Source organism: Tauraco erythrolophus, chromosome 5 (assembly GCF_009769465.1).
Source record: "Tauraco erythrolophus isolate bTauEry1 chromosome 5, bTauEry1.pri, whole genome shotgun sequence".
NCBI classification, from domain to species: domain Eukaryota; kingdom Metazoa; phylum Chordata; class Aves; order Musophagiformes; family Musophagidae; genus Tauraco; species Tauraco erythrolophus.
This window is the reverse complement of record NC_141469.1, coordinates 19,186,774-19,293,824: the sequence shown is the minus strand read 5'-3', so window position 1 is coordinate 19,293,824 and position 107,051 is coordinate 19,186,774. Positions and strand designations below refer to the sequence as shown.

Below are 107,051 nucleotides of genomic sequence, written 5' to 3'. Positions count from 1 at the left end.
GAAGAAGAGCTTCCTTTCCTAACAACAGCTTGGCTGACTTAAACCTGGCAAAATAATGTTAATAGCTGATTTACGTTAATAAACCTGTAACTATTAATCATTCTGTCGTTTTTAAACAGAGCAAACTCTTGCCCATAGCATATGGGCTAATGCCAGCTTGTTGAGTTTATTGATTTAGTAGCCTAACAATGTTAATGTGGATCATTGTTGTCTTAACCCGAGTTTTTCTTCTTCATAATAGCAGGAGCTCAAAGTTCTTTATCATCATGGTGAATGTTTTGTAGTATTTATATTTGATGGGCTCTATTAATGTTAGAGAATTTTTGTGACTGAGAGTTGAACATGGGTTATTACTACATGAATACTACATGCAAGGAGAAAATAACTCTTATGTATTCTTAAATTAGTATGTCTCATTTCCCAGGTAACATGCATGTGTCACTGGCAGAGGCTCTGGAGGTTCGGGGCGGGCCACTGCAGGAAGAGGAAATATGGGCTATTTTGAATCAAAGTGCAGAGAGCCTTCAAGAACTATTCAGAAAAGGTAAGCATTTTTAAAGGCTGATATATGCAGAACTGGAGACGTCTTGGTTATGTTTACATGTCATGTAAGTAAACTCCCTTCTTCTTCCTAGGCTCTAAACCCAAATAATAATTTGCTCCTAGGTTATCTCTGGGTAAAGTACCTAGCTGCATCCCGGCCCAAGGATGTTTTCAGCCATCGCTTCATGTTCTGTCAGCACCTGCAGCACATTGTTTCATGTGGTGACAACTTCACTTTGGTAGGAAGTGACCACAGAGTCTTTGCAGTATTTTAGATTCATTAAAATGAGATAGAAACACAGAAAAAAATGACAAAGTATGTGAGACCATTGGAACACTTTGGTCCTGAAGGGGACATAGAAACAGGTTCAGTGCAGTGCAGTCATGACCAGTCTGCTCTGAAGAGATTTAGCCTCAAGTGAGGCAAAGACGAGCCACTGAGAACTTGACCAGAAGGCTAGATATTGTTCTCCAGGCTGCAATTAGCAAGACACATATAGCTAATGAGAAGGAATGTGGTGACTTTTTGTACTTTAAAGGAGTAGAAGTAAGTATCTCTTCTCCTCCATCCCCCCAACTTAGTAGGCTCCAAGTTGAGCATCTGTAATACTGATAATAATTGCATGGTTTAGCACTAGATCTAAGTATGGAACTCTTCCTGTTCCTTACGTTTTCTTTTCTTTAGAATCTGCAAATCCTTAAGCCCCTTCCCTCTCCTTTTTTGCTTTTTATAGCAATAAAAGCTTAACTCAAATATTGAACTTCGGTGACATCTTTAACCTGACCTCAGATAGAGTATATGTGCCCATGATGCATCTTAGTATTTCAGCAAATTTATGGGAGTCATCTCGTTATATCTAAGCATGCATATGGAAACCTATTCGGTTTTGTTCAGGAAAAATCAAAAGCTCACACTTTGAAAATAACCAGTGTTTTGCCACATCACTATGCAAGGAGTACATCTTCATTATTGAGGGCAGAATCTGTTGTATTTTTTGCATGCATTTGGCTTACAATTTCGTAGATTTCATCAAGATTCAACATTTAAGTTGTTTGTTGTTTTTTTTTGAGGGGGGGTGTTGTTGATTTTTTTTAAGATTTAGTTTAGACAATCTGTCAAGTCAGACACTAGGTCTGTCTTGTATATGGCACAACCTCTGAGAGTGATCTCTGTTGGATACTTCACAAAGACTCCAAAGAAGGCAGATGCAGGCAGAAACTGCCATGCGGTGTTGGATTTCTGATCAAGCTTGACTTAGCATTATGAGTATGACGTTTTATCAACTTCTCTGAAATATTTTTTTGGTAGACAAATTATGGGTAGTTTTGATATCTCATACAAATTTTCCTTCTTCCCCTTTACCAATGAGCTCGCATTCCATGTGTGGTGAGAAGCGTTCTCTATTAGGAATTCTGAATTTGTTGTTGCAATTTGACCAGCTGTTCTGTGCCTCTGCTTCTTGTATTGCAAGAAAGGGAAAGCTGGCATTTTCTTTCCTCTCTCTTTCTCTCTTTATTGTCTCTCAGAGACAATAAGAGGAATGATTTTATTTTTTAAGAGGGCAGGTTGTAGAGACCAAGTGAGACCTTGACTAAAGAGAGGTCCTCGATGATTAGAGGTTTAGTCTTGTATGCTTTAAAGGAATCAACACATTAAGCTCCATCTTGAAATCCGCCTGAAAGAGCTCAGTAGCACGAGTATATTGCAGTGAAACCACGTAAGACATTATCTTAGGTCTAAATGATTTTCAAGAAGGAAGTCTCCACTGAAAATAAGAGCTCACCCTTTCTTGGCCTGAGAGTAGTGCAGAGAAGAGTTGTTGTAATTATTACCATAATTACTATGAAGGCTGCATGCAAGCATTGAGAATGAGAACACAATCAGCCCTCCTTCAGAGGGACAGATAGTGAAAGATGAGAGCACAAAATAGGAATCTTCCCCAGGACTTCTGGCATGTGCACTTAAGGTAGGGAAATGTTTGCCACCCAAAACTGGCTAAGGTGGCAGGAGCTTCTGGTCTTACTTCCTATCAGTGAAGACCAAAACACAAATTCAGATTAAAATCAGTGCCAGAAGAATCTGTCTCTTCTTGGAGATGAAGCTGTTTTATTGAGTTGTTTTTCTGCTAGTTCAGCAAACAATTTTCAGTTCCATGCTATTAATTAACCTGGAATATAGCCCTGTGGTAAAATGCACTTCAAGAGTCACCCAAATGAAAGAGCTTTACTATGTAGCTAAGGTTGTCAAAGACAATCTAATTCCTCCCAGCAAGGTTAGGATAACCAGACAGTCTTTAATGAAGATTTGACTTTACTAAGGAAACAATCTAAATACCTTTTTTGGTCATCTTGAATATCAGTTTCTGTGCTGGCTTGTAAAGATGTTTTGCAGAGATGCAGGAACAGAGAATGCAGAGGCTCCTGTAGGCTTATCTAACTCAGTTTTGTTCTTTATTTGTGGAGGGCTTGTGGCAAACAAGGGATCCTGGAGAAATCCTGTTTGATCAAATTTCAAACCTGTCATACAGCATGGAAGAGCTGTTCTATGGCAGAAAATGTTTCCAAATTTTTTCAGACTTGACCAGTTGCTCCTGGGCAGAGGGCAATGAGGCAAACTTTTAGCTTCTGCAAGTTCACAGCATGCTGAGCTCTGACCAGTCTCAGAGATGCTCTTTTCTTCCTCCCTGTATAGCTCTAGAGTCCTTGAACATATTGTTCCGTAACAAAATCTAAGTTTTGATGAACGTTTTCTAAATTAATTTTATTTGAAAAAATAAGGTATATTGTTCAACAGCCTGTGGTCCAACTGTTTTGAAATGAGGGGGGATAAAGAGGCTGTGGAAATCATCAACTCTTAAATTGCCATCTGTTGGCAACCTCCCTGCACCAGCCCAGCAACCACATACACTTTAAGGAATTACCAGCCCAAGTAACCATTTATTTATTTAGGTAATCCTGGTAGAGTTTTGGTAGTCTGTTTGAAGTTGAGAATCCTTGCTATTACTCCGTCAACTGAGAACATGTTCTTCGCTTCAGTTGTTACTTAAACTATTTTCAGGAAGTTAGGGAAAAATGCCTAAAACAAGCTTCTGTTACAGGTTTGATGAATTCTTGATTTATAAAAGTTCTGCATGTCTTTTAGTGAATCTATTTTCTTACCCATCAAAGCACTGGATAAAAGAAGCACAGAATGAAAATCCATGTCTTACGTGGTTAATCACATGTCGTACCGTGTCTGATTCAGTGACTGATACAGAAATGTGCACATTTTTATGCCTGTTAGAATTGTAAATACAAACAGGTGTGTGTTATATCAAAAATACTTTACAAATTGATTTCAATCATTGTAAGCAGTGAAAGATTAGATTGAAGTGCCCAGTTGCTAATCACTGATTTAGAAGATCAACTCTGGTAGCTGTCTTGTCAGCATATTATAAGCTGTTAAATGGAGGAGAAAGACAATCCAGTACTCAGCTGCAGATCTGACATCAGTTGTACTAGTGACGTGGAGATTAATCCGGAGATGTGAAAAGGCCGATACCAGACCTGCCCTTCTCTTACATCTGTTTAATTATCTGCAATAACTATTTTGTTGTTGAAAGGGTGTATCAGCTGTTTCAGACGTGCTGTATCTTGTACTCAGTACTCCATGAGGTCAAAGAAACAGGTCTTTGAAGTGAAGTGTCTCGAATGTGAGCATATAAGTGTGAGGAGCATGCTGTGCTCTCTGCTGCCGAGAATTATAAACCAGGCATCCCTCTAATTTGGTAGGTTTGACTGGAAAGGCTTTATCGAGACTTGAAAGTGGGAAAGACTTCACATGTGGCTTAGACCACTCCCGTGGTAAAGCGTGTATTGTGGATTCTGAAGATAGTTGGACCTTATGTTTTAAGACGTGTTTAAAGGGAGGGGGAAAGAGAAGGGGATAAAACTAGTCTGATAATAGAAAGGCAGGTTGAGCAAAGAAAGGCTTTACAAATTGACTGTCTTGCAAATTTGTATATGAGAAATGATTTATATAAAGAAAAGTGATACCATCTGAAAGTGGATGTGAAGATAGACAATTGTGTTTTTGGGGGACCTGCAAATCTTGTAAACAGTCGTACTATTGTGTCTGCTTAGCTTGGGTAAATATAATGCAAAGAAGGAAGGTGAAGTGTGAAATGTGTTGATGGGAACTAGTGGTGGGTCCCAAGTAGTCATAGACCTAGTTGGGATGAAGAGGGGAGGTGGATTGTTTTGGTTGACAAGAGGGAAAATGCAATAGGAGTGTGTGTGTGGGGGGAAATCCTCATTTTCCACATTTTCCAACCACTCCTTGCCAGCAGGCGTTAAATGACTCTTTTTTTTTTTTTTTTTTTTTTTTTTCCCTTTACCAATAACTGTTGAAGAACTTTTTTCTTTTTTTCCACCTTCTGGTAGCATTTGATCTTTTGGTTGCTGAGAAGGAAAGAGATCTGGTTTTGGTGGGTTTTTTATTTTTTATTTTTCTTTTTTTTTCATCCCTCTCCTCCAAGTGAGGCTCAGTTACTACTTGCGCTCTTTCCAGAACACTCCGCTGGATGTGGTCAAGGTCACAATAAAACATAGTGTGGTGTTACGCTGACCGGGAAACATCCCAGGAAGAATGTAGGTGATCTCAGAAACTAGTTGTTCCCCCTATTTCTTGCTCCAGTATTCTCAGGGAAGAGTAAATTCCAGTTAGCCTCTCAGTGTTTCTCCGGGTGCTGCTGGTTTCCAAGGGTTCAGTGTCACATCAGAGCTCTCTGCTCAGTCCCATCCCTTTGAGCCCAAGGGAGAGGGAGCAGAAGTGCTGCAACACTGTTTGGCCCGCGTGCCAGGCGTGCAGAGACATGTTGTACCCGCTTAAAGGAGTAGAGACAGGACTTAACAGTGTAGGTGGTTGTGAGGCTTTTTTGTGAAGGGGTTCTGGGGGCAGGAAAGGGGATTCACCCCCTGGAACTTCACGGACTTCCAGACCTGGTCAGGCCCGTCTCTGGCCAAGTCGGACCCCCCATCCCCTCAGGCTGGGCTGAGCCATCAGCGCCTCTGTGAATGCCCTGTTTAAGAGGGGACAAAGGAGCCCGAAACACGGTTTCGGACCTGCAGTGAGGACAGGGGGGAGGCGGGGGCTGCCCCCTCCCCACCCCCGGGCGGGAGCTGCAACTGGAGATGGCGGCGGTGGCACCAACTGGAGATGGCCGGTGGCACCAACTGGAGATGGCGGCAGCGGTGCCGCTTGGAGAGCTGGGAAGCACCCTGCTCCCGGGGTGCTGCTGGGCCGAGTTCGCCCAGAGAGGGCTGAGATCTGAGAGAAACGGCCACACCGACACCAGGTCACTGCAGGTGGAGGTGCCAGAGCTGAGGCCTGCGGTGAGACGGCAGCGGCCCCCTCAGCCTGTGGAGTCTTGGTGGAGCAGAGACCCGCTCGCAGCCCGTGGAGAAGGCACATTGCAGAAGAGATGCCTGAGCCTGAGAGAGGTCGTGGAGAATGGGACACACAACAAAGTAGAGACGCATCTAGAGTTTGTGGGATGATCCATGCCGGAGCGAGTGGCGGCAGCTCCCTAAGAATCCATGAGTGTGGTAAAAGCCTGCGCTGGAGCAATCCGATGGGTAAGGATTGCATCCTGTGGGAAGGACTCACGTGGGAGAAGTCTGTGGACTGCCTCGTGAATAGGGGATCCACCGGAGCAAGGGAAAAATGGTGTAAGGACTCCTCCTCCTCTTTTAAGAAAAGGAGCGGTATTAACAACATGGGATGAACTGACCTGTCCCCCTGCACCGCTGGGGGAGGAGGCAGAGCTGGGAAGGAGAGGAAAGGGGAGGGAGGTGTTGTTTTTAAGATCTGGCTTTGTTTTCTCTCTTTCCTCTCAAGTAACTGTTAATAAATTGAATTGATTTGTCCCCAAGCCGAGTCTGTTTTGCTCGGGACCATGGTCGGTGGGTGCTCCCTCCCTGTTCTTGACTCGACCCTCAGGCCCTTTGTTACATTTTTCTCCTCTCACCTCACTGAGGGGAGGAGGGAGCGAGCGGCTGAGTGGTGGCTGAGTCGCCAGCTGGGCTAAACCACGACCGTGGTCCTTGTGCTGGCATAATCCTGACCTGTCTAGAGACGCATTGGTGGTCTGCCTGTCTCCAGCCTGGCCTAAGCACAAAGATCCTCAAGTTCCTTTGTGCAAGGAGAAACCTTGCTTGTCTTAGAGAGAGCTATAGAGCGAGGCAAAGGGAGAGATGAGATGAGTTGTTGAAAACCTTGTGTATCATTTTGGGTTGTTCTGTGCTTTTTTTTTTAAAGTATATCTTTTGTATCCTTAAGGGCTGAAATGTACATCCCTTTGGACTTGAATTGTGTGTGTAGTTTGGGAATTCAAAATTACCTGCCATCAATACTGGAAATTGAATCCATTTTAAATTTTTACCTGAAGTTACTGTCTGTTTTAACGTGCTGGGTGGTTTTTTTGTCTTTTGGCTCCTTTTATCCTGTTAAACCATGTAAAGGACGATTTTAAAAGCCTTCGTTTGGCTGATGCTATGTAGCTGAAGATTATTTTAGTTTTTATTACATTTAAAACCAGCTCACTCTCTCACTTTTTCAGTAAGACCACACTATTTATCTCTGTCTTGGCACTGCTTGATAGACTGTGCTCTCACAAGTGTTTTGTTACCGAGTTGCATAGTTCTGGAGTTAACTCAGAAGGCTGGCAGCCCTAGCTCAGCTGAAAGCCAACTGGGTAGCAAATTGACCAAAAGCCATATTCTGAATTTCAGTGCTTTTAGAAAGAGGGGTTTGACTCTCCTTTTTTGTCATTTTCCCCTGTGTTTTAGGGAGTATGTTTCCCTTACTAATATTATACATTCTTCAAAAGCCTAAACAGAAGATGACATGAATATTATGACTGGAAGCTAGTTTCTCTTGTTTTCTTATGGTCCCAGGCTATTTGATGCATTGCATCTTCGTTACTACTTTTTTCTCATGGTACAAACACATGAAAGGGTAAGAGTAGAGTTACTTAAAAATATTTTTCTTAGGTTAAATCTGCATAGTAGGAGCTTCGAGACAGTTATTTTGATTTGCAGTGCATGCCTTAAGGAAGGAAATGGAGAATGAGTTATTTTGTTCTCATTCTTAGTAATGGTAGATTAGATTCCCAAAGTCGTGATGTAGACAGTATGATCTGCTATATTAGTTAAAAGCTACTGAAAGAGGAAGCTAAGGAAATGTCAACAAAACAAGCTTGGCAAAATCAGCCCTTTTTCTAAACTTACAATTAATCACACTCATTGTACATTGCTTCAGATAATGAAGATTGTTGAGTGTGGACGGAAGTGTTTTATGTGGATCAATAAATTCAGCCTCTACATCCATAGGGATCAAATGCATGCTCCCAAGTTTGTTTAAATTAGTATTGGGAGGACTTCAGGCTAAATGTGGGGGTTTTAATTGTTCTTAAAACTAAATAGTGTTCCATCTCATTAACTCTTGATTCTGGAGTATGTTTCAGAATATGAAGAGTTCATATGTATTCAAAGTCTTTGTCATTCAAAATGTTAAGTTTAGGATAAAGCGTCCACATTACTTAAGGTTTCTGAGTTGGGGCTTTTAAGCAGAAATCTCATTAAAAAAAAAATAAACATTTTAGAATATTATTTCAGTGATGTATACACACAGAACTACTAAAAAATCCAGTAGTTACCTGCAGGGTTATTTTTGAAAGTCGATGGCCAACTAAGGTGGTCTTTCTAAAAATGCTTTGCTATATAGTGAAATATTTTCTTGTGTACGTATAATAGGAAGGGTTTTTCTGTCTTTACATTTCTTTTGTTTAACTTCTGAACTTGCTGCCACAACAGTGAATAGCAGTTGTTCTGTTTTGTTTCAGAGGAGGTGGGGTTAGAGGTATAGTGCAAAATGTTATCTCCAGGGACTAGGAGGATCAGGTAACGTTATTTTCATTCTTCATTAAAACTTTATTTAATTCAGTTGGTTGAAGTCAATATCCACTACTTCTGCCATGCGTTGTGTTTAAAGTTCTTGCTGATGGAGTTACCCTCAGCTCATCTTGTTTTTAAGGTATTTGATGACTTTTTCACGATATGAGATATTTCTAACTCTGATTTTGAAGTTGGCCATGCTAATAGAAGATACCTGTAGAGGTAATGTCATTCTTCATGACAAGTGTCTTGCTACACCCTGTGGTGAAACCACAATCTTGGACATGATTGATTATTTTTATTACTGTATCAAGCAGATATTTTGTTGTGGCCATTAAAGAGTGAATCCATACTTAAATCTTTTTGTAGCTAGGGGTCGATTGGATTGCTGTGGGGAAGAGGGGGGAAAAAGTGTACTGTGGTGTAAGGATTGGTAATTAATGTCTGCATGAAATTTAGAATTTCTTTTCTTGACCAGTTTTATACAATGTTGTTCAAATAGCTCAGCAAATGCAATTCTTTGGTTGTTGGTTGGATTTTGGTTTTTTATGACACCTTGATAAATTCAGTATTTGGAAGTATTTGAAGTCACACTGGAGAAGGGTACTTGTACAGCTTGTTAGCTTCCATATGTTTTATTTAGTTCAGCTTATATTGACCTTGGTAGGTTCAAGTAACAGACATTGCTTTGTCCCTTGCAATTTTGCATGCTGAGATGGGATAGGAAAACCCCCTGAGATCTTCTGTGTATAAGAGAGATATCATTATGTATGGTTTTGTATTTGGTATTTTTTAGGGGGTTTGGGGGTGCTTCTTTTTTGTATGTGACAAAGATTCCATGGTTCCCATGGGGAACTCAGCAGTTCTGTGTGAGAGCTTCAGTTGATTTAGCCTACACGATCAGAGATACCATGCATCAATTTCTCATTTCTTTTGGATCTGGGTGAGAAAGCCGGAGCAATGAACTACACTCCTCTGAGGCAAGACGACTGAGCCTCTCTTGTGTATCTTAAAAAGCAGAGCAGGGGGAAACCAGTTCTGCACTGTGCATCCAAAGTTTGTGATACCGGCTTTCGGCAAAACACGCTGGCGTTTTAAAATCCATTAGAAAAACTGTAACAGACTCCTTCGGTTCTCAGGTGACTAAACAACTTGAAATAGCTACTTGAAGTAGACTCTGTAGGATCTTTCCATTTCTAGGAATGTTTGTTGCCCTCAATGGTCTCTCTTCCTTTTTAAAGCAAAATTCTGCATAGCGATTTAGGGTATGTTCAGAAGAATGTGTACGTTAGTCTTAGGCTGAAATATTAATTACTCGGTTCTATACTGAACAATGTCTCTTGCACACGTTGGTAGGAGGGGAAACTTTCTGAACTTCATGATCTGAAAGTTGGAAACGTTTTTTTGGGTAATTGCGCTACCAAGTTATTAATATGGTTTTGCTTTGGTGTTGCAGAATGCAGAAAGCCTAAAAGCAATTTCTTAGCTTCTTTTGGAGGATGGGGAGTTTAAGAAGTTGAAGGACTTACTTGGTAGATCCTTTTACATCTGATACCTGCAAGCAGTAATTTAATATGTTTCCTAGGAGATTAGAAATATTCTAGATTACAAGATAATTGAACAAGCTAGGAACCAGCACTGTAGGAACAGCCTGAGCTGATAGGAGAGTGGAAATTGTTGTTAGTGGTGGAGCTGAAGGAGGAAATTATTATTCTGCTGTTGCTTACTATGTAGAGGGAAAAGAAAGACTTATTCTTTCAGTGCGTGTTTCCTCAGATCTTCAGTTTATCGTGTAGCAGAAAACAGAGCAATTGTCTCTTTGCCTATGGGAAAATAACTGTTCACTTATATTTTTACTTAGATGAAAGCTTATGCCTCCTGCAGTGAAACTGAGCTGATTTAGTGTTTGAGGTGTAGAAAAAAATATTTTGACTTGAGGAAATGGTCTCTCTTTTTCCTGCCTAAGTTAATGTTTACTTTCAAGGTAGATTTTGGGGTTTAACACCTTGCTCATGCATGCGTGTGGCCTGTTTCTCTACCCACCCCCCCACCTTTTTTTTTTTTCAGTAGGTCTGTGGCCAGAAGTTTGACAGCAGTACTATCAGACATCAAAAACCTAGCTGGCAAGTTGCATACTCATGATGTAGGAAATTTTCTTTGTCACTTTTGGTTCTCCAGTTTCAGTGCTTGTTTTGCTTCCTAGCCTAGTGCAGCCCTTGGACTATTATTCGTTACTGCTTTTCCATGTGGGTGGTGATGAAGCTGCGATGTGTAGTTCAAGGATGATCAAAAAAGACTTCAGGGCCCTGAGACGGTTGGTGAGGGAAACCAGAGCACAAGTTACCTTTTCCTCTCTTCTTCCAGTTGTGCACAGCAACATTGGAAGAAACAGATGTGCCCAGTCTATTAATACATGGCTCTATGGCTGGCTGGTGTCACCACCACAGTTTTGGGTTTTTCAGTAATGGGATGGCCTACATGGCACCAGGCTTGCTGGCACCAATGGGATTCACCTTTCTCAAAGGGGAACAAGGGTCTTTGCACAGCAGCCAGAGGGGCTCATTGACAGGGATTTAAACTACATTTGAAGGGGGAGGGGGATAATACCAGGCTTGATCAAGACAATCTGAGAGCACGTGAAGAGCAGCAGAAAGGCATTCCAGCCAGTAAGTCAGCTTCATCGGGGGCCCAACTTAAATACCTCTATGCAAATGCACGTAGTGGGGAATAAACAAGAGGGAGTCAGAGGTGTGTGCACACCTGCAGGGCGATCTTATTGGAGTCACAGAGACATGGTGCGATGGCTCCTATGACTGGAGTGTTGGAATGGAAGGATACAGGCTCTGTAGGAAGGACATGCAAGGGGGACAAGGAGGAGGTGTCATCCTCTATGTCAGTGACCAGCTGGAGTGCGTGGAGGTCTGCCTGGGGATGGATGAGGAGCTGACCGAGAGCTTATGGGTCAGGAGTAAAGGGAGAGCAGGGTCAGGGGACATAGTAGTGGGGGTCTGCTACAGGCCACCTGACCAGGAAGACCCAGCAGATGAGGCCCTCTATAGACAGATAGGAGCAGCCTCACATTCACAAGTCCTGGTCCTCATGGGGGACTTCAACCACCGCAATATCTGTTGGAGAGACAACACAGCAGGGCACAAGTAATCCAGGAGGTTCCTGGAATGCATTGATGTTAACTTCCTTCTCCAGGTGAGGGAGGAACAAATAAGGAGGTGCTATGCTGGACCTTGTTCTCACCAACAAGGAGGGATTGGTGGAGAATGTGAAGCTCAAGGGCAGCCTTGGCTGTAGTGACCATGAAATGGTGGAATTCAAGATCCTTAGGGTAGCGAGAAAAGTGCACAGCAAGCTCACTACTCTGGATTTCAGGAGGGCAGACTTCAGCCACTTGAGGGATCTGCTTGGTAGAGTACCATAGGATAAAGCCCTGGTGGGAAGAGAGGCCCAAGAAAGCTGGTTAATGTTTGAGGATCACCTCCTCCAAGCTCAGCAGTGGTGCATCCCAACAAAGAAGTCGGACAGGAACACCAGGAGGCCTGAATGGATGAACAAGGAGCTCCTGGACAAAATCAAACGTGAAAAAGGAAGCCTACAGAGAGTGGAAGCAAGGACAGGTAGCCTGGAAGGAATACAGAGAAATGTTCCGGGCAACCAGCAATCAGGTTAGGAAGGCTGAAGCCCTGATAGAATTAAATCTGGCCAGGGACATCAAGGGCAACAAGAAAAGCTTCTGTAGGTATGTCAGTCATAAAAGGAGGATTAGGGGAAATGTGGACAGGAGACCTGCTTACCCAAGATATGGAGAAGGCTGAGGTGTACTCAGTGACTTTTTTGCCTCAGTCTTCACTGACAAGTGCTCCAGCTGCACTGCCCAAGTCGCAGAAGGTAAAGGCAGGGACTGGGAGAATGAACAACCGCCCACTGTAGCAGAAGATCAGGTTCGAGACCGTCTAAGGAACCTGAAGGTGCACAAGTCCATGGGGCCTGATGAGGTGCGTCCACAGATCCTGAGGGAACTGGCAGATGAAGTTGCTCATTATCCATCATATTTGAGAAGTCGTGGCAGTCCGGTGAAGTTACCCACCGACTGGAAAAGGGGAAACATAACCCCTGTTTTTAAAAAGGGAAAAACGGAAGACCCGGGGAACTCCAGGCCAGTCAGTTTCACCTCTGTGCCCGACAAGATCATGGAGCAGATCCTCCTGGCAACTATGCTAATGCACATGGGGAAAAAAAAAAAAGGAGGTGATTGGTGACAGCCAATATGGCTTCACCAAGGGCAAATCGTGCCTGAAAAATTTAGTGCCCTTCTACAGTGAAGTTAGTGTTAGGGAATAAGGGAAGAGCAACTGATGTCATCTACTTTGACTTGTGTGAAGCGTTTGACACTGTCTGGCATAACATCCTTGTCTCTAAAATGGAGAGACATGGATTTGATGGATGGACCACTCGGTGGATAAGGAATTGGCTGGATGGTCGCACTCAAAGAGTTGCATCCAATAACTCGATGTCCAAGTGGAGACCAGTGACGAGTGGAGTTCCTCAGGGGTCAGTACTGGGGCCGGTGCTGTTTAACATCTTTTTCAGTGACATGGACAGTGGGATCGAGTGCACCCTCAGCATGTTTGGTGATGACACCAAGCTGTGTGGTGTGGTCGATGCACTAGAGGAAAGGGATGCCATCCAGAGGGAGCTTGACAAGCTTGAGAGGTGGGCCTCTGAGGACCTCATGAAGTTCAACAAGGCCAAGTGCAAGGTCCTGCACATGGGTCGGGGCAATCCCAAGCACCAGTACAGGCTGAGCGGAGAATGGATTGAGAGCAGTCCTGAGGAGAAGGACTGGGGGGTGCTGGTTGGTGAGAAGCTCAATATGAGCTGGCAATGTGCGCTGGCAGCCCAGAAAGACAATTGTATTCTGGGCTGCATCTAAAGAAGCATGGCCAGCAGTTCAAGGGAGGTGATTCTGCCCCTCTACTCTGCTCCGATGAGACCCCGTCTGGAGTACTGCATTCAGCTCTGGCTTTCCCAACGTAAGAAGGACATGGAACTGTTGGAATGGGTCCAGAGGAGGGCCAAGAAGATCATCTGAGGGCTGGAGCACCTCTGCTATGAAGACAGGCTGAGAGAGTTGGGGCTGTTCAGCCTGGAGAAGACAAGACTCTGGGGTGATCCTATAGCAGCCTTCCAGTACTTAAAGGGAGCCTACAGGAAAGCTGGAGAGGGACTTTTTGCAAGGGTGTGTAGTGATAGGACAAGGGGCAATGGCTTTAAATTGAAAGAGGGGAGATTTAGATTAGATATAAGGAAGAAATTCTTCACTTTGAGAGTGGTGAGGCACTGGAGCAGGTTGCCCAGAGAAGTTGTGGCTGCCCCATCTCTGGAAATGTTCAAGGCCAGGCTGGATGGGGCTTTGAGCAGTCTGATCTAGAGGAAGGTGTCCCTGTCCCTGGCAGGGGGGTGGGAACTTTGATGGTCTTTAAGGCCCTTTCCAACTTAAATCATTTAATGATTCCATGATTCTGTTTTCGAGTATTATTCACGGGGTTTGAATGGGCTGTCTTACTAAGGTTTCAAGTTTGTTTGCCCATTTCCACTGCTGCCTAGAATTATGTTTTTCTTTTTCACTTTTGAATTTTTTTTTTTCTTTAGGCTAAAAAGGACTTCTCTGCCCCAAAACTTTTCTATTTTGTCCAATTCTATCAACTGCTCTAGTAAGGAGGATTTCCTCTCTACTAGCTTTGTCTTCTCTCTTCAGATCATTGCTGCAGCAGCAGTGCTCTTTAGTAGAGCAGTTAACTCCATTCTTATTGTAGGGATTAGCCTTAATGACACATACACTGCAAAATGTGATCATTTTATATGTCGACTGTTACATAAATGAAATAACCTGAGGACAGGAGAGCTTGTGAGTATTTTAGCAGGCTCTTTCTGAGCTTGCTGATATGAATAATAGCAAAGAATTGTCAAAAAAAGATGGATGTTACTCCTTAGCGTGATTGAAATCAAGGTGGTGGTTGTGGTTATGAAGCATCCCAGGTGGGAAAGGAAGCATGAACCTCTTCCATTAATAATATGTAGGCTTATATTAGATATGTCTTTGAGCAAATGAAATAAAATCAAGCAAGGGCATCAAACAACATTGCTATAATTTCAGATCGTTTTGTTTTCCTTTCAAATACAGCTGATCCTGCTTCTCTGGGATTCATCATTTCTCCGTGGTCTCTCCTGTTGCTTCCGTCTGGCAGTGTATCATTTACTGATGAAAATGTCTCCCAACAAGACCTGCGAGCATTCACAGCACCGGAGGTCCTGCAGAACCATTCTCTGTCATCTCTGTCTGATGTTGAAAAGGTACAGTACCTCCTCCTTGGCAGACACCTGTTGTCTTTTGCTATTGGTCCTTTCACAAAATAGCTTTGAACTGTCCTTTTTGTTTCCCTGTGGTTCTTGATTTGGATGTGTAATTGTTGATTTCTTTTGCGAGAGGAATCCTCCTACGCTGTCCATATGTCACTGTTGCATGTGTGCTACTGACAGCCATACTTGGGCAATGGCTGCACAGAATGACTGACTATCAAACTAGTAGAAAGCAACGCTTTGCCTTTTTTTCCTAAAAGATTTCAGTGACATCAACAATTTTAATTTTAGATTTTTTTTGTTGTTGTTAAAATGCATCTGAGAGGTAAGCAAAGGAATTACTCAAGCAGCCCAGGGTTTAAAAACTGGGATTTTCCTACACTTATCTCAGAAGAAAAGGTTTGTTTTAATTAGCATAAATATTCCTCAGTTGTGTGCAGAATTGTTCCTTTCCACGTTCCTTTTGTAACTCTTCCCAAAGGGTAGATGTTCGGGCAGATAAGGTTTGTGTATGTGATCTCCTCCAGGTCATTTATACACACAGTCAAAATTACTAGCTTCTCAAATGTTTTCTTAACAATTATTTGTTCCAAATGGCAATGCTTTCCTCAGCAAACTGTTCCCTTGGCTCCGTCAAAGACATTTAGAGGTGGGAGTAAGAAGGAAGCTGAGCTTTATTTCCATCTCCTTGGCTTTTCTGGATTGATAATCCTTAGAGAAGGAAGCTAGCTGCAGCCAGTGTTGTAATCTGGGAACAATTACGACTTCTGGCAGTCTTCCTCCGTGAAGAACAGCGACGTGCTCTTACTCCAGAGAAAACCGGTATTGGCGTTGATTGCAGTTGTGTGCACAAGGACTATTAAAACGTGGGTTTCTGTGTTGAATATTTTGTGTTTGCAGCTTTTTGACTACGTACCAGATTTAAGGAAAGTTTTCTTTAGGAAAACTTTAGTATCACCGACTACCTACCAAAAAGTCAGTGTTTCCTCAATTACTCACAAGTCCTTTTAGACATCCTTGTTGCCCTGCAGGATAGTCAAAAATAATGATATAATAAAATATGCATATAACTTTATCTGTGACAGAACTACAAGCAGTTAGAAACCTAGGATGAAAGTTTTAATAGAGAAGTAAAAATAACACTGACATCAATGTAAATTCGGGATCAGTTAAGTAGAATGCAGCTGCCAAGCTCTGTAGTCACACTGTTGGAATTGTTTATCTACTTTCAAGAGAGACAACGCTGTTCAAGAACTTAACATTACCTCTAGCGCCAGCTCTGAAGTTAATGTACCAAACAGCCCTTTAAAAACACCAGAAAAAAGTTCTGAAATGACATGTTTGTGGTCTTCATCAGAGCTGATTGCATTTGTTGTTCTGTGCCAGTATTCATTCAGTATGATACTTTTTTCTTTTTGAAATAAATCAAGAACTTTTACTGTTAAAAGCTGTGCTATGTTGTTTCTTTATCTTAATCTTTAGGAAGGAAATACTCAGAAGGACCACTGTGGCCTGTGAACTCCGGCACAGAGCATATCAGTAGGCGATGACCAAATATTGGCATTCTGCACATAACACAGCACTGATTAATCCACTCCAATCATGACTTTGTGCATTTATTTCCTGATATCTGTGTAACTTTGCTTGCTGGAGGGCGATGACAAAATGGAGACTCTAGGCTGCGCAACTGTGTTGCTGTTTTCATTGGGAAACAATTGGATGTGAGAATAGACAAGCTTTGGCTTTACATAAGCAAATGGCTCATACAGTCACATATAAACTAAATAAAACCCTTTAGCTTGTGGTGTTCGACTTCAGCATTAGGTTGAAGCTTCAGGTCTTGAGATTAATTAACCTGTTTTGTGTTTGGTTTTGTGTTGGATTTCTGCATGTGTTTTGCACATACTGAGAGGGAAAAATGAACTGTTCTGATCGCCTGGGATGGTACAAAAACATTTGAAGAAAACTTGATGCTACCATTCTTGTTCTCAGTTTAAATCCTTGTGGATCAATCACGGAGCTGTTCTCCCAGTGTTGTAGCCATGTCTGGCTGCAGTGAAGGACAGCCATCATTTGAAGCTGGGATCTGTGAGGTACTCATCCTGCATTCACTCATGTGAGACCCTCCAGTTGGATTCTTAGAAATGTACCATTATATACAGTGGTATATACCAGTATATGTAAAAATAATCTTTGATAGTGCATCAGGAGAGACAAAAAAACAAACAAACAAAAAAAACCCAAAAAACCAAAACCAACCAAACCAGAGTATCTGTAATACTGGTCTATAATCCTTCAGTTGGTAACTACACAGTATAGTACATTTGTACAAAATGCTTCAGACATATTAGTCCTCTTGGGTTTATTTGCTTACTAGATTTTATGGAAAGAGAAAGCTACCTGAAACATAAATTTGTACAAAAACTTTTGTCCTATTATGGCTTTATTAGTTGAGGTTAGTAGGGCCGATAAATAGCTTGTATGTGCATCCTTTGGTTCTTGACTGTTTCCCTTGACATTTGTATTAAACTGCCTGTTGGATGCTACACTGGTTATTTGTCTTGGTGTGTTGACTTCATGTTTCTTAGATCTTGCTTTGCACATAGTAACCATGTATTCAAGGGTAAATATTAGAAGAAATGATAGTCAATGAATGCCCTTTTGATTCCAAGACACCCAGTCAATCTGAGTACAAAATAACTCTGAGGTAACTGCAAGCTTATTGGAAATAGAGTAATCAAACCGTTCAAAATTATAATGAAAGATTAATTTGAGAAATTAATTTGATGTTGATTTATATTAGAAGTATCATAATACAAAAACAAACTAGAATTTTTGAATAAATGCTTTCATTTTTAAGAGGTGCATGTTAACGTGCCTCTAAATCGAAGGTTACCTCATCTGGAGAGAGAGAAGGGTATTTTAAATATGAATGCTTATTAGGTAGTATTGTGCAAAAACACGAGTTACTGATCATTTGAAATTAGCAAAATTCTTGGGGTTTTACAACACAGTTTTTCAATAGATGTTTTTTGCCTAGTTTTCATGCTGGAATTCTCTCTTATGTAATGAACTTGGCGTGATGCTGCACCAACCTCAAGCAGTGATGATCTTGTAAACACATTGCTGTGGATTTTTTTTTAATTTTATTTTTCCCCCCTCCTGACTATCTGACACAACCTAAGGCTGTCAAGCAGTTAGAAATTCATAAAGGGAACTGTCAAAACACCAGTCAAGCAGCAACATGACTATTAATCTGCTTTTTGAAGTTAAGGTGTATGAAGTAGAAGAGTGTTGCTGATACATGTGCAGGCATTACTTTAAAATCCAGAAATTAGTTGACTAACTGATATGTAGTGTATACGTTTTTCTTTTCTATGTAGTAGTGGCTTGCAGGTGACTTTGAAATGCCGTGCTTGGAAAACCTCCTTAAGTCAATATAATACCTGAAATACCATTGCTGGAGTACCGCAGCACAAACTATGTCATTTCACTTTTATTGTGAAAGCTATTTTCAGATAGATTTGTAGGGCAGCATTAGAGGTCCGATTGGGAGGTTGTACAATAATAATTTTTTTGAGGATGATGCACTACTTGGTTTTGGAAATATCTTCCATTATGTTGAAACCTAGAATTGTGGAATGATCAAATATCCTGAGTTGGAAGGGACCCATGAAAATCATCTTGAGTCAAACTCCAGACTCCAGAATGTATCAAAGAGCATTGTCCAACTGCTTCTGGAACACCAGCAGTCTTAGGACCATGTCTGCTTCTCTGATTAGAATTAACAGTTTTGGTGCTAGACTTTTAAAATGCTGTTCCTGTGGTTTTGAGGGATGGGAGGTGTTGGGGGGTGCTTTTTGTTTGAATTTTTTGTGGGGGTTGGTTTTGGTTGATTTTTTTTTAAGTGGAAAGTGGTTTTTTTCACATGCGTTATTACCCTGAAAGTATATTCACCTTTTTCTGCATAGCTGCGATATGTCTGGATATGTAAGGAATACTTAGTATTTCAGTTGAAGGGCAAGAGGTGACTGACTAGATATGGAATAATTTGCTCAGTATTTGAAAGATAATGCTTCTGGTTGAACAGGGCAGTGGTGTTAACTGAGAACTCTTGATGCTTGTCTGTGACTGCTGTCCTATTCTGCTCTTTGCATGGAACAGACGCCTTAGTTTGGTGGCTGGTGTGTTCGTTCTGGGAGAGGAGGCTGATAGGTGAGCGCTCGTTAGGTGCAGTGCTGGCGTCGTGTTTGTGTCTAGCATGAAGCTGTTTCATCTGCACCGGTGTACAGCACTGCTGCAGCCTTGCAGGAACCTGCTGCTGCCAACATTTGCCTCTGTGTTTTCCCTTCTGAGCACGATTGCAAAGAAATTCTCCATGGTTCTGCTCCAGCTTTATCACAAAGAAAAACATAGTTTCTCTGTTTTTCTTTACCTGAATATCCTTCTTGCACCTCTGTGTGTGAACATGCTCCAGCTAAGACCATTCTTCAGTGTTTATCAGTCGGCTGGCCTGAACCGTACAGTGAATAACTGTGTGTCAGCAGTGGCTGGCATGTCGCTGCCTTATTCTGATGGGAACCCTTCTGTCCTGGGCTGGGTCATACTCGGTGCTAGGCAGAGACCGTCCTACAAGATGTAAGTTGTGGAAGTTTAGGAATGGAGTGCTTCTCCCAGTATGTCGAATTCCAATTTTCTATGCATAAAGCACGTTGAATTTATGAGAACAATTTTAATAACGTTTGCTTCTAAGTGTATTTAGTAATTACTTCTTTACCTTGTCACGGAGCTGTGTATTGCTCTTCAGAGTACATAAAAAGGAAACTTTTTTCTGTTTACAGTAGAAATCTAAAACTACATCATACTTACGTTTTGGGGTTAATGCCTGGCACAGTGCGGTAATGGTATAATGTCTTTCAAGCAATCTAGTCTAATTAAAAACATTTGCATGTCATCCTTTTTCTGAATCTTCAAGAATGTATTTTGTTTTCTCGAGTTGGCTAAGAATCTCCGCGGTACAAAGATGAATTCTCTTGTATGACTTTAAGCTAGTTCTAGATGTGTGATTTTTAACAACTGTACTCATTTAATATATGAAGATGATGGTTGTTTTTATAATTTCATAGGATCTATTGAGTTCATCCATTACCTTTGTACACTCAATTTACACCCAAGTTTTAAAAATCTGTATATGAAGTACCTGAGTCTGGACAGATCTTGTCAATATATATACCTAGGATTTAAGAAAGATGTTTTGCTTTTAGTTAGTGAAGAGAGTGACTTAAGCTAATTGCTTTTAATTTATTACTGTCCCTGTAATTGTTGTTCATTGCCTGCACAATTATTTAATAAACTTGTTGCTTTAAGTAGCACAAATATTACTAATAACTTGGTAGAAAGAGCCGTCACTAGTGTATGTTACTTATATGGTCCAAGAAACCTGCTTTTTTTTCCTGCACTTACCTGTTTTGTTTTCAGAGTCACCTACAGGGACAGTATGTGTTCGTGCTCTTAATTTTGCAGTCTTTAAAGGTTTTATTCCCTGTCCTGATGGGCTCAATATGTTAAAGATCTATTAATGTCATTAATGTTTATATTAATCATTAATTATACATGTAATGATTAATGTATTTATATCTTAAAATATCAATAATTGATTAAGGTGACTGTAGACTGATACTTTCATGCTCATTTCTTTTTTCCCTTTGTTCCTAATCTTATGGATCTCTTGATCCATGAGTAGTAGCGCACAGTTTGAGTCCTGCTAGGGTCTGCCTTGCCTTCAGACTAAAGTTTTAAGGATCCTTGGACACAGCCATGCTGTACCCCACACCAGGCTGATTGCGTAGATTACATGTGCTTTTGGCTTCAGTGTGAGATGAAAGCTTAAAATTCAGCAGAGAAGACAGAGGCACTCATTAGATGCAGTAAGTTTCATAGCAGTGGGGTTTGCTTCTCTGACCCTGATGGCAAAAGAGAAGAACAATTTGAAAGACAACTGAGCTTAAATACCAGGAATATATGTAGACAAAATGATGTTAAGTTAGTTGCTCTACTTTGAAGTTCTACTTTGTATTTCCAGTCCTGTTCAATGAGTTGACAAATGTCTTGTGTCTTATGACAGGTCCATATTTATTCTCTTGGTATGGCACTCTTCTGGGGAGCTGACCATGAAGTTCCTCAAAGTCAGGTAAGTTTAGATTTGGTTTCATTCAATATTGCAACTTTAGACTTGATAGTTTGACTTTAATCTGTATTTGAGCTAATGTGGCAGGATGTCATAATGAGACATTGAAGGCTAACATTTCTTTCCTGTGCTTGGAGCTTTTTCCTGTGGAGTGCATGAGGGTCATGGTCGTGGTGTCTTGCAGAAAGAAGGTGCTCATACTACGTTTCTGTTAGTTTCCATGAAGACATATCTGGGCTAGTCTATCCTGTAGTGTCACAGGCTGAAACATAGCAGTTTAAGCTGCTGACGAAGGAGAAAAAGGTTTGTTTTGGTTTAGGTTTATATAAAAACTAATATTTAAATAACATTGTTGCTTTATTCATAATAAAGCAACTTGTTCTCTATGCTGCCGTATCTTCTGTGAGTCTTGGCACATACAGATACTTAGGTTACACAATGGCCAAGGAAGGGTATGAATTGTTTGGAACAGGGAGTAGACTCTTGCTATTGACATGTCAGTCAATGCAGACGCAGTTGCAGACTATTTAGAGCTGAGTGTTGTTGCTCAATAGGGTTATTTCACACACCCAGAAGAACTCCTGGACTGTTTTTCCAGAACTGACTGAAGATGATGTGATTCATCATCTTCCTGGGTGCTTTTTCCCCACCACCAATTAAACTTTTAGAAGTCTATATCTAAAAGAGTGAAAATAAGATTAAATGCATCCAAAAAAACATGTAATGATGGACTTGCAGTTGTGGGATTTGGTAGAGCATTGTGCAGCTCAAGGAGATATGCTATTTCTGTTTCATATTTGGGTTTAGTCCTGCTAGTTGTTGTTATGTGCCAGAGTAAGGAAGGAAATTTTGAAAGGCTCTTTGGCAATTTAAGTATTCAGTTCCTGATACTCTTTTTAACAGAGTGGTAGTTGAGTTCTCAGTTATACTGATTCGGAAGTAGGTGCCTGAATGCAAAAGTCAGAAAATTTGAAGCTTTGACTGTTTTAGGGATACTTGTTTGTGATACCTGCTGTGCCTGTCCCAAAAGCCCCAGTATCTTCTTAGCTATCCCCTTTCTTTGCCCTCCCGTCTTGTAGGAGATGAAAGGAACAGTATTCAGCAGTAGCAGGAGAGTGACTTAAAGTAGGTAGAGATAGGTGCTGAGCAGAAAGTAGGCATGAATTTTAGCCCCCTTTTTCTTTGTTTCTCCTTTTGGTATTAAATTGTAGCAACAGTTTCACGGTAATGCCGTGGGAAGTGCTCTACCTTTTGATACAACAATATTTTTCCAAAGCCAGTGTAGTGAGCTATACCTGTAAAGTAAGGGGGAGCAGAAGTCTAGAATTTTGGGTAAATTTGTGGCACTTTGTGATACCTCTGCCTTGTGGAGTTAGTGGAGGCAAACTGGCAGTCTGTGTATGGCATTAGTTTTAAGTATTAATGTACATGTGTGGATTTTCCCTTTCATTTAAAAGAATTTTTTTCCATATTTGCCTGTCTATGGTGGTTAATGAGCTGTGTCTCTGCTGAGGGTGTGGTTGAATACAAAGAATGATTTTTATGATTAGTTAGAAGTACTAAACAGATAGAAGGGAAATTATGCTAATCAAATCATAGTGGTCCAGAATACTTTTTTTTTGTGGTGCGGTTTAAGAGTACTAATACAGGAAGATGGCAATGGTTTGAAGTGCTCTGTGATGCAAAAAGCACAACAATGCTTCTACTTTGTGGGTAACCACCCACTTCGGGAGAGTTACAGATCAGAAAGCTCAAGTCCCAAGTGCCTGCGGCATCTGGGAACAAGTGTTATCGCTGACTGTTGCATACCCCGAGGAGTGATATTCCATGTGCGGTGTGCTGGATTAACTGAATGCGTAGAGGAGAATAAATCTAGATTATTCTTAACCATATAGGTGTTGTCCGGCAACTACGAAGCTCTGCTTCCTTAACCAGTGGCTTTGCTGTTTTATTCCTTACTTTTTTGTTGATTTTGTTTGATGATGTCACTAGGCTTTGGATGTGCTAACGCAGCTGCTGCAAAATGTTGGTGAAGTGAGGAACTGTAGAAAATGGGCATAGCAGACAGAAGGTTACAAAACGATTGTAATGAGGATTGGATTTTTGCTTATGACTGACAGCGTTCAAACAACAAGGAAAATTTCTTCTGAACCTTTTCACTAGTCATTAAGGCCTTGAGAAATGAAAGCGTTGGTGCCCTGACCCCTTACAGATCATGCAGCTTGTTTGAACCAGGTTGTTGTAGAGTAGGAATCAAATCTAGATGCTGAATGCCTGTCCCCGGATCTACAGCTGCTCTTTTTTCACCACCTAGATGGTGACTTTCAAATTGGCACTCACACAATGTAGGTAATAAGCCTCATGAATAGTTATTTTACTGTGTGGAATGTCTTTTGTTTCTGTGTGTACCACAAGTTGCTATTAAAATGGATTCTCCCATCCTTCCTGTTCTTGTTTGTCACTAGCCCATCAAACTTGGAGATCATCTCAACAGCATACTTCTTGGCATGTGCGAAGATGTCATTTGCGCCCGGGTGTCTGTACGGACTGTTCTGGACGCTTGCAGTGCCCACATAAGGAACAGTAACTGCGCCCCTTCTTTTTCATATGTGAAACAGTTGGTCAGACTGGTTCTGGGAAGCCTGTCTGGGGTAAGTCTGTGTCAGCATTTCAGGAATTGGAGACGAGCAGGAAGAGAGCAAAGGTGCTAGTTCAGAATCACTCTGCAGTCATTCTTCCCATTGTTTCACTATGTTGCAATTTTGATAATGATGTGTGTTGAAAGGAGAGAATTGCTTCTCTCCCCTTGTAACATTTTGTGCGCTTCACAATTTCTTCTGGAATATGCATCTACGACTGCTGTTTCTGGTGAAGATAATTTTGTGAACTGTTTGTCTTCGTTGAAAGAAAAGTAGGGAAAAACGGGAGAAAAAAAAAAAGATAATGAACTCTGGGGCAAGCCTTAGACTTGTTGCTACTTGAAATGCTTCAAAAATGATTCCTGTGAATTTTCTTTTTAAAGTTATGCTTGACTTTTGGAGAGTTGCTTATTAACAGGAGGAGGGACGTTTTAGGCAGTGTGCCAATTCTCTTGCACTTCTCTTCAGCTCTTGAATAGGATAATTGTGGAGGACGTTCTTGTCTAATGATGACAAATGTGTTAAGCTGTTTTCAGAAGTGAAAGAAACTACATGAACTCATCTTGCAAAGTTACTGTTCCTGACAGACAACCTCTCCTTTCACCTAAACCTTTACAACATAACTTCGGAATAGTTAAATAATTTCAAGGCCGTGAGTAGAAAGGAAGGCCATAAATTCTCAATATTGTTAAACTGTTCTCTGGCTAATACTTGCATTCATTATGTTCTGTTTAAAATTATAACAAATGCCCAGTGGCTTGTTATTGCTGGAATGATATTCCGTGGTGGTCTTGAATTTTATCCAGTTTTATATTATTGAAACTCCTTTTGTTTATCTCATAGGGGTTATGCCAGTGTAAAAATCGCTGTCTGCGGAGACAGCGCTGTAATTGCAAGGAAAATGTTTGACTTGATAATGCTTCCATTTTTAAAACAAAATTGTTACAATCTGATTGTTAGATACTGTTTCTTCATAAATCCGGTTTGGAAACGCTTGCATGAGGTGAGAGGTCCCTGCATTTGTCTAATATTTGGCAGCAGCTGATTATGACGGGCCTCCAGAAATAGTGCTGAGCCCGAGCTCTGCAAAGCATTGTCTAGTCTGTGAGGTTATGTCTGTCAGTCCAGTGCCCCTCGCTGTGATGTCTGAAGTCTTGTGTAGTTGCCAAGTGAAGCTAGTCTGTGATTCAATGAAGTAAAGGCCTACAAGCCTTTAATCAGTGAAGCCATTAAAATGAAGATCCAAACCTTAAATTGGACCGTGGGCTATAGAAACAGCCACTGTGGAGAGTCAGTTGTTAGTCTCCAAGTTCTTTCTGCTTAGCAAATTTTCTGCTTTTCCTCATCTTGTTCTTGTCAGCAGGCTTGCAGAGGGAGCCTGAGGTTAGTGTGACAGACTGTTATAGGCCAGCCTGCCAAAGACAGCAGTAGTGGTCCCAAATGCACGTTCTGAAATCCAGCAAGTGTGTTCCTGTCTCCTATACTGTGTTGATAATGAAGGAGCAGTGCTACTGGCAATTATCCAGTGCTGAAGCTTTGCTAACCTTCTAGGTTTCCTCTGCCAGTAACCTTTTCAACCCAGTTCATAACGTGTCGCTGCATTGACTTTGCAAGAAGACGAGAACAAAATAGCCGAATAGACCTAAGTGTTGACAGAATGACGATGACATAGCTGTGCTGCTGCATGTTCACACACCTTAGCCATCTATCCCTGCTGATTTTAGTGTTTGGTGTTCTGTATATGTACTGGAATTTTTAAATTAATAGGAAAAGCACATCAAGTTATTTTTTCAGAACCATAGTACAACTTGCTATTCCCAGAACAGCATGCCTCCAATTTTGATTTGCCTTATCGAAGGCTAGAGGGGTCTTAGCTCTATAGTTGGTCATTTGGTGGTCTGAAGCGCAGCTGAGAGGTCTTGTTTGAATCTTTTCACCTTCCATGTTAATATGCTTTGTAAAGGGCAATATGGCACAAGACCGATTCAGTCTGTTTAGTGTTAATTGAGCTGTGTTGTAACTGGGATGGATAGAAGGCTGCTTGATTTCTCCTTCCCACCTCCCAGCTAAGCCACTGTCCAAGTTATGTCACTTCCCACTGTATCAAAAGATCTCACTAAATATTGTTTGTTGTAGCAAATAAGCTCTTTGAATGATTGTACATGTGGAATATTTTTTTTAGGGAAGTAATGATTAAAAAAAAATTAAAAGTGAATTCAAGTTGTTAAGCCTGACACACGAAAGGAATGTGCCTGAGGGGCTCTAGAAGACATGTCTCACAATGGGTTAAATTTTACATGTGTAATAAGTTGTGTGACGTATCATATCAGGTACAAGATAGTTCTTCCTGTTACACAGAAAACTCATCAGGACAGGCTCAAGTTCCAGTCATGTTGCAATGATGGAACATGGTTTTCAAGTGTTGCTGTCTCTTCAGTTTGCTGCAGAGGTGGAATGTATTTAATTTACATGCTTGTGAACTTAAATTACACTTACTGGAAAAAAGTAGACCTAATGTGTAGTAAAAGTAATGCACAGATTATTCAAATATGGATAATTCAGGAGATACTCTCACTGATGAACCTTTTTTTATTAAAAAAATTCAAACTTCCATTCTGGACTTGAACTTTACTGTTTGGCACTGACTTATGTTGTGCATTTACGTAACGGATGCTTGTTTTGTGCTAATGTGAGCTCTGTCAATATTTGACTTTGTATTACTGCCTGTTTTGCAGGTGGATCAAGTGTCTTGCAATGGAGATAGAAAATTGCAGCCAGACAGGAGCCAGGCTATTCGGGAGAGATTGAGGGGAAAAGGACTTCCCACAGGTAAGTGCTTTGTTGCGGTAAGGGTTATGGCAATTAGTACAGCCCTGTGGAAGACCCAAGTTTGAGTGGATTTTGCGGCCAAAGAAATTGAGTAGTGGAGACCTTGCTGACATTCACAGAACTCTGGTGGTTCAATGTCTGTCTAAGCTTTGGTGATGGTGACATGAGAATAATTGTTTCAAGAAAATACATGTCTTTTTGCAGTTCAGTCCTGATGGTAGGAGCAGGTTTTAAAGGTTCTCAGCCAAAGTTTTTTTTCCTGGAGAAAGGGAATATTGAGCTGAAGGTAGGTCAGCCAGAGGCAGCAAGCAGCTTTTCGTAGTTCCCTCTTTCCTGAGGACTCTGCTTTCTTTTCATAGCTCTAGTTGCATGCAGCCCTGGAATCTTCTCTGCAAACAAAGCTTTTTTTCTGCCTCCTTTTTTTTCCTGAAGAGAGGTATTGTATATTCTACCACAGTTCTGCTGTGCTTTGACAGTGTGAGGTGGACGTGGAGGCCAGGTCCTTCAGGGGAAGTAAGGAAAGAGGACACTGAGAGGCACGGGGGAGACAGACTGTTTCAGAGGCAGACTGTTGCTGTTGCCACTGTGGAGGAAAAGGGCTAAAGTGATATAGGCTGACAGCTGATGCTTCATTAGATGCCCTTGTTTAAGGTCATTGGCATCATCAGCTCTGTGCTAGGCTCCTCAGACAAGAGGAGGTATTCTTCCAAAAGAACGGTCTTGTATTTTTCTGGAAGAATTGTGTCGCTGGCTAGGAGCATCTTACAAGGTATCAGCTGGGACTACTCTAACTCGTTGTGATGCAGGCAGTGAGATGTGATAATCAGGTGAGACCATTCCTGCCTTAAAATGTTCATCTGTAAATGGAGTTCTCTCGGTGCCGGAATGCAACGTCACCCACAAATACTCAACACCGTAAGCAGTAGCAACACAGGGTTTTCATCCCCCTCACGTTATCTCTCTGCCTATTTGCCACCAGTAAACTTGGAACAAAGTTATGTTGCCGATGTGCTTGAGTTGCTCCTCTGTTCTTTAGTTTTGTGTTAAGCAACAGTGAAGTAAATTGCAGGAGCCCAAATAATCCATGGAGTTGTTAGTGGCAATAGAAACTGAAAATTACACGCGAGTCTGGCAAAGCATTGGTGGTCTTACTTTATTGATTCTTTTGGGATGAGTCCTAAATTAGGCCAATTTTGTTATAAAAACCTTACATCAGTGGTTGCCAGCCCTTCCAGTATGGCACCATGTGTTTAGGAGCAACTTCTGGAACAAGCTGCCTCTTAATTTTCTGGCACAAATGCGCTGTTCTGACTGCTTTCTCAGGGGTTTTGTTTTCTTATTGGCTTTTTTTCCTCCTTCTTTTCCAAAATGTTTCTGTAGCAATAGGAAGATCTGTAGGAATACATGGTTGGGGAGTGGATCAATCTAGTTGACTGGATTTGTAAACCATATAATGCCTTTCTTTTCTGAACGTCTTAAGCTCTTTCTTAAAATGAATTCTTTCCCTGGTTCCTACCAATTTTAAGGGTTGTACCAGAATGTTATTGTTCTGATTGTTAAATTGTTAGTTTATTCTTTAACCCTATTCTTCCCAATTTCCAGTGTTGTCATGTTTGGTTTCTTTAAACAACTTTGTTCTTTTGCCAGTACTAACCTATTCCATATTCCTCACTTTTTTTTAACAAAAAAGAACTTTGTTTTGGAGACATAGCAAGGTTGCCTTTAAGCTTTGTTCTCACTGCATTAGCAACCCTGAGTATTCTTTTCTTTGTTGTTTCTAATTTTATTTTGACTAATACAACTGAACAGTCTTTTGCTGGTTTGCTTTTCATTTTCTTAGAAAATCCTCAGCTGCTTTTTTTAAATGTTCGTGTCATTTGAGAGGTTTTTTGTTCATTTGTTTTCCTGCCCACAACTTTGTTTAAGCTTTTTAGCAGATTTCCACCCCCACTCTCCCAGAAGTAATGATTATCCCCAAAGATTTAAGTATCTTTTAACAAAAAACTTTTGGTTTAGGTTCTGCTAAATTTTGAAGATTGATGTAGTAGCTCCAGCCAGTGTCTCCATGGCTTTCTGGCTCAGTACTAGGGTGAATAACATCCCTGTAATGTCTGAAACTCTTTGAGGAGTATCCCTTTAACTTAAACAATATAGACTAGATGATCTAATTACTGTTTTTCTACTGTATCCTCTGACTTGAAAAAAAAAAAGTCAGCTAGAATATTCTTTTCTATTATCCTTGCTTTTTTTGAATTGCTTAGTTCTTATGACTTTTGCTTCTGAGGAGATTGAGAGGTGTTGCTTTTTATTGTAGTTACCAAAAAGTTTAGTTAGGATGTGATGTCTGAATCTCTGAAGAGCTGTGGAGCAGAATGTTTGTCTCGTTGCTGTGTGCTCACTTGCCTTCTGGCCCTGCCTGGGATTTCTGTGGTGCCAAGCAGAGCAGGTTCCCTGCAGTGTGTGTGCTTGTGAAATCTGTGGGTCAGGGAGGAACAGCCTAAGTTAAGGGTTCTCTGAGGCTGAGGAGTCTACTGGGCTCAGCTGCTATCAACCAGTAAATTCAACACAGGGTTTTAAGCGACTGCGGTCAAAGTCACTTTTTGAAAGGTTTGTCTTTTACAGGAACATCACATTGTCTGAAGAGATCTGATTAAACTTTATCTTTACTCAAATCGTTTTTGTGAAATGAGTGAACCTGATAACCCCTGGACTATAAAGTTGACTGGATAGTCCTCATCCTCTAACCTCTGTTTCTCTTAAGTTGATTGAAAGTGCGTGCATGCGTAGAGCGTTATGGATGATGTGTGGCACCCCAGGGAATGAATGTTTGTGCATCACTGTTTCAGTGTAAACATTATTTTATCTGCATCACTCCAAGCCTGGTCCTGAAGACACAAGTTATTCATGAGATGCTCTTGAGTACTTGATTTTTCCTATTTTTGTCAAGCTAAACTGTCAACCAGCAAAAATGTTCTTCATTCAGTTACTGTGTAGGTTTTATGATATTTTGGTGTTATGCTTCTTTCTTCCTCCTATCCCTAGAAGTAGAAAATCTTTCATATTTTCTGTTATTTGAACCTTTATTTTTAGAAAAGAAGATAGTTGAAGTCAATCGCTCCTTTATTTTTTTTATTTTCTGCCTGTCCTGCTTCCTCTCAACCTGTTTCAGTTTCTCTGTATCCCATTCATTACCTGTGGAACTCTTGTTATTTTTCTCTTTTTCCCTAGAAGGTTTACAGCCCTCTTAGCTTCCCCAAAACCTTTCCCAGTTCTACTTCTGTTATTGTTCCTTTTTGCTGGTATGTCTTAATAGCACCATCTTACTTCTCTGTATTTCGATCTTAGATACGTTCCTTTATCTCCACTTCACTGAAATCTCAGGGAATATGGAGTATCAGTAAAACACAAAACAAACCCCTCCACATAACCAAAACGACTCTTGCTGTTTTCAGTTCCACTTGGCATGTATGCTGAGTTATGTGTTTGAAAGTGAGTGAGGACCTAGTGAAATGGGTGTCTGATATTGATGAGAGACAGTTCACATTGGAGTCAGGGCAATTTAATGCTTGGTTATTTCTTCTTCTGTAATGGTATGCTGGTTTGCTGGTGCAAATTCTCTCAATAACAGCACAGATCAGCTGCCCTGGGGGCACAGCTTTTAGATTTCTGGAAAAGTGAGCTGTGGAATGTAGTGCTAATTATACTGATAATAATCTCCTGGGTTGAGGAGCAACAAGTAGAAGGCCAGATGAGGGTTTAAGAAAAACAGTAATGGCAAAAGAAAAAAAAAAAAAACAAACCACAAAACCAAAAAAAAAAACAAGTCAGAAAATCATGGAGTCCTTTTTCCCTCTGTCAACACTACTCTTCTGCTGCTATGTGTAGTTGAAGTAGACACCTCTTACTCCAGCTTCGAAACAGCAAACACGTAGGTAGGAAGCTACCAGGCAGGGTTATGATTCTGAGTGAACTGTCTGAGAAGTTAGAAGTTGTGTCAGTCATTGTTTACCTAAAGATTTGGCTTTAACTTCCTCTGAGAAGACATTTTGGGCTCAGTTTAGCACTGAGACAGTTGAGGCGGCAGGGGACGTGCGCACATAAGCACGTGTCTAATTTTACCAGTTGTTTTACCGGCATAAGTAAACATGGTGAGCAGAAGGCTTTCCTGGAGAGGACAGAAGACTTATCTGATACTCACTGAGGTGAAATTCTGTTGAATCATTGTGAAAATGTTAAAGAGAATTTTCAATAAATAGAATAGCTGTCATATGGAGAAAAAAAAAAACAGCATACAACTAACACATTTATTATCAACTTAAGAGCATCAGAATGTTACCGTTGAGTATCTAACTTGGTAAGCTAAAAGCATGCTGAGTTCATGAATGTGGAGATGGTTCAGAAAGAGACATGTTCTTCTAGTTGGAGAGTAGGAAATTAATACCTTAGATACTTGGAGCCTTTGAAAAATGCTAAGATTTGTGCTTTAAGTCTTCAAAAGTCATTAAGTTAAGATGAGTTTCCATACTGTGGTCTTCTACGATTGTAATTGCTGGGGCTTTATTGTTGGCTTAGGAGAAACGTTTTGAGATGTTTTTCCACTTCATGTGTTTAAATCAGATATTTTGCTCTCCTTCTGTACCAAGGCTGGATGTTTTCAGCTATTCATGTCTGTCTTTATGTCTTGAAAATAATTATTAAATTAATAAATAGCTTCATGTTAATCTTCTCCTCAATTAAATTTATTTTTTGTCTCCTTCATGACTCACTTTCTGTGGTCGTCTTGGTGAATGAGCTTTATGGCAGGGCTGACTGCAGAAGTAATTTATTCTAAATTAATAGTACAGAATGTTTGCTTTTAGTCAAGTCACACTTGGAACACAGTATTTAGGAACTGACTTAACCAGCAGAAATAGAAGTGGTAAAACCTGGTGTGAGTCATCTGAACCAATAAGCGTTATTTAAGCTTCCTACTGAAAACATTTTAGACCTTAAGAGTCCTTACTTGAAGAATTATTTGTGGAAGTTGCTTGATAAAATTCTTCTGGTGTGACAAAGGAGCAGGTAGCTGTCAAACTCTTCCAAACATAATGGAGGAATTAATTCACCATGTTACTCTTTGCCTCAAACTATCGCACTCATCCTTCAAAAGGATGCGTGTCTATTTAAAGCCTAGTTGGAATCTCCGTAACTTCTACATGCCTGGAAGCCTGCTTCCCAGCCCTCTAGTAACTGAAATCTCTCACTGTGTATGTTTATCTGCTAAGTTCTAACTTATGTTGATGATCCGTGAACACCTCAAACAAACCTTTGCAGAGATATCTCATCTTTTCAAGAGATTTAGCCAACAGGTGTCTTGGCTTTGCTTTCCTACAATGACAGTCTCTGATTTTAACTGGACTTGTGCAACGTGCTGGGCTGTCGCAGGTTAACCTGGTATGTTACAATGCTACAGTTGTATCCTGCGAAATTCCAGCCTTTGTCTCTGCCAAAAGAATACATGCCACATGAATAAAAGCTTGAAACGGATTTAAAAGATCATTAAGGTTCACCTTAACTGTACATAACAGGAAGTACTTGGAAATACTGAAAAAAAATTTAGATGGGGATAAACTCCCTGTTTAATTAGGCTATACGCTGTCAGGTGCAGCAAAAATGGTAGATGTTGCAAAGTGAGTAAAAGATTCTAAGGCTAAGTGAAGTTGCTTTTAATTTTAACAAGAAATTGTAGCATTTAGTTACCATTCTTTGGAATATCAATTACTAATGTAGCTGCTCAGACACTCGGACAAAAGAAAATGTACCCTTTTGCTTTTGATCCAGGGAAATTTATTGTGGATTATGTTTTAGTTCCTCATCTGGGTGAAAATGTAGCTTTTAGTCTATAAAGGAATGGTTTATAACAATGACCTCCATGTGTGAACTGAAACAGCTTACTCATTTTCTTGCTAAATCCAAGCACGCAGATTTAACTTATCAAAAAAATAAAGCACAAACTTAATTACATTGACTTGAAAATCTCTCATCTGGAAATACAATCTCCCCCCCCCGCCCCCCCCCCATCTCCTCAGTACTAGGAAAAAAGAACTGAGTAGGTGGAGAATATTCCAGAGTTCAGAAAAATCAAATGGAAGCCAGATGAAGATTTTTTTTTAAAAAAAAAAAAAAAACCACACACAACAACAGCAAACCCAAAATAGCTGTTTTGCACTCCAGAAACCAAGAAACCATGCCTGTTTTCTTCCAATAAATGTTTCTTTTTGCATCTAGCAGTACTGGGAGTTGGTGTTGGTAGAGATCTTTTAAATTTAAGTATAGTTGCTATTGCTTTACTGAGCTTCCAGCCTGGCAGTATTAGAAGTGCTGTCGCAGTGGTGCTGAGGACAAACTCAGAACTCTGAAAACAAAACAAGAATGGACACAAAGATGAGTGAGGAAACCAAACCAGAGGTGTCAAATGCTGTCTCTGGGCAGGAAAACAGCTGTATCACTGAGCTTCTCCTGCAGTATGCAGAAATCTAGGAACAGAATAGCTGGGTGACCCTTTTGCCTGTTTGGTTGAGAAATGTACCCCCAAAAAATTGACCCATGAGCCTGAATGGGAAAGAGCAATGGTGCAGTTGTCTTTTCTGCAGAGGTGCTGAGGAAGGGAAGAGGTAAAATGTTGCATTTACGAAGTGCTGCTTGGCCACAGTTGGTTACCACTGTTCTGAACAAAATAACTGGTTTCTGGAGCTATTTGGGTTTTTGATAGAGGAGCCGTGTCTGTCCAAAGCAGAATGCAAATTGTTCTGCAAGATTTGTAGCTTGGCCATTACTTACAGTGCTTTCAGCAGTCTTTGTGTCCAGCTCATTTCTTCCCTCACAAAGAATACATTGTTTTAGGAGTATTTCTGTCTGAAACTTGGATTTTTTCAACAATTTAAAAAGGCAAAAGAAAGGAGGAGGTGCCATTCCTAGCAGTTGACCCAGAGGCCACATCTGGCTCTGTTGTCTTCTGTTTGGCTCTTAGCCTGCCCCAGAGGGATTGCAAACCCAACTCCTCCATCAGCTACCCACTCATTTTTGGAAAACTAACCGCATTGTCCTGGGGTAAGGATTTTTCTGTCATTCTGTTTCCTGCACAAAGATAGTGTGGGAGATGTTTTTTTAACTCCTGTATAATAATTTCCGCCTTTCAGGCCCTCTGGTCTGGCAGTGATGGTGTGTGCTTTCATGCACATGCAGGCAATATCTCTCTGTACCCCTCAGCCCCCCTGTCTTCCTCCCTGCCACCCCCCTGCCATCTCGCTGCCGTGTGTGTATGTATGCAGATATCCATAAGCTTTGCTAAACTGGACCTGAAAAAGGTATTCTGTTTTGTGCAAACAAAAGAAGGGCTCAATCAGAAAGACTTTAAAGAAGCTTGAGTTGAGTTTATTCAGTAAAAACAGATACAGTATGTGATGGCACTGACTGTTTGCACTTACGTAATATTTGATTAATTGCCTGTATGATCAAGCTGGTACACAAGTAATTCCAGACAGACTGAATTTAGTTAAGACCGGATAACAGCTCTCTTGCTCAGAGGAAAATCAACCAGATTGCTGTCAGTGGGAGTAAAGGATGGTTTGTGAGTGACACTGGTGTCAAAGAGTTGCGTTCATAGCTGAAGACACCAAAGGAGGAAGGAACCAGATCCATGGTCATTTAGCAAATGTATTATCTGCTACTTGAAGGTACGTGGAAAACTAGATTTTCATTTTAGCACCAAAAGGGAATTTCATTGTGAACTCTTGGTGATTAATTGCTATTTTTATTGTATATATTCCCTCACTACATATTATACTTTGAAATCCTGCAATTGCTATAATTGCATTTGAATTATTTACAGTAATTATAAATAATTGCACTAATGTAACATCAAGCAGACGATAAACACCCAAGGGTGATATATGAAATCAAGAACCCAGATACTATTCAGATGAACATGAAGAGCTTAGTTCAGGAGAGAAGCAATTGGGGAAAGGGAAAGCCTGCCTTTTGAAGTTACTTACATGCTGAAGTGTTGTAATTGCTAATGCCTTGTCCTGTCACCATCACTGACAAGCAGGGAAGCACTTCTCTGTTCTGTTTATACTCTTGAGTAACTGGAGTAGCTCTGTGTGATCTCAGGTGAGATACTTAATGTTTTTAGTGGAGCCAAGACACTTTGGATAGTTCTCCAGAGTTTCTATTACAAATACAAGCCTTTTTTTTAAAAAAGAAGGTCATAACATGAGTCTCTCCATTATAAGTTAAAGACGTAAAAGTTCCATTACGCAGTCAGGTTCCTTTTGATCATTAGTTGGACCTTTATTCTTCATATATAATTTTTTACTGGTAGTTCTTCCCTTCGTTTTCCCCACACGTGTCATCATAAAAGCTGGGGGAGGGGAAAGTGGGTAGGTAAACTACGTATTGGCTTAATGAATTTGTACATATGCTTGCAGTCTGCTCTATCCTGGGGATGTACTGTTAGCTGAAAGCTAGAAATAGGAGCCTTGTGCTCAAAGAGACTTACTGCAGTCATTTAAGACCCTTGATGTAAGCAACGCTGAGGTAGTGTGTTGAAGTCCAGGAAAAGAAAGTGGAAATACCTTAACACTTGATTTTATGACTTACAAAGTCTGTAATAGTGCTTTAAAAAAGTAAGGGGGGATGAGGACAGATCTACGTTATTAAAGATAGAAGAATTGGCCTGGACTGATTGCTGGTCGGCCTAATCTGTTTTTTTTTAACTGGTATCTGCAAATGAGTTGCTTCTGTACTGAGAAGTCTTGTCCGTGATTGTTGACCTCTGTTCTCTGATGCATTCTTGGCTGGTATGAAGTACGGATCTGAAAGTTCCAATTTGCTGCTTTGTTTTGGTTTGCTTTCTCAGGATGCCCAGCTTGAGCAGGCTGTGCACCCCTTGTCTCCTAGTCTCCTCTTTACCTTTCTCTGAGGGTGATTCTTAAACAGCTCATGTCGACACTGTGAGCCAGTTTGGGGAGATCTTGTTGATCTTGGCCGCACTCAGAGAGTAGTGGTCAACGGCTCAATGTCCAAGTGGAGACCGGTCACGAGTGGCGTCCCTCAGGGGTCCGTGTTGGGCCCGGCCCTCTTCAGCATCTTTGTCGGTGACGTGGACAGTGGCATGGAGTGCACCCTCAGCAAGTTCGCTGATGACACCAAGCTGTGTGGTGCTGTCGACACGCTGGAAGGGAGGGATGCCATCCAGAGGGACCTCGACAGGCTGGAGAGGTGGGCCCGTACCAACCTCATGAAGTTCAACCAGGCCAAATGCAAGGTCCTACATCTGGGTCGTGGCAATCCCAGGCACAAATACAGACTGGGCGGAGAATGGATCGAGAGCAGCCCTGAGGAGAAGGACTTGGGAGTACTGGTGGACAAGAAGCTCAATATGAGCCGGCAATGTGCTCTTGCGGCCCAGAAGGCCAACCGCGTCCTGGGCTGCATCAAGAGGAGCGTGGCCAGTAGGTCGAGAGAGGTGATTCTTCCCCTCTACTCTGCCCTCGTGAGACCTCACCTGGAGTACTGCGTCCAGTTCTGGAGCCCCCAACATAAGAAGGACATGGACCAGTTGGAGAGGGTCCAGAGGAGGGCCACGAAGATGATAAGAGGGCTGGAGCACCTTTCCTGTGAGGACAGGCTGAAAGAGTTGGGGCTGTTCAGCCTGGAGAAGAGGAGGCTCCGGGGTGACCTTATAGCGGTCTTCCAGTACCTCAAGGGGGCCTACAGGAAAGATGGGGAGAGGCTGTTCAGGAGGGCCTGTTGTGATAGGACAAGGGGTAATGGTTTTAAAATAGAGGGAGGTAGATTCAGATTGGATATTAGGAAAAAATTTTTTACCATGAGAGTTGTAGAACACTGGAACAGGTTGCCCAGAGAGGTGGTGGATGCTCCATCCCTGGAGACGTTCAAGGCCAGGTTGGACGAGGCCCTGAGCAACCTGATCTAGTTGGAGATATCCCTGTTCCTTGCAGGGGGGTTGGACTAGATGACCTTTGAAGGTCCCTTCCAGCCCTAACCATTCTATGATTCTATGAAATGACGTTGTGTGGAGAGGGATGGGCGGGAAGAAGTGCCAAGACTGGTGAAAAGCAGAAGTGGGAATGGAGAGAGTAATAAAGGAAAGATGAAAGATGTTGAAGAGAATTTTTACGGTCTCAAAACTGAAGGCCAGCTGTGGATTCCTTTTGGTTCTATGTTAAAAACTCATGTTGGCTGCAAAAGTCAATCCCGGTATGAGTTAGACCTGTAGACATCTCTGCTCAGCAGAGTGGAAGAGCAGTGTGGAAGTGGAATGCCTTCTGCACTGCTCCCTGACGGGACAGCTCATCTCCTGTCTCATCCCGCAATTAGCTGGGTAAGTGGCAAAACTGTAGCGATGAGTACTTTCCCAGTCACTGCTGATGAGATCGTGTTTGTGGCATTCAGTTTTCCTCCTGAGGAAGCCCCAGGTGGGTGGATGACTAGGGGAACAGAAAGCATCTCTTGCATGCTAAGGCAAGGAGCTTGTGTCTTCTGAGCCACCGCGTGAACTGGAAGCAGCTTCTGTTACGTTTAGTCTGAATGCTACAAGTCCATGGAAACTGCAGCTCTGGTGAGGAACATGTGCACCTTCCCCAGTAGCACTGTCTCTCACTGGTAGCTGGGCTCTCTTACTGCAATTCTCACCAGCATACACCAGATACTTGATGCCTCTGAGTGTGCTATGGTGAGGATACCCATTGGTACTTAAAGTGTGTTGTGGCCCTCTTCGCTGGATGTGATCCTGAAACCAGTCAATGCTTGAACGTACAGAGACCTAAATGATCTTTTGGACCAGGAATGTGCTTCTGAGTCATGACCAACGATGTACCGAGTAATCCTGAATTTACAGCCTCGGTAGTATACGGGAGTTACAGCTGTCTGTTTCTCTCATTTCTTCTGCTTTGTTTGACATTGGTTGGTTGAGTAAGGTCTTGTGCATGTAAATACTTTTTATGTTGAAGAGGTAGTTTTTGGGGGTTTTTTTACATTTAAAAAAAATGTGAAAACAGTGCGTAGAGGACATTGTTTTGATTTTTTTTCTGACTAAAATTATCTTGGAACGCTTGTTATTGGGGGGGATTGTTGGGGCTCCTTTCAATTTGCTGTTTTGGTGACCATCTTAAATGCTGCAGTATTTTGATTTTCGTCTCTCACAAATGACTGAGTTAAAATCCTGTTTAGGAGTGTTTGTCGTTAATGTTCATGTATGTGAATATGAAGTGTGTGTTTGCAGAATGGATATAATCTCGCTGCTTTAGATAGTGGGAACTTCATGATGAACGGTTATTTTTAAAAGTCTTTTTTGTGTCTGTGAACTTTATATGTAATTCACCACCCTTATGAAGGATGTATAGGCTGAGAATAAGATAATAACGTAAGATTTACCTGACCACAAAGATAATTATGTTTACTTGAGTTTAGGATTAAAGCCATATTTGTAAAATATGAAGTGATGTGTCAGATCTTTTCAGAAGATTAGTTCACTCTCATTGGCAAAGGTTTTTGGTTTATTCTCTTGGCTGGAGTGTGTGGGAACTGTGTAATTTCTTACAAGACACTTCTTAAACAATCCAAACCCTAACATTTTACCATCATTTATTTGTGTGTTGGTAAGAAGCAAGAGACTTCTTGGTTGCATTTGGCTTTAGTCTTGCTTTTTTTAAAGCACCTGTTGTTAGTTTAATATCGCAGAAATAGGAAATGAAAACTAACAGCCCCTCTTCAAGTAGAACTTTGGAGTTGAAAGGTGTAAAGCCATAAGCTTTTAAAGCATTTCTGAGTAAAATTATGAGCATTCTTGAAGTGTTCTGTGAAACTCAATTTGAAAGGATAATAGACTCTAGATAAAGATCAGCAGGAGCCTACTGCACAAGTGAGGCAGGCTGATTTCAATCGACTCTGGAAGAGCAGCAGACAGCACTTAGAGCCATCTTTAAGAGCAGTAGGTACAGCGCAGGAATTTACTTTGAGCTCATGGCTGCTTTCTTTTGTGAGGATTTCTTCAAGGCTGCTGCTTCTCAAAAGATGTACATGGTAGCATCCCAGTAGAGAGGGAGCTAGCTCTAAGAAAAACATCACATGCTGTACTGATTCCACCTGGGTAGGCAGGCATTGCTTAGACAGCCCAGCATGGAATATTTTTGGTTGGATTTTCTCATCAAGGGTATCACGATGAGGTTGAGATTGCCATATTAATGCAGGACGTATGCTGCAGATTGAAAAGGTTAGACTTCATAAAAATTTTTACAATGCACTTGGTCAGTTGAAGTTGAGTAGATTACTGCCAGTGTCTTATCTACAACAGACTTTGGATTTTCTTTAATAATGCAGAAGCATTAAAAAAAAGATTTAGTTGGCTAACAGAAGCTAAGAAGCAATTGGGTAGTCTTCTATAGTAGTTTTTCTCTGGGATAATACTTTCATAGTGTTTATAATTCTTTTACTCTGATCTCAGGAAGGCTTAAGAACATGAAAGGTAAATTTGTAGGTCATCTGTTAATATTAAGAAATTTGTAATTAGCTATGCAAAATCAGGCTAATACTTTGAGAAAAATTTATGCCCGAGACATACATGATCATCAAAACTTCTCAGAGACCATGATACGATATTCTTCAGAGAACACATTTTTTTGATATTATTCTGTCTCTGACAGTTTCTTTTGTTCTGGAAGTAATTCCACAGTAAGGGAGAGGGAGAAAACCCCCCATGGCAGGGGAATTGGAACTAGATGATCTTTGAGATCCCTTCCAACCCTAACCATTCTATGATTCTATGAAAAGAGAGTGTTCATTAGTATCGGCTGATGCATTTATTAACGAAACATGAAGTGCCCAGGCTCGTAGTATCACCTCGATCTTAGAAGCTTTGTTGTTTTTGTTTTAGAGTATTCTATATCTGGGGAAACTGTCATCATCAAAAATAGTCGTTAAAGGAAGATCCGGGATTTTTAAAATTCCGAACTACACAGTCATTCCTCTCTTACTACTGACACTACTGCAGGGCATCTGTAAATCTGTAGAACAAACCTGGACTTGTCATTAAGAATTGTAGGTGGTGTGTTTGGGTGTGAGAGGTGAGAGGAATGGCTGATTTCAGATTGGTCATGAAACAGTACTTTTGGTGATAGTCCAGACTATTTCAAAAATAAAACTAATGAGAAAACAACTTTCAGCCTGTATGTGACAGTGTTTTGTTTTAAACATTAAGGCTGAATTACAGTGGGCCATAATTTTTTCTTGAGGGCTTCAGAAATAAAAGAAATAAAACGCCTGTGAGAAATGAAGTAGTTGGAGTTCTGTCTTTGTTCACTGAGACAGCCATTTAAGTAGCCATCTTAATGTTTTACGCGGCCAAATCAAGGCCAAAATGTGTACTTAGTGTACACTTTAACAGTAAATAACTTGTGTTGCACTCCCGTGTGTTAAGTACAAAATTACATATTTGAAATGTCTCCTTATTCCAGGAAAAACATTGGTGGTCGATGCAGCCGATGGACACAAAACTCACTTCTCTCAACAGACCATGCTGAACAAAGGACTTAGCAAGTCTATGGGATTTCTGTCCATTAGAGGAACACAAGGCGAGGAAGAGTTTTTCCAGGGCATTTCCGCAGATTACAGCTTGGGACAGGAAGATGTTTTCTGTCCTCATAGATGTAAAACCAGTGAGTTTGAAAAAAAAGGTCACCTTCATACTGATGTCACTCCCAAGCGGAAAGTATGGGCTTCCTCCACAGATTTGCTTTGCACATCTGACAAGGCAGCTGAGAGGGACCATGCTGGAGGCTCTCACAGGCACAACCATCAGTGTGAAACATTTACAGTACGGACTTCTACTACTACCAGAAACAAGGAAGCAAGATACTCCGATGGAAGTATAGCACTGGATATCTTCGGACCACAAAAACTGGATCCAACACACCATGGGCCTGAGACATCAACCTCTGCAGCAATATCAAGTGCCTTCGACAGGATAAGAGAGAGACAGAAGAAGTTGCAGCTTCTGAGGGAAGCTATGAATGTAGAAGGTTAGTGAAGGTTTTTGATTTTCTGAGTATTCCAGTCATTAAAGATTTCTCTTTATGATAAATTTGAGTTCTCTTGTGGCAGCTCTTGAAACTGTAGAGGTCTTTGCTTCGTCTTCCTTTTTTAGGTAAAGCGAAAGCATTAGAATGTCTGTTGCCAATGAAGATAAACGTGCTTGTCCAGATTGCTTACTCAGTGAAAATAGTTGATCTCTGTAAGTCACCTAGGATCAACTTCATCAATTAAAATTAGAAAAAGAAAAAAAAAATGGTAACAGCCAATTGTCAAGTAATTTTCCTTGAAGGAAATTCCTCATCTCCACCTATTAGAGATGAATTTATACCCCAGAGAAAAGGGAGAAATTAATCTCCAGATCTCTCTCTTCTTGCGCTGTATCCCTCTGGATGATGCAGTTAAGCCCTTAAATATGAAAATTTTTGTGGACTCATGTTAAGATCTTTACCTCAGTGGGAATACTTGACAACAGTTAATTAAAAGAATGCATGGAGGAAAAGAAAGTCTTTGTATTTGTTCTGTGGAAACTTATAAAACGGTCTTTATGCAGAGCCCTACAAGGGGAGCCGCATATTCTTTTTGCTTTGAAAACGTGACGTCATTTTCAGGGGTTGTAAATTTGGGACAGAGAGGAACTGAGAGCAGAGTTGGATCTTGCTTGTGATAGGCCGGAAAGCATAACTTGGTCATCTCAGGTACATGGTAGAAGAGCTATATGTGCAGAGCTGGCTCAGTCATTTATTCAGGTGCGTTTAAAATCCACACGGTTGTATGCTCATGGCTGCCTGTGTGACAGAAATAACTCTGTGAAAAAAATGTTTGCCTCTTTTTCCTTCACTGAGGTGTAAACACCCCCTTAGTAAGGACGATAAAGCCTTTTACCAAGGTTGAATTTCTAAAACTGCCTGTTGGTGCCCCCTGGGGCCATCTCAGGAGATGCTTATATTGCAGTTAGCATGGAAAGCCGGTTCTTTGTCTCCTGTGCATGTGAGCCTTGCACTCCAGAACGAAGGATTGCTACTGAAATGGCAGCTACTGTGATTTCTGTACAAGTTGTACAGACAAGACAGCTGGAGGTTTTTTTGTGCTATCGACTTCATATCTTCTGATGAGGGTTACATTATAATGTGGAGGATTGAACATAGATGGAAGTAGTACTGTGGAGATACCATTGTTTATCTGAATAGAAGTTCACCATCTGTCGTTATCTACCGAGATGTCTGATGAGGTACAGGGAAAGTTGGTTGGGCTTTGGTTTAAGAGTCTGAAATTGAAGGAGATCATCTCAAGTATATGAGTCAACTTGGATCTTTGGAGATAGGCAGATGACAGTTTAGTGAAGGCCACGCCCTGCATTGGGAAAGCTCAATAGCTCTGTTGTTCAGGAGTGCAGCTTTGTGCAGGTTTGTGTTGCACAACAGCAAAACCAAAAGCTTAGCCAAACCCATTGATGAGCAAGAGTTTTATCATTCTCATTCAAACAGATTGAGAGATGGAAGAAAACATAACGTGCCTATGCCTTGCAAATTGAAATAGTTCAGATGTGTGAAACTACTCCGTTCATGAAAGGAATGGGTGAAAGTGCAGGCAAAGTAAACGGGGAACTGGGGCTTAGTAGTCACAGGAGCTGAGTGACAAATCTGTATAAGGAAAATTGAGGCAATAGCTAATGACTCACTGCCCATCCTTCTGAATTCATAGTCATTACTTGCTAGAAAAAAATGAAGATGCTTTCTCAACAGACAGCTAGGTTTCAAAGTTCTCGTCCTAAGTTTCCTACTTTCTGCAGAGGAAAGAGGTATGTTTCAGTGTTGAATTGAAGTTAGGAGTGTGTGCTCTGCTGTTTTATTTCAGGCTGGGTTTTTTTTTTTTGTCAGTTAACTCCCTGAAAAGTTTTGGGCCAGAACCTAGTTGTGAAGGTGAATTTTTAATGAGAGCCAGTTTAAAGGAATATGTTAGTAAGATGGATGGGACACAGGAGTTAGTTGCTGTTGTGTTTCACTGGGCTTGAGAAGCCTGACTGAAAGTATTCTGTTCTGCCTAACGAGCAGATTCATAAAAGCCTTGATACATAAAGTCTGCTAATCTATTAAGATTTTTCCCCTTTCCATTTCCTTTTTTGTTCTATATGTTTTACTATTCCTTATCTCACATCTTGTTTACAACAGACAAGTCCTTAAGATATTTCATAAGAAGAGACTGTTGCTGGTTTCATCTCTTAAAGAAATGAAAAACACAGTCTGTAATTTTTGTGTGCATTACTATTGTATGTCATTTTCAAGCACTGAAGTGGGTAGACAGTTATTTCCAAATGTCAGGCATTATCAAGTGTGTGTGGAATTGCTCTTCTGATGTAAAGCAAGCCTAGCTGAGAGATATCAGCAACTGCATGGAAAACTGTGGTAAAATACGTCACCTGTCTCGATAAAGGTGGTGGTGGCAGTTTCTTGGGCAGGCCTTGATGCAATTGTGTCTTACTGCCTACAGCTGGTAGACACATAGCAGACAGGTAGGCAACAACTAGAAACAGTGGAAAGAGGTCCACAGAAAATGGCAGCAAGTACTTCTCTTTCCCTGTGTGGGACCCAGCATGACGGAGGGGCACTGAAAGGAAGATGGAGAAAGAAAATAAGGTATTTGGAAAGCTTGTGTAGTCAGGAATAAGAGTTCTGTGGAGCTTGGGTGGGAGGAACGGGGAAGGAGTAATGGGAACAGGGTTGGTGGTTGTGTTTAGTAGAGAGAGCACAATCTGCTCTGTTTGGTAGGTTTGGGGATGTTTTCCATTTGGTTGAGTCCGGGTCTAGGTTACAGTTAAGTCTGTGTACATTTTAGTAAAGCCTCTGCTTTCAGCTGTACGTTGGTTCCAGTTTTTGAACTGTGAAGTGGCATTGGATTCTCTGCGGGTTAAACTTGGCCAGATAAGTTCCTTTGTAGTTTGAGGAGGGAAGTTTTAAGTGACGTGGATTATTTCTTCTTTAACTTGTTTTGGGTTAAGCTGGCAAACTTTTTTGTTGTTCATAAAACTTTAAGGAACTGACTGTCTTGGAAAAAGAAAATGTTCTCATGCACAGGCTCTGGTATGCTAAGCTTTCACTCAGAACGAGTTTTTACAATCCAAATTATAAACTCCTGAAAACTGGAGTTTATAGTGGAAAGAATGACAGAGCTTAATTACAGTAGTTTGTAGGGAGCTGCAGACCATCTGAACTGCACTATAATGTGCAGTCAGAACATCTTGGATTTAGCCTCACAAGCCTTCCAAAGACAGTGCCTTGCTCATCAGCTTGCTGGTTTAGACGTTATTCTGCTGTATAGTTTCAGGTATCTTTAGTATACTAAAGATAATTGTTTATAATTAGGTCCTTAGCCAGATAAAGGGAAGGGGAAGGGAAAGAGACTGCTATTTTACTTCAGGTGTAGCCAGTTCTGACCACTAAGAGCAGGCTCCAATAATATGTGTTAATCTTGCCAAGAGATGGGAGAGTAAGTTCTGCATCTCTGATGTTACTGTTCATTCTTGGTTTTGTTATGTAGGTTTTGTGAGCTTAGGCAGAATTGTTTAGAGTTGTGAAGTTGTTAGGTGTTAAACTCAGGCAGTTTATCTGTACCAGGAGAGCCTATCTTGGTTTTGTTGTTCTTTTGAAACTTGGAAATTGTTACTTGGCACCAGCTGATAGTGTCCCATTTCAGAGAGAAAATAATATTCTACTATTACATTTTGCAAGCCTGCATTTCTTCTCAGAAGTGTGAAAGCGTCATCGGTTCTCCCTTGCTCTGAGCTTTTTTTGCCTTCTCCACAAAACTGATTGTATCTTCTGAGAGTTAAGAAGTGTAAACACGCTTCAGTTTTTGTATCTCAGGCCTGCCTTTGGTGGCACTATAGTAAGGGACAAGGCTGTGAGACAGTAGCCTTGTACAAATCTCTCACTTTTAATTGCTGTCCTGGTTTTAGCTGGGACAGAGTTAGCTCTTCTGTTTAGCAGCTAGAAGAGCTCTGTGTTTTGGTTTTACTCAGAGGCTCGCTCTGAGAAGAACGTTGATAGCACGCTGATGTTTGTAGTTGGCACTGAGGTCTCAAGGACTGTTCAGCTGCCGTGTTCTTGCCAGTGTGCAGGAGCACAACAGGATAAGGGGGGAGCATGGCTGGGACAAGGGGTCCACGACTTTCCTTACGATTTGTACTTGGACTTAAGATTGAGGGCCAAACTGGCCAATTAGTATTCCATATCATGCAGCGTCATGCCCAGTATAAAGGTGAGGGACAGCCGGGAAGAAGGGCTTTTTGTGCTTTGGCTCTTTCACCACTTTTGCTCTTTTGCGCTTGCTGCACTTTTGCTCTATTGCCTTTTTTTTCCCCTCTCTCTTCCAGTACTCCCACTCTCGGAGTACTCTCTCTCTCCCCCTCCCTCTCTATTTCGGGGCCTCGTGTTTGTCTAGGATTGCAGCTTCGGGATGAGACGGACTTCGCATAAGAGGGGGTGGTGAGACTCTACACTGTGTTTTAAATCATCTGTATTAAATTGTTGTTATCTCAATCCACGGGTATCCCATTTATCCTTTAATTCTCTCCCTTATCCCTGGGGCTGGGAGAGGGTGAGTGAACGACTGGGGGGGGGGAGGGGGGGAGGTCCAGTTGCCAGAGCGGCCTGACCCACGACAATTGCTTAGGCAGCTTCCTCTCCCTTGTTTTGAGTGCGTAATTCAAAGTGAATTGGTTTGTGTTACTTGAGTGAACGTGCATCCTTCTTTTTTTATATGCAGTTTTACTTACGAGGATGTTGTAAATGAGATGCACAAGTGAGTAAGACATAAAGATTGCCTGTGTCCTTGGTGGAATACAGGAGCACAAAACCAATTGAGAGTAGTAGTGTAGCTGGCTGTGCGTTAAATAGCAGAAATGGAGGAAAAGGAGGGGAGGATATCAAAAAAGCTGACCTTGTTGAAGCTTTGGAATGCTGAATCCAGGGGTGGGGGAATGGAGGTATTTTTGAAATATTCTTAAGCCTTTGTTAAATGTTTTTTCAGTTGGGAGCCATATGAGTCCAGAGCCTCAAGTTGTGTTTATCCCCCTCTCTTTTACCTTTGATTTTTTCAACTGAAAACCCAGATGATGAAGTCCTCTTTTTTTTTTTTTTTTTTTTTGGTCTGCTTATTGCTCTCTGCTTCATACAGTAAGCAAGAAGAGGCATTAATATTCTCTCTAGAGATGGATCTTTGCCTCCTGCCTCCTAAATATTCTGTGTATTCATCTCACAAAACAATGTTTTCATTAACTACCCTGAAGACTCATCAGGAGCCCATTTATAAAACTTCCATATTACAACTGTGTGTGTTTAGATGGGGAGTTACCTTTAGGAATACTCTAAATGTCCAGACTTTAAAAGTTCTCTTAGTCGGAAGCTGCTTTTTTGAATAAGGGAAAATTTCTGCAGATAACCAGGTAGCTGTTGGTAGTAAATTTATCCCAGCAAATGAAGCCCCAGAGATGTGAATTTGGGAGCTTCTGTAGAAGTGGGTTAAATAGGAGATTAAGTTTGGGGCAAAAGAGGAATAGCTGCTTTACAAACGTACGTCTGTAAATTCAATGAAGTGTGCATATTTTCTTCTCTTGAATTGTATGTGCTCAGCTCGTGTGTAGGCTACGCAGAGGCAGTGCAAGTCATCCACAGTGGTGTATCTGTTTGCATGTGGAAGCAAGTTAAGGCTCAGTTTACACATGCCTTACCACCATTGTCCTGCAAGTATGATTTAAATTCAGTGGTGGCAAAATGGATTCTCATGTGGTTGGTATGGCCGGTAAGGATAAGGTTCAGTTAGAACAATGTGCAGAAATGGTATTTGTGGAGCTGAAGGGTATATTAAAGGACTGATGCTGTTTTAAATAGAAAACTTTCATTTGCTAATTTTACTGAAACTACAGAATTTGGCTTTTCGAGGAAAAAGAAAAAGATGTTTGTAGGATTTCTGTAAAGTACAAGTACTCTGGCATCAGCCACTGTGTTTTATTCTGAATTACGTAGTGTAACGTAAAGTAGTGAAACAGCTCTAACAATTCCATAATGGCACAGCAAAGTAGCATCTGCTTTGAGGTTTCAGCAGCTCATGCAGTCTGGGGTTATTAATTTTTAGGCAACACATAACATTATCAGTTGGATACAACACTTAAAGTAAAGCAAACAACTTTACTGGCCACGCTTTCAGTCTGCATCCATTTACATACCTTATCCTAGGTGGCATGACCCAGATCCAGAAAAGAAGGGTGTCTTTCTGAGTACAAGAAGACGCTGAGTTCTTAACAGACCCTGGTGGTGTTATTTTTAATCTTGCTGTTTTCCTTTTCAGCCTAGCCCTACAGATGTGTGTGTTCTGCAATTTTACAAGGCTCTTTCTTCCTGTCACTCAAATCCTTCTAGACCCTATGCATCAGATGTCTGTTAGGGTCTCTAGAGACTCACCTGGATGGCTGGTGATTTGAGCTGCATGCACCATACAGCTTGTTCATTTAGAATACAGGTGGTGGAAATCTTCCAAGTTAAAATGAGCCCGCTCCCCTGGAAGGCTGAATGGACTTGTTTCCTTTGTGCACTTGTTGGACATGAATCCTTACAAGGGATTTCTTCTGGATCTCTACGTTCTTCCTGTTAACTCTATGCTGCCTTGCATAAGATAAATCTTTTTTTTTTAGATGAAAAGAGGAAAAGGAAGAGTAAATGTGACTCTAACCCATTGTTAAAACTCTTGTGAAAGAAGCAAGTCCCAGCATCTCCTAAAGGACAGTTAACGTGTTTTAAATGGTATTATGGTAACACTATTACATAAGAGACACCTACCAATAAACCTCAAAGAGCAAACAAGAGCTCCCTCCCTGTCATGAAACTGCCCATTTAACTCTGCCATCTCCTCTGTCCTTTTCTTTCTCTGTCCAGCCAGTAATAATTCTGTAGTAGTGTGTATTTGAAACCCTGTGTATCTAATGTGAGTCATGTGTTCAGGATAATGGAATTCCAGGCTAAATGTGGTTCTCTGATTTCTGTTGAAGTTGGCCGAGGTGAAGTTTTTTGTAAATTACTTGTCTGGGCTTGCATGTCTTGCCTTGCGTAAATAATGTGGTTTGTTGTTTTATGTTGCATTAGGTGCCTGTTAGGTTGTGCTCTGCTGGCTTTGATAGGAAGTTTGAAAAAGCACGACTGCAGCACAAAACACAGATTCTTCGAGTTGTAATGCCTCGTTTATCTCTGCATCGTGGTGCTACTGTGTGTTAACTTACATTATTAGTGCAAGTTTTATATATTCATTTTAGTCATGGACTTACAAATTATGCTTAAACTCAGGTTCGTTCTTCTACTAAGGTATGAAATGACTTGGAAGTTTTTTTTGTAAGAGACTGTAACCTAAACACTGAAATGTTCAGAAAGGTAACGGGTAGAATTAATGTTGCTACAATGTGCTCGATGTTTCTAGAAGTTAAATCAATTCTGAAGTCTCTCTTTAGTCATGAAAAAAATAAAAAAAAAAATCAACCAAAAGGAAAAACAAAACAAAACAAAAAATCCCACAAAAACCCCACCAAACGAAAACAAGAAACCAAGGCCATTCAGAAATCCCAGGGAGAATTGTAAATATGGGAGATAAGTTGTTTTATTGTCGCTTTTAGCTTTTATTGATGTCTTCTTTCCTTTCCTTCCCAGCCAGCCAGAATAGAAGTTTTTCCTCATTTTTGAAGCTACTCTATGAAAAGCTTAACTTTAACTTGATCCCAGAATTTGGGCTTTGTGACCTTTGGAAGCCAGTTCTTAATTAGAAGTTTGGCTTGGACAGGATCCAAGTGCCTTCTCTGAAATTTAAATCCTAATATGATACGTTGGAACCGAGGAGAATTTGTTGGAAGAGAGGACACAGCATGAATTATTTTGGTAATTTTGCAAAGCGTTATACATAGAGTGGGCTCAATATTTACAATTTAATTGAATGTTCACAGGTCTGCAGTGCATATCCTGTCCATGCCCTGGAAAAGATTGTTTGGTTAAGAGGAGGTGTGCTACATGTATAGGGGGTGTACATAGACGTGTGTACATGCCAGCAGAGAACTGGAAGGTGGTTGCCAAAGAGAAGATGCCCCAGCAGCAAACAGTTCCACATCTGTGTACATCGTTCCTAAACTGAGCAAAGCAAGGAAGAATCTAGAGGATTTTAGGCTGTAGCTTCTTAACTGCCTTTAAACTTTTGTCCCTAAGCTGAACAGGCTGATAGTCGTTGCTGCAGCCCCGTGTGGAAAGGTTGTAAAATGCCTCCAGAAGATGCCAAGAACACCTTTGCTTTTGTTAATTGGGATAAGTAGTATGATTTGCTCAGGGAGAAAGATGTGATAAGAAAGGAGGGTGGTCCCGTCTCCGTCTCTGCTGGGGGAATAGGTTTAAACCTAGCTGGGCCTCGTGTGGAGGTCTGCGAAAACACTGAGATAAGCAGTGCTTGGGAATCTTGCTTTATGTTTCTTGGCTCGTGAGCTTACCCCTTGGCCTACAGCAGGGCACCAGCTCCTGCTAACAGGGTGAGTCTAGAAGTAGACACCCTGCAGAATCAGATATCATGCCACCGCATATAAACACTTGTTTGGTGTTATAACTGCTTGTTTCTGTTTTACCACTTTCTATTTATTTTTTGCAAAATTTCATGTCTCGGAAGAACCAGGGTGGAACCACAATTTGTGTGCAATTCAGGAAGCCCAGGCTGCTGACGAGGCGGAAAAAAAAAAAAAAATCTGTTTAAAATCTCATGTTATGTTTTATTGTTGCCTTTCCATCCTCTTGCTTCAAAGTCAGTTTAGCAGATTTGAAAAACCTACAGCTAATAAAACTACTGGGAAAGGAGAGATCTGTTTTCAGTTAAATGTTTCTGTACTGGAGCTCCAGCATCATGTTTGGATTGATGCCTCACTTAAAGGGCTGGGAGCTTTTAAAAAATACATCTCCAGAAGCTACCCACTGAACTTGGTTTTTATTTCCCTCGTTAGGCAGGTAATTGCTAGATTGGTGGTAGATTTCTTTGTTGTAAAGTCCAGAACACTGAAAGTGGCCATTTTGAAGGACTGAAACAAGCCCACCTCCCCCCCCCCCCCCCAGTGAATTCTGTCCATCTCACTGTGGTTGGTTTGCAGATGTGCAAGCAGTATTGCTCGTTTCTGAGAGTAATGTGGAATGTCCTTAGGATTAACTGGGTTTTTTTGCTGCTAAGCAGAGCCACTGGGATGGGCTGGCAGGAACAGCTGGTTTCATGGGTTGGTCAGCGACTTCGCTTACTTTTTCCAGTTTTCTGAAAGAATCTTGTCTTTGGTGGGACAGTGGGGAACTGCACAAGTGAGCTGATAGAAATGGGGGAAATACTGGCTTCTAAGGAGGAAGGTTTTGGAAACAGTCCAAAATTAACACAAAGTAGTCTTTATCCTTGGTCTGCTGCATTATCTTGTATCTTTTCATGCCTTCTATATTCCTGGCTGTAGTGATTTGCACATGTCTTCGCAGTAGTTACATAGGTCTTCTCCATATCAGCACTTTCGTTTTCAAAAACATTAACTGTAGTTGCACCAGAGACAGCCTTCTGCAAATAAAGACACCTGAAGTTTTCTCTCGCTTGGACAGTGAAGCCTTGGTAGTTCCAAAACGTGGGGACTTTTTTTTTGTTTTGTTTTCTGCTTTTATGCACAGAATGTGGTGGTTTGGCTTGTGCATAGGAAAGTTGTAGTAGATTGTTGCAAATGTCAAGTACATACGCCTTCTGTGGAGTCCTTTGCTCCAGTGTGTTATTTAAAGAATCCACTGAGAGTAGGAACTGAGACTGCTATATCGATTTCTTATCACATGTGTTTAGCTGTTCTGGTTAATTAAATAACCTGTAGGGGCTTATTAATTGATTGTTAATCATATTTTGAGGATGTCAAAGATGAGCTGAATGAATTATAGTTTTCCAGTTCCTGTTTTGTCTCTGTGGATATTTTCCTTTTTCATTATGAAGGATCCAGGGACTGAGTCCTGGTGGTTACTTTCTACACGCAAGAGGTGTGCCTCAAATGTTTTCATCAGTTTTGTTTGCAGGAGGGATTGGATTTTGTCTTGAGTTTTGTTGTTGTTTTTTTAAATATTAGTTTTAACATGGAAGTGGTGATGAGAGAGAAGTTCAGAGGAGGTGGCTCTGTTAGGACAGCCAGGAGAGGCCAGGCAGGCTGCAGTGACAGAATGGGCCTGCACAGCATCCACTGCGTGCTTGTTTTTAGAATCCATAGCCATGGACAGGCGTTTAAAACATGTTTTGAAAAGATTTCAGAAAATTTCAAATGTTAATTTGTGTTTGATTTTTGCGGTATAATGGTTGTTTTCTTACTCTTCTGTTACCCTGATTTAAACTTTCAGAGCCCTTGAGAAGGTACAAATCTTACCACAGCGACGTTTATAGTACTTCGAGTGAAAGTCCATCTGTCATTTCTTCTGAACCAGATTTCAGGCAAGGTAAGACCTGTGTTTAAAAAAAAAAAACAAACAACAACACAAAACACCACCACCAAAACCCAAAAACAAACAAATGAAAAACCCCAAAAAGAAAAACGTTCAAGATGAAAAATAGACCCGAAAATATGAAGTTAAATCTTTAGTAGGAGGCTCGATAATTACTGCTAATATGAAGTTGTAAGATGATCTCATGTAATTACAACATCGTGTACAGTTCAGCATAATTGGCAGTCTGTTCAGAGATGAGTTTGACATTTAGCACTCTGGAAGGGAACTTGGTAGGAAAAGCTGGAAATGGTTAACTTTTTACTGGAGTGCTTGTTTTAAATAACATGCTGTCTTCAGAGGCATAGAAGTGATCAAGTTGTGAGTGTGCGATAACAGTAAATTACAAAAGCTTCATATGGACATACATTAATTATTTTATATCAGTGGATTTTACTTTGAGGGTTAAATGGTTGATAATTTGTAGGCCAAGGATTTCAGTGAAATGCAAAAGTAGTGCATAGTACAGGCTGTTTGTATGATAAATTTAAGTAAGTTCTCTGAAATCAATGGCTTGGAAAAGCAGGAGATGGTACAAAGAGTTGTTCACTGGTAGATGGCAGGAAGGGTTTTCTTTACACAGTGGAAGCACAGCATGGAAGGAAATGCTGTGCTGGAATGGTGAAAAGAAGTCAAGAGGAGAGCACAGTTGACACAATGATCCTGCAAAGCTGACTGGTTTAAGTGGTGGAGACAAACCATCTGATGAAAATGAAGGAAGCATGCAATAGTTAGGAACCTGAAGTATAGCTGAACCGTATGTATTCTGTATGCACTGAATTCCAACCCAGCCTCCCCTGCTCTCAGCCTTCCTTGTCTTTGTCTGTCCTCCTGCTTACTAAGGCGGAAGCCCAAGGAGCAGTACCAAGTAGCAAGACTCCTTTAACATGTTTCCCTTCATTTTCTTGTCATTTAGAACAGGCTGTTTATGTGTGTCAGTCCAAAGTCAACAACTCCTAAGTTTGTACAGGCAAGAGAAAGCTGCTTTCTGCCTACTATTAGTAGTATTGCTGGGCTCAGTGAAATGACTGTCAAAAAGAACTATTTCTAAGTCAGCGTGGCTGTAATGTGTTCTGCAAGAGCCCTCCTGCTAGCTCTGTTGATCGAGAGTACAGTAAGAGATGACAGTGGAGTAGTTTGCAAAATCAAGCTCTAAGTGCAGCATGTCAGGTGCTGCCTCAGGAAGATGTATCAGCAAAGGAGATCACTGTTACAAACAGAATAGCAGGTTAGTATACTGCCAAAAGAAAAAAAATATTTTTTTTGATAAATTAAAAGGGAGAGTCAGATTCCAGGGACAAAAATTAAACACAGGAGCTCAGGAATATATATATACTGATTTCTTAACTCCCTTCTTGTGAACTGGATGCATAATTACTGTACCTAGCTGCTCTGTTTCTGTTCTGGAGTGGTTTTGTATGATGTGTCTGCCATGTATGTGTCTCAACTCATGGCTGCCAAAGAAATGCGTCACCTCGGAAAGGTGTCTGTGCAATTGTGTGTGGACTTTTTTATTGTAGTTTCTTTCAGGCCTGCCTTAGTGTTCTTCTTCTAAGGTCTTGTGTAGTGCAGCTGTCTTCCTTGGGGGAAACTATGAAATCGCTTTGAAAACTGAAATCAGCTTCATAATGCTGTTTTGTCTAATACTGTGGTGCGTTGTGCAGAACACAATGCCATTCCTTCTAAGTCATCTCATATGACTCACAAGTCCTTGATTTTTAGACGGGATTACCTGGGTACTTTGTTGCCCAGTCAGGTATTAATTTGTCTCTTGGTTTGCTAGTGAGAAGAAATGAAGGTTTCAAGAGAGATGATGCCAGTGGTGCTTTGCCAGGTGCTGACGATATCTCCACATCAAGTCAAGCTAATTCTCAGAGGGCAAGGTAAACCCTGTGAAAACAATATGTCTTGGAGTGCTTTGTCTTTATCAAAGAAAGTATTCTAAACCTGCAAGTAAGTTTTTCACTCCCATCCCAGCTTCTGTTTGAAGTTAAAAAATGGTGTGTTATACTTGAAAGAAAAGAGCATTTCAGAGTTACATATTGCAGTCTGGAGTAAAAGTCTCCTGATGCACTGTGGTGTAGAGGTGAGTATACCAGTTAGGACTCCAAATGCAGTTCCCATATTTAGTGGAGACTGGGTTGTACTGCATCAAGTTGCTGTATCTGTCAGAAGGTCAGGGGCTATGTTCTGCTTGGAAGTACTTACTGATTTTTATTTTGATTATATTTCTCTAAAATTAAGTTTTGGAAAGTCTTGATGTTACTGCATATTAATTTGTGATATTTTTGTATTTATTTAGTAAAGAAATGATAGCATACTCATTTCTTTGAAATAAGCCAAAAGCCATACATTTGGTTGGTTATTCTGGCAAACTCTTACTTTGTGTCATTGTGTTTGGATTTATTCATTTATTTTTTTAATACCTCAGGTTTGATTAGGCAGGCCAATTCAGTAACAATTTATGCTTTTTAAAATTTATTTTCCTGTACTGTGTATTTGAATATTTCATCTGTTTGGGTTTTATTTTTTCAAGTGCTGTTCATCAATATTGCTTTAAAAAATAAGTTCTGCTTTGTACATTGCCTTAATACAGCATCTTTGTACAGCAGAAGCATACCTTGCCTTACCTGTTAGGTTTTGAAAATGGTTCCATTCTAAATGTTTGAGAATTTTTATTGACCTTAACCTTTTGGATGGAAAACTTTCTTTTTCTAGTCTCTGCCAGACACTGAATCACCTTGGAATATGTTATCAAAAGGATTAAAATAATTTTTGTAGTAAGGGCAAATCAAAAAAGCAGACACATTTGTTTTCCCTCTCTTACCTCACCACATTACAACAACAAAGCCTTCTCTCGGCAGCTCTTTGCTTTGTGTGGGGTAGATCAGGAGAAAGATTGCTGCCATGCTCAATGTTTTAGGATATTTATATATTTTTGGCACATGCTGGGTGGGAATCCTGCTCTATTCTATTAAAGAAACTTAGAGGTGTTTGAAGGTTGGAGCTGTTTCAGGTGATGTGGCAAGGCTGTCAAGTACGTCCTCTATGTGTAGAGTGATGTGCAGCGAGTAGGGCTTAGAGCTTAGGGCTTGAACGTGGGGGTGAAAATAAATGAACGTCTGCTTCTTGCACTGCGTTGTGTGCCTTAAATGGATCTGAGTGCAGATGAACAAGAGAACAATTACTTGGAAATCGTACGGCTTCCAGAGATCTGCCGAGCAGCTGCGTTGATTTTCTTACTACTTGCACTTGGCCTGAAAAATGCGAAGTCATTTAGGAAAACACACACACATACGCGTATATATATATGCACACACACAAACACATATATATACACACACATATATATATATAGGGTTTTCTTGAAGGGAAGAAGTATTTAGGGGTTGCCTAGCCAGGTCAACACTGCTTTGTTGGCAGGAATATGATATCTGTTCATGTAAGAACGTATGTGTTAAACTGCAGTGTACAAGCAGTCTTAGACATCTAGCCTGTCTTTGAAGTAAGAAGATTTTGGCTAGTGTGTGAGCTTTTAGGGCAAGTTTTCAAGGACTCGGGTTACAGACTCGCGTTCTGCATAACTCCGTTAAAGAACTGTAAATTTCTGCTTTGCATTTTATGCTGCCTTAGCACACAGAAATAGCAAAGTGGGCTGTTACTACTGTGTGTACGGAATGAACGTACAACTTAGCTCATTTGCCATTGCTGGTTTTTTTTTGGTGAATACTGCTAAGTCAACCTTCGTTCTTCTTTGACTGGAACCCAGGAAGGCTTCCAGTTCAACGCTGTAGCTGTGCTTCAGAATGAAACAGCAGTAATTTGCAGATGCTGATAGAGAACTTGTGTTTCTATTTACAAAATGTTTCAGAAACTGAAAGCAGTATATGGTATGTAAATGAGTCATGTTGTTGCAAATTAATCAGGCCTATTATGCAAGTGAAAATGCTGCGGTAAAACAGCACATACTTTCTCATGGATTGTTTTACATTATTTGACTTTATATTGCTCTGTTAAGACTGGTGCCTGTAATGGACATAGTTTATATATGTGTGAAATCTGGAAGAAGAATATTGTTCTGCAAGTGCAGCATAGACTTACCTGTTGTCCTTAGCAACGAAATGAATTTTACATGTATGTGACTTTACACAAGGGTGCGTAGTGATAAGACAAGGGGCAATAGATTTAAACTGAAAGAGGGCAGATTTAGGTTAGATATAAGAAAGAAATTCTTTACATTGAGGGTGGTGAGGTACTGGAACCGGTTGCCCAGAGAAGTTGTGGATGCCCCGTCCCTGGAAGTGTTCAAGGCCAGGTTGGATGAGGCTTTGAGCAACCTGGTGTAGTGGAGGGTTTCCCTGCCCATGGCAGGGGAGTTGGAACTCGATGATCTTTGAGGTCCCTTCCAACCCTAACCATTCTATGGTTCTATGACTCTACAGTCTTACTTCAAGGCTTAGTATTTTTTTTGAATCTCCTGTTTCTGCTTGGCCTCCCCTCTGTGCCTTTGCTAGAAGATACCACTCTGCACAAAAATATCGTGGTAGGGTACCACAGGTAGTTCTTTACTAATTTTCTTAATTGTTCCCTCATTTTCATAAGATCAAAAAGCCTTTTTTTCCCCCGTTTATCTAAGTACCAGACTGGTAAGTATATCCAAGATGGAAGAATGAGGCTGAACTCCTGAAAACTAGTTTTACTGACTTTTTTCGTAGACCCATTGAGAAACAAGAAAGCAGCCACAAGCAGAATTTGGTCCTAAAACAAGACTTACATAATACCTGTGTTAATTGTGTGAGCTGAATAGAAAATAGTGTGTGCTCTCTCTCTCTCTCTGTCTTTCTCCAACAGCTGTTAAAACTTTCCAGTGCAAACAACTGTAAAAAGGAATACCATCAAAGATGGTAGCTAGTTAAGCAGGGAGATTTCTAAGAAAGTAACTTCATATTTTTATGCAGAACATTGTATGATGCTGCTTTAAAATGTCCTGTGTTACAGAAGACCGTGTCTTTTATGACTTCAGAAACATAAGCTCTCAAAGTAAAACTCTCGATAACAAGTAGTTCCAAAGAGCAGATTCTCAGTGTTTACGTTTTTTTGGCTGGTTGTTTGATTTCAGGGTTTGGGGAAGTATATGGAATTTAATCCATTACTTCAGTCACATCAGCACTTGGCAGCATGTGTCACTGTTTGTCTCTGTGTTCAGAGGCACCCCCTGTACTTCAGTACATATTAAATTTACTGCTCCTGTGGCATGTCCTTAGAGGCAGTCTGCTTAATTATCCACTGAATTATCCTCCTAAAACTGAGTTATAAGTCAAATAGGGGGATTTGGATTTGAGGGAGTCTGCTGCCAGTATTGAGAAAAAAACAGTGAAGCAGTTCAGTTATCAGCCAGCATAACTTGTGCTGTTTGGGCAGGCTGGCCTTCTGTTCTCATGGTCTGTGGCTGTTGTTATCCTTTAAACTTGGAATGCTTTCCTCGTGGCAATGGATGCTTGTGCTGTGTTTCCTCTTTGCTTCTTTTATTCCTTATTTTTGTCCTTTATTTTGTCCTTTTTTTTCCCCCTTCCTTTACTATTTCTTCCTTTTTCTCTCTAGGAGCAGCAACTGACACGGATCTCTTCCTTCTGTTGCCTTTTCCTTCCACTAGGTTTCATTTCCATATCCTTCCTACCTTACCAAAAGGCATTCGTCTTTCTCAATCTATTCCTGACCTTTCCACTGCACTAATCATTAGAGAATGCCTACCTGCTTCCCTTCTTCCAGCTTCCTTCTCTGACCCAGTACCTGCTAATTTCTTGGTAAGTACACTAGATGAGAAGTTAATTCACTTCCCTCTTTTATAGGAGTCAATCTTCCAGGTGACTGCTCCCCTACAGTCTCCAGGTTAATAAGTAACTGTGAGGTTCTGGTTTGCTGTCAGACATTGATGAAAATACAGAGTAGCAGCCAAGTACTTGTCTCCTGAGTACCATAGGAAACACACTTTTATGATGTTATCTGTCAGGAATGTAATTTGTTGGTTTTTTTGTTGTCGTTGGAGTTATTATACTTGCATGTTCTGAACTTCATGGAAGAACTCTACCTGTATCTGTCAACAGCGTCTCCTTTTCTGTGGAATGGGCTGCGTTCCTTGTCTTGGAACATAGAGAGTGAATCATGCTTCTACCCTCCGTAGAAAATGGACAGCCTCACCGACACCGAGTTAGTTTTACTGACCCGGGATGCTGAAGTGTGCTGATTTCTGGTTGCTGACAGGGCTTATATACTAAGTTAGGAAAATTTTTAAACCATTAGGTTTTTGAGTTTTCTCCCTGGACACCCCATGCCCATCCCAGTTTTCAGAGAAACTAATACATGTCAATGAAGATGATAAACCAATATAATGATAATACTTTACACAGTAACTTATGATTGCTTCTATTGCACAGAGCTGTTATTAAAAAGACAAGATTTTTTTCTGCAGTAGGAGTTTTCACATTAGCAAATGTTTTCAAATACAGCCAGTTGCAACACGTCTATCTTTTTCATATCATCTTTGACAATTCATAGATATTTATGTTCAGAAAGTGTTTGGGTTTGCTTTATTTCAGAGCCCATCCTCAGACCTTGATCTGAAGGGTGCTGGTGGGTGTATTTAAGCTAATTCATTGTGAATGTTCCCACATATGTCAATCTCAATAAGCTTCCTCTTGCTGTAAAGCTAAGCATGGCACAAGTCTTTGCAGGTCTGAGGCCTTGTCTCATTACTTGGTTCTTTGAGGTGCACGTTACTAGCTCTGTTGCAGAAAGGAACAGAGGAGGGAGAAGGGAAGTGATGCTCTGAAAGCCCTGCACAATGGAAAGGATAATGGGCTCACGTTAGTACAGCTTTCTGTAACTACTCTATATCTTCCCCGAAATTCCATTTGAGGAACTTCAGCATTGTTTTGCTCAGTGTGGGACACGTTAATGGCGTTTTGTTGTTTGGACTCTCATGATAACCAACGAAACTTTAGTATTAGAAAGAATTAAGAGATTGCAGTGCACTCTTCGCACTGGTGGCATTCATTAGAAACCTTGCTGTAAAAAGACAAAGAAAAAAATGAAATTATGTCCACCAATTATCATTGACAACTGGTCCTTTAGGTCCTTTTAAAAAGTAGGTATATAAATTTATTGTCTTTAGAAGTCTGTAGATTACCTTTTACTACAAAGGCTGTACATCAATGTCAGTGCAGGACTAACTCTGCATTTGTTTGTATTCCTGAACTTCAGTGCAATGATATGCAGGCTTCAAAACACTTTCTTTCCTCTTCCATGTTTTTCATTACTCCATCATACCTTCTAAACTAACACTTAGCTTAGAATTGCTGGTGTTTTTTGGTGGATGAAAGTCTTGGTAGTTTCCCTTGTTCATTTGTGTTTAAAAATTGCCTCTGTGTAATTATGTTAACAGAGAGAGAACGTTGGGTTTTCTTGGTTTAGGATTTCTGAAGAAGGTTTGATTGTTTTATATTTAGTTTGAGGTTTAAAGGTGTTTTTCTGTAAGTGTGGGACACAGGGAAGTTTAGTTTTATTTTTGTTGGATTTCTTCCTTCTTTGCATTTCCTCCTGATTTTCAAATAAAAAATGGCTTTTGTTCACCTAAAATGGGACATGGATTTCTTTCCTTCCATAGAGAATAAAATTGGTAGGACATTTGGGATCCATACTTGTTGAGAAACGAACTGGAGGATAGGTTGCTGTGTTTTTCAGAAATACTGATGGGGTTTTTTGTTTCTTTTTTCTTTTTTTTTTTTCCTTCGGATTATTAATTTCTTTTTTTTTTTTTTAGTGACTGTGTATCAACCAAGCCATTCTTAGAAATTTAAAAGGAGAGAGTAATTTTTTTTTTCAGCAAAATAAGATGATGAAAACATTAGAGTATGATATTTAGAATAATTTAGCCTATAGGATGTTGGTAAATAACAGTAGGGAATAAATAAGAGTTGCGCAAAGAGTTCATAAAGAATTGCTATAGAGAAAGTGATTGGAGTAATATTTGCTCATATAAAAAGTACACTATTGTTTTAGTTTTTTCTTTAACAGCATGTTTTTGAGCATGCCTTTTTCACAGTCCCTGCTTGAACAGAGAAATTAAGATATTTTTCAAAGCATGAATATTCTTCCTCCTGTTTTGTACTGATTCACTGGGTTTGTAGTGTCAAGTATTTTTTAGACTGCAGCTGAGCCTTTGTTTTCATATGGATAAATGACAGGCAGTTGTAGAAACTTGGCATGTTTGCTCGTTTTCTACATTGTGGGTTGCGGTAGAGCGCTAACCTACTGGCTACTGAATAAATGTTGTGTTTAATGTAGTATTTGATAACTGGTTTCTGTGTTCTGGGTTTCCACTTAGGTAAGTGCTTAAAGCAGCAGGATTTATTAGGCATACCTACTGATGTCTTGTCATCTCCTCTGACTATACCGCAGGCAACATGAAGCACCATTTGAAGCCAATCTAATAAGTCAAGAAGTGATGTTAAAGCGTCAGGAAGAAGAAATGATGCAATTGCAAGCTAGAATGGCTCTCAGGCAGTCCCGGCCTAACCTCTACCCAGGAGATGCAATTAGGTCGTCAATGCTTGACATCACCAGAGATCCTCTGAGAGAAATAGCCCTGGAAACAGCCATGACACAAAGAAAACTGAGGGTAATGCCCTGATCTCAGGTGAACTCGTATTTTCATTGAAACAGAGCAGTGTCTTGACTGAAACTCTAGTATGTGGGATTCATGAACTGGGTCTTTTAATAAACAGTCATCAATAGATTAAATACGAAGCGTTTGGTTTTGCCCTGATAGGAAAGACCTGCTCTTACAGGGTAAAATGCAGAGGTTTGTGGCATTAGTGGCTATGTAGCCTAAAGCAGTATCAAGAGATGTTAACATAGACAGCGAGCCTTGACTAAAGATGGCATCGATTAAACAATATAGCATTGTAACAAAGGTAAGGTGTAGTTTTTTCCTGTATTCTGTGGTGTTTTCAACCACTTTGATTTGCATTTATTTTTCTTGGTGGAACATGGATGTGTCTCACCAGCATCAAAGATTATTAAAAGAACAAGTTGGGAAGGTAAAGAAAGGCAGAGAGGATTCCTTTGGCCCTTGTGTTCACCCTGAATCACTGTGAAAAATCTCCTTTCCTTTCCTAGCTGTCTTGGTATGTGGATGAAATATAAGATTACAGAGAAAGAGGGAGACAGAGGTATAGGTAAATAGAGTGGATGATGTTTAAAAGAGATGATGACTTGGTGCCCTCTGCTGCTTTCAGTCAATTGAATGGGTTTATTATTTAAATGTTTTTTAAGGACAGGAAAACTTGAAACAAGGCTTAGGTGAATTTGCTGTCCTAAGCCAGGGTAATAGTTCCTGTATCTGTCTCCAGTCCATAGTATTCTGACCAGTTAGTTCATGTCGGCTTTAACAAGCCAGGTTGGTTCCTCCCCAGCCCTTAAGAGGTTTATGTGCAGATGTTTTACATATAGTACACAGTAGGTAGTAGGCAGTAGCCAATGAAGGTTTTCCCTTAAAAAGTAAATCTTGGGCCACTTTTTTTTAATATGGTATTGAAGTGGGTATTGTGCAGAGGGCTTCCTTTTACACTTTGGACAGGTAACCTCCTATAATTTACAGACTGAATTAGTAGAACGTTTTTTTTGTCTACGGGCAGATAGAAATTGGCCAGGATCTCTACTTGAACCAAGCAGATAGAATTAGGCTGAAACATTTCAGTCTTCAGGAGATGAGACTTGTGTGTCCCAGGCAGAGGTTTGTCAAGGCGGAATTGCGACCAATGAGGAAAACCTTAGTAATATTGGGCAGTTGCTTACTGAGAGAAGCCCAGATGGTCCCAATATGCAACCCACACCCTGTATTTTAAAGGAAGACAAATAAAATTAGAGTGTTGGCTTTTTGCCCAGCAAAGGAAAGAAAATATGCACGGTAATAATGTCACCAACACTGTAGCTTGCCAGTGGTATCTGGCACGCATGCTGGCAAAACCAGGTTCTTCAGACTTATCAGCTCTTGGGAGGAATTCAGTACAATTTTTTCCTTTCAGCCTTTCATTCCTTTTTGACATTTGCAGGGCAGGAGTTAACTGTACCTCAGTCTGTTCTTCTAGCAACACAGTGTTCATTCATACTCTTGTGATTTGCAGAATTTCTTTGGCCCCGAGTTCGTGAAAATGACGATTGAACCATTCGTTTCCTTGGATCTCCCAAAGTCTATCTTGGTAAGAAAGGGACTATTCGGCAATGACTGACAGGGAGGTATGTTAAACCAACAAATGTGCCTGTATCACAAGTGTCAATGTTGGGATGTTTTATTTCACAAAACACAGACTAAGAAAGGGAAGAATGATGACACCAGGCGAAAAGTAAATGTGATGCTTCTCAGTGGGCAGAAGCTGGAGCTGACCTGTGATACCAAAACGATATGTAAAGATGTCTTTGATATGGTCGTTGCCCATATTGGCTTGGTGGAGCATCACTTGTTTGGATTGGCTACTTTAAGAGGTAAGAATAATGATTCGATGTAGTTGCCAGGTACAGAATAAGAAGAATTAACCACATGGTGTTGAGAAAACATAAGCAGAAGCTGTCTGGCATCTACAAAGCATTTTCTTTGAGTTATGCTCTCTTTTATTGAGGCAAAGTACATTCCTCGATGGAGAATAACTTTGCACAATAAAATTCTACGTTTGCCTGAGTAATGGCAGCTGGTCTTGGGCAGCCTTCTTCCTTTGGTTGCTGAGTTTCTTCTCTTCTGTTTGTTGCCTTTGCTCTGACCAGCACCCCTCAGAGGACATGAAGGGGCTTTGGTTTTGTTGTTATGCCCTAGGCAATGTTGCAGGCTCTCCTGGAGGCAGGTGCATTGGGATGCATAGGAAGGCCCCTTGTGTAGAGGGAGTTGCCTTAAGAAAAAAAATAATTGCTCCTGAGCTGTTAATTTTTCACTTTTAGAGCAGAGTAGAAGTTGGACTTTTTTTTGTTTTTCTTTTTCTCCTAATGGGTAGAAGGTCACTGTGGCAGAACTGATGTGTTCAGACCCTAGTTTCCTGTTGGCATATCTCTCAGGCTGTTGCAGAATTGTAGCACTCAGAATATTGGTGCGAGATAGAAGCCCTTGGCAGTCCAAGAGCTTATTCTCCCCATGGCAATCTCCTGGTAATTAGAAAGCCTTGAAAACATTTTGCAGGAGTGTAAATGGGGCAGAAGTACTAAGGGAGGGAAGGAATGACAGATTTTTGGATTTCCTATGGGATAAGAAATTTGAAATTTTAAAGAAGTCCTAGGTCTTATTTTGTAGCTATCACAGAAGGTAACTTTTCTTTTTTCCCCCACTACTATCTTCAGGATAACTAAAATTATTTCTTCTGCCCTTATTCAGTGTTCCCTTTAATAGCTATTGTGCTCATAAGCCATTGTTAGTCAACAGAAAGCCTTGCTATTCAAAACCAAATTTCAGAATTGTAAATCTGGGCTTTATCCTCCAGCTGGAGAAAATATTTGATTTTAATGTTTTTATCCATGTGCTTCCGTTCAACATTCATGGCAGACAATGAATTTTTCTTCGTTGATCCTGACATCAAGCTAAGTAAAGTAGCTCCAGAAGGATGGAAAGAAGAACCGAAGAAAAAGAACAAGCCCCCTGTCAACTTCACTCTGTTTTTTCGCATAAAGTTTTATGTGGATGATGTCAGTCTTATACAGTGAGTGTATGAAAATTTTTTTTTGACCCCTTAAGCCCTAAATTTATGGACAGAAATTGGGTATTAATCAAATACTGGAAATATCCTATAACAGGAAGAGTACCAAAGATGGTGTGGGATTTCTTTGTGTTTTTTGTGTTGTTCTCCTGTTCTAGGCATACGCTGACCTGTCACCAGTATTATCTTCAGTTGCGGAAGGACATCTTGGAAGACAGGATGCACTGTGATGATGAGACAGCCTTATTATTAGCATCCCTAGCTCTCCAAGCTGAGTATGGAGATTACCAAGCAGAGGTACACTATCACTTTCACCTTGGAGAAACCGCATTCTTACTGCTTAATTAACGAATGGACTGCGAGCTGCCACACACGCTTCACAACTCTGCCCTGGACTGATAGCTCAGCTGATATGCTGTTGGCAGTTTTTTCTGTGGGCAAGTTTTCTTTTAGTCTAGCAGAGGGCTATTGCAGAATCTAGTTCAAGATCTGGGTGTTGAACCATCTCATGTTGAACCATGTTTATGCTTCATTCGTGCTCATGGAGTTGTATATGGAGATGCCATCACAAAAATGTTTTCTGTTCTAGGTGCATGGCATGTCATATTTCAGACTAGAACACTATGTCCCGGCTAGAGTGATGGAGAAACTAGATGTGTCCTACATCAAGGAAGAGCTGCCAAAATTGCATAGTGCTTACGTAGGTGCATCTGAAAAAGAGACAGAGTTAGAATTTTTGAAGGTAAGTGGGCAGCAGTTTGCTTCCTTAATCTGTAGCTTGAGAAATTCCTTGTGGGGACATGGGCGTGTGGACTTCAAGCAAAAGCACAGGAATACAGTTCAGGTTCTGAATAATGCTGAAAGGGAGAAAGCTGAAAAGGTCTTCTCAAAAGTGAAAAGAAATTGTAATGGATGGGAAGGAAGTTCTTTCACTTTTTTTCCAATCAATACTCTTCCTGCTTTAGCTCAAACTAGTTTAAAGCAACTGTTGATCTTTGTGTTTACTCTAAAGGAAGCTATGGTTATGAGGCAGCACACCCTGCATTCTCTACATCCTTTGTTCATTCTGTTGAGAAAAAAAAATAGATTTAAATTATGAAAAGTTTTGTTACAGCTAATACTGTTTATCGTGCTTGGTATGAAGCAAGCCAGAAGTGTTACCAAGCAGACTTCCTTGTGTAGGTACTACATAAGATGATAGGAAAACTGTAATCACAGATATATTTGGTTTATTCTGAAAGGACCCATTAAGAAATGTCATTATGGGGTTTGGTGCAGTTGCTCATGAGGTAGTCATCAGGTCCTGCCTTGATAAAATGTCTGCAGATGAGTGCAGGGGTGCCGGTTTGCTGCTGGCACACTGGGTAACCATTACACTGTAATTCCACAGTCACACTCTAGCTGCACAGCCTCTCTGACTGGTGATGGAACAGGCATTCTGCTGTCTTTGCCCTTTCTGAGGCTGTTGCTCGTTTGGCAGAAGCGTTCTTGTGACTTAACCACAGAGAACAAGAGTGGGGGACTTGATCGTAGCTAAACCTAGTCTGACTGGGGGTGGGGAGAGAAGTTGGATTCCCTCATTTGATTCATTACATCAGTCTCTTACACCAGTACTGGAGAGACAGCAGGAATGAATGACTGGGAGTTCAAAGTGAGTGAAATGGTGTCTTTTGGCAATTACGATGCCTTAATGTGATCACAGAACTGCAGTGTTAATCTAATTCTGTGTTTCAGAAATGTGTCAACAGCAAGGGCATCTGGATAGTTTTGTTTTTTTGCCAACAGTTGGTTTGTGCGAGTTTGATTTACTCACAGACGTTCTTGATCCACGCTTTCGTCATTTGATTTTAATAAATGCTAAGTTCATTTGCTGTAGTGTTTGGCAGGCCAAGAGGTACTACCAAGACTTACAACACTCTAGAGCAGCTGGTGTGTCCCTGTTCTAACATCTGTAAACCGTATTAAGTGGAATCACCAAGCAGAGAGGAATATTCCTTCCTAAAATCCATATATACCTATATATGCATATATTAAAATATTTATTTATAGGTATAATATTTATATAGAAGTATAAAAAACTTGTAATAGCCTTAACTTCACATTCTTAGAAGTTTCATTGCATTGATCCATACAGTTGTGTCAGAGGCTCACAGAATATGGAGTTCATCTTCATCATGTGTTGCCCGAGAAGAGATCCCAAACAGGTATCCTTCTGGGAGTGTGCTCCAAAGGAGTTGTTATTTTTGAAGTTCACAACGGTGCCCGCACACCTGTACTACGCTTCCCTTGGAGAGAGACAAAGAAAATATCCTTTAGTGTAAGTCAGTCTCTTTTCCTCTGTCTGTGTGTACATCTCTGTATTTGTATGTTCAGATACTGGTTTTATGCGTTGGTTATTTTTGCAAACTAAGCTGCTGGTTTGCAGTGTGATCTATCTACAGTTTGTGTTGCTGAGCTGTGTCGTATTATGGGATTGAAGTAGGAGTTTTGATGTTTTAAAGATTTTTTTCTTTTCTTTTTTTTTCTTATTAGCTAGCATTCTATGCTGCTGAGGTTCCAGCCTCAGGAAAGAGTTTAGCACCTGTGTTTTGGTAGATCTCTATTGATGTGAAATGTAGCTTCCTTATCTTCTAAGGAGAGAGTTATTATGAAGATAAATCAAGGGCTACTCTTAGCATGGGGAGAAGCTCTGCCCATGCTGCCATGTGGGAAACGGACAGTGAAGGAGCACTAGAGTGAGAATTTTGTATTAGAGGACTGGGTGCTGGCAAACACCGGTACTCGGTGTAACTGGAAGATGCACCCGTGTTGCTTTTAAATTGTTATATTTCCAAGAGTAGTTAGGTTAGACAATAATGGGTGACAGGGGCTGACACTCAATCTGGGCAATACCAGCCAACTTTAGTGGGTACACCATAACCCGGTAGGCATGTGTCAGTTTTTAATGAGGTGTTGAGCTTGAAATGCCTACCTTTCTACAGGTATTGAAAACAGTACTTCTAACTCTGGTACCTTCTTGAAAAGCTACAGTCTGTTTCATCTGTGATATGATCTAACTAGAATTGGTAAACTGAAGTTTAAAAATTACTGAAAAGATAAATTTAAGACCTGGAACAATAACTGATAGATTTCATTATTAGATGGGCATCTAGTTCTTTTTCTCTTGAGTGGCAGCACCCCTGTGACTTTCTTGGAGGCTTTTGAAAAATCCATCCTGCAAAATGTAATGGTACTGGTTGTCATTAGTCAACACTAACAGTAACAGAGGCAAATTGAATAATAATAAAGTACCATCTCAGATAACCCAGAATTAGCTTTAAAGTGCTGCTTTGTAAATCTCAAATTACTTTCAACCCCCGATTTAACAGAAATCTCTTCCATCAGTGCAGTTTGCTTCAGGAAAGTTTGAATGCTGTAACTGTGCACAAGCAAATACAAAATTCTTTGTAGGCTAAAAGAAATTATTATCTCCAACTTTCTTCTTTCTCCATTGTGTAGAAGAAGAAAATAACTTTGCAGAACACGTCAGATGGTATCAAGCATTCATTTCAGACTGACAATAGTAAGACTTGCCAGTACCTTTTGCATCTCTGCTCTTCCCAGCATAAGTTCCAACTACAGATGAGAACCAGGCAGAGCAACCAAGACACTCAGGACATCGGTAAGGACTGTAATGCTGTGTTGTTTTTAACAGCAATATATTTGTCTTTTTGTAAGGAGAAAAACTTAACTTGAGCTTCGGTAATGCTGCTGAGTGCTACATACGTGTAGCTCTACATTTGGAGGGTTTGTACTATAAAGAGAATCTACTGGCTTTGTTTATGTTTTGTTTAAGGGGGAGGAAGAAAAGAGTTGGCAGATCACAGGGCTGGCACACAGCAGCTCCTCTAAAATAAAAGAAATCTAAGAAGAGGTCACTGAGAGTGCTTTCCCATTTAATTAGTGACTCTTGGCTTTTTTCAGAAAGAACTTGAGGATATTTCAATAGGGTTTTTACCTTTTGCTTAATGTGAAATGAATTGGTTTGATAATGTGGAATTACAGATACAATAAATTGTGATCATCCCTCACATGATCACACTACAATAGGGAGCATTTCATGATGCTGCATCTGTAAGCTTTGGGTGTAGCTGTCTTTGTTCCACTTCATGTTTGGTGGACCTAGTAAGAAACAACACTGATGCTAGTCAGTTTTCTTCAGAATTGCCATCTAATTTATGTGCATAATAGAAAACGTAAAGGTGTTCTTTTAGACAGAAAATACTCATCAAAGAATGCAGTCATTGAAAAACCCTCTGTACTAATTTGTGCGCTGTTTGGAGCAGAGCTCACTTGGCTGGCTGGCCTTCCGTGCAGCCTGGAAGTGCTATTTTGGTCAGACTGCCTGCTCGTTCTTTCTTTGTTGCCTGTTTTTATCTGTCTGCATTCCAGTTGCTGGTAATCCAGACTTCCAGCAGCAGAGTTTGACCCCATTGCTGTGGAGATTGTGATCTCTAATTAAAAAAAAAAAAAAAAAAAAGAGGGGGTGGGGAAAGGCATGTGGCAACTATGCAGCTTTTTTTCTGTTCTGTTGGGCTCAACCAACTTACTGCAAAGAAATAGGACCAAGTGACTTAAAGCCTTTGGACCGTTCTCTGACTTAGTACTTGCTTATCCTGAATTGCAAAGAAAAGGAGTACATGAAAGGCTTTCTTGGCTAGGCAAACTTCCTTGCTCTTGTGTTTTGGAAGTCCGGAAAATAAGAGTTTGCTTCTGTGCAGTGCAGATCACTTGGAATTCAGAGGCCCCAAATTTTGTGAATCGTTTGTAATCAGAAGCAAATAAATCAGTATTACAGTTAATTCCATTACACTTAGTTATTACAAGTGAAAACAATTCAAACAAAAAGTTTGCTTTTGGCATAATTTTACTGATCTAAATTGATTAGCATATATATGCATATAGCCAGTAGAGTTACTAGAATAATATTTTTTTAAAAGAAAGTATTGTAATACAGGTTAAGAGAAAACAGTGATGAAGCAGCTAGTCAAAATGGCATGTTTATTATAAGTACTGCTTTTCTTTTGTTATAACAGTGAAATCCCAGGCAGTGTTTGGGAAGCATTATTCTTGGCCTGCAGTAGCATCAAGTATTTAATTTTTTTTTTTCAGAGCCCTTTAAATGTCAGTAAAAACTGGTGGTTGGAAGCACTCAGCAGAACAGTAAAGAAAAGGGCAGGTGACAATGTTAGTAACTCAAGGCTGATCACCACAGGATGTGGGTGTTTTGAAGGTTCCTTGCTTAAGGACTGATTCCGAGTTTAACAGCACAGTGAACACAAGCATGTGCCTATAATGCTCGCAGTGTTCGTGGGGTAGAGCAGCAGACTTGAGAATATTAACGTGATTTGAAAGATTCTTTAGAAATACAGTATTACAGTGTCTTGCAAGAGTCACCTTGATTTCAGCCAATGGATGGAGAAAATATGTTGAGAGAAGGGAGAAGCCCTGGCGTGCGTAGTTACGGTGAACAAATTTTCATGGAACATAACAGGGGATGAGCACTTCATAGCCCCTGTGATGTACCATGACATGTCTTTCACTTGTTGCACAATGTCTTTAGTGACCTGGGAGAAACTTTTCTAACACATGTAAATCTAATGGAAAGAATTAGGCTTGGAAAATAAAAGGAAAATGCCTCTTGAATAACGTTCTTTCTGCATGAATAAGATGAGACACAAGGTTAAAAAAAAAAAAAGAAAAAATACTAGTGATTTTATGGAACATGAGAAAGGAGATAAGCTATAACATGAGGAGTGGTGGTTTCTTTTTTGCACAACTTCTGTGGCCGTGCAGTGAACAGAACCAATCACTGGGTTTTAAGATGGATGTTTGGATTCCTGAAAGAGCATAGAGAAAACCACAAAGATGAAGTGAGGGTTAAGTCAGCCTCATGAAGGACGAGTTTTGAGCACGTGAAAATTTTCAGTTAAGGAATTGGAAGAGGATTTGAAAAGCCTAATGTTTAGATAGATGGTGATGTGAAAATGTTCATCTGAAATCCATAAGGAGATGCTGTTTGGTGTTCGCAGAGGGTAAGTACAACATCAAGAGAATAGATCTTAGAATATAAAATGGGAACATGACAAGAGCAACTGTCATTGATAGCTTCTGTCGGAGTCAGGAAACTGAGATTTGTGGATCTCTCATCTGATGGAGCAAAACCATTCTTATATAGCTCATCTAGTCTGCCTGGTGATATATAAAAATACTTTGGCATTTAGTAAAGCTAATGGATGATGTGTACCAAAAACTAGCATTTTCCTTTTGAGTTACAGTGCAGCTTCCTGAAGCAGCTTGTATGTAGATTTTTAAAAAACACTAGTTAACCCTAAATCAGAAGTATATATGCAGTTAAGGATTGCTTTTCCTCAGACTTCCCTGTGAACTGACTCCAAGACATCAGTGAAGTTGATGAAGGGTTCAGATGTCCCAATTTCCTTTAAAGGCTCTAACCATCAAACATGTTGCCACAGCTTATCGAGTTTCTGTGCAAGAACCAAGCCACAGGAACTTAACTGCTAGCCTTAGGAGGCAGTTAGGCTAACAGAAATGAGGCCTGCTCAGCTTTGCTCTGAATTAAGAGGAGTTAGGCTCAGTTGTATTATCTTCTACTTGCTTTCAGCTAAGAACATCCGCCCAGACAGTTCCCACGGCTCAGCTGACAGTAGTTTAATTACAATCCAAAACCTGTTTTGCTCTGCTGCTTAAGGGAATCTTAGTCAAAAAGTCTGGCAAACTCCAGTCAACACTGTCTGTTCTGTGCTAAAACATTCAGAATGTTTCTGGCAGGGGAAGTCCTCAAGTGCACCTGAGTGAACTGGTGCTCTTTAACCAGGTAGAGATCCTGCCAGTCCCCCATGACTTGGCAGCTGTACTGTAAGTGTGTCAGGAACTCGTGAAGAAAACTAAGCAATGGATGGAAGTTTGGCAGGATCTGATAGTGTAGACGTGAGGGAGCCCTATTTGTTCGAATTCTGGAAAAGACTTGTATGAACAGGTTATAGGAAGTGTAGTCTTCCAGGTCACTTGGCTTGAGGATATTATTTGCTTTGCAGAAAGAGATGATGTGCCTGTGTATAAGACACAGCAGTTTAACCGGGAGTATGAGTCTTCATACTAATAAGGGGATAAATATTCTGCTATTCTGTGCTTTTGGATTTCAGTGTAGTAGATGGTCAGGTTAGTGTAATGTCATGAACTCCAGCCTTTGCTTCCTGAGCAAGCTACATGGTGGTTATTTATACATACCTGAAGATGGAACATACATCTGAACATCTAGAGAAAATAAGCTTTATGTAAGCTGGTTGTTTAGAATGCTTGCTTTAGACAAAAAGGGCACACTAGCTCTGCTGTATAACTTAATTTTTTTTGTTTTGTTTAAAAAACAATTTCACAGAAAGGGCGTCATTTAGGAGCCTAAATCTTCATGCAGACTCTGTCAAAGGTTTCAACATGGGACGAGCAATCAGTACTGGTAGCCTGGCCAGCAGCACTTTGAACCGACTTGCCGTTCGACCTCTGTCTGTTCAAGCAGAGATTCTGAAGAGGCTGTCCTGCTCTGAGCTGTCGCTCTTCCAGCCGCTTCCTGGCTCTTCAAAAGACAAGAACGAAAAGACTCCGTGGGAGGAAAGACCCAGGGTTATGAGCAAGTCATTTCATGATCTGAGTCAGAGCCACATCTCAGTTTACCCCCCAAGGAAAAATATAATTACTGCTTTGGACTCTTCCCCCCAAAAAATAGAAGATATAATGGGCAGAGTCTTCCAGCAAATGCCAAAATTTGATACTGGATCAGCAGCAGGAGCACTAAAACTGAGCAAGTAAGAGTCTCTCTGACTGCCCTGCAGTATTTTTATGTACAGTCAATGTACATTTTGCATCAGTTTTGATTTATTATTCATACCATTATTTTATTACATTGATCCTTCCCTTCCCTCTCCCAACTTCCTCTTCCCTCTGTCTGGTTCCCCTTCTCTCCTTCTCCTCTTTAAGTTCAAAATCTCATGCAGGTTTGAGTAGAAGCCCTGAAAGAAAGAAAAACGAATCAGACTCATCATCCGTTGAAGATGCCGGTCAAGCCTATGTTGTAGGTCAGCATGCAAAAAATGATATTACTGTATTTACTAAGTAACCTTTGAAATGGCTTTGGGTGTAATGCTTTGATATATTTATTAACGGATGGTAATATTTCAGTTTGAAAAAGGGAGTAGAGTGTTACATGTTAATGTAACCCAGGCCAATTGCCTGTTGTTTCTCAATAATTGTTGCAGTGAATCAAAAAAACCTTCCTCTGGACAACGCCAGTCTGTACACAGATGTGCAAAGTATGGGTACTTGATAGTGAAAGCTGTTCCAGAAAACATCTTCCATTATGTCACTCCAGAGTGCTGTTTTATTGTATGGATCTTTTCATAATTTGCTCATCTTCACAGTCTTAGACTTAAACTGGGACGTTCGGTTATTGTACATTAATTTATAATATCTGTGTGTCATCAGTTTCTGGTTGTAGGAGGTTCACTGTTTTAATAATAGAAACTACAATGACTGAAATATTTGCAGCCTTAGCCTGCTTTTGTTGCTTTGCTTTCGCTTCGTATTAAACTATCCATTAGTTACAGAACATCAGAAGTGGAAGAAGGGCAAGTCTATGGGGGTCTGTATAAACAAACTCACAAAAAAAACCCACCAACCCAAAAAAATCAACCAAAACAGAATGTGACCTACAAACACTTACCACATCTGCCCCCACTGCACTGGAAACCAGGACTGACTTGGGAACCATGCTTTTTCAGTACTGAGAGCATAAGCTCCTGAAGATTGGAATGAGGCGTGTAGTCTCTGTAACGACTAGTTGCAGCTGTTGCTCCTGTGTTTTTAGCTTTACAATTAACGTTATCATGTGCTTACCCATAGTCTTCTGAGCAGCAATTCTGATAAGGATCTTAGCTACGCGTCAGAAAGTCCTGCTGAATCACATTGCCTGGGCTGGGGGACACGAAATATTTGCACAGTGAAACTCATCAGCTGAAACTGGGGTTCAGGGCTTTGGAAAAGGCCAGGAATGCTTTCCTAAGCAGCTTGAATTATCTTGCCTCATTTACTTTCCTGATTTAGTACATTTATTGTTTTATTCTCTTTAAAGTATGGCCATATTTGCTTGGCATTGGTCATTCCAAAGAAAATACGATTCTATATGCAAACCAATTCAAATAGAAATACTTGGTTCAAATTGCTTGTTACTGCAGCAACTTGTTTGTTACTGCACAAAATCTTACAGGACTCTCGTTGGGTTGGTTTATTTGGTTAGGCATATTTGTCCAATCCCATCAGAAAATTTAGTCTTTGACTTAGTTTCTTAAAGATCCAGTAATTTTGTGTGAAGTTAACAGTGGTTGTAAAGGCCCCCTCTGTCCTTTCTTTAATTCTTTGCCTCTGCATGAGCTACCACCTATCTGAACCTTGAACTGCAACCAAAGTACATGAGTAATTTGCATTTGCGAATCCAAAACTACTTCCATGTTTATAAATTTTTAAAATAAGTACGTAATGTGATATTGTGAATGAGTTCATGCGTACTGCGTAACCACTGAAATGCTTCTTGGTAGCTTTTGCAATTTAAAAAAAAAAATTGACAACAATTTCTAATATTTCCATTCATGTCGCAGGCGTTAGCATGAATACTTCGGGAAATCTTCCATCATCGACGCTGTTAAAAGAGAGCAGTAAGTTGATAAATAATATGCCTGTAGAATTAATTCAGTCAGTTTGTGAAGCACTTGTCAAGTGTTCCACTTGTCCTGTTTCTTCACTATTCTTAAATCAAATACCTCTGCCAGTTAGTTGAATAGGGCCTTTTCCTAAACACAACTCTCGGTATTTATTTTGGATTGCTTGTTGGGGGAGATTTTGACGTCTGTGTGTAATATTTTCAGATATGAATACTGTCTCTTTAGTTTGAGGTTTGAAGCATGCTGTTACCTAACGTACCATGCTCTTCAAAGATGATTTCCCTTACTTGTGAGGTTCCTGGTTCTGCAGAGCCCAAGGAGACCGTTTTGGTTTTAGTTCTTCTAATCTTTAGATTTGACTTGATTTTGTGGGAGAAAAACTCCTTCTCCAGGTGGTGCAGTCTGTTGCACACTCTTGCACCACTGTTTTCTGCTTGTACCAGTGTGTAGAGCTGAAGAGGTTTCTCCCATTGTCGAATTACTTGTTCCACTTAAGGCAAAAGTTTGCCAGGCGCTACAGACCAAATGAGCTGTATCTTAGTTTAGACTTACATATTGGCATTTTCTGAAGTTTCAGGAGACTGATTTTTTCCCAAAAAGTCTCTCTCTTTTTTCTCTCTCTTAAGTGTCTGGGTCTACTTCAGCCTGTTGGGAACCCTCAGGAGTCACATAAATCTATTGTGAGGGTGTTCAGGTTTTGGAAGAGGTAGAATCAGCAGCCTGTGGAGTTGCAAGTGAGGAAATACATTTAAACAAGATAGGTTTTAGTAGATGCTTCCCATGTTGGTTGTTTTTTAATGAAGAACCACCATTAAGGTAACTCACTGAGTGACCTTTTAGTAACTTCATATAATAAGCCTCAGTTTCACTTTTACCAGTGTGCTCACATCCTGCCTACCTGAGCAGGTCGGGTAAGCACAGATCTAAACACTTTGCTGAACTGAGAGTAAGACATTTGAAGATGCTAGGGCTCAATTGTGTTGTGATTCCAAGAGACTATTCTAGGTCCTTTTCTTAGGAATAAAAGATTTTTAACTGCTGAAGATGGGAGTGAGTTATAACAGTGGTGGTGGATTTTTTTTTTTTATTACTATTTGGACATGGCTTGGAAGATGAAAGTTGGGCTCACTAGTTCAGAACAGCTTTTCAGGTTATGACAGAAGTAATTTTTTTTTTAATGGAATACAAGTTCAAGGCAAACCTGAAGGGAATGATTTAGGTAGTGTCTGATCATGAAATGTTGGCTTTTCAGTTGACTCTCTGCAAACACCACAGAACAGAGTTGCCTCACCAGAAAGAGAGATCACTTTGGTGAACTTGAAAAAGGATGAAAAATTGGGTTTAGGTAAGTGACTTGAGAATTGTTGATGTCATGTGTGTTCCGAGAAGCCAGAAACAAAATGAAGTTTTCTGCTCAGTATGTAAAGTATTTATTATAGGACTGTGGAAAGCAATGCAGATGGTAGTTGGATTTCAAAGGCAATGAAGATGCTGAAGCCTGGACTTACTTGATAGCACCTGCTACTGATTCGTTGGGTGGTGTTAAGCAAGTCTGTTTCTCAGTTTTTCCATATTGTAAGTGTAGAATAATGTTTATGTTGTGAACTATTCATCCTAAAAGTTGGCCTTTAAAGTTTATCTCTGTGTTCAGGTACAAGATTTTTGTCTATGTGGACACCTCGCAGCTGTGACAGCTTGGAGGCTTTAAACAACAACAAAAAAAGACTTTATAAAGCCATTATGAGCTAATTGTGGAGTGTTTTTCTTACTCTTATAATATCATCAGATGGAACACTGATTTGAGGTTTAAGGAGCCTGGAAGACAAGATATTTGCATTCCATTCCTCCTTCTACCGCTGAGTTTTTTTCATAAACCCACATAATTTTTCCCGGTATGAGTAATGAATAATTTGATGTCAATGTTGTGCTTTAGAGTGGCTCTCTAAAGTGGTCTTAAGGACATTGTTCTCTCTCTCATTCGAAATAGGACTGTTGTGTAAATTTGAAGAGGGGGAAAAGCCTATAAGACAATAATACTTAGTGCTTACCCTGCACACTAACTTAAAAGTTGACCAAAAAGGAAGGAAATTCATATGAAATGCACCTTTTCCTCTCTTTCTTCCCTATGCAATCTGTGGTACTTTGCTGTTTTAGTTAGAATACAGAAGACCTGATATCTTCTAATTTCTTTTTTTTTCATCTTGAACATCCTTCCCAGGTTTACCTTGTAGAATTAGGAGAAATAGATTAGAAGCCTCAGAAGAAAGCAGGGAGTTGAAAAGCTCAGTTCTTAAGACCAGGGTCAGACATGTAGTTTGAAGCATCTAACAACAGAGAAAACCAGAAATCTTCAAGTAGGAGAAAATACATTTCATCTGGTCAGCAAATGTACATTTAATGCCATCTGTTTGTGTGTGTGCTTCTCCTGCCCCAGTTGTCTTCTGTAGCCTTTGCTGGAGTTTTCTGGGAAGCCAGCTAGACAAAGTCTCAATCAACAGAGAATGCAATAAGGCTTAATTAAAAAAGCTTTACCCTTTACTTTCGTGTAGACTTCTTTGACGTGTATAGTTTTCTTTTACTTTGCATTTATTAGAATTGCTAAGTTTTTGTCCATTCTGAAATGTGGACTTGTGTTAAGTTACACTGTGATCACTGACGTTTTTGCCTGCTTTGGGCCTTTTTTAACAGGCTTTCAAATAGTAGGTGGAGAGAAGACGGGGAAACTTGATCTGGGAATTTTTATTCATTCAGTTATTCCTGGAGGGCCAGCTGATTTGGAAGGATCTCTAAAACCAGGTGAGTAGTGGAAATAAGAAGAGGCTTATACATGGAAGAAAAGGTCAAACGTGTAGGTAGTACGATTTCCATCTATGGCTGCGGGCGTCAGTCCCTTAGAAATGCTGACCTTCAGTTACTTTCTGGATAATTTCTGAAAACTGTTGATGCTTCTTTGTTAAAGAACACAAACCCAAAAATAATTTGAATCAAAGTAAAAACGATAAAGCTTGAAGTAGCAGGAAATTAAAATTACATACAAAGATATGAGCTTTATTTGCTATTGTCTCTCTATAGAGGCTTTGTAATTTCAATTCTTTAAAACTCCAAATCCATACTTTGGTTTTGGAAAAAGTGAATGTAACCCTATGGCTACTATAGCGAGGGGCAGCAGGGAGGAAGAAAATTTATTTTATTTAATGTCTGCTTTTTTTTTAATCATTTTAGTCTGTGACTTGAACTGAACTGCATATTGCTTATTTCACTTGTTGATTTTTTGCTTTTGCATCTGTTTTTCTTAGAAGAGAAGGCAGAAATCATAATATGGAAAGGTTTGGAGGTTTAAAAAGAGGAAATATCCATAACCGTTCTTGTGGTTGTTTTGATTTCTGGTTAGAGTTTCCTATTCCAGCATCTCTTGAATTTTAGTAATTTTTAATCCATGCATTGTGTAGAGATTTTCAGACCTGTACTTCACATTCTGACTGGTGGATAAAATGTCGATGTTAAATTATATCTGAACAAACCCTTTTGTGCAGGACACCGACTAATATCCATAAACAGCACAAGTTTAGAAGGCGTCAGCCACCATGCAGCATTAGAAATTTTGGAGAATGCACCTGAAGACGTGACGCTTGTTATCTCTCAGCCCAAGGACAAGCTGTCCAAAGGTACAGAGAGAAATATTCCTCATTATTAAAGAGTTATTCTTTTGAGTTTGAGCACTCTGCCTTCTTTGACACCTTTTGTGAAGAATTGTCTATGTTTCTTTAAAATTACTAATCTAGTCATCTGAGATAGCAGTAAAACATCACCCTAACTGCAGTCACTTCTGTAAGCAACCCCAGCTAGTAAATACTTGAACTCATATTCTCAGACTGAACGAAGGGAGTTACGGTAACCTTTGGTGAGGACACACCATCATGAACAGAAAGTGTTCTGCATAACGTGCATGGGTAAAAGCTTACGTGGTTGTAAGATGAGACATTTGTCATACTGCAGATAAAATGCTACCAGCTACTGATGACTGTCTTGTCTCCTGGTTTTCAGTGTCGTCTAACGCTACACACATCAGTAATGGAACCAGGGCTTATTTAAGGAGGCCATCGTCCGTGCAGGACAATGAGGCAGAGTCCTCTTCAGAAGAACACAACCGGTCCCGTGGTCACCAGAGGCCTGTTTCAGGGAGTTTGTCTGGTTTGTCGGGAGGCAAGCGGGATGGAAGCATGAGCTCCCAGGATTCCAGAACTGAGAGTGCCAGCCTGTCTCAGAGCCAGACAGCCAGCTGCTTTGGCAAACGTGCAAGTGGTAGAGCCCAGCAGGATCCTCAGCATTACAGTGATTCCCAGTCTGGGCTTTCTAAAATGGATGAGAAGAGAAGATCCTCATCTGACAGTACTCGAGCAAAAAATAAAAGGCCTGGGGTGGTGGAATCTGTGGAATATTCTGACCGAGGGGATTCTGATATGGATGAGGCAACTTATTCCAGCAGCCAGGAGCAACAGCCAGCTAAAAAGGCATAGTGTATTTCATATGAATATTTCCCATCAGTATAACAGTGGTAGTGAAAGAGCTGACTGTGGGTGTGAATGAGGTGAAAGGATATTGTAGCAGTTTTATGATTTTGTCGGAAATAAATGCGGAAAATCAATCCTGTAACTTGAAATAATTTCCCAGCTTTCCAATGTCGCGAGACGGGCGTGTCTTACCAGAGGCAGATTGTGCTTTAGGGTGAAAGTGTAGTGCACTTGTTGATTCTGTAGAACAGCTCCTTTCAATTCTGTGTGGGGGTCCAATATGATCAGTCTAGTGACCACCCCTAGAGGTAAGTTTGTTCACCTGGCAGATAAGTTTTTTCTAGGTTAAAGTAGTAGTGGTGCGTCTGGAACAGGTTGTCTTTTGGGATTGATCTAATCCACGGAAAACTGTTCTTGTATAGTGAAGTTCAGCAGTGAGCCACGCTCTGAACAGAGACAGCTTGCTGCTTCGCCTTTCCAGAAGTACACAATGGCAAGTACTACAAATTCATTCCTAACTTGCAGTCATTCCTCTTTTCAACTGGTAGAGGGTATTCAGTCAAGTTGTGGCAGCTCCTGCAAATAAATCCAGCAGACCCTAGGCTGCTGTAATTCTGAATTACTGTTGTTTCTCTGACCAACTCACTTTAACAATACAAGCTCCACTGCTGAAGGCCAGTCATATTTCTGTGCTAAACCTGCTCAGTGGCAGCAATGGAAGAGTTAAAGCAGTGAGCCTGAGAATCTTACTAATTGGTACTTTGCCATGTGGACTCCTTTTGGCTGCATCTGAGTGAAAACACACCCTTTAGAGTCTTAACTGTAAACTTCTGTTCTAATGGCAAATCATTCTCTTTTTGTTTGTTTGTTTGTTTTTTTCTTTTTAAATAAAGGAATCTTCCTCAGCAAATACAGCAAACAAAATGAATTCTAAAAAGGTTTCTGCAACACTTCTTAAACCTGGAGATATCTTTGAGGTTGAACTAGCCAAAAAAGATAACGGCTTGGGAATAAGTGTCACGGTACTGTTTGACAAGGTTTTTAGATGTTTTCTCTTTTTTTTCCTCTACTCCCAGCAACCCATTAAATTGCTAAATTACAAGGAAGCAAAATATTTTCTGGAGTCACTGTTAAGTATACAGTTTTACTGATGTGTGATTAATTTTGCCAAAGCTGAAAAGTAATACTATTTTAATCCCTTTTCTTGTCATCTGCCCTTTAAGTAACTCTTGTTTGTTGTTTTATGGTGGAGCCCCAAAGTCCTAATAGAACCTTATCACAGACGCTGCTTTGTGAGTACAAAAAGCAAGATGGTCTTCGTCTCCTTCTGCCTAATAATGTGGCAAATTTACAAGGGAGAGAAGTAAGCCCTTCCCTGCCTGACATCGCGGGCAGTGGAAGCAGTAGTGTTACTTAAGTAGAGTATCTATGCACATCCACACACATATACCATGGTCAGTGTTCTCCCTCTGCTGGATAAAAGGTAGAAATCAAAAAAACTGCTTAGATCCCTATAAAACCTGGCTGACACTGCTTTCTTGCAATGACACAGAAAAGTATTTTTAGTGGACTAATTTCTCTTTAGGCTATGAAATTCTGAAGGTAGTTTACATTTAGGGCCTGCCATACTGCAGAGTGGCGCTTCAGGGAAGAAGAGAATGATTTATAACTGAGATGCACACGTTTTTCCCTACTCCTGTTCTTGTATTGTGTTCAAAAATACATTTTGATATTTTAATATTCAAATATTATATCTGACAGATTGATCGCCAGACTGCCCAGTAACTTGAAAAGGGAAAATTTGCTTAAATGTTAACAACAGAGAACAGTAATGAGCTGTAGTTCAAAACTAGTGGCTTTCGCTGGCTGTTTATACCTAGAACTAAGTTGGCCTTTTCCCAAATGTGGCCATATGGATTGGCATGTAGATGGAGCGCCAGTTCGAAAGCCTAATGCTGGTTTCGTGTATATGACTAGTATTGTAAGAGGAGCAGAATGAAATTCTGTTATTTTAGCATCCCAGGCTATTCAAAGTCATATTGCTTTGTCAAGCTTATAACTTGAGACAGCTGGAGGAACAAAGGTTCAGCAGGAGGTGGTTCTTGAATAGCATCAAACCTGCCAGCCGTATGCAACCATTAGCTTTGTAGAAAACATTAGAAGATGCCAACCAATGCAAAGATTTCCCTTCAAGGATGACCAAGTGGTATCTCCACTGCCCTTTCCTTTTTCAGCTTCCATTCTGCCCTGTGCATTGGCATCCTGTAGAGTGGTGAAGAGATGTACAATTAGCTCTGTGTTTGAAGTTTTCACATGTAATACTGTGTGCTTTGGGAGTGAATGTTAATGCACTGTTGATCTCCCTCTTCCCTCCAAGTTTATGGAGAAGCAGTGATAGTGCAGCAGTGAGCTAGAATCATACAGTGGTTTGGGTTGGAAGGGACCCTTAAAGATCATCTAGTCCAGCCCCCCCTGCAATGAGCAGAAAGGCCAAGCCCTTCAACAACAATGCCATTTGAGTTTGAGCAGATATTTTCAGCTTAGCCCTTCAAATTTGTATGAGCTGAGAGAAAGCAGCACTCCTTAGTTTCCTGTTGCATCAAAGAGGGTGTCTTGGAGTAGGACACTGCATGGGTATGCGTCTTGCTGCTTTGGCATGCTGTGCTCTCACACATCTCTGAGCTTTGATACGTACACAAGCATGTAAAGTCCGGCATAATGCAGACATGGTTCTGCTGAAGGACATTTATTTGTTTTGGGTGCATTTGCAATGTGATATATAATGTTTTTACAATCTTCCCACCCCAGCTTCATTCATAATAAACTGCATGACTACGAAAACATGCTTTGTGTAACATTTTGGTTTTGATGGTTTGGCTCTTCTTTTTATATGCCAGTAGCCCAAGTGCTTCCTGAGTACAGTTTTCCTTGTGTGACACTGTGTTTAATTACTAAATATTCTAACTGCAAAAAGACTAACAAATACTATTTTTGCTTTCCATTTAGGGCGGTGTAAATACTAGCATAAGGCATGGCGGTATTTATGTTAAAGCGATTATTCCTGAGGGAGCAGCCGAAGCAGATGGCAGAATAGAAAAAGGTAGTATTTCAGTTCTTTTAGTTGGGACTTTTCATGTGAAAAAAGGGCAGGTAACTGTCTGTGGTGGACTCGATGGTACACTGTGGCCTAGAAGCTCAGAACTCTTGTTTGCCTCCTTTCATTGTACCTTTTTCACTGGGAAGAAGAGCTGTTTTTCCAAGCTACTGCATTTGCAGTTGTCATTTTAAATATTACCTTGATAGCTAATTCTGCAAGTGAAGATTAAAAAACAGTGTAGAACAACCGCAGAACCAACAGAAAACTGCTGGGATGTGGAGGGGAAAAATAGGGGATAGACTGCAGGAATTTTTTTTTTTTTTTTTTTCTAATGCAGCCTTGTTAATGGAGAACACTTTTCTGTTCCAACCATGGAGAGAGAGGGCTTTGTATTATTTGTGGCCTTCTTACTTGGCATGCTGGGCAACTGAATACAGAAAATCACTGTAATTGTTGCAGCTTTTCTTGTTTGTAAGCCAGGCCACATTCTTTACTGAAGTGAGAATTCCCACTGTGGACTGATTTCAATAAAGAGCCTGAGCTTTGTGGCAGGCCATCGTTCTGACGGTTAACACTAGCTTTGACATGGGGTTATTCCATAGAATCATAGAAATCCATTAGATTGGAAAAGACCTTTAAGGTCATCGAGTCCAACCATGTAGTTCAGTTATGAAGTTCTCTTCTTGACTCAGAGTGTGGAGGGGAGGGAGAATTTTCATTAATAATTGTCCTTGTTAGCTGAGACTTGAAGGTTTCTGTGCGTCATACACGTTTTATAGATGATGATCTTCCTGCTCTTTCTTAAATTATTAATTGTAGGTGACCGTGTGCTCTCTGTCAATGGGATTAGTTTGGAAGGCGCTACCCATAAGCAAGCTGTTGAAACACTGAGAAATACTGGGCAGGTAAGCAGCTGCTTTTTCTACTCCTGACTGTAGTAAACCAGATCTTCATGAGTGAAAAGAGGTAAAGGAACCTGAAGACTGGAATTCTCCCCAGTGTGGTTGCTTTAGGTGTGCTTTCTTAGACTCCTTGGCTTCCTGGGACTCAAGTCTTGCTGCCCACCCTAGTGAAATTCTGGCTCTGTGTGCAGGTGAGAGGTCTGCATGGAACTGGTTTCTCCTTCTCCCTGGGCTTCATGGGAGGGAAAGCCCAGGTGCACAGGTTGGAAAGCAGCTGTAGCTCCATGCTACAGATGGGTCACAGATCTGAACCACTGAGGAGATAAGGGCCTCCATATGTGCAGCTGTATTTGCATGCTGTGTTGGCAGCTTTGCTTGGGTCTTGGCCTTCTTGAATAGTGCTTGATTCTGTCAGTGGTGTCTCCTCATTTAATAGTCCTATTTATGGCAGCTGCTTCATATGTGGAAGTACATGCGTGCATGAAGACAGCCAGTGAATGTGCACGTTCAGAGCTGCTAAGAACTACTGTTTGTGCTCACTTTATAAAATGCTTTTAACTCTGTTCCCTGTACGCGTGTGAAAATGACACTGTCTTTGACACTTCTTAACCCCCACACAGTCTTACTGGAAGAAAATTCTTTCTCACTCTGAGTTGGCAAGTATCATATAAGTCCATTAGTGTATTTTGGAGGTTGCTACTTCCAGCCCTTAAAATAGGGAGTAAATGGAGGATGTATGGGGAGGGAGGTGTCTATAAAGTTTGCTGCTGTAAAACTTAGGACTCTGACGAGTTAGGAAGAAACATGTAATCTAGACTGTGCTATCTCCATGACCGTTGCCAGTTAACTGGAGAATGTTTCATCTCTTTAGGTGGTGCACCTGCTGTTGGAAAAAGGTCAGCTTTCAGTGGCCAAGGTTCATGCTCCAGTAACACCACAATGCACACCTCCAAATCAGGTGGGGCAATGTGAGCCACAGGAGAAACCGGTGACAAAAACTACAAATGCCAAAGATTACAGCTTTGTCACTGCAGGTCAGGTCACATAGGACAATTGTCTGAACTTTGAAAGGATCCTTTAGCTTATATAATATTTTTGTTCAAATCTTCTCTAGAATAGACAGACAGGAGAAGGAGCTGGTAGGAATCTATACCGAGCCCCTGCACATAATGCAGTCCCTTCCTTTTTGTGCTGTTGCGTTTGTTTTTAAGATTTCCCTTCACATCTTTGTAACTTTGTTTAGCTGCTCTTAACTGTTTTCTCTCTCACTGTTCCTTGTTGTTTCCCAGTTTCACCAGCCTTGCAGGCCAGGGCTGTAGCAAGGTTGGAGTAAAAGGGGTGCTGTTAAGGAGTGCCATGGGGATGTTAAGATGCTCATATATAAGTGAGAGTTTCTGTAGGTCCTGCTGTTCATGTCTAGGTGAGAGAAGATATCAAGAGCTGGATGAAGAGAGCAGAGGGATTTGTGTAGCTGACTAGAGGTTGACGTATTTCAGCTTCTCTTGTTGGAGACCTATGAAAGCAGAGGAAAGCCTACCCAGAACAGAACACCTCTGCAGATACCTTTTGGTCTTCCTGCATGAGATGTATCCTGTCTGCCAGGAACTCCGGTTGCTGCTCTCGCTAAAGTCTGATTAGTGGCCAGAAAAGTTGTGCCACTCTGTGCTTTAACAGGCTCCTTAATGGACTTCCTGGGGAACAATATTTTGGAGATACCCTGGCTTTCTGTTTAGTGTGCGTATTGTCAGGGCAAGCCAGCAGACTGAGAAGTCATGATCAGCTTTTTGTCCTCTTTGACTTGGAGGGGTCTTTTAGATAACACTTGTGTTCTGTAAAGTGGAAGAACCCTTTGGGGCAGAGAGTGCACGTTGTCATGTCTGGCATAAGAGCACCAGCCACTTTTTTTCGTGGCCAGTGTGCTGAAGGAAATAATAAGTTAATGTTTCTTTTGCAGAGAACACATTTGAGGTAAAGCTGTTGAAGAATAGCTCAGGCCTTGGGTTCAGTTTCTGCCGTGAAGATAACCTTACCCCAGAGCAACTGGGCTCAACTATTGTGAGGGTGAAAAAGCTCTTCCCTGGGCAGCCCGCTGCGGAAAGTGGGCAGATTGAAATTGGGGACGTCATTCTGAAAGTGAATGGGGCATCACTAAAGGGTTTATCCCAGCAGGTTTGTATCCTAGTAGTGAGACTCATGCTGTGGTAGTCCTGCAAGTCTTGAGGGTCTGCTTCTAATAATGAATCCTACTGTGGCCATAGGAAGTCATCTCTGTGCTGAGGGGAACATCTCCAGAAGTCTCTCTCCTCCTTTGTCGACCACCATCTGGTATCCTACCAGACATCGATCCCTCTTTGTTGGTAAGCTGTATGGCATATGATTTTTTTTTTTTTTTTTAAGTAGTTATTTGAAGGTTCCTTTGTTAGATCTGATGGGTAGGTTATTTAAATGCAAGATGCAGATGGAAAGGTGGGCAGGGTGCTCACAGAAACGTGGTTCTTATAGTAAATCACTCAGCAGTGTGCTAAGTATTTTGTGGAAACGTGAAAAGAATGCAGGGCTTCAGTAATTTATTCTTTTTCCACCATTTTGTGACCTAAGACATGGGAAATTGACTTAATACAGTGTTTCTGTGGGAGGGTTTTTTTTGCAGCCCAATGGTTTGAAGTTGATCTCAAATAGAAATCAGATATTTCCGTAACGTATATGAAGAATATTCTGCAAAACATCAATTTATCTGGGTTTGATGCGTGTAAAACCAGGGAAAAGATGGCCGTATTTGCTTACTGGAAATTACAGGTGTTGCAAAGAATATTTTCAAAATGCTTCAATAAGTAGATTGAAATAACAGAAGACAATTTTAGGATACCGGGAAGAAGCGGGAATTAGATGTGTTTCATCAAAAGAGAATGTAGAGGGGGAATTTACCTGAAAAGTAGACTTTCCATAATACAGGAAAGTGTAAAAACTAATGGAGACAGGTCTTCAATTTAAGTTACTGTAATATATTTCCAAACAATTAAAACCATTCCAAGTCTGATGACAGAAACTTAAAAAATACAAATTTAAGTGAAGTTAAAATTAGAGTAAAAGATAAGCAACTGAACAAACTCATAATAAAAATAATTAGTCCTGTAATGAATCCTTTTGTGGTATGGAATAACTTTAATAAAACAGTGCATATATTAAAAGAGCAGGAAAAAACAGTAAACAAATGACAATTTTTGTTCATAACATTATCACAGGTCGATGTGTTCATGAACACAAGAACTTGGCCATAAAAACGTAAATGAAGCTTTTAAACTTTGTGTGTCTGCTAGCTGACATTGTTCTTGGGAATATGTGATTATTGGCAAAACTGTTCTTCATTTTCATGGGAGTTAATAACTTGGCTGAACAGTTTGGTGTAAATTATCGTAGTTTTTGTAGTCTGTTATGTAGCTTTTTGCTTGAAAGCTTCCCTGTTTCCCTCCTGTGCGAGGTTAGTTTGACTTCGGTCGCACTGTAAGCATCAGCACTGTGTTCTGGTTGGAAGGAATTTCATGGCACAGCTTGAAGGTAGCTGTCAGTAGGGTCACTGAGGCTAAAGCCATTTGTTTTCCTTAGATGAATTTGCAGTTCTTCAGCAGTGTATGTTTCGAAGGTTTGCATGTTTTGTCTTGGCCAAGTTGCCTTGAACTGGGTGAAGCTGTGTTATGATACATTTACACAGTTGAGGCAACATCTAAACAGAAGGATTGCCAATTATTAATTACCAAAATTACCAATTGCTTTTGGTAATTTCGTGCAGTCTTTGCAACTTTTCTTGTGTCATCAAAACTGGAGTTCAATGAATTAAATATCCTTGCTCTCTGTAGACTCCCATCCATTCACCCCAGCAAGTATTTCCAGATGTCAGCAGAGAAGCTTCGGGTCCATCAAATGGAGAACAAGGCGACAGCTCAGATGAAAATGAAGCTGTTGATCTGAGCGCGAAAAGGCTAAAATCTCCCTCTAGAAGAGACAGCTACAGTGACAGCAGCAGGAGTGGTGATGAGGAGGTGGTAGACTCCCCAGCACAGGTGGGCCTCGGCTGGAGTCCTGCGCTGTGCCAAACGTCAGGTGAAGCTGTGACACAGGCACGCAGTCAGTATGCGGTACGCAGTGGTCAGGAGGAGGCTGTTCGCACCATGTTGTGCTCTGATCAGGAGGCTCTGAGCAAGTCAGAGCCTGAGAACAGGTATGCTGTTTATAATGACCTTTGTAATGTTGCAGGAGGTGTTTACAAAAATAGTTTATTGCACCTGCTCATAGAAGTACTTTTTTGTTTTGCTTTTTAGAGCTGCGTAAAGTCAATATTCGCCCTAATATTCATTGTTTTTTGCTTATTTATCTGTAGTGATTTTCCATTGGATTTGCCATTGATCCCAAGCTGTAGAACTGTTCCTGATGTTACCACATCCGTTTTAATAAATGACTGTTACGCTACTCCTGCTTCTGAGCTGACTCCGCACCTGGGAGGAATGGATTCATTACTCAGCCAGCTGGAAAAAAATACTGAAGAATATGAGCCAGTAATTTACTATTTCTGTCTTTCATAATGTACCTACTCCTACAGCTGGAGGTTGTTTTAGCCGTAGTATTGAGAGTGACTGGGTGTAAGTTAGGCATATTAATTTACAAATGGGATGGTTGTAGGCTATACTTGTACTAACCTGGGCGTGTGCCTTACAAATGGTGCGCATACGTTTGCCATTTGTAACCAGTGACCTGCAGCTGCTCATACAAATGTCTCCAGGCATTTCCTGTCTGGGCTCTTGAGGAGTTGATCTGTTTCTTCTCTGTGCATGTGGAGGTACACGTATGTACATAGGTAGATGTGTGTATATACATTTCATGTGTCATTTTAGCCTGGGAATCTTGGCGTTAAATATTTACCTACCTCTAAACTATATACTCAGACAAGGCTTAAATGGCAAATATCTTGCTTGTGCCTTGTTAGTTTTCTGTGTGGTTGTTCAGAGATCAGAGGATAAATCAGGGCAGCAAGGACATCAGGAAGCCCTGTTCGTCGCTGCATTTATATCTACAAATCCCAAAGACTTTCTGTTCTGCTGAAAAACGCAGCATATTTTTGAGACTTTTGCCATCCTAGAAATGTGCTGCATATCAGAAGGGACTTCTGCTTCCGTATCCTCACATAATCTATTCACGGATTGAAAAAAATGAAAAGCGAGCCTTGATATGTCTCAATTGTGAGAGTCTTTCAGGTTACAAAGCTGTTCTAACCCATGTTCCATTCTGAGAAGAAACAAACTGTCCTTTTCTTAGTCCCTTCTTCAGAAGTTTTTCTCAAACGTTCCCAGTGCTCTGTGAGTTTCTGTGCAAATGAAATAGATCTGTATCTTTCAAATCAAAATTCATGCAAATTAAAATAGGCAAACCGTGTCCATGTGTTCAGTTCTGTGATAAGTTATGGTATTGTATCTCATGGGAGGAAAATACGTTCACCTACTTCAGCCGAATAATTCCTGATGTGTTGTCTTATTTGAAAAATACAGTCTTTTATATGTGGCAGCTAGTTGAGGGTAAAATAAGGTGTCAGTTTGGGCATTTGCCTTCACAGTTTTGTTTAGATCATAGGCCTTTGGCCCAGGGTTAGCTCCATGCAAAACATTAGTCCATGTGAATTCCTTAGAGGTGCTTACCTGAAGCAGCTAAGCTGAGCCTGCTAAGACGCACGTGTTGGTACTGTCCAGACTTGTGTTCTGCTCGAACCAATAGGTAAATCAGTTGTCTGTTTCTGTCTTAAATTGAATAAAGCATTCAAATTGCTTCTGTTTATCTGTGTTGTAAAGCGTTGTTTTCTTCCCCTAGGAAGTAGAGCTCCGAGTCACTATGACAAAGTCAGAAAAGGGTAGTCTGGGTTTTACAGTGACCAAAGGTAACGATAACGTGGGCTGCTACATTCATGACATTGTTCAGGATCCTGCCAAAAGTGATGGGAGACTACGACCTGGAGACCGACTGATAAAAGTGAGAGAATTAATGTTTTCAGATACAGGGATTGCATGAAAGGGACAACTTTGATTTAAAAAAAAAAAAAAAAGTGAACTGTTGTGGGCCAAAGTAAATGTGGTTAAGGAACAAAGGCATACGCCTTCTGAGAGGCATAATTTGATAGATAATTAGATAAAAGAAGTACAGGTATGAAAACATGTGAGAAGATTGCTGAATGGAGTTAAGGTATGTCCCACAGCTAGGCACGTGTGCAACCACTGTTCGTGATGGCAAAAAATGGTTTAAAGAGAAGAGCATTTGTTGATTAAATAAGATGGTTGCCCACATATGTGGAGGAGTTGTTGGTCAAATACGTCTATAGCTAGTACGTTGTTAGGTAATAAATTTTAAGATGTTTGCTGTAGAATTTACCAGGTACGTATCATGTAGTATAGATGTTTATCGTAGAATCATAAAATAGTTTGGGTTGGAAGGGACCTTAAAGGTCATCTAGTCCAACCCACCTGCAATGGGCAGGGACATTTCAACTAGATCAGGTTGCTCAGAGCCCCATCCAACCTGACCTTGAATGTTTCCAGAATGGGGCATCTACCACCTCTCTGGGCAACCTGTTCCAGTGTTTCATCACCCTCATTGTAAAAAATTTCTTCCTTATATCTAGTCTGATTCTGCCCACTTTTAGTTTAAAACCATTACCCCTTGTCCTATCACAACAGGCGCTGCTAGAAAGTTTGTCCCCATCTTTCTTATAACTTCTCTTCAAATACTGAAAGGCTGAAATAAGGCCTCCCTGGAGCGTTCTCTTCTCCAGGCTAAACAATCCCAACTCTCTCAACCTTTCCTTATGGGAGAGGCGTTCCATCCCTCTGATCATTTTTGTGGCCCTTCTCAGGACCTACTCCAACAGGTCCATGTCTTTTCTGTACTGAGAACTCCAGAGCTGGATGCAGTACTCCAGGTGGGGTCTCATCAGTAGAGGGGCAGAATCACCTCCCTCAGCCTGCTGGCTACACTTCTTTTGATGCAGCCCAGGATACAATGGACTTTCTCAGCTGTGAGCACACGGCTTGCATCCAGTTTTTCATTCACCAGTACTCCCCAGTCCTCTGCAGGGCTGCTGTCAATCCTTTCATTCCCCATCTGGAGCTTGCCTCGACCCGGTGCAGGACCTCACACTTGGCCTTGTTGAACCTCATGAGGTTCACGTGGGCCCACTTCTCAAGCTTGTCCAGATCCCTCTGAATGGCATCCCATCCCTTATGGTATTCATTTCCGATGGACTGAAAACTTGTATTTAAGCTTAGAGGGGCTGTGAGCAATAGTGCCAGAGTGTGTAGCACAGAGCGTGTGTGTGAGTCAGTGCTAGATCAGGACACTGGAGTGCTGCCGAATGCTATTAAACTTTAATAAGATTAGGCTAAAACAAGTCAAATTTGATTAGATAGAGAATCAGACTTTTGGGTGTTGGCCTATGCAGTTATAGCATTCTGATTTTTTTGTTTATATAGGAAGAGTAAAATAACATACCTCTTCAAATTGTTTAATATTTTGACAATTGGACTGTAAGCTTGTTTCTTCACTTGCAAAAGTTTGGTTACGTTTGTGTGTTCTGTCTCCTTGGGTAGGGATGATGAACTGCAATTGTTGTTGGTAAAGCATCTGTTGTTTTGTCCTTTGATGGAAAATGTCAACAACAGGAATAAATGTTTCCTAAGTAATGATAGCTGGTTTACTTGGAGCCTAACAAGGAGATGTCTGTTGCTTTTGTTTTCCCAGGTTAATGACATCGATGTCACTAACATGAGTCATACTGATGCGGTAAACTTCCTCCGCGCTGCCCCAAAGACTGTCAGATTGGTGCTGGGGCGTGTATTGGAGGTACCCAAGATGCCAGTGTCGCCTCATTTACTGCCTGATATTACACTCACGTGCCATAAGGAGGAGCTAGGTAACACAGAAGTGTACTGCTTCTTGGTCTACAGCAAAATTTTTCCCTTCAGTTGCAAGGAAAGAACTTAATTTTTTTTTTTTCTGCCCCCCTTTTTCCTGCAAAGGTTTGTTGTTATCAGGAGGTCACGACAGCCTTTACCAAGTTGTGTATGTTAGTGACATTCTCCCCAAATCAGTTGCTGCCAGAGAGGAGAGTCTCCATGCACTAGATGTTATCCATTACATTAATGGAGTAAGCACACAGGGAATGACTCTGAAAGAAGCCAAAAGAATGCTGGAAACATACCTTCCGACAGTGGTGCTCAAAGCAACCAGGTACATTTTGGAATCAAATGCTTCCCTGCAGTTTTTGGTTTTCTCTCTTGATTGTATGAGTATATGGGTAAAACGTGTTCCTAGTCTGACAGCTAATTCACCAGAGTGGTACGAGGTAGCATGTTGTTGGGGACTGACACCACAAAAAGGGTCTGAATATTCAAAGTTTTTGTGCTTCGGTGGAGCAGAGGGGTACTTAGTACTTGCTGTGCTTTGTGATTCTTGGGAAGACAAGGCCGTGTCCAGCTATGAATTGCGAGTGTTCAAAATATCACTTTCAAAATATGGCACAGGTTATTTAAAAACAATTAATCCTTTTTCTTGAAACTGCTACTGAGGGTTCTACAATCCTAAACAGGTGATAAAGTGTTGTTGCGTGCTTGAATAGTTCTACTGTCACACGGATATCCCAGCACACTGGTGAATGTCAGAACCCTTTGGCACAGATCCCAGTGCACCACTGTATTTTCACTGATTTCTGCTGCTTCTTTTATGGCAATACAGCGGTCTAAAAAACTCTCCAGATTACTGTGGTTTAATATTTACCTGGGACTGAAACATTTGCTTCATTTTTGAAGTCTTTCAGCCATGCCTGCCGTTCTTTGCTTCTTCTCTCGCTTTCTCCTTCCCACTGTTTTATCCCAGAAGGGGAAGGAATTGCAAAGTCTTGAGGCTTCAAGGTTGAATCTCTGTCAAAATCCAGAAGGAAAATCCAGCTCTTCGGTGCTCCCTGAAGTAGGAACTAACCTAACTACCAGTGCTTAATCTCTCTCATTGAACATTTTAAGTGTTTCAAAACTGTTGTAATAGAAAGCGTGGTTAGCAATTTTACTGATAACACATATTTACATCAATATCTGATGATTACTGTGATTTACTCATTTTTTAATACAGTTTTGTAAACATTTCTTTTCATAGAGATGGTCATGCAGTGCTTCCAAAATCCAAAAGTCCCGTTAGCTCAAATCCATGGGCAATGAAAGCTAATGGTAAGGTTTGCTTGCTTACTGATTAAAAGTGAAACACGCATGTTTATAAAACTGAAGGAACTGATATGGGCCTTAAGATACCATGCTAGTCCAGTGCCTGCACTAGAAATCCACTTACTGAAATCGGCTCCAGCAAGCATTTGCTTGATCTGTCTTTTAAAAGTTCCATGAAAAGAGATTCAACAATAGTCACTTTATGATTCCATTTCCCTTGTAGTTTAGAAATTCTCTCTAATATCAAGCCTAAGTCTTTCAAGGAGTTAAATCAAATCCATTTGTTATCATCATAATAATTGTTATTAATAATCATAATCTTGTTCTTGTTTCCTCTGACCAGACATAAAAATACCAATTTGTTACATTTGAAAGGGCTTCATGTCTCCCACTGGTCTTTTCCTTTTCAAGACCAAAGGAGCCCAAATTGATTTTATTGCTCCCCTCCAGTTTGTTTACATCTCGCTGTTTTCCTTTTCAAGTGTGGTGCTTCTGGTCACACACACATGGCATTGGGTGAGGTTCACCAGTGCCAACAGACAGGAAGAATTATTTCCAGGGTTGTGTAGACAGCTTTCCTGTTCAAACACTCCAAGTGAAATTAACTTCCTTTTGCCAGATAGTTCCTTGTTCACTCACTTAAACTCAGCATCTTTTACCACCTACATTTGCTTCTGTGCAGAGCAACTGCTCATGCAGTTACTTAATGTCTTAAGCATTTCTTTTTCCTGGAAATGTGGCGTTTTACCTTTGTCTTGATTCATCAAGCCTTGTTTTCTTGCTTCCTTTAATGTGTCTAGATAACTCTGAGTATTGATCTTGCCTTATGAAATTATTGCAACTCTTACAGTTCAGTGTTGCTCACGTTTTCCAAGTATGCTACGTGTTTTGTTTCAAAGAAACTAAGAGCTTATTCCTAGTGAGTACTATATCCAAATCTTGGAAGACCCCACTTAAAATTCCCTTTCTGTAGATGCCTTGTCATGCATAGGTTCACAAGATATAAGGTTACTCTTAACTTATAGATGAAATAACTGAAAGCTGCTTTGTTTGTAAAAGCATAATGTATAAGAAAATCCAGAACTTCACTAGTAGCTAGGTATATAGCTTCTACTGGTTCCACTTTGTCTCATTTATTGTACTAGTTGTGGGATGTCCAGGAAAGATGATGGTCTCTGATATCACAGTATCACTCTTTTCTTTACCAAAAATGGAAAGATACCTTTGAAAAAGGACCTAGATGTCAGATGATGTTTAAAAAAAAAGAAAAAAAATAGTGACAGGTGATTGTGGGGTTGTATTTTGTACATTCCAAGGGAAAGAGAATTATGCCCTGTTTCCCAAAGGTGTGTGCTTCCACTGTATATTCTAAAGCTATTTGTCAACATTTCTCTTCTTTGCTTAGAGTTGGTTACTTGTAGTAGCATTCGTGCTTTCTGATCCCATGAAACATAACATTCAAAAAGCCTTTATAAAGTATGGTCCATCAGACATAAGTTTGGCAATGCCCAGGAACCAGGCAGGGAGAAATGTTGTTCATTTCATAACGTAATATTAAATGCTTTGTTTCTTTTCTAAAAATAGTTGATAGGAGCTAATTTAATTTCTGTGAAAAAGTGGATGTGAAGTTGTTGGTTTTCCCATTTTTGTTTAGGCTATTCCTGTGGTGATCCCTGTGATAAAACAGAAAAGACAACTGATGCTTATGGGCCCAAGGTAAATATTCCTCTATTGCACCTATTATCATTAACCAGAGAAAAGGATCTACTTCACACACATTTTTTAAAATAAAGAAATAGATTAAACAATCTGTTAATGAAAGTATGTAAACCCACTATTGTCAGTTGATTCAGCCTTCCAGTATCTGAAGGTGGCCTACAGGAAAGCTGGAGAGGGACTTTTTACAAGGGTGTGTAGTGATAGGACAAGGGACAATGGATTTAAACTGAAAGAGGGGAGATTTAGATTGGATATAAGGAAGAAATTTTCCACTCTGAGGGTGGTGAGGCACTGGAACAGGTTGCCCAGAGAAGTTGTGACTGCCCCATCCCTGGAAGTGCTCAAGGCCAGGTTGGATGAGGCTTTGAGCAACCTGGTGTAGTGGAGGGTTTCCCTGCCCATGGCAGGGGGGTTGGAACTAGGTGATCTTTGAGGTCTCTTCCAACCCCAACCATTCTATGATTCTATGTAAATAAACAGTGAGCATAATAAATATGCAAGTGTTTTGAATTGATATTCTCTTTCTGTGGGACTGCTTTATGAAAAGACAAATGATCTTATGAGAAGGATGCAAGGCTATGATCTGGAAAACTCCATTCTGTTCAGTTTCTGCAGATGCTTGCATGTTGCATTTACTAGATGATTTTTTTTCCTTTTTGCTCCTTTGTTTTTCCTGAGAAATGCTGCACTGTGAGACCGAAAGTATTGAAGCCTGCAGATGTTTTATAGAGATAATAATGTTAAATACTGTGTGTTCTCTTGTAGTAGTTGCTTCTTCATCACCTTGTAAGTTTTTTTCTTAGTCACTTTAAAATATTTTTATTTGCTCTTTTATTGTGAAACAGATTCTGACACACCTAGAAGCTGCCCACCCATTCCCTAGCTATCTCAGATGAGAATACGATATGAATAGGGTTTTCTGTTTGTTGCTAAGTAGAGCAATGAACTTTTTAAAGGTTGTTTCAATAAACTGCCAGACTCTTAAAAAAGTTATTTTGTACCGTTCTTCATGTTCTTAGATAAATGGCAATGGCATCCTAGGACCTTCTCAGGCAAATATGGAAAATAATATCCATCACACAAAAGGATTAATGAATCTCTCAGGATCTGAAGATGCTCCTTCCCTTGGCTTTACCAATCAGATGTCAGATTTTTCTAAACACAGTGACAAATCAGGTAAGAGGAGGTGAGATGTGGGACAGCATTATTCAGTCTTCAGTGTACAAGTACAAAGAAGAATCAAGGCACTGCTGAATAGGCAGAAGTAAGTCAATGTTAGGCTGACAGTCAATTTTAGAAGATCATCTCCAAGTCATGTGCTCTGCTTTAGAGGAATTAGATAATGTTGGAAGTAGATTTATGGAAGTTGGAGTCTGTATTAAGAGAGAAATGAAGGAAAGCCGTGGTAACAGCTAGAAATAATGCCATGGTGTCTGCCCCTTTAGTTTTTTTTTTTCCCAAAAGACGTCCTATATTGAGAAAACTTGTCATTTTATACTATTACTCTTTAGAAACAGAGGTTCCAGATGATGAGTATTATGATGAGGATGATCACAATGAAGTTGTCCAGTATCTGTTGGATGTTGTAGATGAGGAAGCCCAGAACCTCTTAAATCGTAATAATGCAACTTCAGAGGCTCAGAGTCTTCTACATCTCAAGAAGGCCTCATCAGAAGATCACCTGCCAGGTAACATGAGCCATTAAAAAAAGCATATAATAAACAGCAAAATATTTCTTGAAACAAGGTGTCAAGTCAGCAACTGATTTGGCAAAAAGAGAGAGTTGACATAGAATTGATGTGTGAACTGAAAGTTTCCTAAGTAGAACACAGACAAATGGTTGCTGATTCTAGAGAACTTAAGATGCAATTTAATAAGTCAAGTTCTGGTTCCATAAATCTGCATTTTGCTTTAAGTAATCTGGGAAAATGAATCCCATTCTGGAATTGTCTCTTGAGTGGAATTCATGTTGTTTAGGTACCTGGTTCTGCAGCTACAGTCATGCTGAAATGTTGAAGCCTTTCAACATTGTATTGATTGCAGATAACACAACTTGGGCATGTGTTGAGATCTCTCCAAAACCAAACAATTTGCCAACCTACTTGTGTCTCTTTTAGAAAACATTTTTTTTCAGTAGCTGCTTCTGTCTGTACACTTGTCTTTTCCTTCATTCCATCTCCTCAGCTCCAGTTGTTAGTAATTGAAATTTAGCATGGAGTAGAATTTGTAGTTCCTTTGTGGTGTCGCCCTGTGTATGTATGCTCCAAAAGTTCAAGCAAGACACTTGCTGTTCGTGTAGAGGTTCTTTCTAGAACTCAAGATATATGTTCCAAAATTATAATAGTTTCAGCTCTTTTGCTGCTCTTCAAGTTCATTGGGTTGTTGTTATTGGTCATTACATTAGAAATCGGGGAACGCTGAGGTTCTGACTGTGCCTGGACCTCAGCTGAGGAATACCATTGGAGCTCCTCTACTTCCAATTTCTTGCAGCTAGGATCTGGCCTTTGCAACTGAAAATAATTTGAATCCATAAGATACAGTAGCAGGTAACTACTGTAGCAGACAGATACAAGTCAAATTTTATCCGGCACATCTTAATTAGGTCTTGCTAATACAAAGAGCAAGTAGAATCCTGGTTTAGATATACTGCTGCTCTAACTGGAACTGAATTGCAGAACTGTTGACATAGTAATCTGATCACTTACTAGCACTAGCCTGTCCATCCGTTACGCTGTGGCACGGATGTTCTGTTAGCTGTGCGAACAACCTCACGTGTCATGGCAGCTGATCCAGTAAAAAAGGAAAGAAGCCTGAAGTCTCATTATCCTATACAGTAAGACCTCTTTTCCAACACACTGGTAGCAAAGGAACTTAAAAAATGTTTCTTGATTGTTCTGGCATGTTTATTCCTTGTTGTTGTGGGTTAGGCTGCTCCGGCAACCAAACGCTACACAGTTGCTCAATCCCCTACCCCTAGGGATGAGGGAGAGAATCAAAGAAGAAAAGAGACCCGTGGGTTGAGATAAGAACAATTTACTACTACCGCTACCAATATATATGTGTACGGATATCTACAAGGATAAACATACAAACAAGTGATGTACGGTGTAATTGCTCACCACCCGTTGACCGAGGCCCGTCTCATCACGAAGCTGCAACCCCGAAACAGATAAATCCTGATACCGCAATCCCGGATGAACGGGAGGCTTGAAAATAGAGAACGAGTGAGAGAGAAAGCTCTCTGAGAGTCCGAAAGTGAGAGTCCCGGAAGGGCAAAAGCCCTTCTTTCCGGCTGACCCTCACTTTTATACTGGGCATGACGCTGCGTGATATGGAATACTAATTGGCCGGTTTGGCCTCAGTCTTAAGTTCAAGTACAAATCGTAAGGAGAGTCATGGACCCCTTGTCCCAGCCATGCTCCCCCCTTATCCTGTTGTGCTCCTGCACACTGGCAAGAACACGGCAGCTGAACAGTCCTTGAGACCTCAGTGCCAACTACAAACATCAGCGTGCTATCAACGTTCTTCTCAGAGCGAGCCTCTGAGTAAAACCAAAACATGGAGCTCTTCTAGCTGCAAAAAAGAAGAGCTAACTCTGTCCCAGCTAAAACCAGGACACCTGTGTAGTGCCAGACAGGTGTAACAGGATTCACATTGGTGACTCTTTTGGTGTCTTTGTGCTGTGTCTCCTGATTTTCCTGTTCCAGTAGAGATGAACGGAAAGCTGACGGAAGATAAGTCTGAAGACACAGACTGTGACGGTTCGTCTTTACCTGAAGATTTTTCAGAGGTGGGATGTCAAGAAGGTGGCAGACATTTGTCTGCTGACTTTGCTTTCCCAGATGCTCCTTCAATTTATTATTTTCCTTATTGGTATAGAACTTGTGGAAGCAACTTTACATGTCTTTTAAATGAAGACATCTTTGTCAGTGGTAGCTGTACAAAGTTTGTACAAATGGTGTACAAACATTTATTTTTAAAATAGTGTGTGATGATTCTGTCATAAATTGACAATGTAAGAGAACAAAGCATAGATTAATTTTTCACTGCTTCTCATACAAAGCCAAACAGCTTTTTTTCAAAAAAGGGTGATAATATACTACCTTGTTAATGTTATTTCAGGCATTTATTCTAAAAGACTTCCTTGATTCCTGCTCGAAGAAGGGAGGCAGTCACAGTGAATGCTGTGTAGACTTAACTGTCCAAAATATAAATTTGAGATTTGCTTTCCTCCTGCTTTTTGCTAGGATATGTTCATTGACTTGAATAACTTCTGTATGTGCTTTACCCTACATTATTGCATGTCCTGTTTTACATCAGTGACTAGATGCCCAGGTTTTGTCTCATACGTCACATCAGCAGAACTGTCTATCCAGCCCATCCTGGCTGATGCAGCTTTCTGTCCAGTTAGAAGAGCTGAGGATCAAGTCAAGAATCTGGCTTTGTGTCAGTCCGCTCTAGGAGATCCACAAGTACAATTTTCGGAGTATGGCAGTGGAAACTTGCAAGCTGACCTAATAAATATAAATGGTTTTGTAGAGTTTTTGTTGAAAGTAGGCTTAAAATGCCTTCTCTGCTGAGTCTTCATTATCTCTTGAGGAAGGCATATATAGGAGTACCTGTCGTTTAGAGGTAAAGCCCTGTTTTGTTCTATATGGGAATGGTGGCTTGACAGGAGGCAGAAGTTTCCACTATCAAACTTAACTCATAAAGGGTTTTTAAGTATTAGAAACAAAGAAAAAGTCAACTGGAGAAAGTTTAGATGGCTCTACTGCTTCTGTGAATCAGGAATTATTTTAAGATAGCTTTTTGGCCTTGTTGCAGTAGAGCCTCTTTCCAAGTGCTCAGTGTTCTTGTCCTCTGTTATTTTGGGTTAATGAGATATCTAAAAAAGGAAAGTCTTTCATTATGTGCTGCTTTGAACTTAGTATCCTTCAGAAATAGTCCATGTAATTGTTAATTGTTTAAAACGTACAGTGGGTGAGTGTTATAACAATGTCCTTTAATGTGTTTTGAAATATTTCTTCCACTAGCCAGCACACATAAATGGCTGTGAAGACTATTCTGAAGTAAAAGCCATGCCAGAAAGGTAAGATTTCTTTTCTAGTGTTGCCTGAAAGCAAGCGTGTGAAGTCTGAAACTCTGAAGGAGGGATATGTTGTGAGAGGGGGAAAAAAAAAAACAGCACAACACCACCACCAAACACCCCCAATCCAAACTCAATAAAATATCTGTGCAATGTCTTGCTGAATTGCTCTCTGTCTATTATTGTTATTTAAAAAGCTACAATTTGCCTGAATGCTGTCAGCTCTATGCGATTTATGCCCTAGTTCTATTTATTCCTTTGATATGTGGTTATAACAAGTAACTGGGCTGTGTTCACATGGCTCCAAATCACTTAATTTGCATTGTACTAACAATTTGGTACTTGCATGTGCAGAAAACATTCAAACAATACTGTCTTCAGCTTGAATCTTTACAAGCTTCGTTAACGTTACTTCTGGTTTTAGAGCACAGGAACTAAACCGTATAGTTCCACCAGTCCATCTGTTCCCATTTGGGTGCTTGGGGATTTTTTTTTTTTTTAACATGGAAAACTAAGGATATGTCTGGCCAAGTTGCTAGCTGTCACTTAGAGCCTACCTTGAATTTTGGATTTTCCGAGATTGCTTATCTTTGTGAAATAATTTTAGTCCTTAGTCTAAGTGAAGCTTCAGTCAAACTATACGTAGTTCTTTTTATGTTTTGATTAAGTTTCTGGGAAGTTTTGGGCTGAGACTTGGCAAAAGCAGTGACATTATGACCTAAAATACTTAATACACTTATCGCCACCTTCAACAAAGCTAGAAAACCTGCAATTGAAAATAGATATTCTAGTGTATAGGTAGTGAATTATGTGAATGGTACAAATCTGCTCTTGGATATCATTTGACTGCTCAGGCTTTGAAAAGTAATTGCAGTGATAGTTATTACTAGATTCATGTCTTCCTGGCTCTCTTTCCACTGTTACCTTTTTCAAATCCCAGCTGGGTATTTAAAAAGGGGAAAAAATGGTGGTTTTTTGACATTACTGGTAGGGATCCAGTCCAGAAGTACTTGTAGCTTTTAATTACTTACTTTCTGGGCATTTTTTTATTAGATTGCAAATGTGTTTGTTATTTCTAGGTGTTCTTTCTTACTTCTATATCTTGTCCTCTTGTAGATCCCCTCCACAACCTCCCTTGAGCCAAGCAGATGAAGATGAAATCACATGGGGAAGTGATGAACTGCCAGTTGAATCAGTCAGCCAAGAACATGTAAATAAAGGTAAGAACTTTAACAAATGATCAGTGGAAAACTGTGGATCACATTAAATAGACAAAATGTCAGAGGTGAATTTTAAAATGTCCTGAATATGTTTTGAGGGTGTAATGACAGGTATAATGGGAAATCTAGCAGCTCAGCAACCCACTGGAAAGGATCTTTACAGCTTTGTGAAATACGTGTGTCAGAGTTAATAGGAACAAGTATTGGCAACATTGTGCCTGTAGTGATGGTGGAGTTGAAATCACCTGAGATGCTTTCTTCCATAGTATCTATCTGACAAAAGCTGTAACAATACAGATGTATTGATCTGATCAGGGTCAAACGTTATGTGCTTCACATACAGAATCACAGAATGTTAGGAATTGGAAGGGACATCAAAGGATCATCTAGTCCAATCCCCGTGCCGGAGCAGGACCACCTAGATCAGATCACACAAGAGCGCGTCCAGGCGGGTTTTGAACATCTCCAGAGAAGGAGACTCCACAACCTCTCTGGGCAGCCTGTTCCAGTGTTCTGTTACCCTTACTCATGTTTAAGCGGAACCTCCTATGTTCCAGCTTATATCCGTTTCCCCTTGTCCTATCATTGGATGCCAGTGAGAAGAGCCTGGCTCCATCCTCATGACAGTCACCCTTTGCATATTTATAAACATTAATGAGATCCCCCCTCAGTCTTCTCCAAGCTAAAGAGACCCAGCTCCCTCGGCCTTTCCTCATAAGGGAGATGCTCCACTTCCTTAATCATCTTTGTGGCCCTGCGCTGGACTCTCTCAAGCAGTTCCTTGTCCTTCTTGAACTGAGGGGCCCAGAACTGGACACAGTATTCCAGATGCAGCCTCACCAGGGCAGAGTAGAGGGGGAGGAGAACCTCTCTCGACCTACTAACCACACCCCTTCTAATACACCCCAGGATGCCATTGGCCTTCTTGGCCACAAGGGCACATTGCTGGCTCATGGTCATCCTGCTGTCCACCAGGACCCCCAGGTCCCTTTCCCCTGTGCTGCTCCCCAACAGTTCAGTCTCCAACTTGTACTGGTACATGGGGTTGTTCTTACCCAAATGCAAGACTCTACACTTGCCCTTGTTGTATTTCCTTAAATTTCTCCCCACCCAACTCTCCAGCCTGTCCAGGTCTCTCTGACTGACAGCACAGCCTTTAGGTGTGTCAGCCACTCCTCCCAGTTTAGTGTCATCAGCAAACTTGCTGACCGTGCACTCTGTTCCCTCATCCAAATCATCGATGAATATGTTGAACAGTACAGGTCCCAGTACTGACCCTTGAGGGGCTCCACTGGATACAGGCCTCCAACTGGACTCTGTCCCATTGGCCACTACTGTCTGGCTTCTGTCCTTCAGCCAGTTCACAATCCACCTCACTATCCAATCATCCAGACCACACTTCCTCAGTTTAGCTGTGAGGATGCTTTACTGGAAAACACAAATGCTTTACTGAAGTCAAGATAGACCACATCCACTGCTCTACCATCTACATCATACCAGCTACTCCATGCTCAAATTAGGCAATATTTTTTTCTTTGTCTTGACTCTCACTTTTCCACTGCTGCTCACGTGGCAGAGTGAAACACTATTTGATGCGTTTGACAGAATTTAGTCTTCACTTTTTGCAGTAGCATGAGAAATGTCAGTTCTTTAAATTCATATACAGCAGCCTTTTGTCTGCATTCATTAAGAGAAAAAGGATAGTCCGTGTAAACATTTAGACTGAGTCAGCAGATTTAGGACACTTTTAATTGCGATATCAGAGAGGCTCGTGGTTTATTAATTTTGTTGTGCTTCAGAGAAACACTGAAGGCCTGATAGAAAACGAGCTTTATTGGGAAAAAAAAAAAAAAAAGATGTATTTAACACATATTACGATTACCACTTGAAAGACAGGTTGAGTGTAAGTGTTGTCCCAAAAGTCAGGGTTCTTTCACCTGGTGCGCAAAGAGCCGATCCACGTGCAGAGTGGAGATATTTGTTTATTGCATGTCTGCACAGAGATGGCTGTGAGGTGGCAATCCCACAAAGCTGGCACACCCTGACTAGCACAGTGACCTTTTATTACATTCTAAGGGACAGTTATCAGTGTTTTTACAGATAAGCTCCGTTATCCTCTTTCCCTTTAGTCCTGGCAATGTCCTGTCTTGATTTAAAGTCACAGTGTCCTCCTTTTTTACTGCACATGTTCAGAAAGGAAGGGGCATTTCTTGGTAGAATGCTTTTCCCTACCTGAGGGTGGGTTTTTGACCATGCTAGTTAGGTTCCCTCAAAGTTCAAGTGATTATCTCTGTTGTTAGTCAGCGTCTTTAGCTCCCTTGTGCTTATCTTGGTGTTTCCTTGTTTGATGGATTTATAGTGTCATCCTCTCCCCTCCTCAGAGTTATCTTACAGAGGTTGAGTAATCCCTTCTGTTTAATCTCCCTTATTTCTCCAACAAATGTACTAAAAACAGAGTCACAGGCTATGATATTTAACTGGAGTGCATCCCTGTGTGCATTCTTCAATTTTGTAGGTTATTGTGTGAATAACTTATATCTAAAATGTATTTGAAGTTGTTTCACTGTGTTTATTGGAAGTTCAGGAAAATGCTCCCTTTGGTTCCTGGATTCCATCGTACTGGTTTTGTTAATTTGCTTTTGCCTGTCAAACTGAGAGGACGTCTGTATATTCTCTCTGGTGTACGGAGGCATTCTTGAGAAAACAAGTAGTACAGTGGTGAACAGCAACAAGGAAACCCAACATTGCACTACAGTTTGTTTCCCTAGTTTTAGCTTTTTTTTTTTTTTTTTGGATACAAGTCGGTCTTGTTCTTCTGCTAGATTTCCCTTTAGTGACAAACGAAGAGATCTCTGCGCTCCCTACTGTGAATGTGCTCCCTGGGGGCAAGTACTCAGGAGCCAAATTGAAGTCAGTGATCCGGATGTTGCGTGGATTGCTGGAACAGGGAGTCCCTTCTAAAGAGATTGAAGTGAGTAAATATTTGTCCTTTAAAGTCCTTTTTTCTAGTATGAAACATAGAATGGCCGATTCATCACTTCCTTAGGTACCACAGCTCTTTAGTTTGCAACTCTAAAGACTTCTTTTACCGAAGACTTCTCTTCCTTCCCCGCCCCAGCTGCTGGGACATAAGATTAGTTTGAACTGGGAATTCAATTCAAAAGTGTGTTTGCATCATTCTTACTTCTGGTAAATTACCAAGTGAATGTGACCTTAATAGACAAGTTAAGTAAAGGCTTCGAAATATAGCTGCAGAATGTGAAAACAGCCCTTCCAAAGTCTTAGGTCAGCCATGTTACACGATCTCTTTTTTTGGAGAATGAGATGAAATATTTACTGGATGATAGTGATTTTCTTTGTTTCATTTTCTTAGCTATGTGAAATTAGATTCCTTCCTGTGACTGAATTGTTTTGCATATCTGCATTAGGATATTTTTTTAATGACTCTGCCTGTTAAGGACTTAGTTACATAACTGCTTTTAACACTGGTTATCATTCATCGCTTTCTAATGCATATGTAATTGCTGCTTTATAGAACCTTCAGGAGCTAAAACCTTTGGATCAGTGTTTGATTGGACAAGCGAAGGAGAACAGGAAAAAGAACAGATATAAAAACATACTTCCTTGTAAGTCCTAACTCATCTGAAGTTCACTGTTGATACTTTGTCACCACCTATATGGTCAGACAAATTGAGTCAGAAGTGGGATGGTTTGATTCCCAGTCCTAGTTCTGCTACTGAGTAGGGCAAAAAATTACCCTGCCACTCATTTTCTACACATTTAAAGCAAGTGTTTGTGGCGGTTTAAGATCAGTGAACAGTAGACTACGGTAGTAGGTAGAGATGGATCTTCAGATTCTTCAGTTGTTTTGGTGGATCCTGTGTCTTAAATGAGATATTCATATGGAGTCTGACAAGATTTTTTTCAGTTTTACCCATGTAAAATTGCAAAAACAGACATGTATACTATTGTCCGTAAACTTCCTACAATAAAATTCAGTTTGTTAGGTGGGACATGTGTGGAGAAGTGAGAACTGACCAAAGGTTAGTTGGGAGTGAGAAATACTCAGCCTCAGTTTCAGAGGTGCTGTAGTTCAAATCATGTATCCTGCCTGTTTGTTGATTTAGATTTCTCCCCTAGCCATCTTTTTCTTTATTCAGAGATGAGTACTGATTAGTATCCTAAAGCAAATGTTGTAGTGATTTTTTTTTTTATATATTTTTTCCAATGAGATCTAAAAGAATCTATGAAGATAAGTACTGTGTGAGTGTGTAAGACTCAGCATGTTTATTGAGTGAAGTTCTAATTATGTGCACACATAACTTGGAGGTGTTTTTGTTCTGTGGGGATTGCAGATGATACCACTAGAGTACCTCTTGGAATCGAAGGTGGATACATCAATGCCAGCTTCATTCGCATGCCAGTGGGGAATGAAGAGTTCGTTTACATTGCATGTCAAGGACCTCTCCCTACTACTGTAGCAGATTTCTGGCAGATGGTTTGGGAGCAAAACTGTACTGTGATTGCCATGATGACTCAGGAAGTTGAAGGAGAAAAGATAAAATGCCAGCGTTACTGGCCAGATGTGCTCAATAAAACCACCATGATAAATGATAGATTACGGCTTGCTCTTGTGAGACTCCAGCAGCTGAAGGGCTTTATCATTAGAGTGCTGGAGCTAGAAGAGATTCAGGTAAGTGAATTTAATTCAACATGCTGAGAAATTTTTTCTAAGTGTTGGCATTTTTATCCTCATACTTGTGGCTTGCCTGCTTTCAATTGCAATGTCTACATCAAGTGGTAACCCGGGGTTTCTCCTCTTTGACCAGTGATCATTACTGGGCAACTCTTTCTCATTGCAGCTTGTGCTACTCTGTAGCACCTTTGTAGGAAAAGGTGGTTGGGCCAGGAGATGATTTGATTATGGTAATGAGACTCTAAATTTTAGCTCCCTAGGTGCCTTTGCCCACAGAAACATGTATAAGGATATGAAAATCACTGATAATTCAGTCTGAGTGGTTCATTCCTCTGTGTGATCAGCTCAGTCTGCACAGTGAACCTTGTATTATTCAATTACTTGCTAGTTATTTTCAGTTTAGCTCATTGTTTCTCGTTTTATTGAATTACAGAACACTTTATGGGGCAAATCCCTCTCTTCTGAGACTGTTTCCTTTGAGAACTTACCTTTTGTCTTTTCATTGTGCCAGTGCGTTACACTTTGTTGTTGCTGTTGTTTTTACACTGCAGACAGGTGAAGTACGGCACATTTCCCATCTGAACTTCATTGCCTGGCCTGACCATGACACTCCTTCTCAACCAGATGACCTGCTTACTTTTATATCCTACATGCGACATGTCCACAAATCGGGACCCATCATAACGCACTGTAGTGCAGGAATTGGACGGTCGGGGACCCTTATTTGTATAGATGTTGTTCTAGGGTTGATCAGCAGAGACCTCGAGGTGAGTACCCAAGAGGGGGAGCTGAGCTGTGCTTTTGACTTGCAGGAAATGGGTTCCATTGGATCTATTCAATTGTTTAAAGAATATGCCATGCTTTTGAGAGTAGCATGCTGGCCATGTGTTAATGTAACATAAATCAGGGTGTGAAACAGCAGTACCTGTGAAATGTTTCGTTGTTGATGATCCTGAGGGGAATGAGCTCTGACATCTGCTGGTTCTTGCATTAGCTCAGGGAATCTTGTTGAGTGTCCTGTTTGTTTACACCTCAGCAGTCTAACACAGTTAGGTGCCACTTGAGACATTCGGGGTATGTTGCAAGGACATCTCCTACCGTGGCTGACTTCTGGCACATGGCTTGGGAACAACGGTGTGTTACCATGATGACTCAAGCAATTGAAGGAACAGTTAAAACGCCTGCCTTACCAGGCTGGATGTACTCAGTGAAGCTATCGTATTGAATAGCATTAGAGCTGAGAGTTGTGCCACTCGGTCGGTCAGAGATCCATGAACTGTTGGAGGGCAGCTAGACGCCAATCAGTATCTGCTTAGGCAACTGAAGGAAAAACTCGATGTACAAACATCTCAGCTGGAGATGAGGGTATGTAAAGTAACTTTTTCAGCACAACCAGGGATATGAATTCCAGGGTGATCCACAAGAGGGTGCTAGCTTCCTTATGTTTATGTCCTTCAGTGGCCTGGTGTAGCAAATGTTTTTGTGAATTTGTAAAGATGATGAACTATGTCGTGCTTAGCTCAGTGGAGTTTCTAAGCACCCACTAAATATCTAGAACTTTATAGACCTGGGGAAATAAAAAGCATTTTGTTAGGTTGGACTGAGTGGCTCTATTTTGTGCACACTTAGCTCCCTATAAGAGTAAGGGAGAGATTGTGCACAGAGGGGGAAAAAAAAAAAAAAAAAAAAAGAATGGTGTGTGATGTAGGAGGGCCACATCTATATTGCCCAGAGACAGCAGATGCTGATTGCCTGCCAGATATGCATAGTGAATTGTTATTTGTTTCACTACTGAATGTTTCATGAACCTAGTTGGATTCCTTGGTTTGATGCTGGGGATGTTCCCTTTACATGCATGTATGTCTTTTTTGAATGTTTAACTTGCTGTTTCTTTTGGTAGTTTGATATCTCAGACCTGGTGCGAACGATGCGTCTGCAGAGACATGGAATGGTTCAGACAGAGGTGAGTCTGGCACCCCCAGATAGAGACTAAAGGAAAGACACTTGAATTCTAACTCTGTGCCAGGAAGCTTTCCGTGATGCACACAGTGGTTGTCTTTGTGCCTTCTAATGCAACGTCTGTGTTGTGAGAATTAAATCAGATGCATACCAGTAAGCAGCAGTATGTGTTTTAACAGTTACAAAGGCATGTGATTTTTAACATGCTGTGCTATTTTGATCTATGTTTTTTTTTAAAAAAAAAAGTTGCACATTTCTGTCTTCAAAAGCATGTGTTATAGAGGAAATCAGGTGAGCTTTTTTGGCTAAAAATTGCATTATAAACTGAAAAGAAGGCTTAACTGTAGCTGCTACGAATCACTGATACTACCAGAGGAGTCTTGAAATCTCCTTTGGGGAGATTTCAACCAGAAGTTAAATGAATGTTTTATGAATAATCTAGAGCTAGAGCTAATTAACTTTACCTTAGAGATTGACATCACAAGGTCTTGCTAAAATCTGCACTTTTTCTTTGAATGTGAAGGAATTGTCAAATCAAAGTGTTTTTTTTTTAAAAAAAAAAAAAACACACTCAAGAAATCAAACCACCAAAAACCCCTAAAACTAAACCACAAAACTATCAGCCCAAACCTCACACCACAAAACATATATTAGCCCCCACATCTGTATCACTGAAATTAAGACAAGTTGCACTGTCATCCGAGTGCTGTATTAGTTGACATTGATACAAGACCTTGAAATTCACTTGCTCTCTTCGTTTCTACTTATGTAAAGTACTTGCTCTGCTTTAGGTGGTTTTGGTGTGAAAGGAGGACAAGTGTCCCATATTAAAATATTTAAAATATATCTTTAGTGGCAGGGAGTGCCTGTATTTGTTTTGAGTTAATGTTGCGTATTTCTCTGCTGTGGGTTTTTTGTTTTGTGGCTTTTTTATTTAACTTTAGAAATAGTCTTGAAATCAAGTGCTGTGCACCTGTGAAGTGCAGGTGAGAGTGAATTGCTTAGGTGGTGCACGCATTTTTCACGTGTTCTGTGATTCCCTTTCCCTTGCAGGATCAGTACATTTTCTGCTATCAAGTTGTCCTTTATGTCCTGAATCATCTCCAACATGAAGAACAGCAGAGAGGCAAATAGAATACTGAAGCAGAAGTGCTTTTAAAATAAGGAAGCAAGGAGGTCTAGAGGTTCTCACATGTTTTCTTTGTTCTGCTGATAGTTTTCCAGTCCCTTTCTTCAGTTGCTGTCAAATGTCTTTTCTGTAAAGTCTGTCCATCATTCCAAATAACGTATATAGTTATAAGGAAAAGGGATAGCTCACACAATACCACTAATGTCTTCAGCCCCATGGACGCATGTGAGATTTTTGTATAACAGTAAATAATATTTAATAAAGCTGCATTTTTTTGCAGCTTCCTTAATATGTGATAAAATACTGAAATAAATATTTTAATTTAAAAAAAAGTAAAGAAGAAGAAAAAAGTAATCTTACAGTACTTCCCGTGGTACTGCGACTGTTTTTGGGGTGTTTGTTTCTTATGGGGTGGGGGAGTGGGAGGGATGAAGCAGTATTTTTATCCTGGCAAACTTTATTACAAAGACGTTTTACTAGTCTCTTTTAAAAGCTTGTTTATGGCACAGAATTTTTGCCCTTTTAATACAGTTACAGCTATTTTATAGAGGGTATCTTGAAATCGGCATTGGAGTTTCAAGAGATGCCTGTTAGTGTAAGGGTAGTAGTGAATGCTTACTGTAAGTATCACAGTTAATGTTTACTTTATAGAGTTTCATGTATATATTTATATACTTTTACAAAAAAAACCCTGAATTATCAAGTGTCTAACCTTATAACTGATTAGGCATCTCCACTCTGTAAATAAAAAATACACCTAAAGTACACTGATCAGTGGGTCTGGGTATTTTTGTGTCCTCGTGACTGATTTTTCTTGGCCTTACATGGCATCCTTCACT

The 107,051-nt window shown here is 40.5% G+C and overlaps 1 protein-coding gene across 1 annotated transcript; it reads left to right on the top strand.

Moving 5' to 3' along the window:
- Positions 1-429: 429 nt before the first annotated feature.
- On the top strand, positions 430-106,217 carry PTPN13 (protein tyrosine phosphatase non-receptor type 13). The gene is made up of 47 exons (XM_086611358.1): positions 430-544; positions 14,675-14,844; positions 20,975-21,040; positions 23,503-23,688; positions 26,412-26,505; positions 40,023-40,586; positions 51,003-51,098; positions 52,927-53,026; positions 59,601-59,820; positions 61,328-61,402; positions 61,511-61,685; positions 62,728-62,881; positions 63,037-63,175; positions 63,468-63,620; positions 65,013-65,195; positions 66,377-66,539; positions 70,317-70,740; positions 70,913-71,010; positions 72,586-72,642; positions 73,901-73,993; positions 75,337-75,444; positions 76,182-76,313; positions 76,693-77,159; positions 78,053-78,196; positions 80,166-80,259; positions 81,076-81,161; positions 82,030-82,192; positions 83,113-83,327; positions 83,417-83,515; positions 85,013-85,374; positions 85,534-85,708; positions 87,012-87,170; positions 88,932-89,103; positions 89,210-89,420; positions 90,339-90,409; positions 92,058-92,119; positions 93,142-93,298; positions 93,634-93,810; positions 95,830-95,912; positions 97,156-97,211; positions 98,325-98,428; positions 101,251-101,399; positions 101,964-102,054; positions 102,784-103,121; positions 103,676-103,891; positions 105,025-105,087; positions 106,137-106,217. Exons 1-47 carry the CDS (start codon positions 430-432, stop codon positions 106,215-106,217), a joined length of 7,560 nt encoding a protein of 2,519 aa, XP_086467484.1.
- Positions 106,218-107,051: the final 834 nt, after the last annotated feature.

Coding starts and splice junctions, on each gene's coding strand:
- PTPN13 (XM_086611358.1), top strand. CDS start 430: ATGCATGTGTCACTGGCAGAGGCTCTGGAGGTTCGGGGCGGGCCACTG. Junction 14,845..20,974: donor CTCTGTCTGATGTTGAAAAG/GTACAGTACCTC, acceptor GTCTTATGACAG/GTCCATATTTATTCTCTTGG. Junction 97,212..98,324: donor GTAAAAGCCATGCCAGAAAG/GTAAGATTTCTT, acceptor GTCCTCTTGTAG/ATCCCCTCCACAACCTCCCT.